Below are 101,793 nucleotides of genomic sequence, written 5' to 3'. Positions count from 1 at the left end.
AAGGTGGGTATTCGCTTCCCATAAGACTGTGAAGCCAAATCCCGTTCTTTTTTCCTAAACCCAACACGTGATTTTGTTGCCTAAACCCAGCCACATGTGGGTGTTGGCAAAACGTAACCATGTGCGTTTGCTGTTGAACTAAAAAAATGTCAGTTTGTGGCATTGTACCAACATAGTGCTTTTGAAAGAGACTGTATGCAAACTGTACATTCCATGTGAAAACAGAAGTGTATTTTGAAAAAAAAACAGGCAGAACTTGACATGGTGTCCCAGAACGTCAACAGCTAATGCACCCAGGGTACATAGCACGTTGTATCTAGACGTGGACCAAGCGTCAGTACGAGGTCGGAGTGAGAATGTATTGGTTTCAAAGCCTGGCGCTGTTCCTGGCCAGAAGTGACCAGATTTGGGCTAGAGGCTGGCGCTGTGGAGGAGTGAGGAGTGGATCTGACTGAGAAGCGGAGACTGTCACTCATAGCAGCCCACCATTAACTAGGCATAACTTTAAGCCTTAATAACATGTAAACGGGTGAGTTACATAAAAATTCACTTCCTGTACAGTTGTAATGAAGGTGAAATTAGCTACAGAGATCAAAAGAGTTTTTTTGTGCCAGGCTGTGAACATGTTATTTCTGTTGTAAAGTTTTTTAACATGGGGGTTTATGTGGATTGACCAGAGCCGGCCTCCAGTGGCCATTTGAGGAACTGCAGTTTTTGGCACTTCCATGTTGGTCGCATTTTTCAGCCCCAGAGATTATTGCTTGATTAGCAGTAAACACAAAATACAGCTGAGGCTGATGGGAATTTCATAGTTTAGCAGGTATTAAACAAAAGTATTTAATTCATTACGGAGGAGCATGAATGTGTGTGGCAATCCATTCAATAGCTGTTGAGCAGGGGTGGGGGCAAGGGGTGTTACAATATCTGCCCCATCTCCAACTGTAGCCAGTGAGTCTCCTGGCAATCGTTAATGTCTGCACAAAATTTGATTGCAACACATCCGATGCTTGTTAAGATATTTCAGCCTGAACCCAAGTGGTGTACTAACACGCTCACACTGCCATCCATTGAGCCGTTCTGCAAAAAACTGTTCATGAACAACTTAAAAACATCAAGAACCAAACAAACATCTGGTGACTCCACTCGTTAACCACTGAGATGCTGCACCCAGGATGACTTAATGACTCACCCAATACAACATATACACCATATTAAAAAAAATCATTCATGCATATTCTGCTCCCACAGTCCCTGTTACTTGATCTCACCCGTTGTTCAAAGAGTAAGGAGCTCCCAGACCTCACTGTCTCTATAATTTGCGGACATTTTCAGCTGCTGTTCTTCTTCTACGAGTTAGCCGCTAACTGCTATTGGCTGCTTTTTAAATCTCATGCCGGTGGGTCGCACACATAACACGCTGACAAAAAGTGAAACCTTTCCCGTCCCAGTGGCTCACGCTTTTAACACAGACGTCGATTCGGCCAAGCTTTTGCTACTTCCGCTGCCATCTTTTAAAGACAACTCTGTCTCCTGATTCTGTGATTGTAGCTTTAATAGAAAATAATGAGGCAGAATAACAGCGTAATATTCTCGCCTTAAACAGGCAATGTAAAAGGGACTTGTGCCTGAGTGTGTCCATTTTTTGTGTGCTCTGCATTAGTGTTGCCGAAAAACAAAATGGTTTATGGCTCCACTCAGTAAGACTTTCATTATTTCATTCCTCAGGCTGCATGATGGTGCAGTGGTTAGCATTGTGGCCGCACAGCAAGAGGGTTGTGTCGTTTGTGGGGACCAGTGACGTTGCTAAACTTTCAAGAACTTTAAACTCACTCCAGGAAAAGTGGCATTTTATTCTGGTTGGGCAACTCATGTGTTATGAATTAGTGAGTAATCTAAATTAATTCTTTTTTATTACATCTCTTAAAAACGAAAACATCAGAAGCTTGTATTGTTGGTCTAAATTTAAATTTAAAAGGCTGGTGTGCCAGTGGGGTAAAAAAATAAAATAAAATAGAAATATTGCACAATGTTAGTTATTCATAGCATGTGTTCCCCCTCTGCCATCCTGTTTGTTTACTGCTGACAAACAGAAAACAGACATATCAGATAAGAGCACAGCTTCTGATCACCTTACGTAGTAAATCTGATGAGTGAATCAAGTCCATCTTTTTTTATATCGACCATGATATCAGAAATCAAAACTTTGCCCCAAGGGATTTTAAAGTTCAAATAGTTTCCACAGAACTGCAACACAGCCATGTCAGTGGTGCTGCACCCTCGGGAGCCCTCAGATTCATCAATGCCCATTCAAAGGCAGAAGTGCAGTGAGACCAGCTCACCCACTTGCCCCCATTGTTTACCTCCCTGGTGGGGGTGAGGGATGTATATAGTGCTCATGCACCAGGAGGGCCTGGGAAAAAATGCTGCTCACAGTGGCATAATTAACGTGAACATGATGGGGTTATTTTGGAACTCAGATGCATGTTTCTTTGTGTTAATCCCCTCTCTGTGAAACGTCTGTCTGGTTCCGGTGCTGCCAGGCTTCTGTCGGCCACCCCGTTGCTCTGTAAACTAAAATCTGTTTTGATGAGTCCAAACGTGGGACACCAGAACCTCCTGTGGGTAAATATGCAGCGGCTGGCGCTCTGGCCTCGTTTGATCTGCAAACATTTGCAGTGGCATTTTGTGGTTTTGTTCACCACACATCACATATGAAATGAGATGCCAGATTGTTTTTCTCTGGATTCAGTTGTTGGTTGCGTCAGACAGAATTACTGGTAGTGTGTTTTTATGCTTTTTTTTTTCTTTGGCAATGTCAGTAAGTTGGTTTAAAACTAAAACATCTCAACAACTATTGGATGGATTGCTGTAAAATCTGGCACAGAACTCAAATTTCACCAGGAGGATGATTCATAATAACCATTAACATAAAATTTGGTTCACACATTCATGTTCCCGTCAGGATGAATCGAGATCACTTTGGTTATCCCCTGACTTTTCATCCTTCACAAAATGTACTTTTCTTTATGATGCATCTGCAAAGCTAATGACATTCCCATCAGCCTCTGCTGTCACCTTTGTCTTTTGCTTATAAGATGTCGGATCAGAGACTAAAAAGATGTTTAGTTGGGACATGTCCCACTGCCATCCCTGGGCTAATCAATCGAGTTGAACATCTTGTCATTTATTTTCCAGAAGAGGTTAAACTGTGATATGTTTTATGTTTAGAGAAAAATGATCTGTTGACATATGGCATAAACCAAAACTACGAACTTATTGTCTCATGAGGAACAGCTACGGTGTGGAGCCTTATATGAAGTAGCTATACTCTAAACAAAAGACAAAGATCCCTGTGTGTGCACAGTAGCGCTCAGGAACATTAGCCTTAGCGACTGGAAGGTTTGCTGTGTAATTCAGGTGAAGCTGAGGTTCACTTCTTGTTTTACTGTGTCACAGAGGCCGTTTACAAGTTGCCGGCTATTTTCATAAACGGACATTTCATCGTCTCCGTTTTCAAAAAGATCTTCATTTACACTTACCCGTGTATATATACACAAGAGCATGCCAAACCTGTAGGTGGCAGTGTAACGAGAAGCTCAAGCCTTCCATGTATCCATTGTCACCATAGCAACATAGGTTGCACTTTTGACACAGGCACAAGTTCCGGCCCATACTGTGACGTCGACTGCCGTTTATCTCCGTTTATCTCAGTTTACATGCAAACGCGCAACCGGAGTTTTCCAAAATCTCCACTCTGGTCGGAGTTTTTAGAAAGACTCGTTTTCAGAGGAGAAATCTCCGTTTGTGTGTAAACGAAGGGCACAAACGAAGGAAGATGTCTCCGTTTATCAAAATCACCGTGTACGTGTAAACGACCTCACAGTCTGCTTCTCTCCCTCACCTGCACCCTGCTAGCCAGCCACGCCCCGCCATCAAGACAACTCCTCTCGCCTGCCTCCACAGCTGCAGCTCATCAGCCAATCAGCCTGGTATATAAGCCTCTCCAGCACTTACACAGTCTTTGCCAGATTGTTCTGGAGCTACAAGCAACCCAAACTCAAAGACATCAGGGGCTGTATTCACAAAGCTTCCAAGTGTTAAGATTTGCTCCTAGTGACGAAATTCTAAGAAAATTCTTTTCTTTTTCTTTTTCATTTTCTTAGAATTTCCCCTTCAAGTTAAGACTAAATCCTTGTAAAGATAAGTTATTCACAGAGCATCTTAGACCTTAAAGAGCTCCTAAGGTGAAAAACTTTTAAATGGTGGAAACACAAAGAGGTCGGAGAAACGGTCTCTAAACACAAAATGACAGTGAGTAAATGAAATGCTACAGATGAGTGTGCAGGGATAATGTTTGTGGTCGAAACCATTTCCCACCTCACAAAATAACGCTATAACGCCAGAAATGAAATTATCACAATACTAAGATATTTGAAAAACTGGAAAAATCGCTTGTGTCTGTGACAACCAATCACATCTGTTAAAAGAAAGCATCACACCCAGCAACAGGGTCAATCACACCCCCTCAGTAAGATAAAAGTTTCTGTCCCTTCCTTTCTCAGAGTTGCTCTCAGAACTTTCCTAAATCACTCCTAAGCTATGACTCCTTATTAAAAGTTTCTCAAAAAGGTCTCTTAGAGTACTCTCAGAATGTTTGTGAATACAGCCCCAGAACTGTTGCATATCTGTGTGAGCAATAAAGGTCATTACCAACTGTCTGCCTGCCTCAGTGTGCTGCATTTGGGTTCAATTTACCCGTTACATACTGTCCTGTATGTAACCAGTGGACTTTGGTGTTGTCTGCGTTGTGTTGATATGAAGAGGTCCAGCCTGTGGAGATCTCTGGAGGCAATCTCTGTTTATTCCTGACAGCAAGGGGTAAAAACAAAATTCTCTGTCAGTTACAGCCATATAAACTCGAGCATACACACATTAAGTGACACAGGAATATAGCATAAAATGATCTTATAAACAGCTTAACAGTGCTAAAAATTACTACAAGAGCAATGTCGGAGTACAACAGCAAAAGGGGAAAGGCAAGGCGGGAGACATCTGTTTATAGGTGGGGTACCCTCAAAGGTGAACATGAGGGAACAGAATTTGGGTATCAGACGTTCCACATGTTGAGTGCGGAGGCCTAAGTGTGTCAGGCACATTTGTACATGACACAAAATTTAAAAAATCATCCTATCAATAAGCAGCATGTTTTATTGTTGTTTCAGTCATTTTGGGATACTTATGTTAGCATTTAGCTCAAAGCACTCCGCATGGCTGAGTGGAGTTTACTGATAGGGGTGGGCATATAGATATTAAAATACTGATATTGCTTAGTATGATATTTGTCATTTTCAAAATAGATTCTAGCATCAACAGGATCGATACTAAAGTAGGGATCAGTTTCTGTCTGTCTCTGCGGAAACAATGATGTCATGAACACATCCAGTGCATGTACTCGTTGCTCCTCCACTGCTGTTGTGTTGTGTGCATTCATACAACATGTGCATCACGTACGGGCAGTGCAATCCAGACACATAATTGCAGTGACGTCTGAACAGAGAGAACTTGGAGCTGCAACAGAGAAGAAGGGAGGAGGAGGGAAATGCTTCATCATCCAGACCTCTGACACAGAAACAGAGTTCACTGCAGAGTTTTTTAAAGAAAGGCTTAGGCGAGGAATATCCAGTTACACAGTAGTGTGATTAATATTTTAGTCAAATCAGACAGTCAGTATTGGCTAATGGTCAAACTTATTGGTCATCATTAGCTGTTATTCTAGCAGTCAGAGTATTCACCTCATGAATTATGACACACTGCTCTCCCAGACGTGAAAGTACATAAACAACTCTTAAAAACAAAAAGTTTTGGTGTCTGTGACTCTGTGTGACTCTGGCCCTGTTTCTCTTGGTATCAGATGAAACCAGATTATTTGGTATCGCCCAGCCCTGCCTCCTAAGGGAATCTTTGTCTGTTCCTTTATCTCAGTGAGTGAAATGCTCCCATTTTCCTCAGAAAAAATGTGAAAAAAAAAAGTGAAAGTTCCACAGAGGTTAAATTCCCCAACGTTCTGGCCCCCAGGATGTAAAGAATGTTCTCTCACTTCTGAAAACAATAACAGCTCATAAACAGAGACATTTTTCACAATCTCACAAACATCTATTTCTGAGACATCCTCAATGAATCAATTGAAACGCTGCAACAGGACGTGTGTTTGCAGAATCCTGCTTTACATGTGTTTCACATTACAGATGACAAACTAAGGATCGAGCCCGTGTGTCAGCCATGCAGGCAGTTTCTCTAAAAATAGTAGCAGATGGTCCTGTTTTACCTCCTTCCCTGCAGAGAAACGCTGTGGTCACTTTAATAACATCAATGAAGTTATGCAACAAACTGAATTCTTGGGCAGACTGTCACTGATCGACTCCACGACCGCTCTGCTGAGCTCAGGGAAAGAAGATACATTTGTTACTTCGAATTACAAGAACATTTGGAGTGAGCAAGATCCTGAGTTCATCATCAGATGTTGTAGCATGCAAATGTAATCTCCGGAGTCATTTTAATTATACTGACACATAAATCACTATGTAAGGTTGACTCGGCTGTGTTTGCATGTTCTCCCTGTGTCAGTGTAGGTTTTCTCAGGGTACTCCGGCTTCCTCCCACAGTCCAAAGACATGCAGGTTAACTGGTGACTCTAAATTGTCCGTAGGTGTGAATGTGAGTGTGGATGGTTGTCTGTCTCTATGTGTCAGCCCTGTGATAGTCTGGTGACCTGTCCAGGGTGTATCATACCTCTCGCCCAGCTGGGATAGGCTCCAGCCCCCCCGCGACCCCCAACAGGATAAGAGGTTATGGAAAATGAATGAATACTTTTTAATCTTTGGGCTAGGTGGAAGGAATTTTCAAGCTAAAAGGATCCCATCCAAGTGAAGTCACTAGTCAGTGAAGTTAAAGTCCATGCTGTCTTTTTTGATTGTGTCAAGTCCAGTCTGAAGTCATCAAATGTGTGACTCAAGCCTGACTTGAGTCCACACCTCTGAGTATAGGCCTACAGAACATATAGTGTATATATATATATAGACATTGTGGTTAGAAGTGATTGATTTTAAACCACAGCTTTTCATAAAAATGGATGAAAGGTTCCTACTCTAAAAAATCTGAACATCAACAATGTCATGACCCCATAGTGTTGGGGTAACAACATTAAAACTGTAGTTTACCAAACTACTAGCTATGTCACCATGAACACTGCATCTTATCTACTCTCAAAAAAATTAGCTTGTCAAAGTAAAACTAGTTTCAGAAAGTAGTTCAACTAAATCCAAACTACATCACAAGAATTGATCACAAACTGAGTCTGGATTCTCATATTGGTACACAGAGCTAAAACTGACCCAGTGTGAAGCGTAGGTGTGTCTGATTTCGGGACTAGGGCAGGCCGATCCTCATCTAGACAGCCCGAAGATGTGTTTTAAGGAGAGGATAAGGAGCAGTGGCTGCTGTGGAATCAGTAAAATGCTAAACTTCCAAAGGAAATTCATTAGTATTTAATTGCAGACAGCTTGGCTGCAAACCAGAGGTGATTTTAGTCACACAGCAGGTGATTTCATTAAATTACAACTGTGGCCACTGAGCTGTAGCATTGTGCCACATTGTAGGACAAGAAACATCATGGGAATACAATACATATGCAGTTTGTAATTAATTACACAAACTAAAATAGCCAACATAGTTAACTACTGAAAAACTACTGAAAAAGCTGCTGAGATTTAAATGTAGTTAAGCTGCCACCCAAGTGCTGCAAACTGTAGTTAGACTAGTAACTGAACTCCATGTTGTTAATGGCTCCCCAACATTGGATATCAGTCTGACATACAGCTGTAACTCTGCTGACAAGATGTTAGCATTGTGTCCTCGTAGGGCTGGTACAAGCTGTACGAATCTGTCAGATCTGTGTTACAGTGCTGTTTGGATCTGAACCAGAAAACTCAGCACCACCCTTCACAACATCCTGGATCCTCTCACAGTCACCTTGTCTCCTTGTCTTCTGGAAAGCACTCAATAGGCTGTCAATGTATGTTAAGCCGTGCAACTCAGCAGACTCTGAGGACGAAATAAAAACTGCTGACCTCACACATAACAGACATATTTCAGCACTGAGACATATAATCATGTCTCTCATGGGCTTTTATTTGCACTCTTATGAATGTATGTGTTGCTATTGCATCTAAGTTTACTCTCAGTCTCCTTATTCTGTCCTGCACAGGGCAGATACAGACTGATAATGATTAACCCATTCAGATCCCTCGTCCATAACTTTTCTAGCATGTCTAGATCTATGATCACTGTCCTCTGACTCCACCCAGGTGATGGGATGTATATTAACCAATCACAGTGTTCTACATCATCTAAAGTGGACCACAGTGAAGCCACGCCCCCTGTTTAACAAACATGGCTGACAATGAGGCAAGGAGGAGGTTTAAGGCAGGTTTCAGTTTATCAATCATATTGTTAAAGTACATCATTTGTGTTTAAATTGTGTTTAAAGTGATTATGAGATGTTATATTACTTATACATGTCAAAAAATCATATCAAATATTTATAGCTGTTACTCAGGAAGTTTTCAAAATCATACATCCATTGGGGAAATAGTGTTTTAATTTCAGTTTCTCGTGATGCAATCAGCCTATAGTGCATTTTATTTATTATGTCCACAGTATATTCATCTCAGGAGGTTTTCAGCATACTGTTTGCTGGAGATACTTCAGAAATTGAGGATATTTTGAGATGTGATGACGAATACAATGCAAAATATTTATGCAATGTGTTTTAAAGCATTACTTTATTAACTGAGATGAGTTATCTATTACTGAAAAAAAATCACTTCATGTTCTTCATTGAAAAAAAAGTCTGTTCAGGCTATTTATTGTCATTTTTATTATTACTTTAACGCTGCATTAAGATTCTTTGTCCATGGAAATGGACAGAAAACAAAATGTTAATTATTTATAAGTATATTAGAGTAGAAATCCACTATAACAATATTTTTGTGTGTTGGAACATAGTTGAGTTCTGAATGGGTTAAGAGCTGATAAATCTATTTGTGCACATCCATGAGAAGAGCGGAGACTTTGCTAAAATAACTCAATGGCGCCATCTAGTGAACACACATGCATGTTTGTTCATGAAGGGGCTTTTCATCTAAAGAGCCAAAGACCCCTGATTTTAAAACACTGAATTAAAAACTGGTAGAAAAGATTTCACTTTGTTCATGAGCTCAACAACAAAGTGAAACACAGCATGGCATGTGTGGAAATCTTTTTTTTTTTTTAACAGTGTGGACTCATTGATGTTTTTCAGCACCTTGCCGTGACTAAGCTGGGTGGGGTGGTGGTTGTCCAGCATCAAAACACTGAATTGAAAATATGATATTCGATCAGGGAGTTCTGACATCACTGACACACTTTTACAGTAAGAGGTGTGTCAGTGATTTCACAAAGTTTACCAGTTCAATCTTACATTAGAGACCTGACAAAGTGAATCAAAAATAACATGTGATGTGTTTCTGTTGCCCTTTTTATTGTGAACTGTGCAATGCTTTGTACAGCAAGATGAAATCAGATATTGATCTTGTAAATATGGATGACGCATAAAGACTGGGATGGTTGATCACCTAAGAAATATATAACTTATCTAGTTATCTGGGGAAACCCTGACAGAGGAGAAGAAAAAGGCTCTTTATCAAAATAATCTGGAGATATTTATTTGGCCCTTATATGAACAGTTCATTCTGTTTCTTTTCTTTTCTGTCTCCTCATGATGTGTATACACAAGACCAGAAATGCATGTGAAATAGTGGTGTCTTGTGATCCCATGCGGGACGGGCCTAGTGTTTGCCATTACACAGAAATAAATAAAAAATGAATGACTGGATGATGAAGCCACCGTGACCATGCCAACGAGATTAAATCAGTGACCTCAGGTACAATTCAAGAGGAGAATCCAACAGCAAATACAGTTCACATTTGTTCCTGTGACACTAAGCTCAATTTAATCGTTGTACAAGTCTGTTCTTGTTGAACATCAGACTGATGGTGTCATTGACTGGAACTGACATGATCTTACCACTTCCACGCTACAGTACAGCAGCCGTTGGTGATACATGAGCATAGTTGCTGAATCACAGTTGTGTTTGTGCTGTCAGATGATTTGAGTTATGCGCAGACAAAAGGTCACCTGATGACATGTCACTTCTTTAACTACACAGTTGCATAAAATATTTTCTCAAACTTCCTGACATGATGTAACTCATCAGGTTGTTGCAGAAAATGTCTGAGTACTTCTTTCCACACATTTTCATCAAGTCAGTTCCATTATGGGTAACTTTCTGTTTCATTTTTATGCTCCATTTATTTATAGTAAGTTCAATGCAAAGTGCCCTGAAATGCATCTGAGGATAAAACATCATTTACACAAGGATTTCTCCTCATGACAGGATGTCAGATATGTGTTGTAAAAATGAAGCTTATAATTTTTTATTACAGGGCATTATTACCTCTAAACTAACTGAAAGCCATTTAAATTTTACTGTTATTTGCACTTGCCATATGTCTACATTTATTGTCTCTTACCTATTTACCAAAGTTTACACTGATGGCTGAATGTCTTGTGACCATTTAGGGTTGCAGTAGTTTAGTTCTCTTAGGGTCTCTTAGGTTAGTCTCAGGTGCTCTGTAGGTTACTGTATAATATATGCAAATGTTGGTGAACACATTTTATATACTACCTGCTTAGTGTCTGGGAGCCTATTCTCAGGCTTCAGATTTTAACAGTAACTTCTTGTCATTCAGAATAAATCATCCTGTGTAATACATATTGTAATACTCTGACTCTTGAGTACAATATGGTACATATGTTTAATTGTCTTTGTTGGTGAAGGCTGCCCTCTAGAGGTCAGGAGTCTGATGATTAATCAGCAGTGGTGGAAGTACTTAGAAATTATAGATGAAGTAAAAGTAGCAACACTACAGTGTAGAAACACTCTGCTCCACGTAAGTCATGCATTCAATAAGAGAAACTAAGAAATTAATACAACACCTCTCTGAAGATTTGGCAGCCACACTTGACGTATAGTGATACTTTACCAACACCTCCATCAGATTTGTTATAAAAAGGACACCAGATTGATACACAGTTAGTCCTCTGATTTAGCCAGGATTATTTATATTTATTTTTTTATCTATTTATTTGTATAAGATAAGATATGATATGATATGATAAGATAAGATAAGATAAGATAAGATAAGATAAGATATGATATGATATGATAAGATAAGATAAGATAAGATAAGATAAGATATGATAAGATAAGATACACCTTTATTGATCCCACAGTTGAGAAATTCCAGTGTTACAGCAGTCAAGGGGAACGAGTCAGATTAAAGGTAGGCATGCAAAAAAAAGTACAAAAAATACAAGAAACAGCAATAAATAATAATAATAAATATTATAATGAGCAGTGGATAAAATCAATATAATATATATATAATTTTTTTGATTATTACCTAATTCTTTTGAGTTAGGTCCTCTTTTGGTATGTTTGTATGTGGGGGCAGGGAGGGGATTTTGGAGCCATGTTTGTAAATTGAAAATTTAAAAATAAAATATAAAAATATTCATATAAAGAAAGATGTATATCATAGTATTGGATCATTGATGGCTTCATATGTTCATCACTTTAATGCTGCAGCTCATAAAGACTGAGCTTTATTTTAACCTAGAAGAAGAGGAAGAAGTTATTAGTACATAAATGTAGAGGAGTAAAAAGCACGATGTTTGCCTCTGAGTTGTAGGGTAGAGATATAAAGTAGCAGAAAACGGAAATACTTAAAGTATAATTATCTCAAACTTATACTGAAGCAGCCTGCAGCACTTGAATAAATGTACTTTATTACTCTCTGGTGTTCAGACAGATTTCATCAAGAATCCCACAAGGGGGCAGCAGTGACTCTGAATAATCTACACACTGGGGAAATTTGAGGACACACTAAAGTAACCAGAGTGATGATTCAGTACAGTGTAGTGATGTAGGCTGGTCTACAGTGGATCACAAGCGACTGGGAGGAGGTTAAAGAAAACAAACGAGTGTAGTCTAAAAATCAAGACATAAATGCGCACTGTAAAAGCCATGATGTAACTCAATGAGTCAGTTCTCAAAAGGCCTGACCTGACCTGTCTCCACTTGGATCTTTGTGCATGAAATCTTATTACACTCCATCCTGAGAGGAAACTGTTGGAAGTCAGAGACATATGTGGGTTCCTTTAAGATTAATGGTATTAATTTATGCTTCTCATGTCATACTTGGATCTTTTTTTAAACGGACAGCTGACAGATAGAAGAGACGCTGAATTAACCTATGTTCAAATCAGAGAGGTGCCGGGCTGGCCGTGAACTGTCACAGGCCGATTAGACCGTCTCATAAATATTTTGTGGTCAATAAACAGATGCTTCAGAGACATCCATCAAGCATTTATGACTTTTAGACAAGCCAGTTAGTCAGCTCTGCTAAACAGGCCCTCAGACACCTGCCACATGAAGCAGAAACATAATGACAGGTAAAATATGAGAATAAGACAGTGTGTGCTCCTCAACTGCAGCAACAATAGGCTACTACAGCTCAGACTTGGACACTGGGCATTGGAGGCACAACAGTACAGATCAGCCTGAAGTTAAATGCATTTTGAAATGACTCTTAAACATGTCGAACATTTTCGGTTTGTTGCTCGGTGACTTTGCTGTTGCATCAACTAAATTTGGCCTCAATGTATTTAGTTTGCAGCGCATTTTTTTCTGCATTATATTGAATTTAAAGGAACTGTGCTTTCTCCAAACTTTTTATTTGAGCAGTCATTTTACTGCAGACTCGTGACACATACGAGACGTGATCACAGATGAAATAAATTCCCTGTCATGTCAGGAGACAGCGGTGACTGATGTGTGGAGGGCCGCTGTTTGTCACAGAGGGGGTTGTCGGAGTTTCCTTGTAACCGGAATTAGCTGTGAAGTGCGACCTTGAGGTGTGAACACGGAATACGAAAGGTCCGGCTTGCTTCAAGAGAAAGTCTCTCATACTTTTCACCTCGTTTGCAAGTGAATCTCTTAGCAAATAAAACGGGTTTTACGCGTGAAGCGTGGTTGGGATTCCCACAATAAGAATTTGGAGTGTGTGAGAGTTCTGCATTTAGTTTAGAAAGACAAAACTCTAAGATTAATATGCAAAATAAGTTGCTGCTATAATGTATTAGACTCCTACTCAACTAATATCTCTAAGGAAACTAATACTTCTAATAAGTCCAAAATAATCACGTAGTATATCTGTGCGCAATTACGCACAGGCCTTTTCTTCCCTGGTGCGTTTGTGGACGTGTTGCCTTGGTTTATTGCCGGTTCGTGCAGCCTGTGCAGCTGATAGGCCGTGGTGTTAATTTATTCATGTAGCGGAGAAACTCCTGCACAGGATAGGCCCACTGTCAGGTGATGACGCGCCATAGGACAGGCGCAAGGGGACAGCTGGGCCGGCAGCGCCGGTCACTCTCATTTGAATGCAAATCTCCAAGAGTTGAGGAGTAGGCTGACGTCAGGCAGGCTTTAGTATACCTTTACCATCTTGTCAACAGAGACACATCATGTGAGACTGGAGACAGACTGGAACTACGTCGCATTTCACACTGGGAACCCATTTGGACTACATAAACAGCAGAAGGATTGTTTTTTAACAGTTTCAGGGCCACTATGTCGCCTTGAAATAGGCCACATATCCCCTTTGCTGTTTTTATTATATTTAATTGTTTTGTTGTACAAATCATGTATGTGGGATACCTTCTGGATAAAGAAACCGGCATGTATCACCAAGGGCCAGTAAGAAGATCGAGCATCAATCTGCCTCCACAGAACTTTGTTTCCACGCCTCAGTACCCCGACTTTACAGGATACCATCATGTGCCAAACATGGATACGCACGCTCAGTCCACGGGGAGTTGGGGGCCCACTTATGGCGCCCCACGGGAAGACTGGGGTGCATATAGTTTGGGACCACCTAATACTATTCCTACACCCATGAACAACTCCTCTCCCGGACAGGTTCCTTACTGCTCGTCTGAGTACAGTCATATGCATCCTCCAGGATCTGCGGTGTTACAGCCGCCGCCGGACAACGTAAATGTTGCACAACTTTCTCCTGATAGAGAAAGGCGCAATTCATTCCAGTGGATGAGTAAAACTGCGCAATCATCTTCTACAGGTGAGAATGTCATCTTGTGCCAAAATTGTGTTTTTGGATTGCCTCAATCTTGCAGGAAAAAGTTAAGATTTTTACGCACGGCGTTTGTTTCCGTTTAAGTCCCACGGGATTTTACGCACACATTTTCTGGCAGTTTCGTGTCATAACAAATATTTTTTTCCTTTCTAGTTTGTTAAAGTAAATACAAAGGCTAAATTTATTACATTTGTAGATAAATGTCAAAAGTGGAAGATGCGTAAAAACTCGATAAAAATTAAAAGAACATACGGAAACTTTGGTCTTTTGACACTTGCCTTTTCCGGGTTGCCTATATTTGGGCTAATAACAGTGCAAAATGTTAACAGAATGATATTATTTACAGTCTGAAATTAAACAGGCATTTATTCAATTATAATAATAACGAATTGCATCAGACTCGCAGCAAAACGAATCACCCAAACGTGTCCAATAACCATTTCCATGTCTCATAATTCACATGGGAAAATGGACTGAAGGCCAACAGCTCTGTCTACTGTATTCTCCCCACATAAAAAAAGGTGTGAGGAATCGGCGCCAGGCCCAGTTGTGATGTTAATGTCAGAATTCCCTGAGATGTGAGGTCGACTTCCCTGTCACATTGTTTGGTGTTTTGAGTGTTATCCGTCATATCCAGGCGGTGGCCTTTGCTTTCAACACCTCTTCACTTTGATATGCACCAACCTCCCTTCCTCTCCGAGAGTTATATTGCCGGAAAGAGTGACGTTTTTCACAGCCAGCGTCTCCAAAGTGGAGTAGTACAAACTGTAGGCCTTTACAGTGGCATTAAATATAGTTTCAGATTGAATATTAGTTCATTATGAAGGCCTGCAATTAATAAGACCCACAGTTTTCCATTCATTAAATTAGTTTAGCTCATGGTTTATTATGAGAATGTGGATGTCCATTTTTAGTCAATAAATTTGTCGTTGTTGGCCATTTGTTTTCAAACTTAAATACATAAAAATATAACATGTTTTAAGAAATCCAGCAGTGCATTAACTCTTCAGTCGCCACAGATGTTTGTCTTCTCTCCTGTGTCGTGTGTTCCTTTGTAACTTGTCAGCACAGATCAGAGAGCTGGCCGTTTGAAACTCACTGCACTACAGTTGTCATCAAAGCGAGATGAAAAAGCTTAATTTGCGTATCAGTGGAGAAAGCAGAGAGATGTGTATTTAAGAGGCAGCTAATAAAGATGCTATGTGCAGATAGGCCGGTCTCGGCATGCAGCCTTCTCTGTGTAAATGTTCCAGTTCAACCACCTGGCAGCTGAACAACAACAACAACAACAACAGCAACAACTAAAAGAAAAGCACAATCTTAATGCTGCTTTGTTTTTTGTCACCTTTCGCAGGTAAAACAAGAACGAAGGAGAAATACAGGGTAGTTTACACAGACCATCAGAGGCTGGAGCTGGAGAAGGAGTTTCATTTCAACAGATACATCACCATCAGGAGGAAATCTGAACTGGCTGTCAACCTCGGTCTGTCGGAGAGACAGGTATGTCTTTATTTAATACTTCGACCTGCTCTATTTTCATCGGGGAGAGATGCAATAAATCATGTATTAAATATATGACATATTCAGTGTATACATATGATAGACACTGAGCAGGCCACATGTAAATACAGCCTCGTTTTCACACGTGTAACTTACAAAATGAGGCCTACAGAAAACATGTTAAAATTATCCTCAACACGTTGGTTAGTCTGCATATTTACAGTCATGAGACAGAAATAAAATTGCCTTGGATATATTCAAAGCTACCTCAACACCTGATATATTAATTTAGATATTTTATTTGAATTAATTATTCTGTGTCTGATAATTAAATCTAAAATAGAAAGTACTATATAATTATTTCCTGGTATTTCGAAATACACTGTTTTTGTATTTTATTGGTATTTTATATATTTTGTATGTATATATAGTTTTTTTCTATATGTTATATTCTGAAATTACAACAAAAAATAATGCCAAATTATGGAAATGCATTCATTACACATGGGCCAAATTTTATTATGGTTATATAAAAATTTAAATGTAGTCTATATGTGTTAATAGATCTTTTATATACATTTTAGTTCAGTAAGGAATGGTATGAATGAATGGGAACATACATTGTATTTGTAACATTTATTGTATGTTACAATATATTTATTATTTTCTGTCATTTATGTTTATTTCTTGATAGTTTTTATTTCCTTCCCAGGCATATCTTTTAATGTAAATTAATCTAATTTAATTTTAATTATTAAGGGCTGGCATGAAGGTTAAACGAGATAGCTTAGACCTAAAAATATGTATTTAAATTATTAGATAAACCAAAAATATAATTTTCCAGCCAAGAGTATTTATTTATATTATTTGTTTATTCTGATTCTTTCCTTCTTTCTTTATCTATTTATTTATTAAGAGCTATAATTTCATTTTGTGGTCTATATGTAGAAACACTAATTTAATGTCCTTTTCTTTGTGACTGTTCAGGTGAAAATCTGGTTTCAGAACCGCAGAGCCAAAGAGAGGAAGCTGATCAAGAAGAAGCTGGGTCAGTCTGACGGCAGCGGGGGATCCGTGCACAGTGACCCGGGTTCAGTGAGCCCTCTGCCGGTGCCGGGCTCTCTCAGCCCGTCAGACATCCACAACTCTCTGTACCCTCCTCAGGGAATGAACACCTTGCCATCTATCAGGAATATACAACAAGTGACAGTGACTCAGTAGAAGAGCTCACCCTGTGGACAGTACATCCAACCTAACTGAGCACTCCGACACGCTGACAGGACACTTGGTCTGAACTCACGTCCTGAAGCACAAAGCTGTGGATAAAAGATTTGATTTATAGCAACGAAAATGCTGGAGGCTCTTCAAATATTGCTTTTTATAGAATAGTTCTAATAACTTTGGGGATTTTAAAAGAAAAACTAAACAAAAAATCGACGTGTTTCAAACTTCAAAGCTTTAAATTGTTTGTGAGTTAATAAGATATAAATATCCTTTTTTTCTGTATGTGATGAAGTGTATGTGAATAAAATGAGAATCCAGGGACATTTTTAATGAAGTCCTAAAGTGGACTGTTTGTAGCTGGTGCTGCTTTGACTTGACAAATCGTTTACACATTCAGCACAGTATAATCCGCTTTAGTAAAGCAGGGAGCAGCTGTTCATGATACGGGTAGGACGATCGTTTGATGGCAAAGTGTAAATAAAATGTTGTTTTTTTGCAGTACACCTGTCACTTTCATTATTTCTCAGGTTTGCAAAAGTCTTTGAAATGCATGTGTGCATGTGTAGACTCTGGTATTCCCCAGTGCAGAGAAACAGCCTGCAAGCTATAGTTCACTATCGGCTGCTGACAGGCCTCGAATACACATCAGTGCAAGTTACAAACTCAGGTAGGCCACAAAACAAGTTAAGCCTTTCAGAAATTAACATATCAAAGTAAGGGTAAACAAGAAGGATACTATGCGTCTTTTATGTGTATTAATAATGCCCCTTGTGTAAAAAAAAAAAAAAAAAAAATACCCCACAACATTTAGCATATATCAGAAAAATGTTTGGACCTGTCACAATATTTTACTTTCCAAAGTTTCTATACAGCAATGGGCGCATTGAAATGTTAAGTTAATTTGGACAAAATAGTAAGGGCTTATTTCCAAAGCGTGAATATGTGAGGTCATTTTACAGCAAAATAATAAAGCTTTTTATCACTTTTTTTTTCTTAAATATGAGACTGGTTTGTTTTCACTTATTTTTGAAATTACCTCACTAGTGACTTAAAACCAACTAGTGTAAGTGTCCACAAATGAACATAGCAACTAAAATTATGGGGGTTGATTTGTCTTGTTCAGTTAAATCTAAATTGTGTTAGACAGAATAGCTTGTTTGGGCTATTTAACATATATGTTTAATGTCCTGTGACATCAGCAGGTGCACTTTATTTTGCATTTAATGTCAGAGAAACATCTAACATCTCAGGCTTAAAGACTTGAAGGTGAACACCACCTAAATTAGGAATTTCAATATGTTATTCCCATGGTCTAGGAAAGTTCAGTCGATATTTATGAACATGAGCTACTCTCTGTGAAAGTCAGAAACCAGAGAAGAAAGTCCCAAACTTGAGGTCATCAATTATACTGCTCCATTGACAATGAATGAGAACATAAGTTTGTGGATCTACAGAGTGCTTGTTTTCTTTTTTATACTTAAATGAGCTTTATTCTACTGTAATGTTCTTAGCTCTGAAACATAAAACATTTTCCTAGGTGCTCTCAGTGTCATCTTCTTTCCCATTCCATCATCTATGCAGCAGATCCAGACTGTATACCCTTATGTGAGATCACAAATTTGGGTTTTAGCACTCAAGATTTTGGATTTGGAAGAGTTATCCATATCCACTAATATTTTTTGGACTGTTTTAGACCAGAGACTAACTTGTACGAATTTTGAAAATGGGCTATGTTCCCATTTAACTCATATAGGTCTGTTTAAGGTTACTAGAAGTGAGACTGGTTCAGGCTGATGCGTCCACAGTGTAGGTTCATGCATAATTAATTGAAGTCACATGTTAATTGATGTGTGGCTGGACTGACTAGTTTGGGAGGAGGACTTTTCCTGACTTTGACCCATGTGCTTTGACTGAGTTAATTGTGGTGCAAACTGCAGGGATAAAGTCTAATAATAATTGGTTTATGATATTTTCAGCCTTATTATAAACAGTCAGTGTGTCCTGGGTATAATAGTTTCCAATGCCCCATGTCTCAGTGATGTCAGATGTTTAGCTGATGATGTTCATCTCCCTCTGGACGCAGAGGGGCGATCATCGCTATTCACAAACTCTGGCTCACCGCGCGCCCGCTCGTGCGTCCGCGCGCAGCCCCGTCGGAGACGTCATGAGCGTCTTACTACCCAACATGGCGGACTTTGATACCATTTATGAGTTGGAAGACGAAGAGGATGAGCACGTAGTGAGTGAGGAACACTTGCCCAGATACTGTCCGGAGCCCGTGGTGATGCGAGGGGCCGGACACATCACAGTGTAAGCGGAGCCGCGTTTGTCGCTGCCGTCTGTCACGCTGTCGCTTTGTTATTTTGCTGTCTTCATCCTTTAGCCTCATTAGCATGTTGCTAGCCTGCTAGCTAACGCTTAACACAACAACTAACAGTTAGCCATATGTTTAAGCGAGGGGATCGTTGGTTTGAGCACTAACGGAACATTATTACGACATATATTAACGTTAAGGGTTCTATTTCACCATGGCAACCATGAACTTGATAGACTAGCAACCGACATTGATTGGTAGGCAAGTTTACATGTGAGGTACCGTTATTAGAAGTCTGTGCTTGTAACGTTGTCACCGAGCACACTAAAACATCACCACCAGACTTAGTGAAGTTATCTGTCGAGTCAGCAGAGTGTCAGCCAGTGAATCATCGTCTAAAGCTTGTTTATTGTGAGTTTCATCATTGTTTACACGGGGACGTCAGCTTCACAGCTACGTTTTGATGGAGGCTGCATTATCAGGGTGACAACTAGAGCTTTAAGTACGTCAGCCCCCCACTATGACGTCATGTAGTTGTGCAGTGAGTTTTATTTAGAAGAAAATGCAAAAAATAATCACTGTCATCATCGTCAGATCTTCCCTACACCTCACCATAACCAAGATCTGACTAACATATGTTACATCCCACCTGCCAAGCTGTGTTAGCCCTCTCTGCTAACTCTGGATTCTGGTCAGACAGAAATGAGGATGTCAATTTTTAAACTTAGTATCATCTGTTAGTTTTCACATGGATGTTGTTTTTATTAAGCATTGCTCTTTCTTTCCAATCCAGGAAAGAGTTGCAAACAAATTTCTGTACAAGAAACTATATATTATTGCCCACTTACAGCTTATACCTACTGAAAATATACCTACACACTGCTATTTTGTTTACAAATCTTATTTTACTTCACATGGACATGACAACTTATCAATCAGAACTGGTCTTAGTAAAGATGAGGCTATGAACACACCTTTTCAGGGTATCTGCAGGTCCTTAAAAAGTCTTAAAATGTTTTGAATGTTACAAAACTAAGGCCTAATAAGTCGTTAAAGTCATTCACCCATTTTTTAATTTCCTTTTGTGTAATTGAGTGAAGCCTTTCTATGTAAACATTTTTTTAAAACTATAATACCGTCATTTAACTTCCTACTTTCACTTACCTGTTTGCAAAATGTAGATTGACTTACTTCACTCTAATAACCATATTCCTATATAACACTATATATGTACAACACCACATATACACGACTTACCTGCAGTGCTTAGCAGCGATGCTGAAATAAGTAAAACAGGATTGGTAAAATCAGTCCTAAATTAGGTTAAAAGGTGTCTTGAACAGGAATTAAATTTAACTGTCTGGTACTTAAAGACACCCTGCTTTTCTTTGATACATAGAGCTGCAATGATTAAATAGATTAGTTGTCAACTATTAAATTATTTGCCAGTTTGAGTAATTTTTAAAGGAAAAAAAATCGGAATTTTTTTATTCTTGCTCTTGAAATATGAATATTTTCTGGTGTGTTTTTATATATATGATAGGATATCCTTTTGTCATAGACAGAAAGACATTTAAAGATGTCATCTTGGGCTTTTGGAAACACTTCCTGACATTTTTTCAGCATTGTCTAACATTTTATAGACCAAACAACATTAAAGGTCTAGTGTGTAGGATTTAGTGGTATCTAGCAGTGAGGTTACAGAACTGAAACTTCCAGCATGTGCCAAGCGTGTAGGAGAACTTTGGTGGCCAATGCAAAAATGTTTATAATGTCCATTCTGGGCTCCTGTAGAACAACATGGCATCTGCGTGGAAGATATAAAGATGTAAACGCCGCAATCTAAGGTAACAAAAACACAACAATTCTTAGTTTCAGGTGATTATAAACTACAAACATTCTTATTAATGTTAGATACTATTTCTGCCAATAGATGCCCCAAAATCCTACACACTGCTCCTTTAATGGATTATGGGAAATGTAGTGTAAGCTTACCATTTTAGTAATAATTTGTTTGTCATTTATTTTTTGTATGTTTGACTTGAAGTGATTTTACTGATGATAATTTATGGTGTTGTTTTTTTGGCAATATGGTGTTGCTTGGTTGTCTGGACACCTTCATTCTTGTTCTCTTCACATCAAGAACTGCAATAGAAATATTTCTTATTGTGCCCTGCTTTTGTAGTTGTGTGTGATTTAAAGTCTCCCATCTCATAATTTAAACTAGTTTGTGAATGTTCTGTCTCATCATGTAATCCAGCAGTATATTTCCACTCTTGACTATTTTTGTTCTCATCATATAGTAATAGCAGTTTTTATGCTTAGTTTTAGATTCATTTTTATTACCTTATCATTGCTCATATTTTGTTTGTTTGTCTTTCTTCAGGTTTGGCCTGAGCAACAGATTTGACACAGAATTTCCATCTGTTCTCACGGGAAAGGTACAGTTGCTTTCTAGTTTTCTTGCACTTCAGTCTTGCAGGCTGCTTTCTGTTCAATTCGAAGTGGGAAGAATTAAGCAATTAAAGCCACAGTGATTCAGTTGTTCTTTTGGCCCCTTTAACAGCCCCAACTTCCCCAAACCGCCCCATTCAAATCTCTCAGAGAGGTTTTGATCTGGCGGAGCTGCATTTCAAGTGACGCACCACATTGTATAGAAAAAGGCCTGAATGTGCTGCTGTCCAGCTCTGTAAATGAGTAAGCCATCTATGGGGCTAAGTTGGCGGGGACCCCAGTGTTTTTGAGGGTCCAGCTCCCGGTGATAAAATAATGAAATGAAGACTCTGCCGCAGACAAGAAAGGAAAGCTTCCTGGGTCGGACGCAGAAACACAAAAAGGCTGCAGGGGTAAGAGCAGGCCGAGGGAAGTGTGGGGCAATAAAAAGTACCTTCAGTATTGTGACCCAGGGTGACATGTGATGGATGAGGTCACAATTATGATGATTGAAGGGTGCAGATCAGGCCCTGCTGGGCTTTATTCTGAGGTCTTTGGCTGTTTGCAAAGAGACCTTTGCATCCTGTCATAAAAGATTACGACCCCTGTTTTATGGCGTACAGACTCAGCGAGGAATGAGCATCCATTCAAGTTGTTTGACCGGCGCTGCCACAGGCACTGAGCTTATCTCTCCTTTGAGTCCCTCCTTGCCTTGAACAGTCTGGAGCTTGGTTAGCAAGTCAGAGGCATAGTATTTAGAGATCTCATCTCATCTCTGGACAGCATCTCCAAATATCTACCTGTTGGTTTTTCTCAAGCTCTTTGATCTCTGTGCACAGGTTTTCTTTGTAGCAATTAGGAATCTTTCATGTTAACACCACCTACAAACACTTGAAATGTCTCACTCCCTCTTGTAATTTTGTTATTGCCTCAATTTTGTTAATTCCCCCCACAGCATAGAGCCTTTAGGAGCTGTTTATTTTGGTGCACACATCAACCCTTTCTCTTTATTTTCTAGGTAGCGCCAGAGGAATTCAAAACCAGCATCAGCAGGGTGAACGCTTGTTTGAAGAAGAACTTGCCTGTGAATGTGAAGTGGCTTCTTTGCGGATGCCTGTGCTGCTGCTGTACAGTAGGCTGCAGTCTGTGGCCTGTTATCTGCCTCAACAAGAGAGTAAGTCCCAGACCTCCTGTGACACGACTTGGACAGTTTAACTCTCCCTTACATCAGCGCTGATTACTCAGGGGCTGTTATAGCAATTCAGCCACATTGGCCTGAGTGTAGAGGGTAATAACAACTCGTGTTCAATTAGTGGCTCTGTGTAGAAATGACGCATTGCGCTGCAGAGCTCCTCTCCTGCCCAGCTCATGGGTGTGTCATTTAAAGGTGGTGTTACCACTCAGAATTAATGGCAACAGAGTGGAAATTACTAGCTGGTAAATTAGGTGTTCAGTCCATAAATCCTAACACGGTGGCTGTTTACTGTTACCTGTTAAACTGTTAAATTAAGTATTTTGCTGCTGCCATTAATGCACATGCATTTGTTTTCTGTCCCAACAGACAAGACGGTCTATTCATAAGTTGTTAGAGTGGGAAAATAACCGATTATACCACAAGGTAAGAAAGACGAATTAGCACCTGTGTGAAAGTGTTTAATTGTCTGTGTCAGTGTAAGTCGAATATCATCGTGATGGATAATGACCATTAATCTGTTCTGTAAACTCAAACCTGCCGCACAAGTGCCTTAGAGCTGAGTCAGATCTTGTGCACAAGGTCTGAGAGGACGGTGAGGTCAGCAGTAAAATGCCGTGTTAATTTTGTTTTGTCTCGCAGCAACAAATTACAGCTAGTAGCTGTGCAAAGGCATAAAGGAAGCTCTTCAGGGTGTCTGGCCACAGTTTGACCCCAGCGAGACCAGACAACCCTGCTCCCAAATTCCCCCGACACCGAAGGGGAGATTTCAGACAGATTTTCCTTTGTGTGTGTGTTTGAGTCTTTGTCTGTTTGAGAGAGATGCTCATTCATTGTGTCTGTGTCTTTTCTTCTCTCATCAGCTGGGGCTGCACTGGAAACTCAGTAAAAGAAAATGTGAAAGCAGTAACATGATGGAATATGTAAGTGGACTGACACAACTAGACCACTATGAACTATAAGATTACTGCATAATGTTACTAATATTTTAATTGATTTCCATTTAGTGCTGGACAATATATTTAAATGATAATGATATTGTGATCTGAGACTAGATATCCTCTTCATATCACAATATCGTGTTGTCTTTTCTGGGTTTTAAAGGCTGTATTCCAGTAGAGTGATGTAATTTTCTAAACTTAACAGACTGTTTTAGCTGTTTTATTATTTGCCTTTACCCACTTTGTCATTATATCCACCTTACTGGTGATTATTTATCAAAAAAAAATCTCATTGTGTAAATATTTTGTGAGCGCCCCAATACTCAATCCTACAATATCAACGCACTATCAGTGTCACTACCAAGGTATCTGGTCAAAATATAAAAATATATAATATTATTTTTGATTTTCTCCACATTGCCCAGCTCTGTTTCCATTAGCAATTAAGCAGATCAATCTTGATCAATTGATCAGTCATGTTATAAAATATCATACAACGGCTTTTAAAAAAATCAGTTCATTTGCCAGAGGCAAGGGTAACATTTTTAAATGTCTTGTTTTGTTTGACCAATAGTCCCAAACACCAAGATATTTAGTTAAGTATTATATATGACAAAGAAAAGCAACAAATGCTCCCATTGGAGGAGCTAGACCCAGCATGTGTGTGGTATTTCTGCTTGGAAATAATTAATTCATTATCTAAACGGTTGCAGAATAATTGGTCCCACGTTTCCCTACAATATACCAGAGTTTAATCGATTTAACTGTAAACTTATGAAACGGTTTAACAGCACACACTGACATCCAGAAATAAATAAATCAGAATCAGCTTTATTGGCCACGTATGTGTGCACATATAGGGAATTTGATTCCGGTCTTTTGTTGCTCTCAATGTACAGTCACAAAATAGACATACAGCTAAAAACAAGCTCAACACAAACACATTATTACTATAAACATTTGATTCAGTAGTCGATTTTCAGAGGAAGAGTCACTGGAAATCAAAAACTGCTGTTAAACTCAACACAGTTAAACTTATCTTTATCCAACATATTTGCTGTTGCAGACTTCTTGAATATAAATACTGTTTCTAGGACAAAGGGATGCTATGTTAGAACTTCTCTTTTGTCTTCACAATACATATTAAATTACATTTTTTTTAAATAGGAAACTAACTAAGAAATTCTTAAAGCTATACTATGCAGGAGTTGTTGGCTACTGATTGTCAACAGCATCACCAACGAAAGAGAACGCAAAAACCAGCTCCATCTTTGTCCGCTTGGTGTTTTGCCTCACTGTATCTGCGTTATTTGCGAAGCTGTGTCCATGATTTTTTACATAGCTTCCTTTTGGGTGTGTGCTGCTTACAACCTTTGTCGCTACCCTTTTATAAAGTCCCAACCTTACCTGCGTGCTGTGCCCAGGAATGCCCCAAACACAACAAAATAAGACAAAATAAGAAAAATACAGGCAGAGAACAAGAGTGTCTGCAAATAAATAAACCGCCACACACTTCTAGTGGGTCATAAGTGATGATTGAGAGGGATTACTAGAGTCTACACATTGTTTTATAGGGAAATCCTGCATAGTATACATTTAAGAAATGACAGGACCCATAAAACAAAGCGTTCCCAATTGATTTTCTGTCATTTGGTTGTTATAATTGCTTCACCTCTCATACATTTGCCCTGAATAATCATTTGTTTTCTATTTATCTCTCTGTAGGTCATTCTTATAGAATTCTTACCCAAATATCCTATATTCCGACCGGACTGAGGAGGCTGTTAAAGACTGGACGTGTGGCCCTTGAATCTTATCCTTAGTGCCTTGTATATACAGTATGTTGGAATAAGGGTCTGCACCGTTGTCTCTCATGACGACCCTGTACATCTCCCAGTACCTTGTACATTAGAATTTGCAACACTGTCACTTTGCTTTAGAGCAGATTTTGCACATTTTCCCCGACAGAACTAGACATGTCCCCTCTGTTGCACTCAGATGTGTTTTTTTTTTTGTTACATGTGACAAACAAGTGAAACTCTCGAAAAGTGCATTTACCCCAAAGAACCATCAACTTATCCCATCTATTATATCAGTACTCCCTTGCAAAGAATGTGATGCCTCCACCTTCCTTAACTATCCTTGCCTTATGTATGATTTTTTTTAAAGATAACTCTATGTGTGAGAGGAAGAGGAGGAGGACTCTGGGTAATTCAACAAGTCCGTAGACTTCAATGCTGTTTGTTGGGTTTCCTCTCTTTGAATCCAGTTCTTTGCAAGTAGATGGGATGGTTGAAATTGCCTAACGTACAGTGTACGTCACCACCCTGTGTTATTTCTTTACATTTGACCCTCTGTACATGGGAACTAGCTAGTGAACGAACTTGACCTGTAAATACCATGTTAGGATAAGCTGTACAGTGGTATACCATTGTTTACATAAAGTTACTTAGCTATTTAGTTTTTTTGCCAATATATTGCTGTACCATAGTTTTGATTAATGAAAGATGTCTATGTACCTTTCTAGTTTGTATGGACCTGTTTACCTTGTAAGCCATATAGTTACTATGTACATGATGCCAGAGTTAGGACTGATTATTGCACTTGAGCCCAGCAGGAAGTCAGGATTTCAGACAATGATGCGTCCTGAAGATTCATCCACAGACAGCAGTGCATGGTACCACGTGGTTTTTGCCAATAAAGATGACACTTAATGAGTCGTCATCTGTTAAAACTGGAGATGGTCGCATCTCTGATGTGCAGTCGGAAGATAACGATTTGAACTCTGCTCTTCCACTCATCTATTTTTTATCATTTTATCCCGACTTTGCATTAATTTTTATAGTTTTGTACTTCTCCCTGTGCTGTGTTTGCTCCTCCACATATCGAGCAGATGGTTCTTTTGTCTCAGTCATTCTGTCTCAGTGTTATTTTCCTGAATCGTAGTCAAGAGATTGCTGCAATGCGTCGTATTAGAGTGCCTCTGGAGTAGTCAGTGAACCACAAAGAAGTACAGGTTGAAATCTGTTCTCTTGTACAAAGGAGATTTTAAACCCTCCTCCCAGTATTGTCCCTGTTACAATTCTTGTAAATGTTCGTCATGGTGACCTAATCCCTGCGGAGAGAGAAAATAAATTGTTGATTTTGAATTCTCTTTGCTTCCTTTTGTCATTTGAAACCATTTTTTCACACTTGGTTAATGAAGTGTCGTCTTAAAGACAGATCTGGCTGTTTGTCACGTTTAACAAAGTGTTGAATCGTTAACTTTAACAACACGGTTGGCAATTAGTCGACACATTTGGGCAACTTTTACCATAACCTGCTGCTGCTTTCTAACGTTATGGATCAGCGGTCAGAGAATACTGGACCTTGTCTTTACTTTATCTCAACACAACCCCCGAATACTGAAGTGCTGGCTTCACTTCAGTCTGGCTGGTTTTATGGTCCTTTGTTTTTTTGTTTTCACATTCACAGTCTGTCCCTGTTGAGCCTGGAGTTTCAGGAACCATTTACTACACCAGTGCCTCAATAGTATAAGCTGCCACCACTAGTTTTATTTCATTTGGAGTGGAATTATAAATAGTAGTACGAGTCATAACCATAGCCATGCTTATGATAAATTCATTTTGGGGGAAATTTTAAACACAAAGTCACTTGCCCTTTAGTATTTTCAGTTTATCATGTTTTATATTTCTGCTTTCCTACATTTTAGAGTGAAATATTGTACTTTTTACCTCACTATATTTACACCCAGCACACCCACCAGCTGTATCACAGCGCAGAAGTAAACATGCATCCAATGTTGGGCAAGCTTCCTGGAAAATGTAGTGAACTAAGCTACTAATTACTCTACATCGAACTTAAGTTTCACTACATTGAAGCTATCTCCAGAGAAATGTAGCAAGCTAGGCTACGAGAAAATTGCAAACCTACTTTGATTAAAAGAAAATTAAAATTTTAAAACATGGACATGTCCTGCAAATAACATGAGACATCAGTATGTCACTTTCTCTTCCTTCTTAATATTGTTCTCTTCCTTTCAGGCTCTTTTCTTGGCCCTTGTTACGTCTATTTCTCTGGTGTCCACTGCAAATCCACTAAATAGATACAGTCTATGGGCAAGACAAGTGAGAGACATGTCAAGAAGTGCAATGTAGCCAATCAGAGGTAGAGTAGGGCTGGTTTTTGCCAAGAAAATCCAATAGCGAAAGCAGTAAGCAGAATAAACTTAAGGATTAGTATGTGACGTCATGTGGAAGTGCTTCACTTGTCTACATGCCTTGGTGTGGCGCTGGTGTCAGTCATATTACTTATCCTCCGTTTTATTATCCTTACTTTTATCCAGACCTCTGCAGAAGCTTGCAACTTTTGTGGATGCTACCCCACAACTCAGCCAATTAATCAGATTCGCTACTGAAAAGCTATTTGACTCAGAAAGTAGTGAATCTACCACCACGCTAAGGAGAGATGTGCATGCATCTACTCATGGACGAGAGGCTTGGGACAGTACGAAATGTAATAATAATGTAAACATTATTGGTGTCCTCGGCTAGCAGTAGATGCACGCGACCTTCTGGGCAGTGATGCGGTTGGCAGGTGTAGTTAGAAAGAAAATAGTTCCTAAATGAAAAGCTCACAACAAGGTCTGTGGATTATCCTGAGTCACCAGGTCATGATTTCTGCAAAGAGACATTGCTGCTGAGTTTTTAAAATGTATATTTTGGCACTTTGAGCACCACAAGCTGAGTGCCATCTGGTTCCATTATACTGGAGAGAAGACAGACATCTTTACGGCTGATATCACCAACATTCTGCAGCTCACACTAAAACTATCTATACCGATAAACAGCACTACAGGTGAGAGGAGAAATATGTATTTTTGGTTTGGGGGTGAACTGTCTCTTTAATAGAACTTTAAATATAGGACTTGTGCTCCTGTTTGTACATTGCTACTATTACCCTAGTGCTTTTTCCACCACTGGTAACTCACGCAGCATGTGACTCTTAAGTTTCTGTGTGACTTTCAGTGACTTTACAGGGCCAAACGTGTTTGTGTCTTCATGGTGCTGCAGACTCTGGGGCCTTTCAGAGCAGGTGTGTATTGAGATCATGTGACACGTAGACTGCCCACAGGTGGACTTAATTTTACTAATCATGTGATGTATAGACGTAAAGGTGAACAAATCTTTTTCTTTGCCTCACCAACTCTGACTTTTTTGGTCTGTTTCATAAAATCCAAATTAATATCCATCTAAGTTACAGATTGTTGTGCAACAAAAAAGGCAAAACGCCAAGGGCAGGTTGATACTTTTTCAAGGCACTGTGCAAGCCACTTCTGCAGCAAGTTGTACTGGTTGTTCGGTCTTGTGTGTTTGCATGCACAAACAAACGTCTGTCTGGGTGGATGTGTGACAGAAGATGAGAGGCTGTAAATTGTCGTGTGTGTTTGGACATGCAGATATTCACAAACTTGAACTGTACATTCAGTCCTCCCTTCAGACACTCTGAACCACCTACAGCTTATGTAATACAGTTTCTCTGTGCACAGATGGTGTGCATACTTTATACAAACATGAGTCTGGTCAGCTTTAGTTTTGCATATTCATGTAAGGACTGCTGAGCTTAGGTTTCGTGTAAGAAAGAAAAAAATATTAATGTCACAGAGACTCTAAAGTAAGAAAGGAGGGAGCCTGGGTCACTTCTTTTGTCTGTACAGTGTCTGTCCACTAGGGGTCAGACTGAGCCATGAACAGACTGTACACTTTATTGGACATCACCACATATTGGACATAACCACTGGGGTAAAGAATTTCAGGCATTCAGCCATCTGCACTTATACTTATATACTTTTATTATTATTAAATTCTTTTAAAATTTTTATGTTTTTTTAATGAGCTGCATCATAAGTTCAGATAACCGAATGCCTGAAATAAATAAAAATAAATATATAAAATGATGAAAAAATATGTAAAAAATACATATGAGTAATATTATTGTTACATACATACACACACAAGTATATATAAAATATAAATATATATATATATTTTTACATTTTTTCATTATTTTATTTATTTTCATTTATTTGTATTTTTTCATTAATGTATTTTATTATTTTTATTATTAATATTGTCATTAATTTGTTTTTATTACTTATTTATCTAATTAATTTTCATGATCACTGTCTATCTCTCCATTTAGAAAGGCATTCACCTGTGTATATATATATCCATAAAGGGGCACTGAAACTTCGACACCTAACTATTGACTCATGTAGGCCGAGTAATTTAATAAACAACTGTTTAAAAAAGAAGAACAGTTTGTAATCTATTCAGGAACGTGGCACAACAAAACCCCTCTGATCTGTCTCACCATTATGACACTGGGACCAATAGCAGTGTGTGAAGCCCAGTAACATTACATTCATGTAAACATATGAGCTGCAGCGATTCTTCATTATTTTCCTGTCACTTTAGGTGAATAAGATAAAATATTTGAGATTCAAAATTGCGAAAAACCCAGACTCCATCTGTCCCCGTCCCCGCAGCGCAGTTAACAGAAGAACAGCTTGATTTGGTATAATTTTATTGAACATAATGAAACAGTGGATGGGCTGATACACTCATTACCTACTGTATATATACTGTATATATCACAACCACTCCAACTCCAAAACAAAATCTTACATGTATTACTCAATAAGTTTTGTCTCAATCAAGACACGAGAAAGGCCACTGGGAATGTGTTGACACAAAAAGAACGAGGTAACACAAATTTATCTGAACACGGCTGCTATAAACAGTTCTTAATGAGGGGAGGGGGGGGACATATTATGGTAGAGTGGAAGTTTAAGGCAAGTACATTCTGGTTTGTCCTTCAAATGTCGACAAGGCACCCATTTATCAGAGTCAGTTCAGTGTGATGTCATGTCAAAATAAATACAGAGCACTGGTCAATGGACACGTCGGCTGAATTTCTTATTTATAGACTAACAACACTTTTGATTAAGAGATGCTTCTATTGACCAGCTTAGTGTTTTAAACATTTTAAAAGTTTATGTCCTGTTGCAGAATTTAAATCAGGAGCAGGAACAGGAAATAGACTTGGACCCAAGCTGTTTCCTTCCAAAGCAATCCTGATTAAATGTTCTGCACAGGTTTCCTGCTGAGTTTAGGAGTGTGTTATATTTTACTGATTTCTTTTATGGCTTAGATAGGACTGGGGCTCAGATATCTCAGACTCTTTAGGCCCCTTTAAACTGGTCATTTCTGTCTGTGTTTGTATGAAAGTGTCAAACTAAAAGCAACAGCAGGTCTTTTCTCTGGCTTTACAACAACCTTCCTATTAAAACCAAATTCTCTTTTTGCAGCTTTACAGGAATTTTTTGTATTTTTCAGCCTGGACCCTTTATCCTCATATTTTTTGCGTCTAAGTGACTAAGGGAGACAACCATTTTTGAAACTGGTCCAGTATTGAGCAAGACCACTGTGAAACAGGCTGCAGTGTAAACACTCGGGGCATTTGTGTACCGTATGGAAAGGGAACACTACAGGTACGATCAATTCTTTTTAACCAGAGCCAGCATATTTTCAAAATAAGTGGGTGAATTAAAGGTTTATTTCAACCAAATTCGGTTGGTCGGTAATAGTTGGAACAGTGCAAAAAATAACCAAGACAGTTTTTGTGGCTTTTTATTGTTTCTGCCGACTTTGAATGAAGCGTGTTTTACCATGATGAAATTACAGTTTATTGAATTGGAGTCTGGTAGATTTAGCAAAAGCAACTTCAGAACTGTTTCTGGTTTAACAAAAAGGATCTGCTCTTGAACAAAAAAGGTTTTCCTCTGTAGTGATCCTTTCCAATAATGTTGTCAAACGCTGTATGGTATGGTACAGTACCGCTCTGTTAGGTACACATTTTTTCAGTTTCCACTGTGAAAAGTTGTGGATGGCACCAATGAAACCGCTCCATACCGTCCCCATTTTGGTCCCCCCTCTGTTGGGGTACCTAGCACACAGATCTGGTACTAAAAGGTGGAGCTGTGAACACTGCAGTCCGTTGATTGGTCAATAGAGGACGGTCACTCTGCTCAGGGCTGAGTTGTGGCTGGTTTTGCATAACTTAAATTTCACTGTGACAACTTTGACCATTACTTTAGTTTTTATATGACATACACTTTTAGTAATGAGTGGATCTTCAAGGGTTTATATATATTAATTTCGACTGGATTACGTAACCAGCATAAATTCTAATCCCCGCTCAGTGAGGGCTACGGCAGCACTAAACCCCTGAGCTTGAGCTGAGGACTAAATGCACAAACCCGCTATGTTTATCAACGAGGTGCAGACTTCCATCTGTGTGACCGGTAATGAGGAAATACAGAGAGTGTTGGACGGAGCAGTGAGTGACAACAACCCCGCCCACATTTAAGATGCTGGGGTCTAGGTACCATGTCTGAAGGGTTACTGGTGGTTCCAAAGGTACCATACTGAAAGTGTTTGGTGGAAACGGGACTTATTAATCTGAGCCTGTCGAAGGTAAAAACAAGCACATTTAATGGATGTACATTGACAGTGATGTGCCCATTAGTTACACTGCAGCCTGTTTCCTTGCCTGCAGCGCTCTTGCTCAATACGGGACCAGTTAAAAAAATTTGTTGTCGTCTCCATTACTCACTTAGACATAAAATCATGGGAAAATAGAGTCAATGTTGAACCGGCTTCATCATTCTGTTGCACGTTTTAAAAGTGAAACAAAATAGAGTTAATAAAACTACACTTGTGTTCCCACAGCTTCAGGACAGGAGGATTTATCTGTCTTTGGCATGAGTCTGTACGGTTAGCAGCCATCGTGTTATATGTAGTCATCTATAATTCTTCATCACAACTGTCTACTTATATGGTAAGCACTACATTTCATCTTTGGGTGAAGACATGACTAACAAATGATAACAGGAAAGTAAAATATAAAGTATTCAGAAAAGGATCAAAAAGATGTTCCAAAAACAAACTATCCTTTCAGTTTGTCCTTAAGGATATAATCCACTGATTGTCATCATCTTTGCACCCTGATTACACCCATTTTGTTCAATCATCTGTGTGAGAGTGTGAGAGGACACTGAAACAAGGAGGTCACTGCTGAGTCCACGCTCAGGGGAGTCTTTCCCACTGTACACCAAATGGTTCTTGAGCACATGTGTTCTATGTTACACTACTGATCAACAGACTGAACAATGTAACCAAGCAGTGAGTTACATATGGAAGGGACAGTGAGTGGCCCAGTCAGGAATGCAGCTGAGCAGGGCGAGGATCTGTGTATGCGCTATAATTAAAGAGGCTAATTAAAAGAGGAGGGTGAATGTGCAGGTGTGTTTTTGCTACACTAGACTCCCAGGCCAGGACACCACAGTCAGCGTGACTTTATTCTTCTGCAACTTCAGCATGGGGATGAGAGAGGAGTTGTTCATTCCCACTGTTGTGGCTCCATTCACCGCGACGATCTCATCGCCGCACCTGGAGGGGACCACAGACCGTTAATGTGGACAGTGATGAAACGATGCAGGGGCTGATTACTGCGTGTACTTCAAAGACTTTGTTGTGAGCAGGTTAATGCAGGAACTATTTTTACACACCAAAACAGTGTAGAGGGAAAATGTGTTTTTGTTACTTACTTGAGGCGTCCGTCAAAGTGAGCAGGGGTACCAGGCACAATGGTTTTGATGAAGAAAGGCTGCTGGCCGTGGCTCTCCTCGTAGCCGCCGACGATACTGAAGCCCCAGCTCTCGTTGTTGGTCTTCTGCAGGACAATGTCCCGACACCAGTGCATGGGGCTGAAACAACAAGGCCAGAGTCAGAGCTGGCTCTTTCACACACAAACGAACAGAGCACACTTGAAGTACAGAAGCAGAACTCTGGCTCTACCTTGGTAATCCCAGCCAGCGAGTCCACAGCGGCGTCCAGTTGAGGGTGTCGTCTCGTGGGTCGTCCAGAGTGTCCAGTTCGTCCTTGCTGCCAGCCTCTGCGTCGTCCTCTGACTCCTCGGAGAGGGTCTGGATGACGCGGAGTGACACCTGGGACTGAGCTGTCTGAGCCTTCAGCACAGAGACTGCCTCGCTGTAGGTCAGCTGGGTCAGATCGACACCATTGATGCTGAGCAGAACGTCACCTGTGGAGACACAGATGACGTGATCAACATGAGCAGACATTTTAGTTAGGAGGATCTCTGGGTTCAACATGAAGAACAGTTTTTCATTTGACTGTTTTACTTAGGGGTGAACTTAATTTGATGTCAGTTCAACCAGATGAATTAGACTAAGAAACTAAGACTTTGTCTACATTAAGCTGTCTAAACAAGAAAACACCATTGTTTTCATGAGGAGAAGAACAGTTTTAGTCTGGATGGAGGGCTGAAACCAAGAGAACAGGAAGCGTTTACAAATTTAACCAGCTTAATGTGGACGTACTCTGGGGCTACACAACAGAGACAGACCAAACAGAGACCTTTCAAAGCCCTGCTGACCCTGTTTTAATTTAAAAACACTGCGGCTATATTTTAGTCTGGACAGGTGAAAACAGAGACGTTTTAAAAACGATGATGCAGGAACCCTCATTCACTTCCTGATTGGGTCTTATCAGTGACAGCTTGTCATGTCAAAACATTGCTAGGCCTACATACCTTTTGTGTTTTCATCCTTCTTGTGTGTGTACTTATTTATTGTCATGGCTTCCTCCAGCAATGGATAATGCTCCTGATCCACTAACATGTTGCCATATTTGTTTTATAATGACTCACAGTCTTTGTTTTCCACTGTCTTGACCGCCTTATACTTGTGTTTCTTTTTTTAGTAATTTACTTTTTATTGGCATTTAACATTAAACCTCAACTGTGTGCATTCATCAGATTGACCCATTTATCCCAGTGTGAAACCAACTGTTCTATTTTATGGTTGACAAATGCTGTTATCTTCTCCATTTTGTAAATGTCCATTGTAATGTCGATCCATACTTTTAGGGTTGGGCTCTCCTGCAATAGCTATTTCCTGGTAAGAGTCCTTTTTTCCACCCACCAGCACTATATTCATCATCCATTAGTCACTTTTTGGTTATTCCTGAGGTATACACCCAAAAAATATAAACTTACTCACTAGTGGCACAGCACATTATGCAGAGTCTGACATTAAGGTTTTTTCCTACTTGCCCTGCCAGGCAAGTACCTCTCAAATCTACTTGCCCTATCTAAATTCTTACTTGCCCTGCCTAAGAGGTTCTTTTTCTGGCTGTATGGTGCATATTTTCGCTCATGACTTATATCTTACGTCAGCAGAGACGCTCAGCCAATGGAGGCAGCAGCACATAAAAAAGCAGCACACTGCAACTGGCCCCTCCGAGGACAGAAACAGGAGAGGAAATACACGATTACAGGCCTGGAGTTAAGATATTTTTAGGGCAAGGCCACTTTGGCCTTTGATAAATACAAATTTATTGAGGCATCACGGCCAAACTGTGGGGCACCAAGGCCAAAACCAATGGCGCAATAAGAATATGTGCTAACTACACTGAATGAAGACAAAACAATATATGTGTTGAAAAACAGTACTGAGTTTATTAAAACTGGGTGTGCATGACTGGAGATATATCTCGTTTCTTGTTGTTTTGATTCATGTCCCTTATTTTTTAAGTCTTTGAAATCTCTTTATTCTTTTGTTATCTCCTAGTTATTAAGAAATTATTATTAGAAGAAGATTTTTTATTGTCCCTTCTCAGCACATTACATACTGTACATTTGACCTCTGCATTTGACCCATCCTACTGTATACACTAGGAGCAGTGGGCAGCTGCAGTGCAGCATCCAGGGACCAACTCCAGCTCTTTTGCCAATGCCAGTGGTCAGGGTCACTGACAGGAGTATTCACCTAACATAGCCTACATATCTTTAATTATATAATTATTTATATGTCTCTATGTATATTTTTACATGAATCCCCAATATTTTATTTGACTTTAAAAAAATCCTCTTCCTTCATTTAATTTGACAATGTTTATTGTATTGTATTATATGTATTAGTTCTCTACAGAATCTTGTATGTTCTGTAATGTGTGTTCAATTTATTAAAAGAAAAAAACAAAAAACATTTTGGTGAACCCTGCAGCAAAGTGAACCCTCTTCCTCGGAGAGGATCTTTGCCTCCAAGTTTGTTCCTGACGGCAGAGCAGAGTGAACCGTCTTTCTTAGAGGATCTTTGTTCCATGAGAGCAGGCACTAACAGCTGCTTTCCGTGTCTGCATTTAAAACAACTTTCGCTGGCGATTTGACAGTCACTAGAAGCACATTATGACCCTTTGTAAAAGTTTCTGTGTGGTACCTGTGTTGTACATGAGCTAACGTTAGCGACTAAGGACTGAGAGGCTGTCTGGTACGTGTGGGTTTCCGAGTCAGTGCTGCTTGCCCGATCGGGCATGTCTGCGCAGGGTCTGCTGGCCCGTCGGCTATTTTTACTTGCCCCGGACATTCGGGCAACCGTTAATGTCGGACCCTGGACATTTGAAAATATCTTGTAGGGCTTTGTGTCTCCCTCTCCAGTAGTCTTTAATAACAGGGCAGTACTCAAGTTACTTTAGGTAACAGTTTCACCAAGCCAAGAAATCTTTGGTCTTACTTTCCTCATCACTTTTCTTCCTCTGTAGTGTTTTCTGTAACAAAGCAACCAACTGCCGAGTAGATTATCTGCTTTCTGTTTACACCCGGCACTTGCATGTCCACTGTACGTGATATGTCATATGATAAGCGCTTTAAGGTGTGTTAGTATGGACAGAGATTATTTCTGAAGCGGTGCTGAAGTATGGAGATCATTTTCATTTTTAACGCAGTTCTGAAATGAAAATGTTAGTCTGGCCACAATGTTTAGAAACCAGACTTATCCCAAAGAAGTCGGTGTTAAGCCTTTATTTCAGCACACATCCTCTCCGTTTAAGTGCCCTTGAGCAACACATTGTACCTCTAAATAGAAGCACGATAAAAGAGGATTGTTCTTTTGTTATTTGGCCAACTGTCACATTGTAATGAATTTGCAAACTGGACTGTAAATACTTTCCCATAAATAGTTTCTTGCTGTTGCTGTGTTCAGTGTTATTTATCCAAAGTTTCTAACTTAACGTCTAAATTGAACTGAACCCATTCTCAAGATCAATTGACAAAACATAGCAAAAATTGGTCACATTTTTTAGATAAGTGTTTCAACAAAAAAAATCTGATTAATCAATGATGAAAAAATATTTGCAGCCCTCGCCAAGACAATAACGATACAAAGACACATTTCCAAGACTAAAATTTCTAGCACAAATTCCTGATTAAAAGGTCAGAATCACACATCACCAGATGCTGCTTTGTACCTCTTTTGATGGTGCCATCTCGGTGGAGACAGCCAACAGGCTGCACACTCGTGATATAAACGGGCAGACGACTGCGACAGTCCCTCCCCCCAGCGATGGTGATGCCCAGGGAAAGCCGAGGCTCCTTCTTCAGGCTTACAGTCTTCTCCTGGCTGGAAAACCCACCTGGAGGATCCTGTGTGAACAATGAGACAATTTAATACCAAGCGAAGATAAATATTGATCAGTATCACCATAGGAATTTTAAAGCAATGCTGGCCTCAGTCAGGATGCCATGTTTCACAAATTCTCCACAAGAATTATTGATTTATGTTCTTTTGTTTGATAAAACACACACACACACACACACACACACACACTTCAGCCTCTCCAGGCTCCTTTGACTTAATTGATTCCCCTACAAGACCACTCGTAGAAACAAATGTGAAACATTTGAGAAGGAGCTGAGAGGTAAGGGTAGAGGCAACGTGTGAGGATCAACACTGAGCTCTCGTAGTGGAAAAGATGTGTGGAAAATGACAGCTTCAACCGGCCTCCTTGTTTCACTCTGGAGTCTGTAAACCATCAGAAGGGAAGCTGAGGGAGGAGGGGGCTCTTCCTCCCCCCAGCAGGGAACCCATCCCCCCCAGCAAGACGAAAAGGCTCGACTCTGCAGGCGAAAGCTAACTGTTACCAGCTTTGATCCTCTGCCACCCAAAGAAACAACCAAAAAACAACAAGACAGTGGCCCCGTAGCGGCAGAGTGAGCAGCACTCCAGGCCTTTTGATCAGGACAGAGGGAGGCCCCAGAGAAGGGCTTTCATCTCTGCTCACCGACGCAGGTGTCTGCTCGCAAAGCTTCTCACTCCCCATGGGGGAGGGTGCTATTCTTTCTACGGATAGTGTATGGCACAACTTAGTGTGACCAACAAAGGAGCAATCGTCACAATTACACTGTGTAAACACAAACATGTAAGCTTTGTAAGATGCTGCGAACAACACTGTGGTTAGAGTTGTAAAAGAAAGTTAGATTTCTAATCGTCTCATGTTGCCAGATTGATCTCTGCATCGCTGTATCAGCACGAGGGAAAGCTCTGGAAGCAGACATTATCGTTCTGCTATAGGTGAAAAACGCTTTGGCTTGTTTATATTTCTTAAAACCAATCACAATTGTCTTGGGCAGCGCTCAGGCCAGGACGCAGCAGAGTCCACGCAAAATGGTGTCAGGGCGTAACTTGATTTGGAAGATGTGCACATAGGGTGGCGAGCACTGTCACTAAAATGGCTAGCTCTCCACAAATGGAAATGCCATAACAACCAGCAACAGATATATGTCGACTGTGTGATTCGACTTTCACTGATAAAAATGACAAGTAATTTAATCAGCGCCCTAGAGGTCAACCCTGACAACTTGAGCTCTGGAGGAACTCACTCAACATGGTAAAGCTTCAGATTTGCAGTAAGTTGGTGAAGCCAATGTCACTGGCAAATGCTGCTGCCAGAATTAAAAGATGTGGCCAAACAACTCTGACACACTGTCAGAAAATGAGAGCATAAGAGTCCTGTGAAGTCAAGTCTGGGATTTTCCAAGTTGTTTTGATCGTGGTGGATCTTCATAATAATCCACCAAAAGAACAACGTGGGCCTTATTGCACAATCCAAATCTACGTCAAAACTTGGGCACGTAGGTTATTTATGTTGTTTCTCGCAGTGATGGGGATTTTTTAACACACAGACAGCGGAAGGGGACAAGAATACCTGCCTCGATAGCCAGCCGCCAATGGTTTATAACCATAGTCCACACCCAGTGAGTCAAACTAGATTTCCACCATTTAACAGCTGACAAGAGCCTGGATGAACGTGGATAAAAATATTTCATTGAAGAAATAGTTTGAGCATTAGTTTGTGAGGAAATGACCTTCATGTAGGTGGACCGGCGCCTGAAGTACTGCGGCTCAGGCGCCCTCCTGGCTGCTCTGCTGTGTTGTCCCTCTCTGCTGCTTCCTCCTTCCTCCTGAGTCTCTGCAGGTCTCATCACCACAAAATTCACACGCACCTCACTCGCCTACAAACACAAGAAAAAGCAATTAATACCACAGCAAATACAACACTCTAATATGATTTTGTGATCACTGGATGATGTTTTGGTTTAGGTTTTCTGCAATCAACAACGTATCATTTATACTACTACCGATCATGCCATAATTGTTGAGTTGTCAGATTGATTTGCTTCCATCCTGGCAGCCTTCAGTTCATAGAAATTTAAAGACAAACATTTTTATTAATCCTGCATTGGGGAAATCCAACTTTTATACTCTGTTGTTCTTGTTCATTATACACATGAGCCTGAAATACACACATGCTCCAAGCTGTTGGGGCTTTGGTGCCTTTCTCAAGGTTAACTGGCACCTCTCCAGCTACCAGTCCACACTCTGAACTGTGGTCCATGTGGGACTTGAACCGGCCACCCTCCAGTTTCTAAGCCAAGTCCCTACCACTCTTTCAAATCAAGGGAAAACCTGCTAAAAATAGGCAAGACTCCTTTCCCATTGCTGGTGGACCAGAACTCTGTACATCGCTCTACAGTAAACAAGAATGGCTTTCTTTTTTTTTTTTAACTGGTGTCACCTTTATTGTCACAAATGTGCTGGAAAACAAGGTTAGTAAAAGGTTAGTGCACTACTTTCTGGAAACCACCCTCAAAATCCTGCTGCATTCCCTAAATGCAGCAGCACAGATAGGATCAAACTAGTCCATGCTCACAGCTAAACTATCACAATAACAAAATGTTCAACATACCAAACAAACTCAGCCTGGAAGAAAGGAAAGCAGTCTTTAAAGTCATAGAAAATGGTTTATGATAATGTTGGGTGTTATTTCTAGTTAATGTACATGTCCTTTAAGATACCTGTATGATCTGGGCAGCACTCTCAGGTGTACCGTGCCTCAGATCGTGTCCATTGATGGCCAGCACTTTGTCATTGTTCCTCAGTTTTCCGTCTTTGGCTGCCAAACCACCAGACAGCAGGTCCAGGATGAAAACTCCGCTCTCGTCCGATTTGCGGATGAGTTTGATGCCGAGCGGTTCGCTGCGCTGACTCTTCATGAGTGTCACCTGCAGGACTGTGCCCGGGTTGTGATTGGAGGTAGCGTTGCCATGGGGACTGTGAGAGGACTGGGAGGCAGTGGATGTGGTACTGGAGGAAGGGTGATGATCGGAACGTGGATCCCTTGTTTTGAAGCCTTTCTCCTGCATGACAGTGAGCCGGAGGAGGGAAGGCTGCCGCAGCACTGCGATGGCCCGAGAGTGGGGGACTGAAGCCAGACTGATGTCATTCACCTGGAGACATGACACCGTGGAGAGAAGAGACAACAGTCAGTGGTGCAGCAGCCTAATGCAAACGTTACAGTGCACACTTTTTGTTGAGCAGAAAAGTGGGAATAACTTATTGTGTTCCTTTTCCTCCAGGATAACTCTGTAAACGCCATAAAGTGGCACCATGATGTGTTGTTAAAACTTAAAGCTCTGTTTTATTTGTGCCATCTCACTTTTATATCATATCTGTATCTCCTGCAACAGAATCAGATCAAATACTTGTTACAAGACAACATCAGCTTGCCTCTTCTGTTTAAAATAAGAGCCTGTCAAAGAAATATTTACCTCACTATTCTGATGTGAAATTAAGCTGTCACAAAAATCAATGCATCGATTCAAAGGGAAGAGAAAGACTGAGTTTCAAGATCTGAATGACGCAACTTCGCTCGTCTCCACGGTATCTCTTTACATCCACCACCTTTCCAAGCAGCCAAAAATCTCCAGCTAATGTTTCACATCCTGGAGGCAGCCTTTTTGACGGCAGGTTTTGTTTTCTTATTCAGGTTTGTGATTGGTTGGCTTCGGAAGGGAAAGCTAGATTTTGGAGGACACACTGAGGCAGGGCTGCCAGAGCCGAATCTGAAATAGTCTATAAGCTCGGCTTACAGCGGTGCTGCATTCCAGGAGAACCGGAGGGAAGAAATACAAGGAGGAGGACACTGTTGGAGGAGAGGAAGCCACAACTTATTAAAATCGTCAGTTATATTCTGCAACTCCATTCTCCTCTGTGGAAACCTAAACTCGTACTGCAAATAAACCATACTCAAAAAAGTTCATAAATACATATAAAATTTTCACGGGTCAGTTAACACTGACCTCTAACATGTTGATAAAATGTCTATAAAATTGTGGTAAAAAGTGGTGATGGAGCTGCAAAGATTAGACGATTAATCTATTGAAAGAAACTGAATTGCAACTACTTTGATAATCAATTAACTGCTTGTAATCCTTCAAGCAAACATGCCAAACATTTGTTGACTCCAGGATTTCAAATTAAAGATTTTGTGGCTTTTTAAGGTCTTACATTGCAAGTCAAAACAAGACACTTGATGACGTCACATTGAGCTTTATGACAGCCCTATTCAACTGGCAGCCTGGCGAACCACATCTGACCCAAGAGCAAGCTCCGAGTGGCCCAGCATAGACTACATAAATCTGATTTTATGCTATATGACAAAATATGTACCCTACATATATAGTGTCTAAAAGTAGCCAAAGAGTGAGCCACCTCACTTTCTTCCCATCTCTGCTGAGTTACATATGCACAGTACGAATTGGGTAGGATGTACAGATTGATGTAGTGACACCACCAATCATATCTTTTACAAATCAGGGTCATGTGAAACAGCTCTGACCATGCTCAGTATCTTTTTTAAACACCTGGGCTGTGATCAAATATTTTTAAATACATCCTTAATCTCAACATTTTTCCTTGACCTCCATTTAAAACGACATGAGGTGAGGTGAGGTGAAGTGTGTGTGTGTGTGTCTGTGTGTGTGTGTGTGTGTGTGTGTGTGTGTGTGAGAGAGGGGGGAGAGGGAGGAGACACTGTTGGTCACTATTACTGCCACTTGTTATGGTTCTATGTACTGATAGCGCTTTTTTATTGTGTTTCTGCACTGTGTGATGTGCCTGGGTTAAATATGTGACTGTTGCCTTTTATTTCAAAGGTGAAATGACGAACATTTCTATTTTGTTAATATGTTCATTTAATTTGTGTGAAATTTGTCATTACCAAAAGGAAAATAACTGCTTTAAATAGGCTGCTGGAAATGACTGGCCCATCTATATTTCCTGGTTTTTATATTCAGCGGCACGGTGGTGTGGTGGTTAGCACTGCCGCCTCACAGCAAGAGGGTTCCCGGTTCAATCCCGGGTGTGGGAGCCCTTCTGTGCGGAGTTTGCATGTTCTCCCCGTGTCAGCGTGGGTTCTCTCCGGGCACTCTGGCTTCCTCCCACAGTCCAAAGACATGCAGATTGGGGATTAGGTCAATTGGTGACTCTAAATTGTCCGTAGGTGTGAATGTGAGTGTGAATGGTTTGTCTCTATGTGTCAGCCCTGCGATAGTCTGGCGACCTGTCCAGGGTGTACCCTGCCTCTCGCCTGATGTCAGCTGGGATAGGCTAAAGCCCCCCTGCGATATATTCAGCCCAATTGAGTTTGTAACTGAATAGCCCTGCTCTGTGATATTGTTTTCTGATGTTTTGTAGCCCAAACAATCAATCTATAAATTGAGAAAATTATCAGAAGATTAATTGATTATGAAAAGAATCATTAGCGGCACAATAAATTATTACCACTACCAGAAACCTCATCTCAGTGTTTCATAATAACTATGTTTCTGTAACTGTTTCAAAAACAACAGGTTAAATTTTAATCCTATTCATGTCTGAACACCTCTCACACAGAAATGTGATAAGTCAATCCATGACAACAATAGTCAGGTAAAGCTGCTCACACTGACACCGATGTGTTGGGCCCGAGAATTTTTAACCACGCCTTGTTACCATGGAGCTAAAACTTGTTTAACTTGCATATCAACCTTCCCATTCCTCGCCACAAGGCTCTGTGTTTACAATACTATGGGAATGCAATGACAAAGTGTTTATGCAAAAATATGCTGAAGTGATCTGTGTCATGCTTCGCAACTGGGATTTGTCTGAATTCCCGTGCTGAAGAGGAGATGATTCATTGTGCTCACCTCTAAGATGTGGTCCCCCGGGGCCAGTCTGCCATCACGAGCTGCTAGCGAGTCCCGGACAATCTCCTGGATGACTATGTTCCCCAGTGGTGTGTCTTTCCCCCCCACGATGCGAAGGCCCAGCTCCTCCTCTGGCTCCTCTCTGAACAGCTCCACCATGTTGGCCTCAGCCACCAGACTGGACCGCAGGGGGGTGTTGTCTGGAGGGAAGATGAATAGACAACCAAGTGGAATAAATACTAATGTTTATGAAGCAAATACTCCCACTCCTCGGCTTTTGTTGGCTGACTGCACCTTTTAAATACCTGACAGGCATACAGTATGTAGTAATTAATTTAAGGGTGCTTTCACACCTGTAGTTTGGTTCTTTGGTCCAGAACAAGGAAAAAATTATACATTGTTTAATTTAGTTCTGGTGCGGTTCTTGATCGAGCTGACTTTATACAAAGAAACCAAGGGGAGTAAACATGAACTTATACAGACTGACAGGTAACTCCTTAATTAGAGAGTTTTGGTGATTGACATCATGCTTCATCAGGAATCATGTGGGGAAATCAAATTCCGGTGACTGACATAAATTTATGCAGCACTTTAGTGCTTCAGATGTGTATATTTATGTTCTTTGGTGTTACAGAGAGCTCACTGATTATGAGCATTATCAGTATTATTTGACTGCAACACAACCGCATTTTATAAATAATGACTAACGAACAGAGACAGGACGAATAGAAGGCATCTTGTACAGTAATGATTCAGGGCTAATAAAGTACAAGGAGTTGGGTACAAGCACAGCAGTTTCAACAGCTTTTGACCTATTACTCAGTGAAAACACTGACATGCAGATGTGTTACCATGGTAACCAAATGATTTGCATTAACAGGTTATATACATAGCCTCATAGAGTGCTCCAGGGTTAACGTTTTTCTGTAGGCCGACGCTAAAATTAGCATGGCACTGGTTCCCTTGTCAAAAAGCCAACTGGATTTTTCCATTGGATTTTAGATTATTACAGAAAATAAGCTCAGAAGTAACCAAAAGTTTATGATATTTACATGTTTTGTTCTGCAAGATAATCGTCACAAATGAACACCACTTTCATGAATATTGAAGCCCAAATGCAATCGCCTTAGGTAAACAGCTAAGGTTAGGCTATAAACAAACTACACCATAGTCACATGACCTAATGTCACCACTTTAACAAAACTGTAGAGATGTGTTTGGTGCAGCTCAGCGTGATGACGTTCTGTAGTCTCACTTGGCCGCTTGATAGCAACTGCCTCTTTAAACACATAGAAGCTTCAAAGTTCACAAGTGGGGTATTTGATGATGAATTTCATGTCATAGAACAAAATGTGAAAGCCTCTTAAGCTTGTATTAACCCTATTTTAGACATCTAACCAAACACCCAGGGAACTGTGAGTGGTAAAATGCAAACTCATTTACGGGTTTTAGGACTCATTGCTGGAGCACTCTATACAGATCAATGATAGGATCGCGTCCTAAACAGATTTCACGATCAGCAGATGGATTTATACGTTTTTTAAGTCATGCTAAAATGGTTTCTTTTACACAATGAACAAATTGCACCAGAGTGTGTTTAGAGACAAACCCACACCCACCTTTTCAGGCAGTCTCAGTTCAGTGTTCGATCCTCACCAGGGCTCAACTAACATCTTTCACATCAGCCCAAAAGAACCATATTAATGGGGTAAATACACCTGAGTTTGTTTAAACTGAACCAAACAGGTTGGGTGTGAAAGCATCGTAAATGTCACTGCAGCAGCCATCATTCCTACCAGGAGTTATAACACTGTACTCTTCAAGTTTATGAGCTAATTATATCTGGGAGTGCAACATCTCTACAAATTATTCCAACAGGGCAAGAAACGCTCAGGCAACCATACAAGTTTTAAACAAACTCCAAAGTTGGTCACACTCATGTGGAAGAAAAAGTAATATTATCACATTTTACAGACCAACTTCTGTGTTCAACTGGGGGACAGGACACACAGCTCTCCCGTGCAAGGAGGTTTTTATTTCACACAATTCAGGCGCCATAACTTTCGCTTTCACCAACCAAATAAAGTGGTGTAAGTCATGTGGCTACTGTGTGCTGTTTACAGCTTCTCTGATTATCTGACTGCTTGTGTTTCCTGCCCCACCTGACTTCTTGGTAGTGATGTCACCATGTTTCCAAGATCTAAGCACGTACTTTAGTGAGAACAATGTTTCTGTAACTTGTAGCAATGGTGGCTAAAACTATAAAAATACGACCCATGTTGTAATTAAATTATCTTTTAAAACAGCACAAGGGAGTTACTGCTACTTTATATTGACAACAAGTCACGGTTATTATGTAATAAGAACTTAAAAGAGATGTTTCATGTCTTTGTTAATGATATCCCTCACAGACAATAAGCCTCATGGAAAAATTAATGCATTCACAGATATTGATCTTCTCATTTAACTTCCAGCAGAACACACACAGCGCAAAACTTTATCTATTTATCTACAGTACACCTTCACCAGTACAGACATGTATTAAATTACATAATGCCGTGTCAAACAATAACCAGTTTTTGAACTTTAGGTGACTTTCTCTTTAGCAGCACACACCGAACTGCAACACTCAATAAGAAAAGGAGTGAAGCAGAGCACACAGCAACTTGTAATCATCCCAATAAAATACTTCTAACACACTGAAGCGCACACAATATCTCAACCTAGGGACTGATTTAGTGTGCACACACCAGCAGCACAGGTATCCACATGCTACAGCTGACTTCTCGACAATGCTACCAATCTTTTTAATTCAACAAGCATTGCAAAGGCATGAATTCAAGGGATTGTATAAACTGGATGAGTCAACATGCTGACATTTACATAAATGTGAAAATTTAATTCAAAAATCAATAAATAAAAAGCTTAATTGTACATTTAAAAGTGACAGCTCATTGTATTTCACTTCGGTCTTGGCATACAGCAGTAATTTGATTAAAATTGAGATTATAGTGACAACAATACAAACTTCTCTGCGGACACTGGTTACCAGTTGCCTGGCAACTATGTTTCAGTGAATTCTGGTCCCTGGTTCTGTCTTGCAGGTTGTTGTAAGAGTTTTTCCTGGCAATGAGACTGTCTGGTTACCTCATCTGTGAGCGGCTACACATTCAACGACTTGGCTGATGATTCACCTGTGACAGGCTCCTCAAAACCTCCAGGCTAAAAACATCAGCGATCCTCGTCTGGGTGTTTTCGACAACCAACTCCCGCTGAAGGTGACGGGAACAAGGATTACGGTTTTCACCCTAAGCAAGGAAACTATTTCCGTTCAGCCTAGGACAGGGTTACTCAGCTTACTTTGCCTGGGGGCCACTTTTGGAAAATATAAGGAGGTCAGGGTCCAGTTAACAAACAAATATTAATAATTGATATATACATAATTAGCCGGGACCTCTGTCAGGGGGCTCAATAAGATCCTCCCCTGGCCCCTTTTGGATAAACAAGCTCTGTTTTGAAGGTTTTTTTTTGTGCACTCTGGTAACCAGTGTGAATTAATTTATTTTTATTGTGAGTTAGAAAATGTTCAGCGGGCCACCCCGCAACCTACTGTGGGCCAGATTTAGGCTATGGGATGGATGTTTAGTATCACTGCTATTACAGTGAGACACATTTTTCAGTGTCACAGGATTTGTCCAGCCTGCTACTGCAAATTCTTTCCACAGAAGTGGGTATTTTAGCATTTACTAAATCCCGCCCCTTTTTGCTACGTGCTCCAGTAACAGTTCAGCAAGCTTTGGCAGGACCTCAGTCATGTTTCCTCTTTCCTATTAGCTATTTCTGCTACGTGCAGGGCTCATCTATATTAAGAAGAAAACTTTTAAACATTGTTTAAAGATGTGGCTGGGGAACTGTCACATTATATTGTATAGCTAATGTTAGCAAAACACTCACTAACTAGCTAGTTGACCCATAGCTACATCAAAACGAGTTAGCCTAATGTCAGATCACCAACGTCAGCCAGGTTTGCTTTCTCCAGATGTCTCTAGTAATATTAAAAAGATTTGAACAATGACAGATAGGTTGGTTGGCTGACATATTTTCACAATGATGTGAATCATCGTTAGCCAGAAATCAAGGCTAATGTTCCTTAGTTTGTATTATCTCTAAAAGGCCACTCTGAATTCACTTTTGGTGCTTTTTATTTAGACATACACAACACTTCTGTGAATATATCCCTCGCATACTGTAGTCCTTGCTTTTGGCTTCTTGAAGCAGCGCCCAGCTAGACGATACCGTCATCGCCATGTTTTTTTTTTTGTCTAGCTTGTCCAACATAGCTACACTAACTAATTGGGGCGTGACTTGGGGACTGGTCAGCTACCATATATGTGTGTACATAGGTACAAAGAAAACATGAAGTCCCTGTACTTGTGCTCTGTTGCTTGTTCAGAAAACAGACTCTTTGGATTGAATCACCGATATAATGGTGGTTTTTAGTACAGTTAAATGACTCCATACCTTCCTCACTTTCTTCATAGGCAGGATTAATGAGCCCAGGTTCAGGCTGATCTCTGGTGGGATTTCGGGGCAGCGTTGCTGAATGTTTAGCATCACCAGACGACTCCCCGTCACTCTTACGTCCCTTTAGCTCATTCCACGAGGGCCTCTTCCTCTTCTCTGCTTCTTCCCTCAGTCTTCTAAAAACGGGACATCTGAGGAAAGACAGGAACATAAAGGAAAGTAGTAAAGAGAATGATATGGCTGATGATCGACCAGTGAGTTTACTCTTTTGGAGAGAACACAATCTTTATGATGAAATGGAAGGTGTGCCAGAGATGAATGAACACAGAGATGGAGAGAAAGAAAATGGATGCTAAAAGTGTTTTGAGGGGACACAAGAAGAGAGTATTTATGCACAGGTTTCAGAAGAGAAGCACTATGCAGATGAGCAGACAATTCCACTGCATTGCAGAGTGTCTGGGTGAGAAGTTGAGTCTGATTAAGTCAGTCAGAGTGCTGGGACTGCTGCTTGTTCCTCATGCCCTGAACTTTGTCTCCTCATTGTTTGCACAGAGAGGCTGCAGCAGGACTATGAGCTGCCCACAACCGACTGCGTCATGCCTGAAGATAAGCGCCACACTGGCCATGTGAAAAACACATCGACTGACCTGCACCTCGCCTTGAGCTCAATAATTATAAGTTAGAGTGTTCAAAGAGGGAGACTGAGCTACCAGGAATGAATGGTTCAGCCTTAAAAAAAGGGGAAAACACAGCCTTTAAAAGAGCACGTAGAGGAGAAACGATCAGTTTTGATGACAGTTATTTTACATTCCTGAGAAGTAGTCAGGCTTCTTTTGTCTTGACTTAAACTTCAGATCTTATGTTTCCACGCACTGTGTGTGTATGCAGGTACCAGTTGCTTACAATCAAATGTCTCCACTTTAAGTAATAGTTTGACATTTTGGGAAAAACACTTGTCACCTTTTTGCTGAGAGCTACCTGAAAATATTGATACCACCCTCATGACTGTACAAGCAAGCCAGGGGTAGCGAATTAATGACATAACAATGCAAAATACTACCCTGCGAATATTTCACAGCAAAACTACTCATACCAGCAGGGATGTGAATTTGCATCAGTAGCAACGCTTGTTCAATAAAAGATTTTGATGTGAATAGGTTTGCCGGCAGCGATGCAAATTTGCAACAACTACTAGGATCCTACTGACCCAGAGCAGTGTCTGTCTGAAGTAAGTTGTTGTACAGCTGTGACTACTGTAAGCTATTTTATTGAGTTTCATGTTCTGAGTGAATCTGAGCTCCCTCTGGTCGACAGTTACACAGTTTATATGTGCAGGGCTTTTGTGGAATGTAGGAATTGAAGGAGTGAGTCTGGTATGTGCTGCCTTTGTCAGAAGTAAAAGATTCATCTTTGTTCAGGCTATGGAGCCATCTTGTTGTTGTTTCATAATCCTCATAAGTATAGGCGCAGTGTAATGATGCCTTTATTTGCTGTGCGAAAGCTCTGAAAAACTGATCTTGTTCTGGAAAAAAAAATGATGGCAGTGTTTCACAGTGTACTATTCACGTTTGTTTCAAATCACTCATGACTAGTGTTGATAAAAATATCGATTTATCAATACATATCGACTCTGAATATTTGAAACTGTTTTAATTCTCATTTTCCGCAATATTGATGCTATCAATGTCACTTTCTTGCCCTTTCTTCTCTCCAACAGTAAGTTGATGCTGCTGTGTCTACACAGCCTCACATCCTCTCACGCACTCATATTGCTGTCTTCTCATCACTCATCTCATTTGCTCCGGTTGCATTTAGGCTTTGACAGCACGGTTTTGTTTTGTTTTCTCTTTGCATCTTATTGCATTTTGAATGTGTGACAACCTCAGAGGCTTTTCAACATGTGCACTACCGTAAGAATATTGTTTTCCTTAAGGTAAAAAAAGTTTTAATTACTGTTAATATTTATGACAGTCATTCTAAGAAAAGAAAAGTTGTCACTTCAAATAAAATATACTGAGGTATGAAATAATTGCATTAAAAAAAGCCCCTCGGTGTGTAAAGGCCTTTAAGGGTGCAAGTAGGCAGACAAGCCAAAAAAAAAAGGTGGACGTTTCCACATGTTTTCAGTCTTTTTGCTGAGCAAACAGGCTGTAGCTTCATATTAAATTGGCAAGTAAGAGATATATATCAATGTTCTTATCTAACTCTCAAAAAAAGATTGTTTTGTTTAGAAATGTCAAACTATTCCCTTAATGACCACACAACCGGCCAGTGGGATTTGTTTTCAGTGAACTGTAGTAAGGCTCAGTCCGACACCTCATAGACAATGTAATTCAACTCTGGAGGGAATATGTCACTGTCATGTCTTCTTTATTCAGCGTTATCTTGCTATTAATTATTATGCTGTGCTCACTGCTTTGGTTAAATGCCAACCACCTTGTTATATAATGTACTACCTGTAACATACAGCTCTTCAGATATAATCCTGGGTTCTCCCTGATATGCCTTATAAGCCTTGGCCTTAATTTGAACTCGTGCCTCGAATCCCTTGAATCCCTGCTAAAAGCCTTCACATGCTTCTTGACAAATTGATGAAATCCAGGACTCCAAATATACTGATGTATTGTCTCCCCCTCTCTTCATCTCTCATCATCCAGGAATTAACCTTAAAATCTTTGTAAATCAGCCTGTTGTTGGTGAAAATGTCTGCATTGTACTGTGTGAGGTTTTTCCCTGCTGCAGCTTAATCATATATAAGTTGAGGTTATTTTTTTACAGCAAACTGTACTGTATTACCAGAGGTGGCTGATGGTTCAAAAAGTAGTGTTTGCAAAACCATTGATTACATTACTTCTTATGGCTGCTAATGATTGTTGTGACGCATTATCATCTAAAATAACACACTGCATTACCAATCATTTTACACAAAGGCTTGACAATATCCACTGCAACTGCTGTCATGACCTGCCAGCATCCCATCCAGAGTCTTACCTGTTGTGCAGGTGAGGCTGCAGCTCGCAGCGCTGCATCTGGTGCTGACACTCTGAGGAGTGGGGGCACATCACAATCAGCTTGTCCAGCAGGTTCCTGACCAGCAAACTGGAGGGACGGCATTGATGCAACTGCAGCCGCAGGCGGTCTACGGGGCAGAAGTCCTGCTCTTTCAAGAAGTTGCTCAGACAATGAAAGCAATATGTGTGGCCACAAGGGGTGTCCATAGGTCTGAGAAGGGGCTGCAGGCAGATGTGACAAACCAGTTCATCGTCCACATCATCCTGGTACTCGTACAGGTGGCTGTCCGGGCCATCGTGCACCTGGCCACACTCCTTACACACCCGGGCCCACGACAGACCCGGAGTGCTACTGCTGCCGGCAGCTTTGGTTTCTGTTGTAGCCATTGGCTGAAGATGATCAGTCCAAACTTCTCTGGAAATGATAAGCGTCCTCTTATCTCCTCAAGAACTGTGGGTGGTACATAAGTCTATGTCTGCGTGTCCAAAATTAAAATCCATTCAAACTGTGAAAGTGAATTGACGATCCAGAGTCAAAAATGTTATCTCCATGTCTTCATTGTGATTTTCTGTTGAAAGAGAAAACAAAGTTAGGTCTCCTGCAGAAGTTGGACTGCTCCTACTCGTACTGGCCAGCTCCACAGGAAATGACAAATCCACAGAGCAGCAGCAATATGGCAGCAAGCCGCAGCTGCTTCCTCTCAGCTAGTTTCCTGAGGGACAAAAGGAATTCTCATCTCAGCTAAAAATCACCATGCTCCACACTGAAGGGGCTAAACTCTGTGAAATGAGGCGAGAGAAAACTGACTAAAGTCAAACCCCTGCTAATAGGAAGGAACAAAGGCATGGCACTACACGAGAGTAAGAATTTTGAATGAAGTGGGCAGAAACACAACCCCCCATCACTAATGACCCCTTGCACCCAATCGGCAGTGGTCTCCATCCCTTTGTGCAGCTCCTAATCTTCTTTAATTCTCTCATACGGAGAGCGCTGATTAGGATCGCATTCTTTGCAGAAACTTTTGGTCGTTTACTCCATGTATGAACAAGTAAATCAAATAAAAAGACATATCTTAAATTACAAATACGTTCAGTCAGATCTCATAAAATGTAGCTTGTAAGATAAACTGCATCGTGTATGGATTTATTAATTACTCATTATTTTTAGGAGCAGAAAGTGTGTGTAGGATTTAGGGAGATATATTGGCAAAAACAGAAGTTAATATAATAAGTATGTTTTCTTTAGTGTATAATCACCTGGAAATAAGAATCGCCATGTTTTTGTTACCTTAAAATGAGACGTTTATATCTACATAAGGAGTGGGTACTCGTTCACGGAGTCCACCATGCTGCCCTGTCATGTTTCTACAGTAGCCGAGAACGGACAAAACAATCACCGCCTTTAAATAGGGCTGTACACTTTTTCCCGTCAGCCACCATAGTTAGCAGCACTTTCTCTGACAAGCTGAACAGCAGTGGAAAAACACAGATTTTTATCAGGAAACTGCTTTGCTCTGTGTTTTTACCGGTTATTGTTACCAGGTCCATTTGTTTCGTAGAGGATGAGACCTCTGCAGATAATTTGGCTCCCAGCAAAAACCTCCTGAACATCTGGATTTTCAGTTATGTAAGAAAAAAACACGGTGAGCACACATTAAGTTTTGTGAGAAGCTTCAGTTTCAGTTGGGTTCAATTTCCAATCCTCACTGAAAAATATGCCACTAAATCCTCCACACTGCTCCTTTAAGTTAAAGTAAATGGCTTTTGCATGATAATAAGTGAGGAGTTTTGAGCTGAGCACTTTCCCAGGCAGCACTTCAGAAGACTTCATGCTGTCTGAGAGGCTGAAGTGCCACAGAAATTCACAAAACACCTCCAAATACCACCTTAAAAGGCATGACTTTGGACTAAGTGCACAAAACAGTAAAGAATAACATTGAAAGCACATGAAAAAGAAAACAATAAGCTACCACAATGAACTCATTACATTCAGTTTCCTTCTATATGTGACCTCAGTCCAAGATTTCAGGCACAAAAAGACTGCATTATCTTCAATGTTACTGCCTTGGAGCAACTCACCCGAGCTGATATCTTTGTTGTCAAGCACCCGGTAGCCACTGCACGCAAACACGAGACTCTAACCCCGGAGCTGCCTGAAGCCTGAATGAAACCAGAGCCCTGCCTCTCCAGGAGCACACCGTCAGAATAATGCCTGTGTGTGTGTCTGTGGACACATATCGGTGTGCATGAGCGTGGATGTGTATGAGGTCTGACTGCACCGGTGTGAGGAATGCAGTGGGGAATTGGTGTAACTAGGCAGAGTGAGCGGAAAGTGTTCCTTCTGCCTCTGTTAATGCCTGTGAATGTGTGTGTGTGTATGTGTGTGTTGGGGGGGTGGGTGCTCAGACTGCTGATGTTGCACTACTACAGGTAAAGTACTCTTAGCTGATCGACTGATTGCAAACACACACGACCCCATTACAAATATGTGAACACACGTCTCTCCACATACATACACACTGGCTGAGGTCACACAGGCCTTCTTTCCCTCTTTGTCTTTTCTTTGTACAAGTGATACCTCGTCCTGTAACGGATAGGGGTCATGGATCCTGTAGCACAGCGAGGGAAGCACAGCAGAAACCAGGCTGCGCTCCATTTATTTAAAGAAACACAACACGGTGCAAGAATGTGAAACAAAAAATAAACAGTACACTAAAATTAAATCCACCCAGCTGCCCTACAGTAAAGCGTACAGCTGGGTTTCTTACCAACAAAACATTCACAGTTTCGTATCACTTTCTAACTAAGGCGTATTATTTGCTTTGTGATAAGGTGACATGCCCGAGCAGGGAGTCACAGCTGACCACAGAGAGCACCCGATGGGTTACAATGAGGATAAAGCATGTCTTCATTAGAGCAGAGGTCATCCTCACAGGAAGATGTACAACGACCCTGGAGATTACTGGTACCCTCCTGTTTATGTTGTCTGAAGGTGGTTAGCTCTGAAGCCATCTATCAATGTCCACCATCACCACACTGACACAGCAGTATATAACTCCATGTTTCTCAAGGATACAGTGTGACATCAATAACACGTGCTCATATTTCTTGGGATCCTCTGAAATGGAGACTGTGTAGTGCAGAGACAATTATTCGATTGGTTGGTTAATAATTTCAGTTCACTACACACAGCTATTTAAATGCAGGCTTTGCTGCTGTCTATGATTTATATCAATCTAAAGTGAGTATCTTTGGCTTTGGACTGTTGGGTCATACAAATAACGTCACGCAAGACTTAAGACGTCACCTCTGGGAGCATTTTTCACTATATTTGAAATTTTATTGGCCAAATGATTAATAGACAAAATATCTGGCTGATAAATTCATGATAAAATAATTGTTAGATGTAGCTCTAAACCATATTACCTATGGGGTTTGGAGTGTTGGTCGCAGAAAAAGGGCAATCTGAAGATGTAACCTTGGGCTGTGGGACATTTTTTTTAATTATTTTTTGACTAAAATATTAATTAACTCATAAAAAGCAATGATGAAAATAATTATTTCTTGCAGTTAGGGCTAGGTATTGTTTAAAAGATTATGATAGTAGTACTGATACTTGTACCCTTAAACTGATATTGATATGGAGTACTTGTGAATGGGTGCCATGTGGTATAGCCATACTTTTGAATATCTTGGTAGCAAATCTGTACACTGAACTGCCAACTCCATCAAATACACCACCCTCAACTTCACCTTACCACAGACTGTATAGGTTGTAGCTGTTGCTGCAGGAGTGTGAGCCTTGCTATGGGGACAGTTACAAGAGTCTGCCTGCAAACATGCAGTGACAGAGCTAAATGTTAGCATCACATGGCAAATCTTAGTTAACGGTTAACGGGTATAACGACAGAGTTGAGCAGTTTGGTGTTGGTGTTAGTTTGTGATGCAGCATGTTAGCTACTGCTGTGTTAGCTCATGCTAACCAGGCAGACGATGAACTGTCCGTTAGCTGAGGACAGCAGCTCTAGAGACTTCAGCAACAAGAAGGTTTGCTGATCTAGCAGTGAGTCTGGACGGTCCAAGATTAGACCCACGGCGCAAAAAAGGAGACAATTTGGTACCGCTTGGTACAGGGTCATAAGTACCAAAACCTAGCCCTATTTACAGTCCTCCAAAACATATGTGTTCATTTTCATTTCAGTCGTCTACTGTTTCAAAGGAAATCCTATAGTTTTGAATTTCTTTGAGAACGTTTGTATCTATAGGGATGGCATGATACAAGATTTTATCACAGATTATCATGAAAATCCCTCACAATAGGTTGATCATCATGAATTTCCATTATAGGGATAATTGTGAATATTGTGTCTAGCAGAACTTAAGAGACCGCTGGGCAACCAACGATAAAGAGACTCTGCAAACAAAATGTAAGGTAAAGTGAATCCAGTATGTTTTAATGCCATTTTAAGAGTTGTAAGGATATTTTGAAGATTATTACGATAATATCATCAATCGAAATTATTCTGGCCAGGATAATGGTGTTATGAAATTTTCATATTGTCCCAAGTCTAGTTGTATCATTAATTCATCTATTTCAACATCACTAGCACAATTACACAGATATAAATTACTCCTAATTCTACACTAGAGCAGAAAATTACTTTTCAGTTATCCCAAACTTAAATAAACATTCCCAGCCTTGTTGGTAAAACTAGAACAACAAGACAGTTTTGCAACGGATGGGATGAAATATGTTTTTACACGTTTACAGCCAACCAAAGCTCAACACTAGACTGGTCGTATTGAGCCCTGCTAAATGAGACCAGCCTTGTTGAGGGAACGCCTTTATCCAAATCAAATGCTTTGTAATCATGTGACAGTCTAAGCTTTGGAGGGAAATGTCTGTGGCCCTACAGTATCCTCCAGTCTCCCAGTGGATTACCAGTGGTGGCGTTCCTTCAAAGCCGAGCCAAATCACTCGCTTTGATGGTCGATGTGAGTGAGTCACATGTGTTGCCACACCTTCATTAGACGCAGGTGAAGCCCTGTTAGACAAATAATTTCCCCATGAGTCCATGAGACCGGAGGTGTGTCACGTCTACCCTGGCCTTATGCATGTCTGGTACTACTAAGATCAAAAAAAAAAAAAAAAAAAACTGCACATGAATTGGAAAATTAATCAGTTTACTACTCAGAGATAAATGACTCTTTATCATCAGTGTCTGAGTGTGACATAATCAAGTGAAAACCTCCAACATGTCCAAGATGACGCTTTTATGGCTGCACCAATTACGCTTTCCTTATCACTAGAGTTACACATGCATCTATTACTGAAATAAAATCTATTTTAAGGCATTGTTTGAACATTATGTAACTGCTGTAGATGCAGCATGCAAAGTCAAAAAGCTGCTTTAAATACAACCAATATTTGCATTGCATATTTGTATGCACGAAATGATCAACAACACAAACAACAAAAACACCCATCTGAGAGCGATTTCAAACTCTTATTCCCCAGAGTGTTTTCTACTCTGACTTGTTTCCAGCTTGTACTTTCGAACAACCAAACCAGCTGAGTTCTCAGCCCCGCTGCAGACTCACACGTGGTGTGGTACCAGTGTCTCGCCGACATGTCACACATTGAAGTTAAGCTTATATTCACAGGGCTGCTGAGCCTCCCACTGCACGATAGCCTGCCTTCACATACCAAACAAACACCACTCTTAACTTATTATCAGACACGGATGTTGCCTTTGTGTTCACCGTGAAGGGCAGAAGGTAACAGTAAACCCAAAACAAAAGTCCCCTGCACATTTTCTTATGGTGAAAGTCACTGAACCAGCCAACACAAACAGAGAAGAGTGTTATCACTCAGCTGATGATTGATTTTACTCAAAAACAGATGAAAGGTCAAACATGGCTGGTTGGGATCTGGATTTTCCAAAACAGACAAAATGCATTTAGTGACTTTCACACTGTATTGCTTTATCACAACAATTCAGATTCAACACACACTGTTGTCTGCATACCTGCAACAGCAACTACACATAGTATAAAATACTAAAATACTTTGGTAAAACAGGAGTACTTTTGCTTGACTATATTAGTGGACGTCGGATTACGCTTGTTGAAAACTACTCAAGTACAAAAGGAGTCAGTTTGAAGGCAGATCTGTGAAGTAACTGCATACCTGCACATGATCTCAGTCTCATTTCCACTGCATGGTTCGGTTCGACTAAACTCTACTCGGCTCACTTTTGGTAACAGGTGCTTTTCTTTATTTCGTTCTACAGTATCCCCTCAGTGTAGGTGGGATTCTGAACTGATTACCAAAGCGACACTGCGTGAAACTGCGGTGACGTCATCTTCAGCACGACACTTGCTGAATCCTTTCATAAGTAACCTCACAGAGGAATGTCTGCACTTCGTCAATTTTACATTGCAGCGTATGTAATTTTGCAGGCTGCCATTTTATCAGATCAGATATGGTCAAGTATATAAAAAATCTGGTTGCTATTGACAGCAGCTTGCCTATTTCAAAATGGCAAGTTTGTGCAGGATGTCCCGCCACACATTAGTGATAATTGTGTCTGAACAATCTGTGATCTGCAATGTTTTAACTCCGCCTTTTCACTTGGAACCTCGACCAAGGTGGTACCAAAAACTACCAGGTACTATCCAAAACTTTGGATAATGAGAAAAAACAAAACATTAAGTCAAGCTGAGCAGAAATGCGGCGTAAATGACAGCCAATTTTAGCATTTTTTTGTGCCAAATTTCTTTCCATGTTTACCAGTGATGAAAGAAGTACTCACTCAAAGTGCCTTAACTTTCATAGGCGTAAGATATGAACTCAATATGCAGAACAGTTCCTGTCAGAGTGACGGTCTGTATTTAACTACAGTAATGTTACTGATAAAGCACTAATATGAAAGCAAAGCAGCACTGTAATGTTGTAGCTGGCTGAGGTGGAGACACACCTGAACCAACATGTACTGTTGGGAAGTATAATCCATAAAAATGTATCTGATTTGTAACTGTGTTTTATATCAGTGGTTCGCAACTGGTTCAGCCATGGTGTCCAGACCTCTCCTCAGTCATTAGTTCAAGGTACACACAGTTTAATATATTCAGCGTCATACTTGTATTTGACCATGTCTCAAGCTAGTTTGCTGTCTCTGTTAAGTAACTCTACGTTATTTACTCACTCTACAGCAAGAAACGGCACTTCAAAATAAAAGCTCTGTGCTGGAAATGCACTGTAATTAAAAATTAAGTGTGTTGATACATTAGCAAGTCACTTGGGAACAACACCAGTTGGGAACCATTGTTTTATACTATACTATATTGTACTTTGTTTGATACTCTGTGTTACATCACTGTACTCTATCATTTATACTCTATTACTACATCACATATTACATTATTATCATATGCCCATGTTAATAGACATCACTAAGTATCATTATCACCATATTGTATTCAAGTCTGATGCCATTTACAAAACTGACTTACTGACTCTTCACATCACACACACTTGCCTTGAAAATGCATCTTCAATTGCTCTTGTGTAGTTACTATTTTTACTTCTATTCTTATTTTAGCCTGTATCCTTTGTACTATTTATGTTTTACTCTCTCTGGGGTGTTTATTTTTGTCCTTTGTGCTGCTGCAACAAACAAATTTAACATCTGGGAATCAAATACAGGCTTATCATATTTCTTTAAAGTGATTATATGTTTTGTAGGTAATCATATAACTGTAGCACAGTAAAATATATAATATTTCCCTTTGAGATGGAGCATTAAGGGAAATACTCATGTAAAGTACACTCAAAACTGTACACAGTTGTGATATTATACACGTAAAAGCTGCTGAACAACAGCAACAAGGACATTTGTACTCACTTCACTCCTGTGCCTGGATGTGTGTGCTATCACTGGGACCATAAATAACTCAGAGCCCCCTCTCCCTGTCAGCCTGTGACTGCTGCTTTGCTCCTAATCACTACAGCACGATGTGACAGACCCAAATGACAGAGGAGGTAATAAAAGTTAGCCTTCATGGACGGTATGACGGTTAATACAGCCGTTACACTGACATGGCTTCACCTTGGGCTCATAACCTGCTGAGAAGGCGCTAACTGCTACACACCTTGAGCTCGGAAAACTCACTTTTCTGAGTGAATATCTGCCCTAACACGTCTTTATTTAACCATTACACACGAGCATTAAACGCTGATTAAAGGGTGAAGCAGCTTTGTTTGGTGTATTTTTACACACACGGACAGAATTAGCTCAAGTGGAGACCGAAACTCGCCTTACCTGTGTGAAGGTTGTTTTCCGGAAGCAGCTAACGTGTCGCTAGCTAAGACAAAGAGATGGCTGTGAACTCACTGAATTATGGATTTATATAAAAGCAGCTCCCTACAGACACACGGGACAGCAGACACACCGCCGAGGCTTTCTGGTGTGTTTTACCGCAGTGCTGCTGTCGGTGAGTTATCCCGGCAGCCCCGTGTCCCAGGTGTAGTCCAACCTACAGGAGAGGACTGGGCGACTTTCCCAGTTTCGACCAAACATACTTGTGAGCAGCCAGGAGCCGTGCAGCACAGGAGGAAGTCCATGCAGGTGTACACACACACACACTGCTGCTCTGTTACTGTAGGTGTACATTAATACAGTCATGCATTTCTTTTTACAGCCACATATCAGAAACTGCTCACCACTCTGCAATGAAATAACCACCAAATATTAATATTTGCATGCAGGGTAGAATAGCACATTAAAAACCAGTGGTGGAATCACCACTTTTTTCTCAAGTACAGGACTTAATAAATACAATTTTGAGGGGGGCTACTTGTACTTAAGTATTTCCACTTTATGCCACTTTATACTTGTACTCAACTATATTTCAGAGGCAAATTGTGTATTTTTTTATCCATTACATTGCCCTGACAGCTTTAGTTACTGTGCAGATTTAGATAAACTAATAAATGATGATATATTATTATAGATCAAGATATCCAGCATTAAATGGGCTCCACCTGTACTAGCTGCAACATCAAAGTGATGAACACATGAACACACTACTACTTTTAATCCATTCTAGAGATAAATTAAGAAATTATATCACATATATGCCTACATATGATTTTGAAGTGGACCATTTTGCTTATGACACTTCAGGTGCATTTTGTTGATAATATTTTTGTGTCATCAGCTGACAACATTTTGAGTGCAGGACATGGAGTGTTTCTGTTTTTACTTCAGAAAAGGATCTGAGTACTTCTTCCATTGAAGAAACTGTATTGTATGTACAACAAATGTAGATCTATGTCTATACAAGTGGATAAAAAAGGTGCATATAAATTCTTTTAGTTTTTTTCTGTACCTCAAGGCCTTGTTTGATTAAGTTATGACTGAATAACTGTGTTGTTTAGTCTATTAGCAACATTTAGAGTAATTTATTGCTGAAATGTTAAGTACTCAAGTTTACTCAAGTAGCCTACTGAACTTAAGCACAATTTTGAGGCATTTGCACCTTAATTTAACTGTACGCTTTACTTTAAATTTAAGTTCCACTGCATTTCAACAAGAATATTTTACTCTGCTACATTTATTCAACAACATGGTTACTAACTATTTCTCAGGAGGAGTAGAAGGAGTTTGTAAATGATCAGAATCAGGTTTATTAAGTAGTAGAAATAGTAGAAGATTGACTGAAATTTGACTGTGGTGTTAAGTTGCTCTCTATGTACTTACAGACATAACAGTTGTACAATTGTAACCAGGTCCTCAGTCATTTAAGTAGTGTTGGAAAGTAACTAAGTACATTTAGAGACACTGGTACTTGATGGTACTATCTCCACTGTATGCTCCTTTATACTTCCACTCAACTACATTTCAGAGGCAAATCTATTTTTTATCCTCTACAGGACAACAAAGATAAACAAAGATACACACACACACACACATATATAAAACACAACAACATACAATGTCTATATGGAAGTGAAATATTTCTACAAACTGATGCAGTGCCATTTTCTCGTTCCCAAACCCCTTGTTTTATTGAGTTATAGCTGAATTACTGTATTTTTATTACCACTGGTATTGTAATTACCCAAATCCCAACCAAAACAAACACTCACACTCACACACGCATAACACACGCACACACACAGAGGGAAGAGGGATCTTGACACCTAAATTCAACATAGCCAAGAGTTAATAACACAAAAGCACATAGCAATACATATCATCCATGCATGATTATCAAACACAGCCCATCACAGACAAGAGTACGCAGGAACAAGTAAATCATAAAGGATAAACAGAAAACAAGCGGTTAATAAGTATATCCAGATGTGGTCCTCGTCCAGATGCACTCATTGAGTCCAGATATTGCAAAAGAGGACCCAAAGATTCTTCCCATTTACGTTCACATGTTGGATGATTAAACCACAGCTTTTCCATGTGAATAACCGAAACAAGTATACTTTAAATTTAATCTCCACTGCATTTCAACAAGAAATATTGTAGGTTTTACTCTGTTACGTTTATTTGAAAGCATTGGTTACTAACTATTTCTCAGGTTAAGAATTTATGCGTAAACCATATGAGGAGTTTGTAAAATATCAGAATCAGCTTTATTAAGTACAGATACAAGGAATATGACTGCGGTCTTAAGTTTATCTCTATGTGCTTACACACAATTTACAGGAAGACAGAAATACACATACAGCAAAAAACAAAGTACAACAAAGATGAGCAAAGAAAGGTAAAAATAAACATAGAACTATGTACACTTTTAGACACTTGTACTTGAGTATTTCCACTTCATGCCACTTTATACTTCTACTTCACTACATTTCAGAGGCAAATATTGTATTTTTTATCCACCACATTTCTTAGACAGCTTTAGTTACTGTGTAGATTTAGATATCAATTAATAAATAACAATATATTATTACAGGTTAAGCTGTCCAGCAGTAAATTAGCTCCACTCCAATAAATTATATAAGTTACATTATATAAGGTACATTTTGTTGATAATGTTTTTGTGTCATCAGCATGGAGTATTTTTAGATGACGGTGTTTCTATTTTTACTCCAGTAAAGGATCTGAAAACTTCCTCAGCCACTGATGAAATTATATATTGAATGCAGGAGTTTTACTTGTTAAAGAGTCGGGTATTTTTACATGATAGTATTGGTCATAGGGGTGAAGTCAGCGTATTGTGACACATGAGGATTGTGCTTTTTAAATATTAGCCACTAATCATCAAACGTGTTATTGCATTGTTACTACAAATGTGCTTTACATGAAACAATCATTCTTATTGGTCTGAGATAACTTGTAAGGATACACCAAAGATTCAAAAATCCACTGGTCCCAGATCTTTCAAGGAAAGCCATGTTGATTTTCACATTTTGGTAATAAGAGCACTACAGCCAAAGCAGTACAGGTATAACAACAATATGGTTGTAAGGTGTTGCATTATATTAACTGTTTGACTTATAATCAAAATATTTTCAGAATACACTTTACTTTTTATAGTAATGGTCTCGAGTGAGCATACTTTTCTGTCCCAGAAAATTAAAATGGGACTTTTGAGGTGAAATCAGAATGTTTTTAGGCTTCAGTGTGCCATAAAATAATGACTTATGCTATTGTGTGTCACCCTGTTCTAGCCTATTACAGACATTTATATTATTTTTGTCACCTAAAAAATAGTTAAGATGATGTAGTGAGTCCATGTCAGCTGAAATAGTCCAGAATTAGCTGTAACTGTTACACACATGCAAGCACACACACACAAGCATGTCCACTGTAGACGATGTGGCACCAAAGCAACAGGCAGCAAAGAGAACAGGGAAAGCACGGCAGAAAAGTTGGACAATCTTTTTTAATGAGTAGCCACAGGTTACATCAATGATTTAATGAATCAATGACTGAACTAATAAATGGATTTAACCATTTAAAACACAAACAAACTTGACTGTCCCATTTTACCTGAACATGTCACAGGAGTGAATTTCCTAAGTCTCTAAATTATTTTACCTGGCAGTATATTTTCTACATAGAATTATAACAGAGATCCGTAAAAAGTTCTTAAAGTAACATTCAAGATAATCAGAGTTTTGATGTTTTTCCTGGTCATCTACCAAAAAGTGTCTCAAATTACTTGACATCAGCCTATGATAATCGGCAGTATGGCCTAAAGTTGATGAAATTAGCCCCACCTTTTACCAGTTGCAACAATCAGTGATGCTTACCTGCTGATATTATATGTTTTGTTCTGACATGGGTCATTCCACATAACGAGTACTTTCACTTATGTCACCTTAAGTATGATGCAAATGTTCTTGTACTTTTTTGGGAGGTGGGGAGGGGGGCTGTTTATGCCTTTATTGGACAGGACAGATTAAGCGTGAAGGGGGGAGAGAGAGAGGGGATGACACACAGCAAAGGGCCATGGGCTGGAGCCGAGCCCGAGGCCGCTGTGGCAAGGACATTGCCTTTGTACATGGGACACCAGCTCTACCCACTGAGCTACTGTGCTGCCCTTTACTTTTGTACTTTAATGCGGGACTTTTACTCCCGACTGAGTATTTTACACTGTAGTATAGCTGCATTTACTTAAGTGGAAGGTCGGAGTACTTCCTCCACTGCTGATTAAAACAATAACTTATCTCTGCAGCATGTTTTCTTCTGTTTATCCTACATTCAAAATACAGTTTCTGAGGTGGAAGAAGTATGCACATCCTCTTCAGAAGTAAAAATAGAAAGACCATGATCTAAAAATACTCCATATCCTTCTATCAAAATGTTGTCAGCTGATGACACAAAAATATCTACAAAAACATACCTGAAGTTTCAAAAGTAAAATGGTCCATTTCAAAGAGCTCAGTGTATTTTGACACCTTAGTATTGTTACGTTTACTGAAGAAAAAGATCTATATACTTCTTCCACTGCTGCATTCAGGCCTCAGTAAACACAGATGGAAACATTTGCATTAGTTTATCACATCTTTGTTTCATACCAGCCTGCATGCCACACTTCCTGTCTCATCAAAACATCTCTGAGTAAACACCTGAATGACGCTGCACAGAAAAATACTAATGGTTTGGGGACGTAGCCAGTTAAAAGGACTGTGACACACCAACACACGGTGTAAAGCACCATACCCCCTGCAGAAGGGAAGGGAAGTCTCCGTGCCATAAAACTTCTCTGTGAAAGCCTGTTTCCCCCAGGATTTATAGCCGTGGTAGGAAACCTCAATACAAAGTGACATTTGCTGATACAAGACCAAAGAATGAGACACTCCATTGTGGCAATACAGATGTCAACTGGTCTGTATTTCATAAGACAGCCGGGAGCTGAAGCTACAGTATTAACTGGATTATAGGATTAATGGGAAGCGGAATAATTTCTCGCCTTACGAGAAATGGTGTAAATGTCTTTCATTTTGTCAAAATAAAAGTAAAACATGTGCATTTGTGCTACAAATGCACATGTTCTAAATACTGAGGGGGATGGTCCCCTGCATCCCCCCAAATCTACACCTATGAGTACCATTTTTTATTTTATTTAGATAGTCTAAAATCATAAATGTCCCTCAAAGGCTTTTACAATCTGTGCAACATATGACATCCTTGATTCAGATAAGGAAAAACCTAAACACAATGTACATCATTCTGGTTCTGCTCATGTAATTTTAACATTTTAAATGTAACTAAACACCTATAAATTCAGACAGCTGTAACTTTCAAGTCCTCCAAACAAATCACATGAGGTGCTTATATTTCCTGGTGATACTTTTGATTGTCAGAGTGAGATGTAGTGTCCTAAAAACATTGTTTACAACAACCTGACAGCATGATGTAGCTGATAGATGTGGACTGAGTTTGAGGGCTTCCTATGGCTTCTGTCAGCATAGATGAGAAAGAGTGACACCATGTGTTCAGATGAGGTATCGTAACTGAGATGCTCAGAAATGTAAGAGTTTAATGGCAGTTTGTTGCAGATTGATTGCACATGGCAGAGTAATGAATTAGTTGATTATTAGACTAAAGCAAAGCCATAAGTTTTTAAATGAATTCTTACAATTAATGACATGTACACATCTGGTGTGTGTGACTGCCTCCTGGTTTACATTGGCTGCTCCTTTTTGTCAGATTGTTCTTCACAGTGTTGAATTTGGTCGTCTTCTGATGGGAAACTCGGAAGTGGGGTGACAAGACAGAGACAAGATAAACACCGATATAACAATACAGTACATCCTGAAGCTCTGCCTCACTCTCTCCCGCACACATACACACACGTATACACACACCCTGTTTGGGCTGCGGTACCAACAAACAAGAAAGAGGCTGTTTGTCTTTCCTGGGATCAGTAAACATCCTCAACACAAACAAGTTCCTCTGGAGTGAGAGAGGAGAAACTCACACCGTCAGGGCAGCTGCACTCTCACTCCACCTCGGCCTTTGATGTCCTTCAGAGAGAGCTGATAATGAAGACCCCTTACATCTTAATTCTTTTAATTGGAGCGTGGATGTAACAGGTTGCTGATACTTTGCTGTCATTGTCTTTTGCCTTGATGTGAACCAACCAAGGGACAGATTTAAATAAATCATAATCCTTATTTTTGAAGTTGTGACGAGGTGCTTGGTGCGATTTGTCTAAATAAAGAACAATGTCAGGGTGGACGGCTCTCACTAAAAAACAAAAAACGGGTGGCTTTGTTGTATCATCTGATTATCCAAAAACAGACAATTATAATAATAGAATTCTATATATATATATATATATATATATATATATATATATATATATATATATATATATTACTGTCAACAAACCCAAAGGAAAGATCAAAACCAACACTACATTAGTCCGTCTTTTAATATTTTCAGATTCAGCCTCAAAAGCCCATTCTTCCCACTGAAGATAAAAAGGGCCATATCTTCTTTTTTAATTTTATGTACACATGAATATTAATATGTACACACAAACATACATACAATACACATATCTACATGTTAAGTATATATCACTAAAAAAACAATAAAAAAATACCGTCCACCTCATCACAGGTCAAAAAAACCTCTTCAATGAGACAACAAGAGAAGAAATGAGAAAAATATTACTTTATGAATAACATTAGAGAATCATTTCTCTGTTTCCCAGAGCTAAATAAATTCCTAAAAGAGCAGGGCATTCTAGTTTGTAGTGAACATTTCTCAAAGGGGACCAAATAGTACATTTGTTGGGAGCTATTTTAAGCTGTGGATTAATACACATTTGGTGCTCTGGTGAGCATTTACTGCAGCAGGGACTGACTCAAAATCAACTACAGTGCCTACATGTCAGCCAGTGCAATGGTGGGGCTCATGTGTTTTTTAATAGTTTTGTAGGTCTATGGCACAGTGGAATAAGACAGCACTCTAAGACAGCAGTCTTTTCTGTCAAATTTGTTGACAATTTTAAAAGATATAGAATATAATCAAACTTTCCTTTACCTTCTGAGTTCTACACATCACTAGGCCTTGTTTTGTAAAAGAGAGAAAGGCTTTAGATCCAACTACATGCGTCTGCTCTTTTGTTTTTAACTGTTGCTAAGGGGAAACCAAGGACACGTTAACTCTGCAGCAGCTTGCTAACCTCCCCTCTGGCCACTACAGGCTAAAAAAATCCCTCCTCCATCTTACCCTGGGCAAGACAGCGAGGCATTTGGTTCGGGCCACAGCTTGCACTGCAGCCCCAGGTCCTGTCTGGCCTCCACATGACGGCTTTTAATCAGTGACGTAGGGGACAAAACCACAGCAGACTACATTTGAGCTTCTCTTCAGTCAGCTCTTAGTCATTTGATAATGGCTTCATCTCAGAACAGATGCAGGTCGCTTAATAATATCAGAAAATGAAACATTATTTGTGCTTTCTGGTTAAAAACTAGAGGTTAAATGTGTTAAGAAGGCTGCTACAGCAAGGGCAACAAGCCTGTGTGTTTGTGCATTAGGAGAGTCTTCCTTGTCTTCCCTGTGTAAATATGCTTAGCCCCAGATGATCTTCAAGGCCTCGCTTGTTTGTACCTGCCGTGTCATTCTACTCGTCCACCCAGCATGACACCCTGTAGCCCAGGATCAGCCCCTGCGAGATCAAAAGACCTCGGTGATTCTTATCAGATAATATTCTTGTCCGCCTTCCCTCCCCTTTGAGTGCAGCCTCCTCACACTGTTGACCTGGACCGAGCACACTGTTCCTTATGGCCCTTTGGCCTTTCCTCTTCTTATCACCGTGATGGCCAGGCCGTGATAAGGCAGGTCCAGCCTCGGGACAGAAGGAGGGTACTGTCCACTCTTCTAAAACTTCACAGTTGCATAACTCGGACACTTCAGGGCAGTAAAGAGGTTATCTCAACTCTGTGCACGTGGTACTGGGTTTTACACACACGCAAAATAGGCACAAGTGAGACATCTCTCGCCACGCAAATTTTATTGATCATAAATATGTGTTGACTACTGGTAGATCAGTTTAAAGATCTAGTGTGTTGCTTTTAGGGGCTCTAGTGGTGAGATGGAAAAACCTGAAACTTCTCAAGTGTGCCAAGCGTGTAGGATAACTGTGGTGGCTGACGCACAAACACAAAAATGTGAATGGTCCTATCCAGAGCCAGTGTTTGGTTTGTCAGTTATGGGCAACTGAAGACAACATGGCGGACTCATTCTGTATGTAGATATAAACTGTTCATTCTAAGGGCACAGAAAGGAAATGATTCTCACTTTCAGGTGACTATAAACAAATGAAGACATAGTTGTGGTCATAATATACCATTTCTACCAACAGATGCCCCTAAATCCTACAGACTGGACCTTTAGGTGTCTACATGTGCAAAAGAACCATGTCAGTCTTGCTTTATTATTTTATTTTTAGTGTTGTAGGAAAGGGTGGATGGTTTGTTCAACGCTGGTGGGGGAACAGTGGATTTGGGGGCCCTTCACATGAACATTTTGAGCATCAAACATTTCATTTCCTGCATTCTGGTGAATTTTTATGCACCAATTTGTGCCTTTATTGCCTCAATTTATGGTGTAAATGCCTTTAATTCTGTCCAAGTAAAAGTCCTCTGCTACTTTAATGTTTTTATTGGGGCGGACAAATGGATACGCTCTGAAAATTGAGGAGTACGTGTCCCCTGCGTCCCCCTGGAAATCTACACCTATGGTTTTCCGTATAATTTTGGCTCACACTCCTGTGAATTTGAATCAAAAGACACCTGATCATTTAGCTGTCATCTTCTCAGTTCCAAACCTGCTCTGACACAGCTCCATTTCAACGCTGACGTGTGACAGCTCTGCATCTGTCTGAGCGTTGTATGAATTTATGCGGGCCAAGCAGACAGACAGGAGGACTGGTGTCCAAAGTCACGACCCTGCCCTGACCTGGATGAAGGAAATGGTCACGCTCCTTGAGACAAAGCAGGGCAAAGGAGAGTCTGAGGGGCTGGCTGGTCAGCCTTTAACAATGGGTCCGTGCTCTAAGACTGCGGGCCACACAAAGGCCAGAGAAACCCCCTCCTTCCCACTCCCACATTGCAATAGAGCTGGCATTTCACACTGGCCTGTGAACAGCCATTCAATCAAACTACTGTTTAACCTGACCCCTGGCCTACACAGAAATCAAGATGAGTCTGGCGGGATGTATTCAGGTAACTGACCTCTCTGGCCTTTCCCCGAGCCGGCCATCAGTTACCACACAACTCTGCCTTTACCTCAGTTAACATTGTCATAATTCTTATCTTTAAGTTGTTTCCTATTTTGTGATTACTGCTCTGAATTCCTGTGAATATTCCTTAAAAGCATGTAATCAATAGGCCACCCAATAAATAATGTGTCTAGTGATGGGTGTAAGAGGCAATAGCTCCCTAGGGAACAAGAGACACCACCAGACCCTTCGTCTGGGTCAACTACCCTCGAGCCAGGGCTGAGGGGAGCAGCCACATGACCCTCTCGCTTCTCAATGGACTGCTCCTCCCCTCTACCTGTAACATGGCTCGGATCAAGGTGTGGGGGCTGCATATCAAACAGACTGAGGCCTTTGATGTGGATGGAAACACAAACACTGATTTGAGCAGAGTCGTAACAGCTTATTTGTTCCCTTTAGTCATTCATTGAGCTGCTTGTTGAATGTGTATGTCTTCAAAGGCCTGCAGCATGCACCGGTGGTACAGTAGCCGAGGAGGCCCTGAGAGCGCCCCGGCCTGGTGGGTTTGTGGGAAGGCCATCTGGCTTCCTGTTCCTTAGATTTGATATTGATTTATTGGCTGTACATGGGAAGATAAGGGGACACCAGCTGCCAGAAGTTCTCCTCTGCATCCTCACAGACAATGGGCCTCCTGGTCATCTACATCCTGGCTTAATAGGTGATGCATCATTCCTTGTTAGCTTTTAACAAAGAAAATAGAAATGACATAAAAACAACATGACAACTAACAAGTCTCTTTTTTTCAATCCTCACAGCTGTTTTTAAAAAAGCAACACTAAATTTATTTAACCTTATTTAAACCATATTTAACCAGGTAAGTCCCGCTGAGATTAGTGAAAAAAAAAAAAACAAGGGAGACTTGACCAAGACAGCAGTAGACAAAAAGTTAGAGCCAAACAACCACAAAAAAAAAGGCATACAGTAATACGTAGAAATATTAGAACATAACCCAACTGACTCATTCATCCTTGTGCTTATGAGAGCTTTAAAATCAGGCAGAGACCAATTCATGTAGTTTCAAATCTTTCTGAAGGTTATTGCACGACTCCATTGAACATGTCACTGCACATGGGGTCATGTTATCCCACATTAGCAGTGTAGGGGAGTAGTGAACTACATGTAATTAAACCAGTCGTGTAATTACATTTTGCAGTAGCTTGCTGTCAGTTCAGCTACATTCATATTTGCAAATTGATTCAAGTAGTTTTTTGCCAGTTTTTGTGTAACTAACTTTTGAAACTACAAACAATTTTTGGCAGTAAAAGGAATGGATTTTTTATTTTTATTTTACCATTGCTTCTCTACTGTAAGTCAACCCCATTTTGCCACAGTTAGTCATAAGTATAGATTATTGCTATTAATTAACAAAGGTTTAGAGAAGTTGTTGCACACCATTTTAGACATTACATGCTTGGTGCAATACCCCCACCTAGATATGGACAAGTTTCTGAAAGCAGGTGTCTGACTGATGGACATCATGTATAACACCATAGCTGACATTCCTTACATGCTCCTATGAATCGTGGGGTACTTTTTATTTATTCTTTAGTCTGTATTCTTTATTTGGATCCTCATTAGCTTCCACAAAGTGGTCGCTAATCTTCCTGGGGTCCACTCGTAAAAAATTAAAAATACATCAATTTAAAATCACACAGTATCAATGAGACGATAACATTTAATATCAGTCCAACATTAAGACAAAAAAAATGAGTAAAAACAAAATTGTCACAAACTCACTTTACCAGATAAAAAATAAAACAAAGTTAACAAAAATGTTCCAGAACTGCCATCATTTTTTTTTACACGTGATTCATCAATTTTAGTTTTAGTGACTTCTTGAAGGAATATCAGTTAGTAGTCTGTCTAGTGCTGATAGGGAGCACATTTCAAGCTGAGACCCCTCTATAAAGAACGGTTCTCATCATAAAATTTGTTTGTGGACTTGACCAGTGCTCACTTGATGTGCCACATACCCATGACAAAAATCACTATATTATTGTTTATCACCAAAAAACTGAGGTGTATCTTTTAAGATGACAGTATGCCTGAATAACAAAAGAGTAGTAATAGTCGATTATGCATCTCACACACATTATGTATGAGCTGAGACCAATGGACACTTTTTGCAATAAAAATCATGTGACTATTTTGTAATAAACTTTGTTATAATCTGTATTATGTGCACATTGTCAGTTTGATCTTTTAACAAAGTAGTTGAACTGCTTTTTCTAAGTAGCTTTAGCAAACCAAACTAGATTCCTCCGGAGGGTAGCTTTGCTGTAGTGTGGCTTTTTTCAGTGTTAAGTAGCTTGCAAAGCTTTCAGGTAGCTTCCCCAACACTGTACATTAGTAAAATAATTTACAGATTAGCCCTTGAAACGATCGTTGGACAAATTAACTCCTTAAGGCCTCACGTTTACTGCAGATGTGACACTTTATAGGCTGTGTTTAAGCACATTTACTGGTCTACAGGGCTGAGATAACAGCAGTCTCAGTGTTTGTTGTAATAAACACTGTCGCCAGTAATGAGGTGCAACATTGCATTTATTATTCCTAACAAACCCTGACAAGCTTTCACAGTTCAACCCATCACAGAAACCATTAATTCAAAAGTAGCCTCTTATGCATAACAAGTCTCTCAGTCCTGTTAAGTGAGCCGAGCAGTTTGGCCTGAGCCTCGCTGGTGGAGGTGTCAACATGGTGCCACAGTGAATTGTACTTATGCCTGACTTTTCTCACCAGTACACCCCCCACCCTTTTAAAACAAGACACACTCACATACAGACAGACTCTGGTGTCACCCACCCTAGCCTGTTCCCCACCCCCACTCCTACCCTTTCTTCCCTTTCCCCTCCCCTGCCAACACAAGCCTGTGATGTGACTGTCTCAGATAATGAGGTGAGAATTTTATTGCACCAGTCTGTGAGAGGATGACAGCGACTCAGTCCTCCATGCAGCCTCCCTGGTTATCGGGCGCCCTCTGCTGACTGCTGACTCACAGACTGCTCTCCTCCAGCACTGCACTTCAAAGTGGGAGATCAAGGGTTGACTTGCGCATGACATCCAGGGAATGACAATACCTCAGCCAGCCTACACCTACTGCTATGTGCCAGTCCCAGAGACACAAAGGCACACAGGCTGCTCCCGCACTGCTCTGCGGCATGGAGGAAGTTCTCATTCAGGAGGGGGGATATACATACAGGAAGAGGGCAGTGCTCTATGTGTGTTCTCTATGAATACTGCTGGGTGAAGGCAGTGTGAGGGGCAGAGGAAGGACAGCAGAGGAGACAGAGAGGCAGCAGATTCTTGGTGGTGTCCTGTTTGACTGCTGAAGCATTGCTTGATAAGATACAACATCACACCACTTATCTTTGAAGAAAGACGTCCTACTATCTCATGTATCACAAACCAAACATATATGACAGTGACATCAAAGAATTATCAAAGCATTTGAGGGAATTTTATTGCTCTGGGGAGCAAAAATGTATATCTGCTTTGACTCTCTTCTGTTGGAGCCCAGTCAGGATGTAAATTACTCCAGCTCCTCTGACAAGACAATCATCCCAGCTTTCATAAGTGTATTGATTTGCTTCTGTTCTGCACTTGTTTCTGAACCCTCACTGTAATTACCCCCACTGCATCGAAAGTGGTTCTTCAGTTTACAGAGGTGAAAGCCAGCGTCCCTTTCACACACACAGACACGGCCTTTTCCTCCCCCAGTGGGCAACCAGAGGGGGAGCGAGGGCTTGTGATCAGGCTGTCATTTCCTCTGGTTGGCTCTGTTATTCCAGAAAGCCTTTGTGGAGGAGCCAAGTGGTCCAGCCGCAGACAGAAGGTGGGCTCCTCGCATGCATCTGAGGTTGTCAGCCCGGCAGGGGAGGGAGGCGCTCCTAGAAGGCCAAGACGAGGAGGAAAACAAACATGACGCTGAAACAAGACAGTGACAACAAAGCCCTGCTGATTAATACAGTTAGACATTAAATCAGACCTGATGTATTTGCTTGGTACAATAAAGAAAATAAAGATTTTAGATGGCTTGTGCAAAACATGCTGACAGTGTCACTGTGTTTGCAATGTTTGCCTTGAACCAAACCTCTGACCTTAACCCCAAACCTCTCCTTTCTTTCACTTAGAGCATCACTGGACAGGAAGTTGGCGGGAAGTGCACTTAATTATTAATATATTAATGTAATGTCATGCTATTTTGGCTGTATGTTTCTTTAAAAAGAGACTTTTCTCTGAATGACCCATCTGAAGAAAAAAAAACACACACATTATCTGTTACTTAGAGCAGCCAAAAACCTACTTATATATTATTAGCTGAGCAGTTCATAACCCAAACCCCACCCCTGCTAGAGTGAGATATTCTGATAGTTATTTCCCCCCAGTTGCCGTGTGGACAAGTCAAAAAGTTAGAGTACTGCACCACCTATAGAGACAAAGTTGCCACTCCCTAAACTGTGGTCACCAAAGTTGTCCTCAAGGGTGCCTCTCAGGAGGTCACCTGAAAATATGAGGACTTAGTTAACAAAGTATATCAACTGCTTCACTGTTTCTTATTTACTGGAATTAAGAGAGTGACAAAAAGACCACAAGTTTCACTTCCTCCACTGTTATCTCTGCAGCCACAATACAGATACATTTATGCAGATATGAACTTTGAGATAAATTTAATGATGTTCCTGGTCTGACAGCTACATAGAGTGCTGCCTATGTCACAGGATTTCTCAATATGTTCGAGTATAAAGTACAATATTCACTAGAAATTGAGATCAACAAAAAGTATAGTCTCACAAAATGGAAACACTAAATCTACCACTGCTACAACAATATATTTCAGTGAAAATATAGCTTTTAAAAACCTCTGTCTAAACCAAATCATATCCTAAAACTAGACAAACATGTTAAATTCTTCAGTGAGGTGTCTGTGACCTTATAATGATCTACTGAACTGATTTCACTGCATGTTTGACAACTCCTTTGAAACTATACCACTGTGCATGGGGTCAAATCTGCCTCAGGTCATTAACAAATGAATGCACAGAACTCTCCCTCTCTCCTTCCCCCAACAGTGGAGCTGAAGTATAAAGTAGGCTAGAATAAATTGGAAATACTTACTTGAATAAATGTAGCCCTACTTACTATAGTTACATGTCACCACTGGTCCTTGTTGCTGTTAATAGTTTTACTCTAATACTTTACAGGACTTTGATATTGTAATACTGGTACTTTCATTTGATTAAAGAACATGTATATGTCCTCCACCACTGCTTATAGCTATGAAGACACATATTGTGGGGTGAAGTCAGGTAGTTTTGGACATCAGATAAAATGGGGCAAATACGGTTTTACATCTTGGGCTCTTTAAATCTTTGCAGCCAGTCATCAAATTATTTTTATTGGTCTGACATTACAAGTACAGGCACACCAAAGATTCAAAAATCCACTGGTCCCAGAACTTCCAAGGTACATCATGTGGCATGTTGATTTTCTCATGTTAATAAGAGTTTGGCAGCTAGAATAATAAGGTTATAACAACAATTAGCTGTTTGACTTATGATTTAAACATTTTCACAATACACTTTACTTTTTATGGTAAAAGGGTTTTGACTGAGTAGTTGATGCATTCAGGTAAAATGGGACAAAAAAATATAATAAAAAAGGGACATGTTTTTGGGCTACCAGGTGCCATAAAAACATGACTTGTGCTATTGTGCCCCACCCTGTCATAGCCTACTACAGACATTTATAGTATTTTTGTCACATGAAAAATATTAAAGATGATACAGCCAGTCTATGTCAGCTTGGTATCCTGCCCTCGAGGCAGTTTTAACCCCCAGGCAGTCAGACTACTGTTGATGCTGTGGATTATTTATGCGTATTATATGTTGCTATTGTTTTTTTTCTCTAGGTAAGTATTTTCTATTTATTGTCTAATTTCTAGGGGCTGAGAGAGAGCCAGGGCATAAAGTATTTCATTACATTGTATGTTCATCGTACTTTTTTAATGTATATGGTGATAAATTTGAACTTACTGAACAACAGTCCAGAATTATCCATCGTTACATGCACAGGAGCACACACACAAGTCCATTGTAGACAATATGGACAATATGGCACCAAGGTCAGCAAAAGAACAGGGGAAACATGGCAGAAAAGTTGGACAATCTTTCTTAATAAAAAGTTAGATTACATTAATGATTTAAGGCAATAATGGCTGAACTCACAAATGGATATAACCACTTAAAAAACAAATATATTGGTCCCATTTCACCTGAACATGTTTGTGAGGGTCGAAAGTGTCCAAATTATTTTAGTTGGCAAAATACTTTCTTTATTGAAATATAGAAAAGATATATAACAAGTTCTAAAAGCAACACTTAAGGCAACCTCCAGAATTTTAGGTGGTTTTCTTTGTCAATATAACCAGTGTCCCACATCACCTGACTTCACCTTCCTGTGTGTAATCATGTATTTCCTGTGTGGTCAAACAGCGCCCTCTAGTGTTAGTGAGACGTAACTGCAGCCCACCTCCAGGACCGGTCAACGTGACGTGGTGTCGTCACATAACACAACTGGTGGGGACAGGAGACGGATATCTCCTCTGTCTCCCACAGTTAGATGTCTAACCTGCACACACAGACCCTGTCCTGTCCCTCAGAGAAGACAGACACCACCTCAGGAAGCGGACAGTGCAGCGGAGGGCCGGACAGTGATGGCCTCTGTTAAAAAAGACAACAGGCTGACCAGTTCTCAGAGCTTCATGTGCGTCGGTTTCGCCGGGGTCTTCAGTAAAACCGTCACGTCGCCATTGGAGGTGGTTAAAATTAAAAGCCAGGTGGGCACTTTTCACACTAAGAGAGGTTTCCTGCAGAGTTTTCTCTTCATCTACCAAAATGAGGGACTTCGAGGGTTTTGGAAAGGAAACCTCGCCTCTTGTCTTCGGCTGTTCCCCTACACTGCAGTCCACCTCACAACATATAAAAAGTAAGTAAAGTTTAACCTAAAGTGTTTTGTCTGATGTTGTATCGACTTCGAAACATCTGTGGATGTTTTCATCTGTGTTTAGCTCAGGGAATTAGCTCGTTAGCCATCTTGGTCAGCTGACTTATCAAGTTTGTGCCGAACTGTGTAAAAGAGTATTAAACACATATTTATGACACATATTGACGTCAGTAGAAGGATTAGTGACTAACACGGTGATTTTGAACACTTGACGGGGTAAAATAACTGAAAGGGGTTCGTTTAAATGGTCTGTTTACTTCCATCAGTGCAGCTAAAGATGTACTTCCTGTTTTACCGTACGAGGCGCACCTTCTGTTATCAGCCAATCAGAAGGCTGCATCTGCTCAGTCGATGTTTAAAACGGTGGGGGGTGAATTCACCCTGAGCCTTGTCTCACAGGTATCTGTTTCTTTTTTGGTTTGTTTTTTAAGTCTACCCACAACAGTGTTAACATTATATTTGGAACAATTAGATGAAAGGTCAATTTCAAAAAATAGAATTAGAAATAATAATAATAATAATAATAATAATTGGGAGCTATTTTATTTAAGGCAAATAACCTTTGTTAATCAGTTTGCCAATTCTTTGCTCAATGAAATCATAAATAGTTTGGTCTGTAACCTGACAGAAAATGGTGAAAAATTCCCAAAAGCAACATTCTGATATCTTGTTTTGACAGTCCAAATCCAAATATATTTAGTTTACTGTGACTAGAAGTCAAAGAGAAGCAGCAAATGGATATGGTTTAACTGTTGCTTGCTTGTAAAATGACATTAATGATGAAAGGATTATCAGTTGTTGAGTATTTTTCTATAGACTGACGAATAATTTAATCAATCAATTGTTTGTTCTTATTTTGATAATCGTCTAACCCTTTAAGTCATTATTTGTAGCCAAAATGACAAAGAAAAAGGTAGGACTCACTTTCTCAAATGTGAATATTTACTGCTTTTCTTTGTCTTATATGATTGTAAATTGATTAAGTTTTGGTTCAGGATGTTGGTTGGACAAAAAAAGGGAAAATATGCTGGATATGAAAACTTGGGCTCCGCTGTGGTTGGCGTTTTTTACTTTGTCTAAAGCATAATTTATCGATTAAACAACAAAAAATAATATTCAAATTGAATTAAGTTTATTTATATAGCACATTTAAAAACAACCACAGTTAACCAAAGTGCTGTACAAAATAGAAGAACAACACAAACATAGTAAAAAGAATAGTAGTATATGATGTACAAATATTATATTATTAATTTAAACTTAGTGATCATGAAAAGTTGTGTTAGTTGAAGGCCTAACTGCACACATATGTTCATACACAGATTATTCGTGGTTAAAGTTTGACATTCCTAGGAAAAAGGACATTATGTTCTCATGATGAGTTGTAGTGCTACCTGTGAGGCTGCACTCAGGGCAAACAGCCTCTCTCTACCTCTGCCGGGTTACTACCGGACAAAACATGTGGTGACATGTCAGATACATAAACATGCAGAGCAGCGGGCCGCAGCCGTGTTCCCAGTAATCCAGCTCAGTCATAAATATTTACTGAGTGTAGTGAGGCTGCTGCAGTCAGTCAGCAGGTATCCTCTCACGCTTCAGGACACGTGTATGTGCGTGTTAACACCGCCGCATCCGGTTGGCACACCACTGTCCGGCAGCCTGCTGTACACTGTGTTCCAGGAAAATAAAGCCCCTTCCTCTTTGTCACACGCATGACCTGAGTTATTAATTTGCTCTTTAAGTGTAGGTGACTGAAACGTGACCACAACAGTATCTTAGTTTCTTATCAGTCACTGAAACAGTTTGACCTGTCATCATCAGTGTTATGACGTCGTTCATGTTTATTTATTTTCACATGTAAAACAACAAAGTACATAAGTGAGAGCATGATGCTGGTAGCATTAATTAAAAAATATGGCATCTATCTATATGGGCTGTAAGTAATTGCTTTGATTGCTATCATTTTAAATCATTATTATTTTTAAATAATTGATTACTGGTTTAGTCTAAATATCTGATGGTGATTAATACCTGTCACAGTTTTCCTGAGCCCAAGGTAACATTTTATTTTATTTTATTTCAACTGGGTTTTTCTTTTAATTATTAAATACAATTTTGTTTTATTTTATTTTATTTTTTTGTTAATTATTGAATTATTTTATTGATAATTTTATTTTTCTATTTTTTTCTTTCCAACCAACAGTGCCAAAGCTAAATAAATTCAATCTAGGGCTGAAATGATTTGTTTTTATATCTCTTAGAGTAAATGATGATGTAATCACAAACATCATCAACAGCTTAATAGATAATAATAAAAAAAATGTTTGTTTCAATCTAAATTCAACTATCAAACAAAGTATAGCAGCAAATCCTGACACCTGACGAGCTTGAACCAGGAAATGATCCATCAAGTCGACACACACGCTCATCCAAACAAAATAACAGGTTGTACAAAAGTCAGATCCGCAATACATTTGGAAACCAGAAACAAAGCACTGACAACAAATAAAGCATCAAACATAAACAGAACATGTGCCCTGAAAATCCTCCATCTGTCAAATAATGCCGGTAAACTACCTGTACAGTCCGTACAGTTCAATCAGGAGAGAAAGAAGAAAGAAGTTGATGACTGCTGAGGCAGATGAAACTGATGAATCTGTAAAGACTGGGTGGTGATGGGGAGGTGGAGGGCGGGTACGATTGCAGCAAGAAAGAACTATGGCAGTGAAAAAAACATATTTAAAATGATGAGCAGTAGGATGATAAGTTTACAGAGGTGTGTCACTAAGCTATTGGTTGATTGTGAATCAGCTGATGACTCAATTGGCACACCCACACAATGACACCTAGAGATAATGAGTGAGCATACACGCAAGTAGTGAATGGCAGGGTGAGAAAGAAACTAACAGCCTGAGCATGAAAAGTATTGTCTTCCTGATTGAACTTTCACTAGACCTTCATTTAAGTGTCGTTCATTTCCCCTTCCTCTGTGTCCAGGATAGTCCACCTTCACATGGATGAGGTGGGCTTCATCTCTCAGTGGAGAGCCATATTCGCTGGTGGACTGGCTGGCGTCGCTGCTGCTCTGACCACATACCCTCTGGAGGTGGCAGAAACCAGGCTCATCTCTCAGAACTGCAGACAGCGCACGTACATCGGCGTAGTTCACACTATCTCAAAGATCTACAGCAATGAGGGGCTGCTTGCTCTCTACAGAGGCTTCTCCCTCACTTTATTGGGTATGTTGCAGTCATGTCGTCTTCTGGTGCTCCAAAACATTTAACACACACTACTCTTTAAAGGCATTTCTGTTCCTCCTGATAAGAGCGTTTGTCTGCAGTCTTCCCCTTGTTATCTGCGCACATGTCATTAATAATACTGTAACTCACAGTGCATTTCATCTGTCTACAGGTGCGTTTCCCTTCTCTGTTGGATGCTATGCAGTCTACATGAACCTGGACAAACTCTGGCAGGAACCTCCTTTTCGCTTCACTCCCCTGCAGAACTTCATTAATGGCTGTCTCGCAGCCGGAGTGGCCCAGACCCTCTCCTACCCGTTTGAAACTGTAAAACGGAAGATGCAGGTATTTTAACACCAGAAACACCTCACGTCCTCTTTGGAAGTCATGTTTCATAGGAGAACTGAAACAGACACATGTTAAAAATAAAAACTGAACAACTAGATAAATGAAAAAAACATCAGGTCATTCAAATAGGAAAATGAATAAATAATTAACACACATTAGGGCTGCAGCTAATGATTGATTTCATTACTGATCCATCCATTATGTTCTCGATTTATTGTTTTGTCAATACATTTTCTTAATCTATCTTTTATTTAATCAGGAGAGTCCCATTGAGATTAAGAATCTCTTTTCAAGGGACACCTGGGCAAGACAGGCAGCAGCATAAATAAAAACACACAGTTAGAGACAGAAAATACAACTAACAAAAATAGACAAAAGAAAAAGGAAGCATGAACCTCACAACTCAAGAGAGAAGTTTACAAGTTAATCCTGTAACCAGGTGAATTAAATACATTGACATCTGAAGGAATCTATCTCCAGATGATAAAATGTCAGAAAATGGTGAATCAAATTCTCACATTTAAAATGCCTTAAAAACAGAAAATGTTTTGCTTTTTTTGCTTAAAAATTCACTAAAATGTTTATTCAGTTATTAAAATAGTTGCCAATAAATGTTCCCTAGATCAACTTATCGATCAAGTAACTTTTATACACACAATGAAAGAATACATGGCACATCTATTTCCAAATGTGTATAGAAGACGGACAAGCAGAACCCAACTTGTAGAAAAACTCCTGCACACTGTCTAACTTGCAAATAATGATTTTAATGCTGCGAAGTCTGCTACCTAGACCTTCATCAGGCAAAACCTGATTTGCCAAGTCAACGACTGCAGCGATCATTTTCATTGTCAGTTTATCTGTTGATTATTTTGTCAATTAATCGATTAGTTGAAGAAAAAATAGGGAGTGCTGCACTTGGGTAAGACTCTGTTAGTTGTAAAAAAAAAAAAATATCAGGTGCTCTTCAACGACTGGCCAGCTCACTCAGTGTAAAAGTCCATAGTATAGGCACACTGACTGTAGTTAAAATCCTTTATTGATACATGGATAACCAATTCGTTTGACTAGAGTCGGGGTGTAAAATGCATTGGAAACAAGACTGCAGCTAAAGAGCTCATGTGAGGGTCTAGTGACACAGGTCACATGATATATTGGTGTAGCACTACTATACAAAAAACACATTGACAGAAATGAAAATGACATAAATACGTACTTTAAATAAGCAACATATTTAGTAACAAGAAAAAAGGTTCAATGTCAAATAAATAAAAGGAAACAACAGTGAAATAAAATAAGACTTGTTATATATTGTGACGGACCTGCACATAAAGTGGCAGAAACTGAAGAATAAAAGATATGTATGACAATGACAAAAAAACAGTGTGAACTGACATCAAGCTCATAATAATAAAGTTGAAATATTTATGAAGTATATAACTCGTGATAACTAACAAAAGGATTTGACAGTGGGGATAAAGTCAAACTTAAATATTCAAAGGCAGGAAAAACGTAACAGAGCTTACAAGTGGGATCACCCCCAGTAATTTATATATAAAAACATGTCACCAGTGATATTGTACACTTAAAAGAGGAAAACACTTATGGGTTCAGCCTCACTAATACTAGTTCCAAAACATGACAACAGTAATCGATTATTTGTGATGGTCTATAAAATGTCAGAAAGAGTGAATCAGTTTCCCAACGCCCAAGATGACGACCTCAAATGTCTTGTTTTGTCCAGAACCCAAAGATATACGGCTTAGTGTCATAGAGGAATAAAGAAACCAAAAATATTCACATTTAAGAAGCTGAATTCAGAGACTTTTGACCTTTATTTTCTCAAAAACAAAACAAAACTGATTAATCAGTTATCAAAATAGTTGGTGATTAATTTAATAGTTGACAACTTTCAATTAATGGATTATTTAGTTTCAGCTCCACAGTCAACAAGTGGTCATTAGGCTCTTGGTCAACTGAACATTTTTGGCGTTAAGTTGTTTTTATGGTCTTTAAAACATTAATCGGCAAGACTTCTTCAGGACTCTCTACATGACTGTATTACACTGCACTGAGATAATGCTGGGAATAATTTAATAAATCTTTCAGTTAATTCAACTAATCCTCTTCAGATTTATCTCCTATGACTCTTTATAAATGTTTTTCATCATTCTTACCTGAAATATTTTTGAAATAACTATAAATGCAAACAGCACAGCAGCTCATGTGTACTGGCTGTAATACCACCTTTAGTCCACCAGGGGGCAGTAGGCATGTATCTAAATTAAACTTAGCCTGTCTTGATCACTAAATGTTTTTGAACATGGAAAGTTTAGATTCTTATATCCAAATAATCTTGGTTGTAATTTTTCTTAAATTTACCTTCAGAATAATTTAACCTATGGTGAATAATAGAGTCAGATTGTCCAATTTGTGGCCAAAAAAACAATTTAGTCACAGGAAAACACACTGGTCTGCACTGCTTTCCCCTTATATCATGTCTGAGATGCATTCTGCATGTTGAGAGGTCACATGGGGAACAATGGCGCTGCAGAGGACAGAATACTACATCCGGTTTCATCAGCCTATTATTAGCTACCACAAGGTTCAACAGCAGCTGGGAATGTGAATGTGTCCCGGCTCTGCACATGCTATAGATAAGTTCTCCAAAGATAGACGGTTACTATCAGACAGCAGGCAAGGTGAGAGTTGTGTATGTCCAGTTCACTGAACCATCACAACCATGTCATCTCACTATAAAGGACAGTGTTACATAACCATTTAACTTCAGCTCTTGTCTGTGGTGTGGAGTTAAACATTAAGAGTCAGGCGGAGAACAGCTGAGGATGTTTGTGGAGGCTTAGGGTAGCTAAGTGTTGTTTAACTCACTGGTTAGCTTAATGTTTCCTCGACAAATGAATCTGTTTGAACAGTCTAACACCCTCATGGCTGCGTGTCTCAACCTTGAAACTTCTAAAGAAACATTTCCTCCATCACATGACAGTCAGCCTGTAGAGCTGTCAGTGTGGTAAAAGTGGAAATAGTTTTTTGCTTTAACCTATCATTATGACGTAAATGCTGATTGCACGATGTAATAGCTGTAGAATAATGACATAATTTGCATTTAGATAGGTCCCTATAAGCCTCACTTATACTATGCAATTCTCTGCGCATTCCAATACCCATACTACCATGCTATATAGTATGCCAGAAAAAGATTTAGAGTGCCTCAATACATTGTATGTGAAATGCAGTATGCCAAAAATACCAGGATGTTCTCACACATCTGGTCTGATTTTTCAGTATGCAAGTCAGCTTGCTTTTCTCGTTATTCTGGCCCACAATCCTCTGAGCAGCGGACGATACGTCACGTCGACTGAGCTGCAAACAGATGACAGTTGTTTGACAGCTTATTGACAGCTGTCTCCAAGGTAACGGATATAAAAGCAAGATGGTTAAAGGTCAGGGCGTAATGTTATGAGACAGTAGTGTTTTCCGATTGTGTGCATACTGCATGCAACAGCACATACTTTTTAGGGATAGCTGCAGTACCTACTAAAAGTAAAAAGAAAAAGCATGATCTCCCGGGAAAAAGAAGGCTCGATTTATGGCACAGAGGAAGTGCGTCAACTATTGTACAGCCAAAACAGGAAGGAGAGCGCTGTTATTTTCCATGATAGTTAGACGTAGTATCCCCAAAAAGTTTCAGTGCAAGTTCTTTGTGGTTACTACCCCCAGTAGCAAAAATGGCGGTCCATAGAACTACCTGTGGAAAACAAAATGCAGTGTTGTTAGTCATTGCCAGGCTCTGAGGAAAACGGAAAGCAATGTGGTTGTCTTTGCAACAGCGATGCCAACAGTAGTACCACTTGGGAATGCTAGGGAGGGGGAAGGAGTTGAAAAGTTGTCTATTACCACTTAAACATACGACATGGCAGTTTCCTGAGCTTGAATGTAACGTTAACCTACAAAAGTAGATATCTTTTCTTAAAACTTCCGTATACTGTTAACCAGGTTTGCCTCAAAGTTTTCGTCTCCTGTGTGACTGAATTTTAACAGCTAACTTTTTCATTTTACCCTCAAAAGAACAACATTGTGTTTATTCATTAGTGCTATATCGTAGGCAACTGGACTTGCTTGAGTTCCTTGAAGACGTTTCACCTCTCAAACTCAAGCAAGTCCAGTTGCCTACGACATAGCTCTTATCATTATCATGACCTGGATGACTGAGAATCTTCACCACCATTGAGTCTATTAGATACTTCATTTGTCTGTACATTCAAAAGAACACTTCACCCTCAAAATGACCATTTGCACATCACTTACTCAACACGTGCCACGTTGAATTCGTGAAGAAGATTTTTTTCTTGCATGCCTCCACATCAAATGTTGCCTGATATCTGACACTTCTCAAGTCGTTAGTCCAACTCCACCTTAGTGGAGTGAGCGGATTCAAAGGTCAGGACCCGGGCAAGGTCAACAGAGAATCCAAAAAAGGCGGACATTCTTCATGAATTGAAGTTAATGGGGAGCAGATTTAACAACAGCAAAATTATGCCTTTTACAAACTCTCACACAACTCTTGTAGTATAATCCAAGTCTCATTTATCCAGTTGTGTGCTCATTGCTTCACGTTCATTTTCAGTAAAACAGGATTTTAAAAGCTTCCACCTACAAGTAGTGTGCCCTGGGCATAGTTTTTTAGCAAGTTTGAAATTGGATTTTGCTACACGATTTTTGTCTGAGAGTTTGTAAGCAGATGTTTTAATATAGTTTTGCTGCTGTTAAACAGGGTCCCCTCTGACTTCAGTTCATTAAGACATTTCGCCTTTTTGGATTCTCCGTTCACAGTGGAATCGCGCAAGTAAAACAGTTTTCTTCACAAATTCAAGATACCACGGGGCGAGTAATAGACATACAGATGGCCATTTTGTGAGTGAAGTGTTCCTCTAATTTTGCATTGGTGTTGCTTATTATGCTTTTTGAATATCTTTCATATTTAGCCTATTTGTGCTGGTTTATTGCTATAAAAGTTGAAATGAGAGGTTGATCAAATAAGCAGATGCCCTCCAAAACAGACACACACATATACACAGAGTAACAGGTATCAGATTTAATCATAGAGAAATCCTAAACAGAGCAGGAGTCTCACTTGTCCTTCATTGCACCACTGCTGATACACATGTATATAACTTAATTAAACCTTCCACCAAATTGCGACAAGTTCTATCTGTCTCGTCATGCTTCGCTTGACCTTTCTGGTTATAACTTTACAGACACATAATGACATTTTGCTGATTCACTGCAGCTCATTTTTCACTTTCTTTCCTCTCTCAGGCGCAGAGTGCCCGTCTTCCCCATTTTGGTGGCGTTGATGTCCATTTCAGTGGAATGATTGACTGTTTCATGCAGGTTGTAAAAAACAAGGGCGTCCTCTCACTGTGGAATGGCCTCACCGCCAACACAATAAAGGTACCGTTTCACTTACATATTATTATTATTTCTATCTGAGCCACAATGTACTTTTTCTATCAATCATATAGATAGAGAATTGGTGTACTTTGCCTCTTTGCCTTGACTTGGCTGTCTTTGTTTGGACCTGAAGTAACTGCACGTGCTCGGTAACATGAGTGACTTTATGACGCTGAGAGAGTTGAGTCTCATGGCCTACGCAAAAGGGAGAGTGAGGGTGGGTAGTGGGGGCATGGAAAGCAATGTTCAGTGTGCAATTCATAGTATTAATATCACGAGCAAGGTGAGCGAAGTCTGTCTCTGGAACAGTATGCTCCACTCTCCTATTTCAGCTGCAAATGTCACGATAATTGGAAGTTGTTTTACAAATGTATGGTCTTATTATGAGCACCTTACTTTACCAGAATGTCAACCTGGATGAAGATAAGTGTAGACACATGAAAGGGATAGTTTGGATTTTTTAAAGTGGGGTTTTATGAGGGACGTATCCATAGTCAGTGTATTACCTACAGTAGATGGCAGTCGGGTCACCCCTAGTTTGTAGAAGCAGGCAGGAATACCAACATGGAAGCTAAGTGATGTACTACTGTGGATGGGGTGTTGGCAAAACGTATTTATTCACCCCCCCTCAAGGCCTGCCTTAAACAAACATATCAGTTTATGTGTATGCTGTATTTAGAATATTTTAATGCTTTATACTGCCATCAGACAGCCCCTTCTGACAGGGAACCGAAGCCGTTATTGCTCTTTTCAAAGCTACCAGACTCCTTAAAAACTTTACTTTTACCTTGCAGAACATGGGAGCTGAAGGTCTATTGCTGCCTCGATCTGTTAGTTTGTTTGTGTTACTGTGTGACCTTTGTGAACCCAAAATAAACCTTTAAAACACCAAAGTCACACATCTGGTGGCTTTGAAGAGAGCATAGATAATTGTTTCAGTTCCTGGTTGGAAAGGGCTGTCCATCAGCAAGGCAAAGCTGTGAAAATATTCTTAATATAGGGTGCTGCCCCCATCCACAGCAGTACATTGATTAGCTTCTCCAAAGTGGGGGTTTACTGACCGACATCTACTGTAGTTAATACACTGACTATGGATAAATACCTCATGCAACCCCAGTTCAAAAAAATCCAAAGTATCCCTTTAAGCATACTTAAGGTAATACCAAAACCAGATCACAACTGTCTCTGTGTCTATCTGTGGTCAGTTTAATCACATGAAGTGTTGATGTCACTATGAAAGACCACTGATCTATATCAAACCTCTCGTCATTCCCTCACAGATTGTTCCCTACTTTGGCCTTCTCTTCACCTGCTTCGAGATGTGTAAGCAGGTCTGCCTTTACCGAAACGGGTACATCGTCTCACCCCTGAGCTACAAGCTTACACCGGGGGTCGACCAGAGCCTCGGGCCGTCCGAGCTGGAGGAGCTCAAGAGCTACTTGAAAAACAGGAACTTTGGGTCAGGGGGGTCGTCTTTTGGAAACCGCTGGTGAAACTTCACATGAGAAGAAAAACACTGACTGCTGACCTCACTTGACCAGCAAAACAAAATACTTCAGAGTCATGTGTCTGTAATAATCACATATCATTTCAGGTTTCATGCCCTCAGAGACTGTGTTAACTTGCATATACATTATGTCCTGTCAGCAGCAACAGTCTACCTCTCTTTCAGAAACATTAGGCATTTTTGGACCCCTACGAGGTCCCTTCTTCATGCAGCCTTGGCATTTTTACACAGAACCAAACCATGGCAGCATCATGCTGCTCCAGTGTGTGATTTCCGACAGCATGCCAATATTGCAGAATCAGAAAAGGCATGATGGCCGTGACATGTAACACAACAGCGTCAGTCTCTAGTGCGATATAACATTCACATCGGCAGTGCTTTATAAACAATAACAATGGCATAACATGGCAATAATAATCATTTACCAGTCTGTTACATGGCAGCTGATCTCGTCCTCTGCTCCAAGGATAAGGAGCTCCCGAATCTCATTGTGCTCCCAATTTGTGGACCTTTATGGTAGATGTTCTTCTTCTTTGAGTTAGTTGCTAACTGCTAACAGCTACTTTTTAAATCTCCTGTGGTGAATCGCAAACATAACATGTCATCAAAACATCACACCAGTGCTGCCCATGATCCCGTCCTGCCGTCTGTCCTGTTGGACACAGTTTCAGTGCTGTTAATGCCGCCAATGACTGCTTAAAGACAAGACAACTCTCATTCAGTGATTGTACCCTTCATACAGAACGGCGAGGCGGCATAACGGTGTGAAATTCCTGCCTTTAGAGAGGCAATGAAAAGGGGGCTTTTCTTGTGTCTGCACCATAAGAAGTAAGAACAGTCGTAGTTCATAGAATGCTGTTTTGAGGGACTTTTTTTTTAGTTCCTATTACAGAGTAGGTACCTAGCACAAGATGAACCATTTGTGATGTAAGCGTAAGTACCACGCAGTACAGGCAACCGCTGTTTTAAAAAAACGTTAGCCGTGTAAAGAAACACAAAACACAAACAACAATTCGTGACTGAAAAAATTGAACAAAACATGGACAAATGGACCGACAGCGGAGTTCAGGCTTTACAGAGCTTATATGTGACGGTGGAAATGCAATGCGACTTTGACTTGCCAAGTGAAAGTGACACTGCTATACCATGAATGTATAGAGAGAGCTGCATTCAGCGTTGCAGGCGGGGCCTTGTTCATTCCTATGAAAGTCACACAGTGGCACATGAAGCCAAAAAAAGTGCAACTGCCCGCAGAGCAGGTGTGCAAGAAACTTCAGGCTGCTTCCTGTTTAGCGCTCTTCTAACTTGAATGGAAATAAAATGATTAAATCATGCTGTTCTTCTAGACTTTTAAAATGTCACCAGAACAAATTAATACAATTCTGACAGTGGAATGAGAAGTTTCTCAGGGTTGTGATGCTAAAAAAATGTATCCACTCATTTCCAGATGTCTCTTTCGCCATATAAGTCAGAAAAAAGTATTTTCGTGCCACAGGGCATCACGTGATGATGTAATTACAATGTTTGGCGACTACAAAAATTGGCTTCAAAGCCTGGTGCACCTCCTGGGGGCCTGTACTATACCATCCGCTGGCCACCTTACAATATGTCACTGCAGCGTTCCTGTTGGCGATGTGAGTGCAAACAGAAAAAATCCCTTGAAGGTATGAAATTCTCACAAATGGTCAGTCCCTCTGAGGGAGTACGCAGAACTCTTTGGTCCTAAAACGCCTATTGTTATTTTATCTGACAGTATTATTTGTTTATGAATTGTTCCTCTACTCTTTGTGTCTTTCCTTGAATGTTTTTAACCAATACTATGTGCCTTTATCATTAACTATTTATTTCCGGGCTTATTTCAGTTATTGACATCAAATAGTGCCATACTGTAGTTTTTTCAAATAGGTTGCAAATGCTCTTTTGTGTGATATATTTTTAATGCACAATGAATGTAAAAATTTGATGCTTCAGGAGTTAGAAAAGCTAATGATCAATCATGTATATGTGCTAACATGGACTGTAAAAGAAGGAATGTGCTTCAGGATTAAAATTTCACTGACACATTATCAGTACAAGAATGTTCTTTTGTATGTTTTTTTTTAAGTTGCACAGCAATATTGTCAGGATACCAGAATGTTAAACTTGGATACAACACTAGTGTTAAATAAACAATACAATAAAAAAGTCCTCGGCACACAAAGGGATTTAAAAAAATGTTTTAATAATAACCTGCACACAGTCCTGATACAGAAAAAGTCACTGAGCACATACCAAAAAATCTGTAATAATGTTACAGTAATTAACAATATCATTACTATTCTTAGATGTTTTCCCTACCTTTTAGGCCCACACATTCTTCATGTTGATGTTGCTTTAGTATGCCACTTTTGTATGTGTTGTTTTTATAGCTTTGGTACTTTTGATATGGTCAAATGTATCAGATATACTTTACAGTTACTCTCATACATACACATAGGGAATTATAGGAAACAGAGAATAAGACATTTGTCAAAATATAAAAAGGGAAAAAAATGTACAAGTATGTATTTCATATGTTAAATATAAATGCAAAAATAGTTTAAGAATAAATTAGAGTAATAGTTGAACAGATTATTGCAGCAGTTGACTTATTGCAAATTATTGTACAATGCATTTATAATGAACAGTGATTAACATTTTCAATACATGCTAGCACATGGTATTGTTCCTTTTATAGGCTTATTACACAGATTATATGTATTTACAATCTAGCTGAACCAACTTCAATACTGAGGCCAACTTTCTACTATAGTAAAAGTCCAATTTGATGGCTGCTAGTGTAACTAATTTCCAAAGAAAATCTTCTGTTTACTGATCATTTTTGATAACAGGAAACAGTTCTAATAAGATAAACTGGACTGACCTGGTATTTAAGTAAAAGGTCCAGTGTGAAGGATTAAGTGGCATCTACACAGTGGATAGTTATAATCAACTTACAGTCCGTGGGCCAAATCTGGCCAGCAATAGGTGGCCCCCTAAACCACCTTTTAATTCACAACGAACATAAACTGATTCACACTGGGAATTCTTCCTGTACTTTCAATGTAAGTAAAGTACCAGAATGCATTAAAAGCATCAAAACAGAGCTTATTCATTACAAAAAAAAAGAAGAGCCAGAGGAGGATTCCCCCAGACACCCTTACAGAGGTCCGGACTAATCCCCCTGCACACACCTGACCTATGCGGGTCGCTGCAACTGACCCTCGACCCCCTGTCATTTTGCAAAAGTGGCCACCAGGTAAAGGTGGTGTAGGAGAACTATGGTGGCCAATGTCAAAATGTCAATGGCCTTATCTAAAGCCGGGGTTTGGTTTGTCCATTCTGTACCGTAGAACAACATGGCGAACTCTGTGGAAGAGGAGCCGGTCCCTATGTACATATAAACAGCTCATTCTTCTTTTTTTTGAAATATTTTTTTTTAAGTTTTTCAATTTAGCTTGAACATCACAACCTATTCCCTCACAAAAAAAAAAATCAATATTATCAATACAATATATCTCAACCATTGTACTTGGATGTTACTATTAGCTTTCAATGGAGGCAGCTCAGAGATTACACTGAGTCCACAGCTGATAAAGGTAATGTTTCAATATGTTCAATGCCAGGCTGCCAAATATTTAAAAAGGCATCATATCTGTTTTTCAGGACAAAGGTGACCTTCTCTAGAGGTATAAAAGTATCATCTCTGATGTCCACTTTGACATCAGAGGTCAAAGTTAATGCAATGCACATCCTGGAAACAGCAAGAGCTATATCAATAAATATACTGGAGCTTTAATGTAGTTTCAAATTTGTAACATGTCCTAGGGGAAAAAGGATTTGATGTGTCCATAATTTTAGTGAGTGTGTCACATAAATCATACCAAAATATTGTAACTTTACAAACAGCTCATTCTGAGGTAATGAGACCACAACAGTTCTTATTTTCAGGTGATCATACACTAATGAAAACATAGTTATGAATATTAATATACTCCTAAATCCTGTACACTGGACCTTTAATGTGTCTGGATCAGTCTGCTGACACATGGTTTGCATGGAATCGGTCAGCTGATTCAATCATGTCCTCCTCCATAGTGTGGGAAACTGAGTGACAGTCAAAGGACATTAACAGATGGGATGACCTTTACCCAGAATTCAGGCCTCAGCTGCCTCAAGCTGACATGTGACACGTCACTGAGCCAAATCTGATCCTAAAACTTAATGTAACAACTCAACACTTCCGGTTTGTTGTGATGTAATCAGAATATATGATCAACTTCATGTCAGATAAGACAAACTTTTAGGTCTTGTTAAGGACTCGTTTGAGTGATGAGAGAAAGTACCAAATCTGAATCAGAGGACATCAATTAACCCCGCCCACTTCTACAGTGGACAGCCAATCAGAGGCGAGAGTCGAAGTTCACGGTTTCTCTCGCGTTCAGTCTTCTTAAATCCCCTCTCTTCCAGATAGGAGTCGGCCATTTCAACTTCACCGGCAAACCCCACAGACAGAAGCAGCGGGACGGTGTCTGACAACATCTGAAGATGAGTGAGACAGCTATTTCCTTCGCCAAGGACTTCTTGGCTGGTGGTATCGCCGCTGCCATCTCCAAAACAGCTGTAGCCCCCATCGAGAGAGTCAAGCTTCTCCTGCAGGTGAGCGATCACAGTTTTATGCCTCCTGACACTTTGATCAGATGTTGCTGGTGTCTGCAGCGCCGAACTCGTGATGTGCAGCAGTGTGTTGCAGCCATTTCTTAGGGATGGGGGGCGTGTTTAACCAGATGTAATGGTTCATTGTTATAAAGTACATAATGTATAGATGCTGCATTGTTGAGAGCACAAGCTGAGGAGTCTAAACATGGTGAACCGGAGCAGCTCTGTCAGAGATTGCTGCAGGCACAGCACAATCGAGGCGCATCAGACCTGTTACGTAATGCACCGGGCAGCAAGCTGCAGTCTCTCCAAGCATAAACACAGCTTGTTATAAAAGCCAGACGTGACCATCCACTGTGACTACGTGCTCAAACCGTGCTCATGATCCAGGACAGGTCTGTGGTTTGGCTTGACAGCAAGCAGCCAAGGTCACAGGAAGGTTTACGCCATGTCACTCCACTGCTGCATTGGGCCTGGGCTCAGCAGCAGCAGCAGCAGCATGAAGAGGAGGAGGAGGAGGAGGGGCTGTGAATTGTTGAATGGAGGCCATCAGAGTTGTACTCTGGCACATGGATGCAAATGTGTCATGGGAGTAATGATTAGACGAGGTAGAGGGTTAACAGGTTGAAGGTAGATGCTTATTAAATAGGTTATGTCAAACTTGATCTGCTTATCCTGTCTTCTTGATTTTATAATCCAGTTTAAACCTAATTTATTTAAAAGTCATAACGTAAAACAACACAATAACCACACAGAGACTAGTTTGAAATGTAAAATGATGATAAAATAAAGCAGTAAGGCAGCTGTCTTTCTTTATTATAAACCAAGGAATAAAAATAATCTCTAAAGCACAGCCGTATCTCTGCTTTAATTACAGGTACAACATGCCAGCAAGCAGATTACAGCCGACAAGCAGTACAAGGGCATCGTTGACTGTGTCGTCCGTATCCCCAAAGAGCAGGGCTTCCTCTCGTTCTGGAGAGGCAATCTGGCCAACGTCATCCGATACTTCCCCACTCAGGCCCTCAACTTTGCTTTCAAGGACAAGTACAAGAAGATTTTCCTCGACGGCGTGGACAAGCGCACACAGTTCTGGAGATACTTTGCGGGTAACCTAGCGTCCGGTGGCGCCGCCGGAGCCACGTCGCTCTGTTTTGTGTACCCCCTCGACTTCGCCAGAACACGTCTGGCTGCTGACGTCGGCAAAGCCGGGACGGAGCGTGAGTTCAAAGGTCTGGGAGACTGCTTGGTGAAAATTACCAAGTCTGATGGCATCAGGGGTCTGTACCAGGGCTTCAGCGTGTCCGTGCAGGGCATCATCATCTACAGAGCTGCTTACTTTGGCGTCTACGACACAGCGAAGGGTGAGTTGTCATGATCAGGCTTGATGTGTTTGTCTCAGTGGATCCTTTGAAACTTTAGTTAACCCTTCTGATGGACGTTTTTCCTACAGGCATGCTCCCAGACCCCAAGAACACACACATTTTTGTCAGCTGGATGATCGCTCAGTCTGTGACTGCGGTCGCCGGTCTTGTGTCCTACCCCTTCGACACTGTCCGTCGTCGTATGATGATGCAGTCTGGACGCAAAGGAGGTAATAACCACAACATATCAACACTCTTAACTTTCTGTTTCTGCAACTGTGTTGCAAGAATAAAGGTGTGACGTGTTTTAATTCTGTTTCCCCCTCTCAGCTGACATCATGTACTCTGGCACCATTGACTGCTGGAGGAAGATTTTACGCGATGAGGGCGGCAAGGCCTTCTTCAAGGGAGCCTGGTCTAACGTGCTCAGAGGCATGGGTGGCGCCTTCGTGCTCGTCTTGTACGACGAGCTCAAGAAAATCATCTAAGTTGTTTTTGTATGTCCACTGTTCATGTTGTGAAGTTTAACTGTAACATATCTTGTACATTTGAAGGGACTTAAATGCCACGCTATATTTATAGGGACCAACTAGTATTTTCTACTAGTTGTACAGGGGGAATGCACTCTTACCTTGGCCCGTGCTCTTTTTTTTTTTTCTTTTGTTGTTTCGCCTCTCACCAGAATGTCATTCCCTGAACACAGGAACCTTGCTGAAAAAAAACAACAGAGAAATAAACACAACCTACTGATTGAATCTCCTGCCTGCTTCTGTAACGTAATGCCATGTATGAGGGGTATGATTATAGACAGTGACCGAATGTCCTGGCAGCTCCCACCCTTAGTTGTGCTTCAGGAAGCCATTTGGCAGCGTCCTGTGTGAAATGTAAGAGCTGCGGAGGTCTCCCAGGTTGTAGTTGAGGGCATGCCAAAATCAGCTGAGGAAATTGACAAACTGATCATATTCCATCCAAGGCATACTTGCAGAAAAGTGATACCCAGGAAGCCACAAGCTTTATCAGTGTGTCTCTCATATAGACCTTATCGCTGCTTTTCTGTTGCTTGAGGGGGCGGCTTTGGGGAATGTTTGTTTCCTGTCAGCTACCGCACTAACAAACGTCTCGACAGGAAATGCGAAGCGGTGAATGTTTGTGTTGTTAAATTAGAAATGGTAAATATTGATAGTTCCTCAGAACATTTGCACAAGCGACCTCCTGCAGAAAAGCAACCAGGATTACCTGCCGCGAGGTGGATTAATCCAACCTTCTAAATATACTTTCATCTCCTGCCAAGACTCCAATTGGTGTGACTGAGGACTTTAACCTTGAGCTGTTTGACCATCTACCAGTATGACATACCTGCACCAGTTATTTACTATCACAACCAGTTGATCTATAGCTCTCTTGTCCATTTAAGTGTGTAAAAATTGTAGCTATTTATTACAGCGAAGAAGCAAAGGGCATGTAGTTGGGTCTGAGGCTGGGGTTGATGTGTATTTTAAGGGGCGCCATAAATTGAATTCCTCCTGATACGTGATCTTTCCAGCTGTAGAGAAGCACGTGATTGTAGCCTACACAGGACGGGGCATGGTGTACTTCTTGGCATCTCCAGGGTGTGCACTGTGCATTCTGTGATTACAGATTGTAATCTTTGTCTAGGTGCTTCCTGGCCACATATGGGAGTTATATCAAAACAATTTGCCACACATTTTAAGTGCTCTATCATAGGCAGCTGCACTTTCATGAGTTTCTTGTAGACATTTAAGCTCTCATCCAAGAGGCTTCATCAGGTCAGAACTAAAGAGGCCTCAGTTGCCTGCAATACAGCACTTAAGATTACCATGACCTTGATGACTGAGAATCTTCAGCATTTAACCACACAAAGCATTTTTTCCATCTGACATCTGAAGTGTCTTCTTACAGAATGGTATGAGTCTTTTTTTTTGTGTGCTACCATTGCAAAAAAAGTAAAGGGGGGGCAACCACATGGCCTGAGAAATGCACTGATCTAGACTAGGAGAGACAGAGAGCATGCACATGCATTGATACAAATAAAGCACATTTAGGGAGAGTTACTTCGTACCCCTTTTCCACCAACATAAAATGGGTCTGTTCAGGTTTGCGCACCTAATTTTAAACTGTTCGGAGCAGTTTAATCCCCCTCAAATATGGTCCAGAACCCGTAAAGTTGGTTCCTAGCTGGAACCAGAAAATAACAGGTTTTCCTTGACCTGATGTGTGAACCATAATGACATCAGCGGGCGTCATAGTCTTTTGGATATGATAATCTTGTACACCTTCTTATCATTAATAGTTGGCACATGCGTGTTTTTGGATAAAAGCAAAAGTAATAACAGAAAAAAAGGTTGCAGGTAATCAGCTCACAGATGGTCAATGTAACCCAACATCTTGCCACTACTGACTGAACCGGGTCTTGCTCCGAAGTCGTCGAAAACTGGGGCTTGGGCAGTGACTTGTGGCATCAGACACTGACGAAAAAAAGGCATCCTTTAACGTCAGCATGGTACGTGGCTGGTTGCAGTTATAGTTTAACAGCGCTCAGTGGCGTCAGGGGGAAACGCAGCAGGACAAGAGTAAAAGTTAAGGCGGCAAAAGTCCAAGTAGGGCAGGAGGACGGGGCAGTGGAGTGGGTCCAACAAATACGACCTTCACCTGGGAGGCCGGTGTCCCCATACCGTAAGATTCTAAAGCCAAACCCTGTTCTTCTTTCCTAAACCCAACGATGTGCATTAGTTGTTGGAGGAAAAAATGCATCAATTGCATTGGTGTACTGACGTAGTGCATTTATTTTGAAAGAGACTGTATGAAAACGGTAAATTTCCTGTGAAATCGGATGTGTATCTTGAAAGAAGACAATGCAGGTAACAGGCAGAACTTGACATGGCGTCCCAGAACATCAACAACCAACCCACCCAGGGTACCTTTCACATCGTATCCGGACATGGAAGGTCCATGACCAAACGTTGATATGTGACGAGGTTGGAGTGAAAATGTTTTGGCACAGTTTACTTCTGTTGTGCATTGTGCAGCGCCCTCCATTGATGATGCATCCTCGATTATAATGCTTCCAATCAACTGGTGGATACATTGGCTGGTTCGTTAGACAGCACAGAGGTTCCAAGAACCAGAGTTCACTCAACCTTTTCAGGGACCAGCCATCTCAGTGGGTGGGCCTGTCTACAGTGGCGCACATTTCAACTATTTGGACTGATTTTCCAGTAATAAACTGTCACTTTGTATTATGAACGGCGCGCTGACTATCAGGTCGCAGGGCCACTTGGCAGCTTTGATCAGTCTTCAGCCATTTCCATTGACCAATTAAAGAGCTGCTGCCCCCCGGGGAACATTATCTATCCATTTCAGGATAAAAATAATGAAGACACTGTTTCAATTATGAGGCCATTTGACATACGTGGTCTGACATTCTTATTAGCTACGACTTGGAGAAAAAGACTACAGTAAAGTTCTCTGCTGACTTTTAACACCACAGAAATCCTCAGTGAATGTTCAGTCACTGCAGCTGTAATTACTTATTGAGGGTTTCTGCACATAACTGGAGTATGGGAATAAGTTTGAATATTAGTCCAACTTTTGAGGCATTATTTACTCTCACAGTTCATTAAAAGTTTAATCCTGTCACTGGAGATGTCTTTGTCTTGTATTTTTTCCCACGTTATCTTCATGAATGGATCAAATTAAATGTCCAAAATGATTATCCATGGAGCTAAAACATTAGGGTATTACTGGCAATACAAATGCATGTGCTTCTCATTTAATTTAGTGTGTTTCTTTTTTAATTAAAGTAATAAACTATCAGAAAAATCAGCCAGTGATTATATGCTGTGATGAATGTGATCATCCTGTGGACTTAAAGAGCACACAAGTTTGTAAGTAGTATGTAGACACACTCACTGTGTCTTGGATGCTTAACCCAGACTCATCCCTGAATGGAGGACATAGCCTCATTTTAGCAACACTATCAGATTACATGATTTACTCAGCTGGGCGTAGTCTAATCTCCTTTTAGTGATTCAGAAAGTCTTGGACATAAACCACTAAGGGTTTTCAGATTTAATACAGTTTTGACCACTTCATCTCCAGAAGTCCCTCTCAGCAGGTAGCACATAGTTAATCCCCCATTCAGCTGCTCCATTACAACTTTAACGAGGATTAGTGAATCACAAGCAACAGGGATCACGGCCCTTTACACACTGTCTGTCTGTGTAGCTGTAGACCCGCTGCGCCTCCAAGGGGTCACGTCGGGGTAACAAGTCACACAAGTGTCTCTGCACATTTTCAGTGTGCTTTTATGTTGCCAGTAGGCTGCAACGATCCCAAATGTGTGCTTGAATTCATTAATTTTTCTCAGTATTTAGCAGCAACAGCTTCTTAGATCATGTGCTATTTATGTAATGTTTTGAGCCTCTGTAAGATCTTCCAGCAGATTGTGACTCTCTGTGAAATGAGTCTGCATTTCTCAATGAAAAGGTCAAGGAGAGTTTTATTTTCATATCAACATGATGAAAAACATTCAAATTAATTTTACTAAACATTTCAGCCTCTCTGCTTCAAGTGTTTCCCCAAAATTAAATGTCTTGATATTGCAAATAGAGACAGCTGCTGTTACTCCTCTGTGTTTGAGGTTGAGTTGCTGTGGCCTGATGGTGGAGGAAGTATTCAGATCTTTTACTCAGATATATACTTTATGGTAAAAGTAACAATATCATTATGTAAAATTATTCTATCACAAGTGAAAGTCCAACATCCAGTCAATGCAAAATTTGCCTCACAAAAAGGACAAATGTATCAGCAACAAAAAGTCGGCTGCTTAATATTATTAAAAATAAAGGTAGCTACTCATTGGACAGTATAATGGTTTTTAAAATGCTATGGTGTCATACATAATCAGATTACTATTACTATACCACCACTGTTAATGTTGTGGCAGGTGGAGGCGCAGCTAATTTTAACTACTATATATATAGGTTATGTATAATGTTAGAAACTCTTAACCTTAATCTGGAAACTGGTAACTAAAGCAGTCAAATAAAGGGTGTAAGAAAGTTTATTATTTCCCCTCTGAAATGTTGAGTTTAGTTTAGTTTATTCAATTTATAGGAGGACAGTGTGCAATGACATTAATCAGTTTCAAGAAATGAAAACATGGTTGCACCAGATATAGCATAACGCTAATTTCCATCTGTAGTCCTACACATAACAAGTAGATGCAATAAATAAAAATGAAATTCAAGGTGCAATGCAGACTACAGTAAATCCATGTGCCTTACATAAAAGGTGCAGTATGTACACACTGCACAATACAAAATACAATACAAAAAACAATGTAGCGGTATAGAGTAACAGAAAAATGGCAATACTTGAGTACAAATACCTTGAAATTGTACTTAAGCATAGTCCTTGAGTGAATATACTTTCCACCGCTGGAAGTAAAAACAGTACCACACTATAAAAAGTACTCTGGTACAAGTAAAAGTCCTGTTTTGAAAATATTACATTGCATTATATGCAATTATATATAACTAGATGATATATAATTAACATATTTTATGAGCTCATCATGTTTTTTCTGTGTGAAATCTTAATATGGCTATTCAGTATGTGCATAAGTAACTGTCAAAATAATGTAGTGAAAAGAAAAGTACAATAGTTCCCTCTGAACTGTAGTAAAGTGATACTCATGTAAAGCACAATCAGGACTGACTCAAACGTTGTACTTAAGAACTTGAGTAGGCTAAATGTTCTGAGTTACAATCCAGCAAATGGGCTTTATAGTGTGTGTGTGTGTGTGTGTGTGTGTGTGTGTGTGTGTGTGTGTGTGTGTGTGTGTGTCCACATGGAGGTCTATGGATCACTGGAGCTTCAGCCCTTCACATTAAAAGCCTCCTGTCAGGCAGGACTGTTACATAATTTCAGCTGTTAGATGAATGACGTCACAAATCCACCAGGGCATGACATCTGTGATTTCCACTCATGAGGAGAACCCCCCCCCCCCCACACACACACACACACACACACACACACTTAGATTATTTATCTGTGCAGTTCAAAGACAGTAGGATGTCTGTATGTCAGCCAATAACATTAAGCCCTGAGGTGACAGCATAGTCTGACTGTAACATATCTTTAGTTATAAACCAGCCATTCTGCATGATGGTTATATTGAAGATTTTGAGGTGTGTGGATCATCTGATACCTCTAAAGGTCTGTCTTTAATATGAAAGGTTTGACCTCAAGCACTTATATTGTATCAGGCAAATTGTTTAGCTATTTCTGAAGTTTATTTAGGCGGCTGTCAATATGTGTATTAATAATTTCCTCCTTTACAAATATATTATCTGACAGATGACTGCAGTCAGCCTTTACTGAGCTTTATGATGTTAAATTTACACTCAACAGTGTCTTTCCTATCTTCCTGTGTTTTCACTGGATTATTCCCTATCATCGTACATCTTCTAAAAATCTAAATCTGTTTACGCTTCAGTTCCGCTCTGTATCTACGGTAGTTAAAGAGCGGTGTCAGCGCCACCTTGTGGTATTAAACTCTCTACTTCCGCCTTAAATCAGAATCAGGTTTGTTGCTAAGTAGGTGTTAACGTACAAGGGATTTGCCCTGGTGATTTGGTGCATAACAGTATATGGGAAGAGAAAAGAGAAGAAGTATTACAAAACTCATAAATAAAAGTAGTAGAAGCAATAAAAATATGCAAAATATAAATCTGTTTTTAAAATGAAGTTGTACAGTGTTTAAAACAGAGGATGAAATGTGCAGAAGCTCACAGCATAAAATATAAAGAGTATATGCAATAATAATAATAATCCAAAATTAATGCAGAGCATGTGACAGTGCTGATAAGATTTAATAGCTTCATATCTTCAGTAACGCTCAGCTGGAACCTCATTTTTGCTCTAATGTAGCTACTTTATACTTTTCGCTGATTTTTTGTCATTAAAGCTGATTTAATATAATACACTATATATGAGGTACTTGTTTCTGTTTTTGTTTTTTATTAACTAATCTTAATCATCAGTCTAGTGGATAATGTCTGATGGCTATGACTGAATCTAACAATAAAAATCTGGAGTTTGATCCCTGGTTTCAGTTTCGACTTATGTATCACATCACATCACGTCACATCACATCACGTCACGTCACATCACGTAACGTCACGTCACATAATATAAGTCACAGGGGCCATGTTACTAGCTAAAGTACCAGTAGTTTTATTTTTGAAAGGCTACTTTAAGAGCATTTTCTGTATTTTTACTTAATTACTACATAATGCAGTATTTTTATATTGTTGTATTGGTAATTTTATTTAAGTACAGTATATATTAAAGTATTTTTAAGTATAGGTCAGAATCTCAATACTTCTTCCATACCAGTAATCAAAAAAAAAAAAAAAAAGATAGATCGTAGTGGTGAAAAAAGTATCCTTTACCTTACAGTAAACGCAGAAATACCTGCACTCTAAAAATACCTCACCACAAGCTACAGTCTTGATTTCAGTTGTATGGGGTACTTATGCAAAGACAGTATATTACAAAAAGTAGAAGGTGGTCGGCACACCCCCAGTTTGGAGAAACAGGCTGGAGTATGACATTAGGGTTATGCATTCTACTGCTGTGGACAAAACATATTTTAACCACCTGGAAAAAGCTCTTGCATGTTCTCCCTGTGTCAGCGTGGGTTTTCTCCGGGTACTCCAGCTTCCTCCCGCAGTCCAAAGACATGCAGGTTAACTGGTGACTCTAAATCGCCCGTAGGTGTGAATGTGAGTGTGAATGGTTGTCTGTCTCTATGTGTCAGCCCTGTGATAGTCTGGTGACCTGTCCAGGGTGTACCCTGCCTCTTGCCCAATATTAGCTGGGATAGGCTCCAGCCCCCCCACAACCCTCAAGAGGATCAGTGGTTAGAAAATGGATGGATGGAAAAAGTTCCGCCTAAAAAATTAATATAAGTTTAAGTTTACACTAAACTGAGAGTACTTTCACTGCTGTACCTTGCTGTCAAACATGGATTTCCAATGGGAAAATTAAGCCAAAGCCAGACCCCACTGAGAAAAATAGTGATTTAACATTACTGAGCACAGGAGCTGCTGGTCTACCTCTGCCTTGATCAGTTAGTTTGTTTGTGTTATTGAGGACCTTGATGTTTAAAAGGATTTAGTTCAGATTCACCAAAGTCACACAATATCACAAATTAACTAAATGATCAAAGCAGCAGCACAACAGCAGCTCCAGTGGTGAGCGAGCTAAAATTAAATGGAGTCTGGTGATGACAGCATAGATGAGGAACTGAGAACGGGCTGTCTGACGGAAAAGTAAAGTGCTCTCAATATAAAAGCCACTTCATGCGATATTGATTTTATTAGTTGGGACTTTTTTTAGGTGGCTAAAATATGATTTGTTGCGGAGCCCCATCCAGAGCAGTACATTGCTTAGCTTCTGTGTCAGTCTCCAGCCTGCTTCTCCAAAGTGGGGCATGCGAGCGGATATCTACTGCAGGTAATACACTGACTATGGATAAGTACCCCATAGCACAAAAAATCCAAACTCTCCCTTTAAGTACAAATTTGTTCTTTTCATGCCACTTTATACCTCTATTCCACCACATTCCAGAGAGAAAATAGTGTACTTTAGTGTACTTTACTACATGTATCTGAAAGCTTTAGTCACTAGTTACTACATGAATTAAGATTTTTGCATAAAAAGCATAAGAAAAGTGTGTAAAATATGATGTTTTACTCAGTACCGAACTACCCCAGCTGAAAAAATTTGTTGACTAATGAATAAGCCATTTGGCAGAAAAATAATTGGCAACTATTTTGATAAACATTTAAGTCGTTTTCAAATGAATAATTAGAAAGTAATTTCAAGTTTTTGGGTGTTTTTTTTTTAATTTATTTATTTTATTTATTCATTTTTAGATTTTTCTGGATTGGCTGATGCTTTTAATACTATAAGTACATGTCATGTACCTGATTATCCTTACTTACTTTTACATTTGTAAGATTTTCAATGCAGAACTTTTACTTGTAACTGAGTATTTTTACAGTGTGGTATAGTGTGGTAAACTCTCTTCACCCAGCACAATGTATCGGGTGGAGAGTGGGCCCTTATGAGTGACTGGACCTTTAAAATATGCCTGTTTTCAAAAATGAACTCCCATTAAATTAAAAACAGTGCCATATGCCTTTGAAAAAGGCACACCCATCTCTGTCATGTTTTTTTTTTTTTAATCTTTTGTAAAATAGTCAATAGTATCTATAACAAAATTATATGCTTACCCTATAATTATAAATCATCTATTCTGTAAATCAAATATTCCATAACTATAAATTAACTATTTTATAAATCAGCTATTAAAATTATTATTATTTTTTTTTTAATTTTGGGGGTATTTTTTGTTATATACAGATATGCGGTAATGATTGCTGGGTAATATATATGTTGATGTTGTAATATAATATAATAC

General features: G+C 40.0%; 5 protein-coding genes across 6 annotated transcripts; 4 read left to right on the top strand and 1 right to left on the bottom strand.

The window, feature by feature from the left end:
- The first annotated feature begins 13,615 nt into the window (after window positions 1-13,615).
- cdx4 (caudal type homeobox 4) lies at window positions 13,616-17,538 on the top strand. The gene is made up of 3 exons (XM_033629871.2): window positions 13,616-14,298; window positions 15,668-15,813; window positions 16,801-17,538. Exons 1-3 carry the CDS (start codon window positions 13,863-13,865, stop codon window positions 17,032-17,034), a joined length of 816 nt encoding a protein of 271 aa, XP_033485762.1. The 5' UTR covers window positions 13,616-13,862; the 3' UTR covers window positions 17,035-17,538.
- Window positions 17,539-19,172: 1,634 nt separating this feature from the next.
- chic1 (cysteine-rich hydrophobic domain 1) lies at window positions 19,173-27,066 on the top strand. Its single transcript, XM_033636751.2, has 6 exons — window positions 19,173-19,347; window positions 21,738-21,792; window positions 22,803-22,958; window positions 23,346-23,402; window positions 23,840-23,899; window positions 25,643-27,066. Exons 1-6 carry the CDS (start codon window positions 19,202-19,204, stop codon window positions 25,691-25,693), a joined length of 525 nt encoding a protein of 174 aa, XP_033492642.1. The 5' UTR covers window positions 19,173-19,201; the 3' UTR covers window positions 25,694-27,066.
- A 3,419-nt stretch (window positions 27,067-30,485) lies between these two features.
- Window positions 30,486-59,484, bottom strand: lnx2b (ligand of numb-protein X 2b). 2 transcript variants are annotated; one of them, XM_033617858.2, is made up of 10 exons: window positions 59,223-59,484; window positions 50,879-51,467; window positions 47,885-48,078; window positions 43,364-43,563; window positions 40,193-40,624; window positions 39,203-39,349; window positions 37,306-37,480; window positions 33,838-34,081; window positions 33,588-33,746; window positions 30,486-33,429 (listed from the first exon to the last, which is right to left on the bottom strand). In XM_033617858.2, exons 2-10 carry the CDS (start codon window positions 51,283-51,285, stop codon window positions 33,294-33,296), a joined length of 2,094 nt encoding a protein of 697 aa, XP_033473749.1. In that variant the 5' UTR covers window positions 51,286-51,467; window positions 59,223-59,484; the 3' UTR covers window positions 30,486-33,293. The 2 variants fall into 2 exon arrangements, with proteins under 2 accessions (XP_033473749.1, XP_033473843.1); XM_033617952.2 differs by lacking the exon at window positions 59,223-59,484 and adding an exon at window positions 52,978-53,137.
- A 15,730-nt stretch (window positions 59,485-75,214) lies between these two features.
- slc25a43 (solute carrier family 25 member 43) lies at window positions 75,215-88,304 on the top strand. The gene is made up of 5 exons (XM_033632434.2): window positions 75,215-75,654; window positions 78,670-78,911; window positions 79,084-79,256; window positions 84,597-84,731; window positions 86,012-88,304. Exons 1-5 carry the CDS (start codon window positions 75,383-75,385, stop codon window positions 86,222-86,224), a joined length of 1,035 nt encoding a protein of 344 aa, XP_033488325.1. The 5' UTR covers window positions 75,215-75,382; the 3' UTR covers window positions 86,225-88,304.
- A 2,412-nt stretch (window positions 88,305-90,716) lies between these two features.
- Window positions 90,717-93,034, top strand: slc25a5 (solute carrier family 25 member 5). Its single transcript, XM_033640404.2, has 4 exons — window positions 90,717-90,915; window positions 91,793-92,279; window positions 92,369-92,509; window positions 92,610-93,034. The coding sequence occupies exons 1-4, from the start codon at window positions 90,805-90,807 to the stop codon at window positions 92,765-92,767; spliced, it is 897 nt and encodes a 298-aa protein (XP_033496295.1). The 5' UTR covers window positions 90,717-90,804; the 3' UTR covers window positions 92,768-93,034.
- The last annotated feature ends 8,759 nt before the right edge of the window (window positions 93,035-101,793 follow it).

Source organism: Epinephelus lanceolatus, chromosome 7 (genome assembly GCF_041903045.1).
Source record: "Epinephelus lanceolatus isolate andai-2023 chromosome 7, ASM4190304v1, whole genome shotgun sequence".
Classification (NCBI taxonomy): Eukaryota; Metazoa; Chordata; class Actinopteri; order Perciformes; family Serranidae; genus Epinephelus; species Epinephelus lanceolatus.
Note: the sequence above shows the minus strand (reverse complement) of the source record. Positions and strands in the feature narration are given on the sequence as shown.

What these genes read in the sequence shown, in the direction of transcription:
- slc25a43 (XM_033632434.2), top strand. Translation starts at nt 75,383, where the DNA reads ATGGCCTCTGTTAAAAAAGACAACAGGCTGACCAGTTCTCAGAGCTTC. An exon ending in CTTCTCCCTCACTTTATTGG is followed by an intron (nt 78,912 to 79,083) that starts GTATGTTGCAGT and finishes ATCTGTCTACAG; the next exon opens with GTGCGTTTCCCTTCTCTGTT. An exon ending in CTGTAAAACGGAAGATGCAG is followed by an intron (nt 79,257 to 84,596) that starts GTATTTTAACAC and finishes TTCCTCTCTCAG; the next exon opens with GCGCAGAGTGCCCGTCTTCC.
- cdx4 (XM_033629871.2), top strand. Translation starts at nt 13,863, where the DNA reads ATGTATGTGGGATACCTTCTGGATAAAGAAACCGGCATGTATCACCAA. An exon ending in TGCGCAATCATCTTCTACAG is followed by an intron (nt 14,299 to 15,667) that starts GTGAGAATGTCA and finishes CACCTTTCGCAG; the next exon opens with GTAAAACAAGAACGAAGGAG. An exon ending in TCGGTCTGTCGGAGAGACAG is followed by an intron (nt 15,814 to 16,800) that starts GTATGTCTTTAT and finishes GTGACTGTTCAG; the next exon opens with GTGAAAATCTGGTTTCAGAA.
- chic1 (XM_033636751.2), top strand. Translation starts at nt 19,202, where the DNA reads ATGAGCGTCTTACTACCCAACATGGCGGACTTTGATACCATTTATGAG. An exon ending in TTATCTGCCTCAACAAGAGA is followed by an intron (nt 22,959 to 23,345) that starts GTAAGTCCCAGA and finishes CTGTCCCAACAG; the next exon opens with ACAAGACGGTCTATTCATAA. An exon ending in ATAACCGATTATACCACAAG is followed by an intron (nt 23,403 to 23,839) that starts GTAAGAAAGACG and finishes TTCTCTCATCAG; the next exon opens with CTGGGGCTGCACTGGAAACT.
- lnx2b (XM_033617858.2), bottom strand. Translation starts at nt 51,285, where the DNA reads ATGGCTACAACAGAAACCAAAGCTGCCGGCAGCAGTAGCACTCCGGGT. An exon ending in CAGCCTCACCTGCACAACAG is followed by an intron (nt 48,079 to 50,878) that starts GTAAGACTCTGG and finishes GTCTTTCCTCAG; the next exon opens with ATGTCCCGTTTTTAGAAGAC. An exon ending in GTGCTGCCCAGATCATACAG is followed by an intron (nt 39,350 to 40,192) that starts GTATCTTAAAGG and finishes TTGTGTTTGTAG; the next exon opens with GCGAGTGAGGTGCGTGTGAA.
- slc25a5 (XM_033640404.2), top strand. Translation starts at nt 90,805, where the DNA reads ATGAGTGAGACAGCTATTTCCTTCGCCAAGGACTTCTTGGCTGGTGGT. An exon ending in GAGTCAAGCTTCTCCTGCAG is followed by an intron (nt 90,916 to 91,792) that starts GTGAGCGATCAC and finishes CTTTAATTACAG; the next exon opens with GTACAACATGCCAGCAAGCA. An exon ending in GCAGTCTGGACGCAAAGGAG is followed by an intron (nt 92,510 to 92,609) that starts GTAATAACCACA and finishes TCCCCCTCTCAG; the next exon opens with CTGACATCATGTACTCTGGC.